The sequence below is a fragment of the Oreochromis niloticus genome, linkage group LG20 (assembly GCF_001858045.2).
Source record: "Oreochromis niloticus isolate F11D_XX linkage group LG20, O_niloticus_UMD_NMBU, whole genome shotgun sequence".
NCBI classification, from domain to species: Eukaryota; Metazoa; Chordata; class Actinopteri; order Cichliformes; family Cichlidae; genus Oreochromis; species Oreochromis niloticus.
Genome location: NC_031984.2, coordinates 2643946 through 2787832, shown reverse-complemented (window position 1 = coordinate 2787832; position 143887 = coordinate 2643946). Strand labels below are relative to the sequence as shown.

Below are 143887 nucleotides of genomic sequence, written 5' to 3'. Positions count from 1 at the left end.
GTGGATCCAGACTGGGACGCACCGAGCAACAATGAAAGTCTGTCATCCTCCATTAACGCTGAAACACAAATACATGATATTTGCAACAGCTTTGGTCCTCCTCGTATCAGCTGAGACAACAATTTACAATTATTTAAACACAAACGTCTGCTGTGCCATAAAGTGTGAAACTTCCTCCTTATTGATAGTTATATGTATTAAATAGAAGGAGGTAATAGTAGAGTAAATGAGATTTTGTTAATTTGTTAATGTGATGATGTTATTAATAAAGACCAAAATGATTAATATCCATTCAATCGCTCTTTCAATAATCTGTTTTTTCTGTTTCCTGTTTTTTATTTAAACACAAACTGTTTGAGACTTTGCAACGACCCCGACGAAGGCCACAAGCCGAAGCACGTTGGTCACCTGATAAAGTCGTGTGGCTGGAGTCTTTGCATCATAATAATCTGTTCACTGACAGGATGTTTTCCCCCAGGATCCAGTCATGGAGCAAAGCATCTCTGCAAACGGGGGTTTTGATTTAACATAGCGAAAGTTCAGAGTAACTCGAGCCGAACCAACCAAGTGGCGGTTTTGAATGAGAACAACACCGCGTGCAGGTGCAGCGACATGTCTTTCGTGAGTTAACAAACATGCCAAGAGATAATTATTAAGATATCGTGCCAGATGATCAGGAACCAGTCACAGACCAGTGGTTCCCAAACACTGTGTGCCGTGAGGCATATCCAGGTGTGTGATTTGTGTCAATCATGCAACAAAAATGTTTTTATACCTTCTGTGTAAAGGAACTCAAGTCGGCTCTGTTAGCTGTGAAATGGTGGGAATTATTATAGCGTGATAAAAGTGTGCAACGAAGCGATGAAAGCAGCCTTTGGCTCACAGGGACTACCTGTAGCTGACCCTGTTATTTGAAACTGCAGCTATGTTTGATGTAAGCGTTCACAAATTATGTGAAAGCTGGTAAAGAAGATAAATAAGTTCACCTGAACACAACTGAGAAAACTGTTCAGTTGTCTAGAAACGTGTTTTGAAGGTAACAGAGTAGATTTAACAGACGATTCATGCGACACGATGCAACAGCGAGCCTGCATGAGGTGAGAAGATTCACTGTGGCGGGGATGGTCGTCCTGTAATCAACAAAAGACTGCAGGAACAGATAAATAACATGAAGGTGTACAAAGTTTACTTTTCAACATTGTGTCTGCTTGTTTAACCCAACCTAACCTTTGTGTTTCATTTTTCATGCTAAATTTTCAGAAAGTAGAAGATGGTAGATTTCCAATGAAGTTTTTTCTGTTAGAGCTTTTTAAGTTCAATGGTCCAAACAGGCACAAATTCTATTAAAAAAGGTGTTGATGTTAACTCCAACCTTACCTTTACAGTTTACAATGTTATGCTTTTGTGTCAGATTTAATAGGTTCAAATCATTCATGGGCAAACTCAAAGAGCTAATATGTTTCAGGTCCTGTGAGCAGTTACGTGGCTGGTGAATCTAATCGAACCTTGTCTGAAAACTGAACACAAATACACTGAAAAACAGGCAACACAGTCTTTGGCAAATGGACACACAGGAGCAGAAACGCATAGGCAGTCTGTGTAGCCTGAAAATATTATCCTAATATAAAGTTTTAAAGTGAAAATGCACCACTAAGAAAAAAAAACAGCTTAATCATAAAACAGAATGAATCATTTTTAACAGATGTGGAATCAATAATTTGGTTTTTAGGGCAAACTAGCCTGAGAAGTTTTATATCCAACAGTCTGAATTTATCACTTGCAACAGGTCTCCACAGGTAACAGGGTGTGTGTGTCTGCCTGTGTGTGTGTCTGCCTGTGTGAGGGTGGGCGGTTAAGTCCAGGTTCACGGCACTCCCTGAATAACAAATCAATGTCTGCTGAGTCACCCGAAGCCCACGCACACCCAGCACAGCTACGCTCTGTGCATGTGTGCACAGCTTTGTGCCATCTGTGCGTGAGCCAAAGCACACCTGTCAGGACCCGACACCGGGGCAGACTGCCTGGCTTTGGCGAAGACAAATAAATCCACACACAAGCACACACAGACAGACACACACACAAAAGCTGGAAAATATGTATCTGGAGATAAAAACAATGTCTTTGCAATTAAAATGATGAGCTACGTGAAATCACCGCTCCGGGCTTCTGAGTCAGAGTTGACTGTCAACAACTTATGTCATTTTTATACTTTTTTATCACAGCAAGTTTTCATTTTGAAGTTGAGATCAACACCTGAGCTGACTGGCTGTATCTGGCCACATGTGCTGAATCACAGAAGGACTGGGTGGTTGGATGCTACGAGTGCAAGACGGGGATTATTCTCTGTTGTTGACAGCAACACAGACAGCTGCAGACACCATGGATCAGCAGCCATTCTCGTTAGACTTAATAATGAAAACCGCTTCAAGTCTGCCTGAAGGGAGCATAGCTGGTGCATTTTAATGCAAAGTCTCCACAGATGAGTCTGATCTGATGGTAAAATTTACATCAGTTAGACTCCAATGGGCCCCGCAGACGTTCAGGTGTGGAAACTAAGACATACGTTTAAAGGGGACATGAAACACACACATATAAAGGCTAAGTTACATCATCGAGGCCTGCGCTCAAAAAATGAAATAGATGAAATAGATGTCTGTAAAACTGGTGCTTAAAGTTAAAGTTTTAAAAATGTGACGTCACATGGTTGGTTTGTTGGTTGCGGCTAACAGACTTACATTAGCTTATGTTAGCAAATTAGTGACAGAATCGATAACTGAGAGGAAAAAAACAACACTAAAACTAAACATCATCACCTTTGTGCCGCCCTGGGTGCAACACTGAAACCGAGGATATACTCTCCACTGTCGCGCTCCGTCTCTTATGTGGCTCTACGTTGTTTGGCTAGCTGCACGCAAACAAGACCCACTGTTAGCCGTAATGTTCGGGTTTGTAAAGCACTTTAAAAATAAGAAGAGTGTGGAGGAAATACGAGCGCAGTGTCTGTTCTAGCAGGGTGAAGCTAAAGTAAATTCTACCCTCGGATTAGTGGGGAAAAAACACCTGGTTAGCCTAATGTCCTCTTTGAACGTCACTCTCAAATCCTGACTCGGCTCTTCGTGCACGGCTCACAGCTCGATAACATGAAAGTTAACATGGCTGCAAACAGCTGCTTGCTACACGTTGGTTTGCTGATGGATCGAGCTCTGGGAAGGATTTAAGAAACACTGAATGGTATCAAACAGGAAGTGATAACAAGAACAACAAAGGAGTCTTGTCCCATTGTTCAGGGTGATTATTTTCACCCTCTTAGCTGATCTGTCATTTGTTTTGCGAGCTTGTTTCTCTTCATTTAAGTGCTTGGCTTAAAGCTCATCTTTGACCTTGAGTTATATTTGCTATGTTGTGTATCTGAAATAATTGTTTTACTGATGATAACATTTCATCAGGCACTCAAAAATATAAAATCTCTAGTTCTAACTTATTTTGCTTAATTTTGACACTTTGTGGAAAATATGTTGTTTCAATAAACACAGTCCAAGTAATATTTAGGCTGTGTTATTATTCCAGGCTGTTTTCACGTCACAACATCCACAAATTAAGTCAGTGAGCGCTACCAAACTGCAAGGCAAAGCTGCCTGACCTGGGGCTCTTTGGATCAGATACTACTGCGAGAATCTCTGAAATACATAAATCTCCTAATGCACAACATCACAGTGGAATGAGAAAACATGATGGCATTATCATAGAACATGCCAGACTTCTGCCAGATCACGACTTGTAATTTATGGTGTCATGTAACAGCTTTATAACAATGAGTCAGGAAAAGAGTTGTTATTTAACCAGTTTTCAAAAAGTTTACTGCATCTCTTTTTTTGCAGCAGAAATGAAGTGAACAAAAACTACATCCATCATAACAATTTATTTTATTCCTTTTAATCATTAAACATTTCTTTAATCTCACTAAATAGATATGGAAACAAACTATGTGGTAAATAAAGATCTTTCAACACAAAGTACCCCGTGTTTAGGGCTTTGGTAGGCTGGACAAATTTGTTTTTGTGGGACGTTGTCCCCGTTTTGTGGGATGTCACCGTAACACACAACCTTTGGCAATGGTCCCAGTTGGCAGAGCAGGTCACCTGCAAACCAGAAGGTTGGTGGTTCAATCCCCGTCTGCTCCAGTCGGCACCCCAAATATCCTCGGGGAAGATACTAACTGCAAGTTGGTCGTATGAGTTGGAGTAGCGCTCTATACAAACCAGTCCATTTACACATAACTCAGCCATGCCGGTGGCTTTGCTTAATATGACCTGAAGACTGGATCAAGTGATGCTGAATGAAATAGTCGCAGGTCTTTGCTATTTTGTTTTATTGACCTGTTCTTAATGCAGTATTATTTGGTTTTCTACATATAAGCCATATTTCCATAAACAGTGCTGCTGCAGGCACAGTTGCTCATATGTTTGTGTTTCTATTTTTTCTCTTTACCACACTGGCTCTGATATTCTTCCAAAACCTGTTTGAAGATATTGTTGAAGATAGCTTGAATGCATTGTCTCTTTCTGTTTGTTTTAGGGGATTACAACACCCGCTTAATAAAACCGATTAAACTGATGGCATTACTTGGAACTGGACTCAGTGATTTCTACAGAATTACTCATATTACCTCACCAGTAAATACAGCCCCCGGAGCACAAACAGTGTTGGCATGAGCCAAATCACTAATGCAACCCGTAACAAACATTGTAAAATGAGTTTTTTAGCATGGTGCTGCGTCTGTCCAACTAACCCGTCTACAACACCAACCTCCTACCTGTGTGCTCACCTCTTTCAATGAGGCTGCTCTCTGCAGTCATTCAATAATAGATGAAGGTCTTTTCTTCTAAAGCCAGAACCTGAAAAGGCAGGAATGGACCAGCACAGCAGGAGGGAGTATTTTACATACACACACATGCACACGCATACAGTCCTCAGAGCCAATGAACTAATGGCTTCCTCGGGGAACAGGCTTATCAATATCCCAGTGGATGCAAGAGAGAAAAGAAAAAGGATCAAAGGTTGAACAATTTAAGGTGCAATGCAAACACCAGAGAGAAGCTAAAGTGTGGAGCGAAGTTGAAGAGAAAGTGTTTTCTGTCTGCATACAAACTGAGATGCAGTCCAGCTGGAGCTGAGTTTCCTGATTCACAGTTCTATGATGAAAATGTAGAAAATGGAAATTTAACATTAAAAACTATGTTAGCTCTGCTCACGTTAGGGTTATTTTGACTTTTTTTATAAAGGTATAATTTTGGTATAATTGCAGTTGTAAGAAGTAACATCCACCTTGGCCAAATGTGGAGATTGGAGACAGCCAGCATCACTGTGACGGTAACAGAAATGTCTACAAACCAGTAGCTGCTTGCAGAATGTTTCAGTTCCAAGTTGTTGAAGTATCAGGATACACACGCGCTGTTTGTCTTATGAAATTCAAAAGTCTGTGTCACATAGATCCAGCCCACATTTTTATGGGTCTCACATTCTTTATGTTGGGGGAACCACACGGGCAACATGAGGCACACTTAGGTCCACACAGGAGGATTCCACACATGTGGGTTCTAGCTGGTTTATTATAGGAGACCTGCTATTGTTGCTGTCATCTCCATATTTTCATTCTTCAACTTTAAATAAATCTTTTTGGAATTCACAGTTAAGGTTAATCATATATATCTTGAACTGTCCCTTCACTATGTAAGGACAGTATAAGGGCCAACTACTCTATTGGCCCAGTGGATCCGTGATGTAATGGTGCACACATTAAAACATGTCCCTGGTTTGATCCCTGCCAGAGACATAAATCACTTGGCAGTCTAAAAATTTGCCAAATTAAATATTTAGAGCTACCTGCTGTGGTGACCCCTTCTGAAAAGGGAGCAGCCAAAGGTAGCTTTTAAGCTACACTGGGCCTTTTTGCAGACCCTCCTCAGCATCCTGCTTAGTTGTTCTTTTTACCTCAAACGTGTGTTTGAAGCCAAAATGCAAAGTAAATTGATAATAATATTGCGAGTGTGGTACAGCTTTAGCCTCTTCAGATTTCTTTGTGCACCTTGGTGTCAGGCAGAGTTGTGGACCCAGAGTGCTGACTCGCAGGCTGGACTGTGCTCGGAAACAGGTTTATTGCTGGTTTTACAGAAAACAACAAAACTGGAAGGCTAACTGGCAAATAGTAATAGACAGGTTCAAACAGAGAATTACTATCAAAGTAAAACAGGAAGTACGGGAAACACACACACTGAGACGCAGACTGACAAAACCCAGGGAACAGAGGGAGGATAGAGAGGGCGAGAGAGCGAGGGACAGAAAGAGACACACACAGAGACATGACTGGGAAAACAGGCCACTAGGCAAACAAACATGAAGACAAGACTGACTAAACACACAGAGACGAGACAAAGACATGAACGGGACCCATTAACAGCCAAGGAAACCTAAACCAGAAATACTGAAAAACTGAAGAGGGCAAGCGAGGCGAAATAGAAAACATAAGACACACAGAGAACCTAATAATGAATAAATAAGACTCAAAACTCTATGAACAGAAAACACTGGGCCAACGACCCCGGTACCCTGACTATAGTTGTGTCTCTAAACTCTACTCTGTTAATACAAAAGACTTGAAACTAGTGACTGAGGCCATAAACTCATGAGGTAAGTGTTTACTGTGGTTATAAATGAATCGTACCAACAGTAACAGACTTCTATAAAACTAAAGGTCTTTTTAAACCACAGGGTCGTCTCCTGCTGGATCGTAACTCTTTTTATATACAGACTGTGATTAAACTAGAACAATAAATGACTAAATGATTTTAAAGCACGCTTCTGTCGGTGAAGGTTGTAGAAGTACGTGGAGCCTTTAGATGCTGGATGAACAACTGTGTGTCAGAAACTGCCTGACAGTTTGTGCCTCTCCATCTGTCCTCGCGGCAGCTAAATGCTTTCATCCAACCAACCGTCTCTTTATGTGTATCCCTCATGAGCAAGGGGAAAATCCATAAGTCTTCTATAGAAGTTTGTTTTGCAAAGTCCTTCGATGGAGAAGAAACTGGAATGTGCTGCTGATGGTTAGCAGTCCAGCAAACACCCACCCCAGCATCAAGCTGCTGTCTTGTTTTTATTTAATCTATTCATATAAAAAATATATTTGGGTGAAGATTTCAGGCTAGCATTCTAAGTGTTTCTGTCCTGACTGAGCTTTAACTTCATGTCAGAGCACTTCAAACTGTTCGGCTTCAAAGGCTTCCATTAGAAGTCAGCTTCAAATATTAATAACTGCAGCCAGCAGGCTCGCTTTTTAATCAATACCTCTGACTTGCACACGCACAAACACATCGATGCATCGCAACATGGCAACGAGGGCTACACAGTCACATCCACACGCACACACAAGCAGCGTTGTTGTCCTCGCAGCAACACGCTACAAATCAGCATTTTTCTACCATTTACTTTGCTCCGAAGGGAAAATGTCAGCACACGGTTTCTCCCTCGCTTATAGAAAGTGTCCTGAGAGAACAAACTGTCCGTAGAGGCTGTCCTGTTAGCTGAATGTGATGCAGCACAATGTGCACATGCTCATGATTCAGTATTTGCTTCCTTTTGGTTTGTTATTTCACAGTTAAGGAATGCAAACACCAGCTTTAGAGCCAGCTGGTGTACTTTAGGTACAGACCACATTCTTCTTGGTCTAAATCTGCATTTAGATGCTTTCCACTGTCAGAGTTCTAATATGTTTGACTTAATAATTCCTCCAAACAGTCTTTTTACTGTCCTGCAGTCATGTTTCAGATGAGAGGCGAATGGAGCTGATAAAAATGTTGATATGCTCGTCGAGATCGATTTTAATGAGTGCAGCACTCACAGCAATTAAGCTTTATGAGCAGCACAAGAGCTTCAGAGATGTTATTTGCCCCTGCCAATCTGCAGTAACACGAATAATTGTTTAGCCAATCGCATGGCAACTCAGTGCATTTAGGCCTACAGACACAGTCAAGACGACCTGCTGCTGTTCAAACTGAGCATCAGACTGGGGATTTAAGTGGCTTTGAACATGTCGTGGTTGTTTCTACCTACAGAGAGGTCCAAAACAGAGACAATATCCAGTGAGCAGCTGTTCTCTTGGTGAAAATGTCTTGATGTGAGAGGTCTGCTTCACAGAAAGGCAACAGTGACTCAAAAAAAAGTTACAACCAAGGTATGCAGAAGCCCATCTTTGAAGACACAGCACGCCAAAGCTTGAAGCAGATGGGTTCTGGCAGCAGAAGACCACTCCTGTCAGCTAACAGGAAACTGAGGCTACAATACACACAAGCTAACCAAAGTAAGACAACAGTTCAGGCCAGTGGTAGTGGAACACACTTCAGCTCCCTTCGTACCAACAGAGCATTGTTTAAACACGACAGCCAACCCGAATATTGTTGCTGACGACATTCGTTATTCTGTTCTACAAAGACGTAAGGCAGGGCTCCAACCCTGTACTAGCAAGATGTAGCTAAGAAGGTGAGTCTAATATTAAGATGCTAGTGGCCAAACCTAAATCAGACATACAGGAGTGTAGAAATACACAAGGGCAGCTCAGCTGGTCAGTTAATACCTCAGTGCTGCAGAGTACTGCAATGAATGCAACACACTTTTTATTTTATCTGAAAGCCAAAAAGTCATTTACATAATAGTGTCTAAGATAAATAAATTGAAATACAGTCGTTCAGAAAGCAATTCAAAATGTAAAAAATGAGAATAGATAATCATGCTGTAATCAAGTATCAAATATATAAGGATTTTAAAGCAACTAACTTATATTGGGAACATTTTTTGAACCTTCGTGCCAGGGTTGGTTTGTTGAATGCGTCTAATGGACTGATATTAGTCTATGTTCGCTAACTAGTACGACTGGAACCACAAACTCAGGACACTAAAAGCAGACTAAGAGGGTAACTGTCGTACTGCCCGTGGTTGCTGTTTGGCTAGCTGCTGTCCAAAAAAGTCCATGCTGGTTTGTATTTCTACACTATGTGGCGCTATTTAAGATGTATTTAATTTGTAAGCACTTGTAATGTCTCTGGATTCACTTGCTAGCATTAATAACTCACCTTCTTATCCCAATATGATCACTTCTGGTACAAAAGCCAAGATGGCTGTTGCTAAAATGCTAAATGACAGGGTTTAAACAGGATTTAACAAACCAGTAGGTGATACAACTGTGACTACATTCACAGGGATTCAAACCAACCACGGTGAGGCCTAAAGCTGTTATGGATACAGTCCAATAAGCTCAACACGTCATTGTTTATACTGATGAAGATTTGCATTAATAAGGTAGGAAGGAGGACACAGGAGCAAAAACAAGTCTCGGATCATATCTGTGACGGTTTCATGTCCATCACCGAATCCAACGGAGAGTTACAGCACGAAACCACCACCACAATAGCACAGTGTCCCGGCGCTGCCACGCCCGAGAGGAGCACAGCCATTATTAGCTACAGATGCCAAGCCAAAATGTTCACAGTGGGATGTGAATGGGACCGTTGATGTTCGTGGGTTGGGCACAAAATTCCTTTGCTGACTTTTTTTGCCAAACCAAACAGACTTCGGGAACTGAAAACGCAGGTTAGTGCAAGTTAAAGTAGTGAAAATAAGTCTGCTCTCTAATTACACAGGGATTCACGGGAGGAGTGTATCTGCTGGTTTTCTGCCAACTGAGGACTTTATGCTGCATTTTCTCAGAATGAAATAAAGCCTAGATTAAACCTCGGACCTGATTCTCTTAAATTAACCGAATTTAATTCCTTCCACATTACTTAATCGCTCTGAGTTTGGCGTCTGAGAAGGGAGGGCCACAAAGAAGATATGACCACAACAACTGTCAGAATACAACAGAATGCCTTCATTTGTCGTTCTACAGGTTTACAACAAAAACTTCATACTTCAATTATCCAATGGAATAAACTACACCAAACAAGCAGAATAAGCTGTTTGGCAGCTTTTTCATGCACGCAACTCACAAACTCAACTCTGCTGCTCAACTCTGGTGTTCATCATTTAAGGGGAAATGAACAACAATCAATCAACACAAATTTCTATATTTATTTTTGCAAAGTTTTTATGCAATGCATGCACACAGGCAGGTCCTACAAAGGATATATGCACATATCTTTTCTACAGACCATAGTGATAGAGATAAACACTTTGATGGGATTTGGATACAGGTCCTGTAGTCTGGAGGTACAGAGATTATCAATCTGTGGCACCTTTCAGAAGGCAAAGGAGTGAAAAGGTGGCAGTCAGGATGAGAAGAGGCCTGGATGTAGATCTGGTCAAGTGAAGGTAGCAGAGTGTTGGTGGTCCTCTGTGCTGGTTTGATGAATCCTTTGATGAAGAACCTTCTTGTCAGCCTCAATGGAGTTGACATGCCGCAGTCTCTTAAAGAAGTAGAGCCACTTCTGTGCTCTCTTCAACAGTAAGGTTGTGTTTAGGGTTCAATTCCCTCAGATCCTGGGAGATGTCTCCACAATGTCTCTGCCTATGTATGATGGAACAGGTACCTTTTTCTGTCTCCTGAAGCAGATCAGCTCTTTTGTCTTGGAGACATTGATTGCCAGGTTAATGATGGAGGACCATTGATGAGTCTGTAGGCAGACTCATCACCATTGTGCATCAATCCAATTACAGTGGTCCTATCTGCAAACTTGATGTCTAAGTTGGTGTTGTGGGTTTGTGTGCAGTCTTCGTTTTTTGGGAGACTAGAAAAGTGGGCTGAACATGCAGCCCTGAGGAACACCTGTGCTGAGTGTCATAGTGGTTGAGTGTTGAATCCTCAGTCTAACTGTCTGTGGTTGGTTTGTCAAGAAGTCCTTGAATATGTGCTCACTAACACCCAGATTTAGCAGGTTGGTTACCAGTTTGCCAGAGATGGTGGTATAGAACGCAGAGCTTGAGTCTACAAACAACAGTATTCAATACATCCACTGATGTTCTCAGTGAGTCAGTAGAGCACAAAGAAAGGGGTTGGTGGCATTTCTGTTGACCTGTTGTCCCTGTATGCAAACTGGTATTGGCTTCGAGTGGCTGGAAGTGAACATTCAATGCATCTTAGGATCAGACTTTCAAAGCACTTCATCACAGTGGTGAGAGCTGCCAGGTCTGAAGTCATTAAGGCTGCTAATTGTGCCCGGGGGGGGGGGGGGGGGGGCAGGTGCAATGATGGAAAACTTGAGGCATTTAGGACTGTGCAATGTGACAGTGAAAGGTGAAACATCTCCTGAGCAGCCTCTGTGGGATTCCATCTGGACCTGTAGCGTTCCCAGGGCTGCATGTTGATAAGTGCCAGTTTGCAGGTGAGCGTTCTTCCTAAGCTTCTGATTTCAGGACTTTTATACAGCAGAGTCACATAAAAACACCACTTAGTTAAAATGATCAGATGTTCTGCCTTTTTCCATTTGTTTAAGCCACAAATTCACAGAACATTTAAATCATTTTAATGAATAACATGTGTTGATAATTATCCATATTCATTTTCTCATTTGATATGCATCTGAATACATCATTGTGACTCAGCAGTTTTCCCCTTTCTTACAACACTATGGTGGAGAATTATTGTTATAACTATTCCTTCTGGAATTTTGAGTCATGGTCCGCTGTGATTGACAGATCTAACTGATGCATGTCTAGAACTATCTGACACATAATCTCACAATGTGTGCTGCAGCTCAACAAGTTTAAGGATTGTGTGCTTCAGTTATGTTGGGTTAAATTTTAGCATGTTATTACTTACACATACTGTCATATGTGTTTTTGTGCATTGCATCTGCACAGTCTTGCTAACCAAGTTAGCAGATAGCTTAGCTCATTTCTCTTCAAAGCAAACACTAATGCTGCATCATGGTGGCTACGTCTATCAGTCCAAACATTTTCATTGGACAACTTTAGCATTTATTTAATCTGTCTGAAAATAAAATGCTATCCACAATTTACTGGTGGACACTAAAGTGCAGACACTGCTAGTCCTGGGTCTTTCTCGTTTTGTGTTTTCTATACCAGCTCATTTGCTGGCTGGACTGCTCCTATAGCTGTAGGATGGAATATAACTCCATCGTCTTGGACTGCAGATGGCAAAGGGGGTCCCAGAGGCTGCAGAGGAGCGCAGCCATTGCCATCTGCAGTCCAAGATCGTGGATTTGGGGTCTATCCAAAGGACAAGAGGATCAGTGGAAAAGAAGCTGATTACTACATTATGATTATTGTTCAGAAAATAAATATTTTTTCAATGATCATTGCCAATAGCATTGTTATAATCATTCTTTAGGAAAGTTTGTATCTATACACAGACAAAGACCATCAGCAGAAAGTGTATCGGTGTGTCTCAGTGAAATGCAATTAAACACAAATTGGAAGGTGTATAAGTGTCAATAATTTAAAAATAGCTGTGTGTCCTAGTGGTGCTATTTAAAGTCTAAATGAGGTTGTGCTGAATGACAGATTTGCACTGTGGGACTTGTAACATCTGCCTGAGGGAAGGAGCTCACATCATCAGGGGAGACGGTGTATATGGGTGGAGATGGTGTGTTTAATAGCTCACTGTTCACACAAGGGTTGAAGGGACTGATGTTCTTATCAACTAATGACCTTCATGAACAAGAGAAATGACCAAAGCCAGTCGATTGCACATATTTGATGTCACACTTTAATGCAAACATGATTCTTATTTTTAAAGTTGCAACTTTTTGATTTCAGTCCAAATTCTCTGAACTCAAGCCGACACACAGTGACCAGTCACGTGCATAAGAGATGAAAAGGGTTCCTGATAACTCAGAACAAACTTCTGATAACTCAAAGTCAACATGACACGAGCCACTGATAAGTTTATTCAAGCCATTGTTACAGAAGGACTCTGAAGGTTAAAAAGTTAATTTGGTGGAAAAAATCAGGTAGAATTCTGCAAAAGTGAGACATAAACCACCATCATGAGCAGACACATATGGTGGCTCCCTAATTTATGACTCAGTGAACAAAACGTCCAGAAAAATGCAGCCCATTCACCATTTGGACTTTTTACAGCGCCGATAAAGTGAAACAAAACCTTATCAGAAATATGTCCACCTAAACGTCAACAGAAAAAGAAATATTAACATGAACGACAAAATAAAGAGAGTTTATGACCTATGCTGCTACCAGGCAGCAACACCACATCAAATGATACCACTTCTCCACCTCTGAGCAACACCAATACAGCAATATCAGATCTATATATCATCTTTATCTATACAGATGGTTCCAATCTTTATAGATGAGTCATCACAGGAGATACAGATGGGCTGAAAAATGTGACGTACTGAGACAAGCTGAATATGAGGAAAACATCATTAAGCATTAAACTACAACAGCTCAGTCCCAAAAGCCTGATGCCTGCGCTCACATTCACCAACAAGGACCAACGCAGGTGATTATAATCTCGTTTCCATCCTTCCTCAAACACTCTAGACGAAAAATAACAAATCCAAGTTTCACATGTGTCTGAAAAGCCACCAGTTAAGAATGTACTCTCTTCTTCTGGTTTAATTTAAACCCAGACAGGAAAAATGTGCTCATTACTTAAACGGCTTCAGCGCTGCTCGTTTTTATACTTGTTTAAGGTGGAAATGGACCCAGCATCCACAGGAAGAGGTTTTGTCAGCACAGAGAGAGGAAATCAAAAGTTGGAAAAGAGGTTTCCTGAATGCATTCAGTTATATGCAGGCATCAACGCTCACCTCTGTGTCAAAGTTCAGTTTTAGAGCTTACAGAAACAACCGCAACAAATCAGAGCCAAACAAGAGCCGCAGACAGGTGGGAAATTATGGAAGTGTAAGCAGACCAATTAATGCATTTTATCTGTGTGGATATCAAAGGCTGCGGGGCTGCTGCACAAGAAACAACATGTGATGAGAAATAAATTAACATGACTCACCGTCAGATGAAATGAAGTAAACGACTGTGGGTAATTACCACCCCGAGGACAGCGCCTTCCCTCCAAAGCCGCAGCTTCTCTGAGAGGCTGCAGTTGGAGGGAAGTTTGATGTCAGAGTGTGCGCGTGGGAGCCGTGGGACAGCGTTTTCATGAATGTTAACGAGCCTTAAATTTTTGCCTCTCTCAGTCCTGGCTGCGGTGGATCTGCAGAAAGCGAGCGGCTCTGTGGGCGTTATCAGATTCAGGTTGTCTGATCAAAAGCAGGGAGCAGCTGTTCCAGGTTTATAATGTGGACAGGAAGGACTGCGGGGACCGCACTCGAAACTCTCCGAGCTTCTCGCAGAGCAAAGAACAACTTGTTTTACGCCCGTGGGTCCCTATAAAAGATCATTTGAATATGCATTTGAATGATTTACATTCTCTGAGGTAAGATAAGAGACGATGAAAGACGGCCGTCTGAAACACCAAAGTTTTAGAAAGCATCAGTCTGTCCATCATCAGGACTCACAGGCCTCCTGTTTGTGACGTTAAATGTACGAGAAGCTGTAAAACTATTTTCAAGAAACCAGTTCAGCTTAGGTCTCATTCAGATGAAATATAGGTCTCCAGAGGTGCAGCAGGGTTTTAATATTACCTGCTTTGGTTGGTAATTTTTCACCTCCTCCCCGAGTAATAACTACGACTAAAATTACCTCTCATTTTTCAGCAAACTCTCTGCTTGTCCTCTAATTTAACCCGCACACAGAGACACATTCTTGCATTTCAAAAAAGAAAACGATATCTCTCCCTCCTCTGTTCTCGAGCGAGTGTGACAGTTTGTCTCGTGGAAACATGAGATTGGTGAACGACACACGCAGCTCCAGGTCCTCTAACGGCTGCTCGAAACCTGCTCCAAGAGCGAGACGGTCCCCGAAGGATCCCGTGTCCAAGTGCCAGTTTGTGCAGAAATAAACAAGTTTACAGGCTGGTAGAAAAAATATTTTAAAGGTTTCCCTTGGCAGCCAGTGCTGATTGGTGCTTGGCCTAATGCAAGTCAGTGAACTGGACCTCTGCAACCGTGACTGTACTGCCGGAGCCTTTTAGAGCACTTTAATTAATTTACCTGACAAATATTGTTCATTTCCATGTGCTGACTGTCCTACAAATGGTGAGTTAAACCCAAAATATTTTATTAGTGTCTTAATTATCACTAATCAGCTGGTATCTGTGCTTTGCTTCCATACATTTTATTAATGCAGCGTCTTCATCACAGTTTTTGGCCACAAGCTGCTCACTGATCGTGCAGAGACATCCTGTGTTTCCTTTTCTGGAGAGTAGATGTGGGAGGGAAATATGAAACTGTGTAAAAATAGAATATCAGAGTTGTCTCCTCGATCTCAAGTTAAGCATCTATAATAAATGAACCTATATTTTCCAATGTTCATCTGCATCTCTTAAATAATTATTTATGCACAAGGATAAACCTGGTGTCATACATTTCTGTACCATGGTATTCCTTTTCCAAGTTTCATACTGGGTGGATGAACTTCATTCACACAAAACTGAATTAATTTCATGTTTTCTTGGTGATGGTGGAACGCACCAACACCTAAAATCTGCCACAGGCAGTCGGGAAGGTTGAGATTTGTCTTCATCAAACCTGAGAGTGAGCCCTCAGAGTCCACTCCCATCAGAGGTGCAGAGTTCACTACAGCATGATGCACGAACAATAATCCAACACAAGCAGCAGGAAAAGCATCAAGCCCAAGCTCGAGTCAGGGGCAGGATCATTTCAACATACTGAAATTATCTTAATTAAAGCATTTTCTTTTTAAAATCACTACTTCTGCTTGGTTTTTCTGCTTAAATCAAATTCAAGATAGAAAGAAATTGGAAACGAAGCATTTTTCTTTTATTTTTCAGCATTTTCATCAACCAGGCCTGTACATCTAAAACAGACCTTATCCTGAAATCCCAAAACAAGAAGATAAATCACCAGGAGCCACATATTCCACCTCACATCCCTCTGAAATGTTAATCCTATTTAAAAAGAGCTTTGTGAGCAGACTCCACTGATCACAGCCTGGTTCGTATGAAAGAGATGGAGAATGACTAAAGTTCTTTATAACGCGAACTCGATTAAAACTAAGACTGAAGCCTTTATGGATCATTGTGGGAATTACTGTATGTATTTAGTATAAAGAGCTGTCTTTGTTTTGTTTGATCATGAATACGAGACGAACATCAAGTTTAAAGTTATAGTTTCATCTACTCGCTTCCTAATCTCAACAAAGTAACGCGCTTCTGTCAGCTCACACTATTTAATAATTTACTCGCCTCAGTTTTTACTTACTTGGATTATTTTTGCACAGTTTGATTTGAACACAACACATCTTACTGCCAACTGACTTCAGATCAGTTTCTTTAGTTTTCTGACATCACTGGTCCTATAAAAAACGTCTATGAAGTTCAGTGATCGCTCGCCTCAGTCCTGGAAGGCAAAAGCAGTATTTCACCTGTGACGTGTCCACATGACTCAGACTTTGCTGTCATCAGTAATCCTCTACTTGCATCTTTCATAGCAAACAGTGTTAATGAGCCACAAATAAAGTTTGTTACCTCACTCGAGTCGATTTCTTTCAGGCTCCTCTCCTCTGTCCTCGTCTCAAATTCCAAAAGTAGGGAAATAATAACTGATTGTTTCATTGCACATTTCTTTATCGCGCACCTGCGTGTGTGACATCTCCCCTGTGGCTGGAACCGCCTGCGTGGGCCACTTAACCCATAAACATGAGATTAATGCACAGGAACGATCAACGGGTGTCAGCTTAATCTGTTGTAAGGACACACACACACACACACACACACACACACACACATCACCGATCAGGGCTGTATTGAACCGGGGACAGGAGGGTTTTTTACGCATGAGAAGCTCTCAGGAGAAAATCAATAAATCTACAAATCCCTCTGTTGTGTTTCGTGCCGGTGAACATCCGAGGCTGTGAAGCCCGACCCCGAACACATCGCGCTGTTGACACTGCAGATGGACAAAATCAATGTGGATAACACAACAGGCTGAGAGGAACCAATCTATTAAAATCAGGCCTTTTGTTGGTGCTCGCCGTGGGCGCAGGGCTGCCTGTGGTCCCTCGCAGATCAGCCGGGCTCACGCGTTATTCACTGAAACAATCAGATCATTTGTAAACACAGAGTACGTAAAATTTTTTTAAAGAAGCTGACAGAAAGTATATAAAATGTATTCGCGCTGACAAGAGACCAAAATATAAAGACAAAACATGAAAACACACACAATAAATAATAAAACAGAATAATACTAGTGGACCTCAGAGGCAACATACTGTGGATCTCCGACACGTCAGATGCCTCCTGAGCTAATGCTCTGAGATAACGGCCACATTAACAGATGTACACAGATGTTCACAAAGGGGAAGTTGGAGGTGAGGTGGTGGCGCACTCTTTCAGGTTTACCAGCCCACAGATCCAGGTGTGCATCCCTCTTTGTCAGCTGTTCTTCACTTTGCAAAATGGCTTTTTCTCTCCCTCTCATGATCAGGTTTAGCCACAGGACGCCTCATACGACGCCACGCCGGCAGCTTTGATGAAGCGGTGCCATCCAGGGGTGAGAGCAGGTTGGGATCTCGAGCACCTGAGCCAAAAAAAGGAGTGATGGATGGTCTTTATCTTTTCTTCCTAGCAGGGTGATGCAGAGTCCAGAAAGAACTGTTTGTTTAGAAATAACACTGAGACGATGATCCTGAATGTGAAATTTTAAATCAGGTCCAGCTTTTGGACCTGCTTACAGAACTTTTTGATCTCATCTCGTATACCAAACACGCCTTCCTGTTTTAGTCGTCCGTTTAAGCTTCGATTTCCTGCTCTGCCTCTGCACGTCCGTGCACGCTGCTCTGAATACATGTGGAGGCTCTGGCAGCATGTTTACTCATCACTCCTCAGTTTCTATCTGCATCATGTTTGTGGGGATGGTAAACAATCTTCTCCTGTAATAAATCATTTCAAACTGAGGTGACTGCTCTTTGTTTTACACATTACTGTGTATAATTTATTCACTCTGACCCACTTTAAATCAGCACTAAGGTGTGTAGATTTGCTTAAACTGAATGATTTGAATGTTTTACTATAGAAAAAAACATTCATTTGTATTCTGTCATCTTCTGTCCGGACCTTTAAATCCTCACAGATCCACAGAGACTGTTTGAATCAAAGTCTGTAACCTTCGATGAAACGGTTCAAACCGCTGATGCTTTGTCACACCGACCAACCAAAGTTCAACCATCTCCAATAATTATGTCATTAAAAAAGGCGTGAAATTGGAGTTTTTCCCTTTAGAGCAAAACTGGATTTAATGGCCATGAGAACCTGCGGGACGAGTGTGACGTGCCCTCAGAAATCAGATTAACCCTTTCTTGTCCCGGTCACAAGTCGAAAGGATGGAACAAAACAACAAAACAATACCGCAAGCACACACCCCCCTCTCTCCCAAAACTGCATCATCCCCCACTGTGACAACCTGTTGCCACGAGTTACCATGCCGTCCTGTCAATCACCACGGTGGGAAACAATGCTGCGATTGGTGGGGGTCACCATGACAACACAAAGACCCGCTGATGACTCAATGGAGACCGAGACGGAGCGAGGTTTGCTCTCCTGCCGGCTGCGATCGAGCCCCTCGCTGCCTTTATGTGTCGGAGTTTAGCTCGGAGGGGATTATGAGCTCCTGTTAACAGCTGCTAATATGACTGAGTGGACAGAAATGTTTACAGACAGAGAAGAAGAGACGGGTGAGAGGGAGGGGAAGGGGAAACATACCTTTATGGTGTTATCAATAATAGGTGTCTGGGTTTGATTCGAGGAAAATCAAACTGAAAGAACATCAGAGATTTTTATTTTGGTGAAAAACAGAGTGAAATGGGAGGAAGAGGAGGAGGAGGAGGAGGTAAAGATGGAGGCAAATGTCTTTCATGGATAATAACAGTTGAAGGAAAATAAAGAGCTCTTAGAGGCTGCGCTTAGAAAGTTTGTTTACATTTATTAAAAATAATAATTTATCAAAACATGGTGAATGCTGCCTCTCATTAAGGAATCCATCTTTACGTGGATGTAGAGCCTCACCTCTCAATATTACATGTGGTAGCAAGAAGGAGTTCCTCCTCGGCTGTGCTGCGATCTGTGCTATGAAGGAAAAGTATCGCTGCCTCTCGATAGGATGAGACTTGGTAGCCCAAGCGAGAGAGTTTCTGGGGATCTGCACGAGTGATGTGACGATGGAGCGTGACAGTGATGCAGGGTTTATGATTTATCTGCAGAATTCATTCATTGTACTGGACTGACAAAGGTTGTGATTATCAGTCAGGCCACGTTCCGATCCTCAACTCATATGGAATAAAGGTAAGGAGCTCAGACACCTCCAGAAGCCTCCCCAGCACAGGTGGAGACCCCACAGTCAGGGGCGCCACTAAGGGGTGCCTCGGGTGGGGCACTGCCTACCCCCAACATTTGCCTGCCTCCCTTTTTCTCGTTTTTGCCATATTTTTAAGTAACATATATCTGACAACAGCATAATAAAACTGGAAATTCTGTTTTTGGTGCCCCACCCCAATATTTTTATTGAGAGCCAGCTTTGGAGATTGTATATCTCAGCTCTTCTCTTCCACTTATCTAATTCAGGGTCGCGGGGGGGGCTATCCTAGCTGCTGAGAGGCGGTGTACACCCTCGACAGGTCGCCAATCTGTCACAAACAATGAGCCTCAGAGAAAAATTTTTCCCCACATATGCAGCATCAGCACATAAAAAGTGGGAATAAGCTTCAGTTCTGCTCGTGTACTGCACACGTTCTTCACCAGAATAGAAAAAAGAAATCATCTAATTAATCCACTTATGCACTGCGTAAATATGGCTCCTTACTCTGTTTGCAGTTGCCGTGAAAAAGAACTCTGCAGGAGTCATAAAAATGAGCAGCATGCACATTAGACCGACATCACATAGATGGAGAAACAATAATTTCCTCCTGATTAGCTCTTGTTAGGAACAAGCGTAACCCTTGATTACTTAATAGCTTCCTCTAAAGTGAAAGTTGAATTAATGAAGCCTTATTGAGGCTCCCCTGTGGCGTCACACCACACTGAGAAATACTGAAGCTGGCCAATGATTCCTGCAGAGGTTTGAAGATTTCTGCTCAAATCAAAATATCCACAAAACCTGACAAATCTAAGCAGTGTGATGATCAGCTGTACATATTCATGCAGTGGATGCTATAGATTATTGTTTTAGACAACAGCAAGCCCTTACCTTCAAACCTGCCCCTGACTTTATGCTTCATTAATCTCCTTTCACATCAGCTGTTTTCTGTTTTCCTTCCATGATTTAATCTCAGGTCAAACTTTATTGTTCAAGCTGGTTTCAAACTTAAGCACTTCTTCTTGCTGACAACTGCTTTTCTACATGTGAAGGGTCCACTTTGTTCAGACACACCGAGCTGAGTAATCAGGATAATAACTTGGACTTATAATCGCAGAAGTCATCCTTCTGCTTACTTGTGAACAGATTTCGCTGCGGTCACAAAGCTTAACAAAATGACAAGTGTCTAAAGACATGAGCGACCGGAGCCACAAGTGCTGTAAAAATAATAATGTATACTTTATTGATCCCCGTGGGGAAATGACTTGTTTTTCTCTGCATTTGACCCACTCACCCAGTGAAGCAGTGGGCAGCCACTAAGCAGGCGCCCGGGGAGCAGTGAGTAGGGATGGTACCTTGCTCAGGGGTATCTCAGGGTAGCCGTTCAGTGGATTCGAACCCCCGACCTTCCGATCATGGGGGCGACCACTCTACCTACTGAGCTATCCCTGCCCCTAATGACTCAACTCAAATTTATTCATAAAGCACATTTAAAACAACTCCCTTTGACCAAAGTGCTGCACAAAAAACAGAATGGATAAAAAATATATAGGAGGATAGAAATGAAATTTAAGTATAAGAAAAAGAATAAGAATATGAAACCTTGGATAACTAAGGGTCTTGCAAATGCGTGTAAAAAGAAAAATAATTTATATAGGGATTATATAACACAGAGAACTAAGAATGCGGAAATGAAATATAAAGTTTATAAAAACAAGTTGGTAGTAATATTGAGGAAAGCCAAGAAAGACTACTATAATAAACTTTTTCAGGAAAACAAGAATAATATTAAGGGCATTTGGAATATTTTTAAGGAGGTACTGGGTAACAAGAACACACCCTTAGATCGGCCTAATTATTTTATTAAGAATAATCAAGTTGTCGAAGATAAGACTGAAGTAGTAAACGAATTCAATTCCTTTTTTGTAAATGTTGGACCCACTTTAGCAAATTTAATTAGAAAAAATGACGATCCAGAATATGAGGAAGCCTGGAAAGGAGAAAATAGAGTGGTTAATTCTATATTCTTGGCTGATACTACCATAAAAGAAATAGTAGCAATTGTAGAAAATTGTAAAAATAAAAAATCTACTGACTGTGATGGTATAGACATGGTCATAATTAAAAAGACTTTAGACTGTATAAGTATTCCTCTTTGCTATATTTTTAATCTTTCGTTACAATCAGGAGTATTTCCTGATCGAATGAAAGTGGCAAAAGTGATACCCTTATATAAATCAGGAGATAAGCATAGTTTTAATAATTATAGGCCAGTGTCTCTTTTGTCACAGTTTTCAAAAGTGCTTGAAAAACTTTTTGCGCAAAGACTTGATAGTTTTATTGAAAAATATCAACTAATAAATGAAAATCAATTTGGATTTCGTAAAAATAGATCAATAGCATTAGCATTGTTGACTTTTATTGACGATATTTCATCTGCAACCAATAATAATAAATATACAGTTGGGGTATTTGTTGATTCAAAAAAAGCTTTTGACACGTTACAATATTCTATTTTGATTTCTAAATTGTATAATTATGGTGTGAGAGGAGTGGCATTGAATTGGTTAAGGAGTTATTTAGAAAATAGGTCGCAATATGTGCATTATCTCGGTAACACCTCTGAAAGATTGAAGATTGTATGTGGCGTTCCTCAAGGTTCTATTTTGGGACCTAAACTTTTTAATTTATATATTAATGATATTTGTGACGTATCAAAAAGGTTAAATTCTATTTTATTTGCAGATGACACAAATTTTTATTGCTCTGGAGAGAATTTGAAAGATTTGGTTGAAATTATGACTTCTGAGATGTTAAGATTTAAAAATATGGTTTGATGTAAATAAATTATCTTTGAATCTGACAAAAACGAAATTCATGATATTTGGCAATCGTGTAAAGGAGGATGAAGTCATTATGTCCATTGATGGAGAATTGATTGAAAGAGTTACTGAATTTCGTTTTTTGGGTGTAATAGTAGATGAAAATTTGACGTGGAAATCACATATTGAGTATATTAGAAAGAAGATGGTTAAAAACATTTATATTCTGGGAAATGTAAGAGATTTATTAGACTATAAAACAATGCGCATTTTATATTTTTCATTGTTTTTCTCATATTTTAGTTATTGTATTGAAGTCTGGGGGAATACATATGAGAATACTATAAAACCTCTAAACTTATTACAGAAGAAAGTGATACGAATGATTCATAATGTTAAATATAGAGAACATACAAATAAATTATTTATAAAATCGAAATTATTAAAATTAGGAGACTTAGTGAAATTACGGACACTATTAATTATGTTTAAGGCTAAAAATAATATTTTGCCCTTTAAGTTACAAAGAGTATTTTTATTGTGTTCAGGGGGAGAAGACAGCCGAAGGAAATTTTATTTTAAGCATCAGCTAGCTAGGACTACACAAAGATTAATGAATCCAACGGTTAGGGGTATACGACTGTGGAACTCTCTTCATTATAATTTAAAGAATTGTATAAATTTATATTGTTTTAAAAAGTGTTATATGCTTAAAACGATAACTCAATATGAAGAATGTGAATGAAATTGGAGTTCATTGAAGAAGGATCCATTATAATTTTTTGTTTTATTTATTTTAATTTTATTTTTCTCCTTGTTACCATGTGGAGTGGTATATTCTGATGGTAAATTTGTTGTTTGGTTTGTGGTAGGACCGGAGATAAATGTTAATGTTAGTTTGTTCTCTGATTTTTGGTGCCCACTTGTAATATAAGTTGGATTGTAGATAGGGGGCAGGGTTTAATAAGAATATTTTCTTCTTCCTGCTCCTTTTCACACATGGTTGTAGTGTTTTATTGATAGAAAGTGTGGTTGGTTTGTTTGAACTGTTGTACCAAGTGTGAAATAAATAAATAAATGAAATGAAATACATAAAACACAAGTTAGTAGGTGCTAAACACGCACAGCAGTGGCTGAAAAAGACACAATAAGTAAATCAGACAGACGTAAATGCCGATGGATAAAAATAATTTAAAAGTTTTAAAAGACAAAGATGTGTCCATGAGGGCAAAGCTGTTTCCACAGAGGAGGCAAAGTCAGAAGGATCCAATCAGCTGACCCGAGGGGTCTGGAGGCTGAGCGGGGGTATGACAGGAGAGCCGTGAAGGGTTTAGTAGACAAACAGGAGGATCGAAATCAGTCCTGGCAGTTAGTGGAGAGAAGCCAAAGCAGGTGCTTGTGAGGAGCCTAACAGCAGCATTTTAATAGAGAGGACTGGTCTGAGGCCAGTGTGGAATGAACTGCAGTAGTCCAAGTGGGAGGAAATGAGGGTATGATTGATTCTCTCAAAGAAAGAAAAGGCTTAATTTTCAGTATGGAGCACAGAAAAAGCTGCTTTCATCCACTGAAGAGAACAATTTCAGTTTCATCCTCATTCAGCTGAAGGACGTTGTGTGCTTTCCAGTTCTTAATGCTCTGTGATGATGCCATCCAGCCTGGACTTGTTGGGACTGAAAAGGATGAAATAGTTCAGTGTCATCAGCATAGTAGTGAAAGGAGTACTCTGTATTCATGAGTCAGGTAGTTACAGGTGACAGGTGTTAAAGCTGCTGCATGTCTACATGTGTGTGCATGTATTAATCTATTCTGTTTACAAGGGGAACCAATCAGAAGTAACTTGGCTTAAAGGGGCGTGGCTTCAGCCTGTTGACTTCCACCAGATCAGTGGCTATGCTTTGTTTTTCATAGAGTTCTCATCTACTGTCATAGCTGCAACTTCAGAATTCACGAGACTTTAAATGTAACATCGTCTGGTTTCTGATATTTGTCTTTATCATACAGCTTAAACAAACCCAAACCTAATGGGCCACATGGGCACAGCACTGGTCTGAAATAAAGTTGGATCAGAGAAAGACGTCTCATCCACAAACTCAATTACAACACAAACTAATCAGAGTTCAGGAAATCCAATTTACTGTGAAGTGACTCAGTGTCTGTGCTGAACAGAAGGAGCGGCGTGAGGCAGAGCCAGAGGAGGAAACTCTTCAGAGGAGAGCCGGAGAGAACAAAGACACGACTCACTGGCAGGAAGTGTTTCATGAACACGCATCGCGCGTCCCGCGTGACCTTTTCCGATGATCAATAAGATTTGAAGGCGCCGGATTTATCTGTTTATCTGGAGAAGTTTTGACAACTACACAGCCGACAAACAACTGATGAGGCGGAGAGGGAGGAAGCTCGTTTTGAATAATGAATGAGTTGTTTGCTGTCTAAAAAAGGTCTGGACCACAGGAGTCCACACACACACACACACACACACACACACACACACACACACACACACACACACACACTCACACACACACTCACACACACACACTCACACACACACACACACACACTCACACACACACACTCACACACACACACTCACACACACACACACACACACACACTCACACACACACTCACACACACACACTCACACACACACACACACACTCACACACACACACTCACACACACACTGCTGCTGCTTTTGGCTCTGAACAGTAATGCAAAGCTACAATCTGTCTGAAAACAACTGTGCAAATCATGACAGCAACCTCACACACACAGACACACACAGACACACACACACAGACACACACAGACACACAGACACACACAGACACACACACACAGACACACACAGACACACACACACAGACACACACAGACACACACAAACAGACACACACACACACACACACACACACACACACACTAGCTTGCAGGTTTGCTCTGACACCAGTCGTCACTGATGCGATTCAGGATTATACAAACGTGTATATTTGGGCTCATCTGCCAGCTGAGGAGACAAAAAGATGGAGGCCTCGGAGTGTGTGTGTGTGTGTGTGTGTGTGTGTGGTCCAGATGTTACTCGTTTTGTGGGACTTTAATCTGTTTACAGAGTTAAATTATCAGGACGTGTCAAAGAGCAAAGTCGCCACAATGTAAATGATTCACTTTTAAGGTGAATCCAGGTTTGAAGGTCAGGTCCAGGTTAACCTGCAGCTCTGGTTAAAGTTAGACTGCAAATAAATGCAAGTCATGTCCTCTGAAGTCTTGGATACATAACTCTGTGTGTGTGTATTTTATTAGTCTTGTCCCAATTAGCCTCACAGACACACACACATGTATACACACACATTTCCAAGCATGAAATCTGTCAGCTGTGCCTTGCGTTAACTCGAAATCCTGTGAAATTGTTTCCTCTCATTTTTAAGTCTTTTAATTATTTTCTTCTTAATGAAAATCAAAACTAAAAAAATTTTTTTAAAGTAAAAGTACGCACCACCCTCTTTTAGTTTTCTTCTTCCCCTCACACTGTTTCCTCGCTGTCAGAGATAATTGGCTACTCTTGGTTTCACATCACTTCACAGTTTAAACAAAGAAGGATTTCAGTGCAAATTGCAGAAATGTCAGAGCTTTGTTTTTTATATATTTAGCACGACTCAGCATATGCAGAGTTCTTGTCATGAAAAGTAGATTAAAAGTTAGTACATGAAGGTTACTGAAGAGGATCTGTTACACAGTCTGCATCTTTACTATAAAGTCTGTGATAAAATATCATCTGTGAAATAGTAATACATGCAAACTCCCGTCCTTGAAGGCTCTCCTTTTTTAGTGCATATGTTAGTGACTGGTGTCTTTGCAGTGCAGTGGACACTAATCTGGAAACTAATTCATAAATGAATACCATGTAGTAGCATTTGAGCCTAGACTAATTAGGATCATGTTTATGTTAGCCTCGCCTCTGTCAGTGGGCCCCAGGGTGGCTGTGGCTACATGTAGCTGCCATCACCAGTGTGTGAATGGGTGGATGACTGGATGTGTAAAGCGCTTTGGGGTCCTTAGGGACTAGAAAAGCACTATACAAATACAGGCCATTTACAATTTACCATTTATGTCATAGATAAGGTGGGCAGACTTTAAAACTACACGAGTCGCCCCCTGCTGGTCATTAAAAAGAATGCGGGCCTAGGTAAGTGCTTTTCCCCCTTTAAAGCTGAATAGGAAAAATTATTTGAAAAGAAGCAGAGCTCATTTAAACCATCATGATTCTTGCATAGTGGTAAGCTTCCGAGGCCTGAGGGTGATGAGCTCCTGCAAAACCCAGAGCTGCCAATCCTGCCAACACATCCATTAAATGACCCGCTGTATGTATTTAGCTTTGGACATTGCATACATTTAATTGTGTTAATATTAATAAAATAAAAACTCAAATAAACAAAGTGGACTACACAGACGCCGTCTAAACGAAGCGCCAAAGCCAGTGCGGTCTCTATTTTATGAAACAACTAGTTCTATAACATCTGCCAGACGGTGCTCAGGATGATTTATGAGTCTGCAGTGGCCAGAGCCGGCCGCTGTGCTGTGCTGTGCTGTGCCGTGCCGTGCCGTGCCGTGCCGTGCTGTGCTGTGCTGTGCCGTGCTGTGCTAGCAGACTGAGGGTAGCAGATCACAACAGACTGAACAAACAGATCCATACAGCCAGCAACACTGAGGGTGAGAAGCTTGACTCTGATGGCGGTGTCAGATAGGAGGATGCTGTCCACGTTACAGAGAGCATTAATCCTTCACACCTCCTCCAGTCACACGAGCACGTTCAGTGAAAGACTCATTCCACCTGTGACACCTGAAAGATTTGATCCTTTTTTTTATTGCACATTATTTTAACATATTGCAGCTGGAATTAAGCACTTTAATTTATTTAAACTAATCCCTACTCTACGATTAATTAATTATTCAGATTTCTTTTTCCTGATTTCAGGTCTTGCGATGGGATGGACAAGAACCGATCTCCCGTCCACTTATGAATCAATTCACAGGTAATTGATGCACTCGCTCGCCTCAGACTTGAGAAAACTCTAACTTAAGATCAACCACTTTGCATCACCAGCAGCTATTCTGCAATTTTTCTGGTTGAAACATGTTTTAGTAGCATCTGGTGTAAACATCCCTTAAGAATTTTTACATGTGATGCTGATGAGCAACCTTCGTTAGACGTAACCATGAGGAGCAGGAGCGAGGCAGGACTGGGTGTGGAGCTGCTGGTTCTCTGCTGGGAATTTGTAGATTGATCCATCCAGGCCATTTGTTTGACTGATTTGTCTGACTGCGTTGAAGAGGAGAACCAAGTCCGGAAAAAGACCCAGATTTACCGCTTGATGTACATTCAACCTGAAATCAGAACTTCAGTTTCCTCCATACGGTATTTAGGCTTAATGTTTTCGACAGGTACCCGATTTATGCCCTTGTGTGGTGTCGAGAACAGATGACCCTTCCGGATATTTCCAAAGAAAGAAACACTGATGCAGTTCTGTGAAATGGCTTTGGGAGCAATAACTGCCAGAAATTCACTGACAATTCACAGATGCAGTCTAAATATTCTGCCTGACATTGTTTTCTTCCCAGAAAAAAAATGACTCCACATTCAGCCAGGCAACGTTCAGCTCTCCGAGCTGTCTACATGCAGGATGATTCTCAGAAAGCACAAAGGCAGGACTGTAAACGAGTTAAGGTGACACACTCAGGCATCGAGAGGGACCTTGGAGTAGAGCAGCTGCTGCTCAAACAGGAGGTGAGGTTATGATGGACAATCACAGAATAGCTTCTCTCTTTTCTAAGAAACTTCATTCTGTGATTTCTGTAGCTGTCTCAGCAGGAGAGAAACTGTCGAAGTGCTGTGTTGATAATGACATACGAAGGTCTTCACTGTCCTTGTTGACGGGTTTTTTATTCAAAGGCAGATAATTTCTTAGTTCATGACAGTTTCACGTTCTAAGGTCATGTTAAAACATTGTTACACCTTCTTCTGTGATCTGTGATTGATTAAACAGATGGTATACTCTTCTATTTGTTTTGGTACTGTCGCTGAATTTATCCACTTTTTTTTTCACGATAGGATATGGAGGTATACATCTCCGGTGCATCCCCTTAGATACTGCATATTACATATGTCATCAGGTTTGGAAACACCTTAAAAGCTTGAGGATGAAGTGGAAGACTTGGATTTTGAGGACGTACATTGTCCCATTTGTAAACTGAGCGGACATATTTGCAAAAGAAACCAAATCCTAAGCAGGCAAGAGATTCTGCAGCTGTATCCACTGACGATGATGATGATGATGGGACTTATCTTAGCTAAGACATCAGAAAAAGTCCCCTGACCAAGCAGAACCACAGCAGAACCACAGTCTCTGCAAAGCTCCGTCATGCCAAGTCGTGCTCCATGTTGAATTCATCAAAATCTCATAAACGCAGAAGCTTTGTTGCTTGTTTCGGCTTGATTAATGGTATTTAAGTGTGTCAAATTAGTTCTTGGAAAAACTACAATTAGTCCAGGATAACTAGCGGCTGACGGAGATCCGATGAATAAATGTTGCTTTGCTCCATTTGCTTGCAGGTTTTCATTGAGAAAAAGTAAATGAAAGAAGAAAAAGGAAAATTGTGCAGAGCTTCGAGCCCCACTGCTTGCAATCAGCACTGAAAAACACTAATTTAGCAGTAAGGGTCCTATTGGAGGGTCTGACAAGAAAGAAAATAGAAAATATTAATAGAGTGGCTGCGTGGTGACAGAAATCAATGAATAATCATCAAGTTGGATGCAAAATGGTTCATGAATTAGACAGGAGGGAACGAAACCCCGACAACCAGTCTGCAGCAGAGCGCTGGTCACTGTAACGACGCCACGGCAGATGCTGTTCTGCATCTCTTTTATTAACACACACGGCTGCAGCTTTTCAGCCGCCAGCCAAACACATCACCAACAACAAAAACAACGACAGGAGTGAGCCCACACTTTAAGACGAGGAGGCGTGATTGCGGATGTTGCTCAGGTGCGTCTGGCTCCCCTGCAGCGACACCGCAGACCACGCCCACGGTCACTTTCTCATGACCATTCCTGTTCACATTGTTTTCTTTTTTGCTGCTTTAAGTTTATTAAAATGCCGGAGGTTTCTTCCTGTTAAAAGAGAGTTTTTCCTTCCCACTGTCGCCAAAGTGCTTGCTCGCTGGGGGTCATGTGATTGTTGGGTTTTCTCTGTATTATTTTAAGGTCCTTAGCAGATAAAGCGCCTCAAGGTGACTGTTCTTGTGATTTGCTGGTATGAAAAATAAATTGAAGTGAAACGTTGTTGTTCAGCTCTCGCTGCTCTGAAATCACGTCAGTAAGCTCCTCCTCCATTTCTGGTCATCAGTGGCATCAGGAGAATCCTGCCTTATATGTTTTTATGATGCAGCATCAAGTAAATGTTTTGCCAAAATACAAATATTTTAATTTTATTTTAGAGGCTCTGTTTGTGCCGCCTGCCACACATGAGTCAGTTTGTCTTACTGCATAAACTACATTAGTTTATCGTTTCATTTGGGTTTTTGAAGGTTTATCTCCATCTCCAAGTTGCAATTCTCGTACCCTCTGTCATCCTGACTGTGACTCGGAGATCAATTTCAGTGTCACATTAAAGGATGTCTTAATTCATAAAATATATCTGGAGGGGGGGGATGCTGCAGGGTGCACAGCCATGCCCTTTTCAGAAGTAGTTCACATCAATTACGTTTTATTTATCTGGTGCTCTTTCGTAGCCACTTCAAAACACTTTGCAAGGTAAAGACCACAAAATATCTGAGAGACAGCCCCAGTGATCCTTTATGAACAAGCACGAGGAAAAAGAACTCCATTTTAACAGGAAGAACTCCCACAGTATGAAGCTCAGGGAGAGGCAGCCACCAGTTGGAGGTTGAGGGGAGACAGAAAAGAAAAAATCAGAGCATAAAGAGTCAAGTAGTAGCATATAATGCACAGGGAGCACAGTGAGTGGAGAATAAGGGCTCAGTGCATCATTCTTTACACTCAAGGAACCACAAATAAGCTGCAAAGTGCAAAGTGAGATAATATGATGCTATAATGCATGCAAAATATTAGGCACACTGCTAGAATATGAAACATCTGAGCTGAGAGATGCTGAGTGACGAGCATCTTAAGGTAGAAATGTAGAAATTATTTCATCAGAGGTTCAGAGTCAAACTGGAGCAGAGTCCTTTAAAGCTGGTCTGCTCATTACCATCTGCACACATGCACATATATACATATATATACACTCATATATATATAAAACCAGAAAATGAGCTGATTGGTGCATTTCTGTGTAAACTACCAGTCAGTGCACACACACACTAACACAAATCATCTTTGTAATCATCACACGCTACACAACAGGAGGCCTGGGACCCCCGAGTATGTGTGTGTGTTTGTGAGAGTGTGTGTGTGAGTGTGAGAGAGCCTGAGGTTTGATTAAAAAGCTCTTTTGTGGTTTTGAGATGCTAATGTATTATCAGCTGGATAAAAGAGAGTTTAGCTGCTTAAAGACAAACAAATGACTTCTGGCACACATACACCATACATGGCTAATGAGCACTTTGTGTGTGTGTGTGTGTGTGTGTGTGTGTGTGTGTGTGTGTGTGTGTGTGTGTGTCTTTTTTTTTAAACAAACTGACAGAGGAACATCTAAATCGGTCTCAGCTCTCAGGCTTCGAACACTAACTCTAACACTCGAGGAAGAAATCCCATCATGTCAGCGACAGGAAGCATTCATGACATCACTTCTCATGTCAGCTTACACACAGTGGCCAACTGTGATGTCACAGTGCGAGCTGAAAGGCCGAGGCAGTCCGTGGTCTCGGGTCCAAACTCGTCAGAGAGTCCGATCCAAAGAGCCTTCAGCGGGTTGGATTCGGTTTCTGAGTCGCTCATCGAGTCTTTCATAGCTCTGCTTTCAAGCCTCACTCGGCCTTTCAGCTAACTTCATGTAACAGATGAAGAAACATTCCTCAGAGATTTCATTGTCATGTTTAAGAAACCAGCTTGAGATGATGATACTGATACTGATGTACATGGTCAGCACCAATACTCAGGTAGGCTGTGGTGTCTAAATGATGCTCAGTTGGTTCTAAGAGACTCAAAGTGTGTCCAGAAAATGTCGTCTGCACCAGCGATCACTGCTTTCATGTTCCTGACATCTATTCTGACTGTCACAGCAGAAACCGATCATTGTTAATAACTATCAGTAACAGCTGCCGCTTCTTCTGTGGTCGCTGTGAGATGAAGGCACAGGTTCACCCAAGCACATTTGTGAACCGAGTCCTAATCCTCGGCTCCTCAGCCCGACTTAACAAAAGGCTTTGATGTTAACATTTAAAATGATTACTATGATAGTTTGACAGGCAACAGTTTGCACAAAATAAAAGCTTCAGACACGCAGAGAAAATGAAAATCAACCCAGTGAAAGAAGAATGATGCAAAATCAGAATGAGAAAAAGATAAAAGCGAGAAAAGAGAGAGAGGGGCAAGAGAAAATGTAATTTTTCCACAGCTCCGTGGCGTGGGAGTTTCTCTGCTTCCTTTCTTCACACATTTTGCCTGAACACACACACACACTCATTCACACATCATCATTATTAAAACCTTCTATGAATATGATAACAAATAAAAAGTGCATGAGAGAGCAATCCCAGTAATCTGTGAGGAGGAGAAAACGAGCTTCCTGTTTCCGCTCCGGATTCTCTCAGGCTGGGATTTCTGACTGTTTCCACCCAGGTGTGTGGAACCTGGGCTGGAGCTACGCTAACACTACAATCATTTGTTTTAGTGCATTGTTTAAGGATGGACACAGTGACGTCACCCATTTGTGAAGCTCCTTTCTGAAGCATCAGTTTTATAGTCATTGAGGGCTTCTGAAGCCAAAACATTGGTGCAGTACAAAGAAAGTACAAAGAAACAGCCTCTTTCAGTTCCCAGGTTTTACATATCAGGTCGTGTGCTTCCACAGGAGTTCAGAGGGTAATTAGCAGCCAGGCACTGCTAATCAAACACGCTGATTAAATGATCAGCAGCAGTTTGAGCACCTCCATGCTTAACAGTGTGAGAAAAGATACAAAGTCATTAAAAACAATCTGAAGTCCATCATTCTAAAATATTCAATTATTCACATCTGAAAAACATCCAGCTGTCTTCCTGAAAGTGGACGTCCCGGCAAATTCACCGAATGCTCACAAAAACTAGGAAACAGCCCCAGAGCTCCGTCTCAGACTCTACACAATGCTTGGTGCATGAACTCCACTACTACTGAGAGTCACTGCTCACCTAATGCGGAGTTTTTAATGGTCAAATGCAGACCTTATTATCTCCCCAGAGAACTCACTTCAATCATACTCACTGCAGTGTATATCCCCCCCGACACTAATGCTAGGTTGGCCATGAAAGAACTTTCTGTAGCCATTAACAAACACCAGAATAAACACCCCGAGGCTGCTTTTATTGTTGCTGGCGACTTCAACCACACCAACTTAAAGACAGTCCTCCCCAGATTCCACCAACATGTCTCCTGCCACACCAGAGGAGACAAGACTTTAGACCATGTGTATTCCAACCTGGCTGGAGCCTACAAAGCAACACCCCTCCCCCACAGTGGACAATCGGACCATCTCTCCCTGTTCCTCACACCTAGGTATTCACCACTCATCCAACGTGTGAAACCTGCTGTGAGGACAATTAAAGTGTGGCCAGAGGGGACAGACGCAGTGCTCCAGGACAGATTTAAAAACACAGACTGGAATATGTTCACCCACACAGACCTGGACCAGTACGCCTCATCTGTACTGGATTACATCTCTGAAACCACAGACAGTGTCACCACCCAGAAACGGATCACCATGTACCCCAACCAGAAGCCTTGGATGAACCGGGATGTTCGTCTCCTCCTGAAGGCCCGCAACACTGCCTTTAGGTCAGGAGATGCACACGCCTACAGTACAGCCAGGGCTAATCTAAAGAAGGGCATCAAAAAAGCCAAACACCATTACAAAAAGAAGGTAGAAGAACACTTCTCCAACTCCAACCCCCGACGCATGTGGCAAGGACTCCAGACCATTACAGACTACAGGACCACCAAACCCTCCCCCACATCCTCTGATGTCTCCTTCCTCAACGAGCTCAACAACTTTTATGCTCGTTTTGAGCGAGGGAACCCCACAACCACAACCATAACAGACATGACGCCAGACCACCAACCTCTGACTCTCTCCCCCACCGATGTAGGAGCGGTGCTGAGCAGGATCAATGTCCACAAGGCTGCAGGTCCTGATGGTATCCCCGGGCGTGTTCTCAGAGCGTGTTCTGGGGAGCTTGCAGGAGTCCTGACAGACATATTCAACCTGTCCTTGGCCCACGCTGTGGTACCGGCCTGCTTCAAATCCACCTCCATCGTCCCGATACCCAAAAACTCCAACCCATCTAGCCTCAATGACTACCGCCCAGTAGCCCTCACCCCCATCATCACTAAGTGCTTAGAGCAGCTGGTCCTAGCACACTTCAAATCCTGTCTCCCCCCCACCCTGGACCCCCACCAATTCGCATACCGCCAGAACAGGAGCACAGAGGATGCAGTCTCCATCGCACTGCACTCTGTCCTCTCACACCTGGACAACAACAACACCTACGCCAGAATGCTGTTTATAGACTTCAGTTCAGCGTTCAATACAATCCACCCCTCACAACTCATCAGGAAACTGACAGACCTGGGCATCAGTTCCCTCATCTGCAAATGGTTACTGGACTTCCTGACCAACCGCCCCCAACATGCCCGGCTGGACAACCGCTGCTCATTTACAATCACAATGAACACCGGTGTACCACAAGGCTGTGTGATGAGCCCTTTCCTCTACTCCCTCTTCACCCACGACTGCAGACCTGCTGATGGTTCCAACACCATCATTAAGTTTGCAGATGACACCACAGTGATTGGCCTCATCAGTGACAACGATGAGAACGCCTACAGGGAGGAGGTGGATTGTCTGGCTGAGTGGTGCAACAGAAACAACCTGCTGCTTAACACCGAGAAGACCAAGGAGCTCATCGTGGACTACAGGAGGAATGCTGACCCACATCCACCCATCCACATTAAGGGGACGGCTGTGGAGCGTGTGAACAGCTTCAAGTTCCTGGGTGTCCACATCTCCGAGGATCTCATCTGGACGACCAACTGCTCCAAGCTGGTCAAGAAGGCTCACCAGCGCCTCTTCTTCTTGAGGACTCTGAGGAAGAACCACCTGTCCTCAGACATCCTGATGAACTTCTATCGCTGCACCATCGAGAGCATCCTGACCAACTGTATAACAGTCTGGTACGGGAGCTGCTCTGCCTCGGACCGGAAGGCGTTGTAGAGGGTCGTGAAAACTGCCCAGCGCATCGCCGGAGCACCACTTCCTGCCATAAAGGACATCTACAGGAAGCGGTGTCTGAAAAGGGCTGGGAAAATCATCAGAGACCCCAGTCACCCATCACATAGACTCTTCACCCTCCTGCCCTCTGGGAGGCGCTACAGGAGCCTCCGGACTAAGACCACCAGGTACCGGAACAGCTTCTTCCCCACAGCTGTCAGACTCCTGAACTCTGCCTCCTGACATCTGACCCACGTTAAACTCATGGGGCGTTTATCAATATGCGTACTTGTGCGTACTTGCGTTCTCGTGTACTCGTGATACGTCATCAGTCGGAGACCAAGTACTGTTCCAATTCGAAGTACGCATCAAGCCGAGAACGTGAAAAAGTCCCGGATGTGTTCTCGCTCCGCCCATTTTATCGAGCATGCATCGGTGTGGACTTGGGACAGCTATATATCCCAGAATGCATTTCGTCCAAAACTCAACAGCGGACTCCCGGCACATCGTTTTCAACCCCCCCCCCCGCTCGCGGTCTTCTCACTACTCAGGTTAAAGAAACCCCAGCAGCTGTCTATAGTATTGAGTGTCCACTAGAATAGAAATAAAAGCATTCTAACATCTCACCTGCTTGTTTTTATTAAGGTATGTACACGTATGTACATGTACACTATTTTTATTAATAGAGGTTTCACTACTGAGGTTAAAAATGATATATAAGTCACTTAGATCACTTCTAAATGTTAATGTTTGGTTTATTTCAGTGTTTTATTTGTTCCTGAGTAAACCGGTTTGGCTGTGATTACAGTTAAGCTTCATAACATGTTACTCACAGTTAAATTAGGAGGGGACGGCAGTAAAAACTCCGGACCTGTGACACCATCACGTACGCAGGTGTTCCAATTGTACATATCGCGAGTCCGTGCTCGCATTCTCGGCGGGTACGTACTCACCGAGAACGCGAGTACGGACTCGCGTACTTGAGAATTGAGAAACGGCCATGGACTGAACATACACACACCCACAACCACCTACACACACACACAATGGACAACTGTACCTTCAAACACACAATAATAACATGGACTGAACCACCACTCACAACCACTAGCACTTTATATAGCCTCTGTAGAAATTATCCACATATCTCACTTATCTTAACTGCACTACTGTATAGTTCTGTGTAAATAATCATTCTGTACATACAATAATTTTTAATCCTACAACTGTTTATAACTTGCATAGTTCACATTTCTGTAAAACTGTATATCTCATATTTCTGTATAGTTTTTTATTTCATATTTATATCCTGTTCATAGCCTGTACATACTTATAGTTATAGAATATTCATAACATACTTCATACCGTGTACATTATAACATACCATAATAGACCCATTTCTGTAATATACTTACATATCTATATTATTGCTAGTATCTTGCCCTAAATGGTAAATTGGCACATAGACTGGAGCAGCCAAGGATCAAACCACTAACAGACGACCTTCTCTACCTCGTGAGCTACAGCCTGCTCTCTCTAAGAACAACATCTCAGCATGGTGTAGCTCTGCATAGCTGCATCTGAACAAACCACCTCTGGAACAATGTCCTGTGCACAAATATAATCAATCACACACGTCTCATACTAAGCATCAGCACGGGGGGGGGCGATGATTTGCACCTTGCAGTCATGAAGTCAACTGTGAACTCCTCAAATGCGAGGCCACAACTTGGCTGAAGTTGGATCATACAACAGGATTCCAAGCACAGCAGCAAATCTCCAACAGAACGGCTGAAAAAGAATCAAAGTCCAGACCTCAGAGAGCATAAACACACAGAGCTGAGTGAAACAGCGCTGCAGAGAATCTACGACCATGTGGAGGCTGATTACTTCAAGTTATTGCTGCTAATGCTGGTTCTGCAAACTGCTGAATCATGACATAGTTAGTACTTAGTTTTCCTCACACCGCTCCATCGTGTTGGCTTCATGTTTGTTAATTAAATAATGACACAGTCTAATATTTCATGTTTTTTATTTCTCTGAGGTTGCATTTAGCTAATTACCGATTTCACTGAATCCCTACATGAAGGCAGTGGAGCTCAGCTGCGTTCAACACGAGAAGTTTCAACAAATAAAAATGTAAAGTAAATATAATTTGTTTCATTCGCCTCTCTGCTCGGTTAAGTTAATTTGCAGCTTGGTTCAGACGGTCAGTGTGCGGTTAGACTCTCTAAAGGCCCGCGTTACATAATGTTTACAGTGGAGGCATTTAGCAGAGGCTCTTTGCCACAGAGTGTTACTGTAAGTGTGCAGCCATGTGCTGAGTGTCAGGCTGACTGCGCTCCCAATGCGATCAGCGTGAGGGTCACTGAACTCATCACCAGTAAGACTTCATTTTTAACAATAAGCTTTTCTTTCACCCACACTGAAGCTTTAGTTTGAGCATAAATTAAATCAACACATCCTCAGACTAAAGGTCAGGTCAGCACTCTCTTTAAGCTGTTTAACGTCGGTTTGATGTAAAAATGAAGCAGGGCTGAATCACACCACAGAGCCAAAAACTGCAGTTCCTCTAACGACCACTGGAAGCAGTCATGTCCAGTTGCTCCACCATGTTTGAGCTGCTGGTGCTGCTGTTGATCCATCAAAGGTAAATTCTAGTATTTTAATCGTCTGCTATTCAGCAATAATGCAAACATGGTCTGGCTCTGAAAAACATGCTCCCTGTGGGTGTGTCCATCTTTTAAATACAGTCTGTGTCCTAACATAAGTGCTGTATTGTAATCTAAGTCCAGGCTGCATTGAGGTGTTTTAAGCTTATAGAAATCTAAAAAGACACAACAGAATATGATGTGACTAAATGTGACTTCACAAACCGATGAGTGATCGTTCATGCCACTAGTGTTATCTGTGTGTTGCTTCCTTTCTGCTGGAGTGAATGGACACTGAAGATAAGCAGGGATATCACCAGCAGAGCCATCCTGAACTATTTCTGTTTGCAAGGCCAAACATCGTGTGTCGGTTCTCAGAGATGATACGAAGATGGAACAGAGGATACTCTCATAATACAGAGATCGGCACAGGAGATGGATTCAGTCCGAGAGGAAAAGGATTAATTTGCTACTCGTCCACTGTGTCGGTATTCAATCTCTGACCCGGGGAGAAAAAACATCCATTCAAATCTTTTAATACAAAGTTTTCTGCAGTGAAGAGAGAACGGAGACAGAGTTGCCTTGGCATCTTGTTTTCTTCAGTCCCGCCTGTTTATTTCCATTATCTGGATTTTATTTAGTGTAATATATGTGCAAATCAAAGAAAATCAGAGATATTCATCTTCTTACTGGAGCTGACAGGAGCTGGAGGTCATTTGCCACGCTGTCTTTCATCTTCCTCCACATCGCCGTAAACAGGAGGTGAGGGCAGAGGGTTCGTGGAGCCGAGGGGAGCTGGTAATGCTCCACGATGGCCTGACTGGAATATGAAGTCCTAAGTAAGAGCGTTAATGTCCCTGAGGGAACCAACACGGGGAATAATTTATGACTTTATACGTTATTTCTCACTCGGGTTCTGTCTCTGGCTTTTCAGAGGACGAGGACTCCTTCCCTTTTCATCTCCCATCACTTTCTGCTTCAGTTTCTGTCCGGCTCCCAGTCACGGTCTCACTCTCTTGTCTCTGATTGGTTGGGAAAGATGCACGTCCACTTCAAAGACTACAAAAACATTGCTATTCTGCGGGAGAGGAGGACGAGCGGACAGAGTTGGATGGAGGAGACGGAAATAGATGTTGAGAGGGGAGAAGGGAGGATGGGAAGGTGGAGGTGAGGTGCTGGTGCTTCAGATGAGACCCAACACGTCTCAGTCGAGCTGCAGTGTGTGGAAAAACTCGTGCTTGCTGCAGAAAGGCTGAACTTTGATGGAGCTCCGGGTCGACATCACACGCACTCATTCACACGAGTTGAGAGAAATCAACAAGCGTGAGTTCTCTAAATCTCTAAGTTTGCACTCAGGGAGCTGTTTAGGCTTGAAAGTGAGAGCTGAGAACAGAGAAATGATGCAAAATCCTCATCTGTCATACGACTCCAATAAAGCACTTCTCTCTCTGGCTTATTTGTGGTTCCTTGAGTTGATAAAAGTCCACTCTTCTCTTTGTGGACGCCATGTGCTTATATGTCATTAACTTGCATCCCGTCTCTGCGGTAGTTTGTTTTGTCCTCGGTGCTCATCTTTTCTTTCTTCCTGTTAAAAGAAAGTCTTCCTGCTGTCCCCGGGTCTGACTGTTGACATTTCCTGTCTGATCGTTTAAACGATCGATTCATTACTTACCAATAAAATCTTTTATATAAAGAACCTGGAAACAAACACTTCTGAGAGCTTTCAGGCACATAAAGAGCACAGGAAATTCTGTAGATTGTGTGTTACACCTGTGTTAAATGATGAGAGTGAACTTCATCAGATCATTTGCAAGCAGCTCTGTTGGACAGATCATATTTCAGCACAAAAACAATTCAAACATCAATATGAGAGATCTAATATTCAGGTTTCAGGCTCTTTATTGCCTGTTTGTTACATAAGAAGCTGTCTCATGATTTCAGCCACCAACACTGAGTTTGTCAGAGTCCTTCTATTCTCCTCTGACCCTGCACTCGACTCTTATCTCCAAAGAATCGGGTGCTGTGTGTGTGTGTGTGTGTGTGTGTGTGTGTGTGTGTGTGTGTGTGTGTGTGTGTGTTGAATGATTGACCAGTAGGACCTGTGTGTGTCTGAATACGCCTACTTACTTGTTTACATAATCCAATATGAATAAACATGAGATGATTTATGAATAAACATGGCTGAGGCAGCAGTGTGAACGAACACACACACACACACACACACACACTCTGCTGGGAAATCTCAGCGGTTCATGAATATGCAGGCGGCGGTTCTGTCGTTCGTTCTCACACTCGTTCGTTCTGTTTTCCTCTCAGACTGACGGCTCTCTCAGGCTGGATTGACACTCGTCCCGCTAAGCCTCTCCTCTCTCCTCCTTCACTTCTTTCTTCACTCTCTTCTGTTCCTCTACCTTTACCCCCCCCCCCCCCCCCCCCACACACACAGACCCACACACACACCGGGCAGCCATCACTTCCTCACTTGCCACACTTTCCTCTCCATCTTCTCTCCTTTTCTTCCTTTTCATGTCTTCTTTGGTCGCCTCTCAAAGAGGTCATCCACTCTTTGACCTCTCTCTCCTCCTTCCTCGTCTCCTTTCCTTGCTCCTCAGGTCTTAGTCTTATTGCACCATTTCCACAGTGGCTTTGTTGTTTTTGTTCATCAGATGTTGTGAATATTCAGTGTTAGAGGTTTCATTATGATGCTTCATCATCTTCTTGAACATTACGGCCCAGCTCCAGTCCAGCCTCAACACACCTTCACTCGTGTGGAGGCTCTGCTGTTCCAGATTAATTCGTTTTAAATAGAGTTGAGTTATAAAGGCCTCCAGCTCCGAGTCTACACCGTTGCAGGATTATTAACAGCAGTCTGTGGGTCCAAGATGGAGGAAAGTCAATGTTTCATGACTGTGTGACTTTATTTTGAAGGATTTATGCTTTTAAAAACAATATTATTACCAATATGAGCAAACAAGAAAGAAGAAAAGATCACAAACACATGGAAGCAGGTCAGAAATGCTGTTATAAGTTGGATTTCCAGTCAGTTGTGGACTTGATCTTAATACATAAATCTGACATCAGGTTAAAATGCTGCAGACTGTTTATGTTGGAGAAAGCCGAGGGAGTCCCTGAGCTTCCTGCTGTATTTTTGCCCCATGAAGTGTGACTCCACACAGAGTTGTGGAGCAGGTGAGTTAGCAGCCAGATCACAAATGGCCTTTAGTCGTTAATGATCTGGTGGCTGGGTGTAACTGATGAGGCGACTGACAGCTACGACAGGATCCGACTACTATGAGATAAAGACGTGATGGTTTTTATGAATATAATGTATTTCTATTATAACACGTGTACTTTAAGGTGAAAGATGAGAACAATATTTAAACTGATCCATTCGGCTCATTTCCTGCTCTGTATTATAGTGCTTGGACTCTGCTAGAGCAGCTTTGCATGATTCAAAGTTCAGAATAATCCTAATTTATCTAATACTGTCTGAAACAAGCTCCTCTCATTTAATCAGAATCAGAAGATTTTATAAATCCCTAACGAAATTATGTGGGTTACACTTGCTCTGAGACAGTAACAGTAACAGACTAAACTAATTAAGTACAATATGTTACAGAATTGACAAATTTAAGAAACAGCACCAATATACAAATCGCTCAATTCTAAATATCACGAATATTCATCAGAAAATGAGAAGATCAAGATTTAAGCCAGCTTTCTTCTACCTGTGGCTGGGGCCATCATGACCATATAAGGATAACTGCTCATGATGACATCATACAGAAGAGTAGGGGAAAAAAACTGTCTGAAACTGAGTGTTTAGAACAGTCTGATTATTTTAAGTCTTTAATATGAACAGCTACCACTGACACAGGAGATATATGAGAGACAAAGAAAATGAAAAGTCTCATTAAAAAATAAAAAGCTTTGCAAACTTTAGAATGAAAGATTACTATTTAAATATGTTTTACGCTGGGCTAGTTAAACAACACTGAGTTCAGACTCTTCGTGCCTCAGTGCTTGGCATGGAAGAAAAAACCTGTAAGTTATCATTAAAAACACAGACTGGTTTTACATCCTCCCATCAAAGCTTCTGCACAGACAGCAGACACTCACTTCAAACCGTACCAAAGCCCAGAGAGACGCCGCGCTGCCCGAGCAGCAACACCTCCATTTACCACACAGTCAGAATCTAATGAGCTCCACAGCAAACATCCAAAGACACACACACACACACACACAAACACACACACAGGTAGATCGGCCAGGTGTATCTGACTCACCTTACTGAAGCCTTTCTTTTCTTCCCTTCATGAACTGCTCCATATTCACAACTACTGATCTTCATAACTTGTAGACAGAACTCCTCCTCCTCAGCTCTCCTTTGCTGCTGAGCTGCTTCCATTAGAAACAGTAGAACACAAATTTACTGTTTCCTGCGTTTAATTTAAAAACCCGCCGTTAACTTCCTTCACTTCAGCTCGTCCACATTAGAGTCCACTGACAGCTTCACAGACCACACACCTGCTCAAAGACCATCAGCTTCACCTGGTCTATGGAAGCCCATTGCTGCCAATCCGACAAAAGGAAAAAAAGAACATTATTATTTATAAATAATTAAATTGATGTACATCAGAATAATTTGAATTGTCAAAAAGTTTATCTTATATGTTTTTATTTATATGTTTAAACTTTATTTTTTAAACTTAATTTTGTGTTTTATAATGTGCGGTCAGTAATGCAGGGCTCTGGAGGGCCTCCTCCTGTTCTTCATCAGTTTCCTTGCCACAGAGGAGCTGATACTCATCCTCCTCAGCACAAAGACGAGTATCAGCTCTCCAGCTGTCCTCGTGTCACGGCCCGTCTCCTCCTGGAGTCTCCTCGGCTCTTGAGACTGTGCTGGGAGACGCAGCAAACCTTCTTGTAACGACACAGATGGATGAGCCATCCTGGAGGACCTGGACTACCTGTGGAACCTGAATGGACTGCAGATCCCGTTACGCCGTGAACATGGATGGTGGTCACTTACACTCACAACATGTGATTTGGTGATCGTATTATAGTTATTACAAATGAGGAAGGAGGAGATCTGCTTTGTGTCTTGAGCCACAAAATGCGACGTGTTCAGCTGGTTAGTACCAACAGAGGTCAGCATGTCAGCGTCCTTCTGATGATGTGACCTCACAAAAACCTGACAGACACGTGGACATCCGGCCCTCAAACTCGCTGTCTGATGGGGACATATACGTCACCTTCACCTGGACCAAGCGGTCCTTAGCGAGCTCACAGATCTGGAAACAATAACTGGTTTAAGTCATCGTTGAAGGAAAGTCTGACCCTTCTCTAACTCTATATTTCAGAGAAACACAAACCTGATTTTTGGGAAGAAAATGTGAATAGCTGTTGATTTGTGTCAGCTGGAATAATTAATTCCTTTGTTCTGTGATTGCCAAGAGAAGTGGGAGAAGTCTTGGCAATCAGAGAAATGACATATTCTTATTGGCTGTCAGGGGTGGGGTCGTCACTGATGGTGACTTAGACCTCAGAGAGTTCAATCTTAACAATATTTCCACCACTGATGAAATATTCCAGCAAACAGTGTTTTCACATCATGCAAAAATCAAACTTTCTCTTAGATATTAGACACATAGAAACTGCCTTTAGTGGAAACTTCCAGGTGTTTGCTGTCCTAGCTTGCATCTTACATCCTGTTTGCACAGTCTGCTGTTATGTTACTGCTGCAGCTGTGGTGGAAGTTTAGGGCTTGTTTTGTGCTGCCGTGATCAAAGTATCTTAAAGCTGGTCTTTCCTGGCGCTTGGTAGACGCTTGGTTTCTTCATGTCTGCCTCTTCCTCAGCCTGTCATGCAGGGGCTTGATCGTCCACGCTTGTTCCTCATCACCGTCTGTCTTCAGCTGCCTGAGGCATTCTTGGAGCAGCGCATCTCGGGAGGCTATCATCCCGATGTACTAAGCTCAGTGTTTCACACACATGTTGGTTTTATTTGGTCTGCAGCACTTGGAGACGTGTCTCACAGTCGAGGAGTTGCTGCATAAAAACTGAGACTAAATAAAAACTAAAAGCAGACAAAAGCAGCTTTTCTAAGGAGAAGGAAGGAAAAGCCGATGAAAGGTGAAGTCGTGCGGTGCTCAGACCTTTAGAGTGTTTGTTTACAGGCGGAGACCTTTCTCTGACCTTTCCCTCTCCGACAGACACACAGATCGTTTCAAATCCACCGTCTTGTTTACTTTTACATTATTTAGCTCGATCATTTGCTGGGCCCCACAGAGTCGGGCCAAAACCTTTAATACAAACTTTAAAAGGTCAAAGTACATTTCAGCATTCAGAATGTGTCAGGTCAGATTTAGTGGAGGAAAAATGACAAAAGTGGCCCAGGTGTCAGCAAAGTACGAAGAAACAAAAAAACTCTTAAAAAGCCAGAATTCTGCAGAAAATGTCATTTTACAAAATGCATTGATGTGCACATCTCATGACCTCATCATTTCTTCACAATGACATGTCCCAACTACAAAAACAGAACAAATCTACGAGAAAAGAGCAAATAATTACACGCTGTGTTCGAATCTCTGTCCAGCATGCAGGTCATGAGTCCGGCTGAAGCCACGTCTCAAAGGTCAAAACTAAAACCACATTTTAGCTCCGAATTTTTAAAATATAAAAGTTTTGCTGCTAGCTTGCACACTAATCCTAATGAAAGCTGCTGCCTGACCTTTGAATTTTCAGGTGCTTCTGACGTGTTTTTATAAAGGCGGGTTCATAAAATCCAGCTGTGGACCATTTAAACATCTGCACTTATACCTGATGTTAGCAGGTGCTGCATGCACATCACGTTCCCAAACACAAGAAGCAAAAGCAGCTTTTGTCACACACGAGAGTCACGAGTTAGCTTTGAGTTTTTCTTTCCATAAATAAAAAAATTTGCACCAAGAAATGAAGCAGAAAAAGAAGCAGCAGGTCCAGAAAGTTCCTCTCCAGAGTTTTCCACATGAGGCTTGCATGAGGATGCAGAGGGAAGCTGGGGAGGTGCTGCCCCCTCTGGTCCTCATCGATCCTGCAGTAACTGTTAGTCTTACACTGCCCAGTGACGAGAGCATGAACAGGACCACAGACGGACGGCGGCTCAGTGCATTTACTCAAGTACAGTCTTACTGCACTTGTACTTTATTAAGGTATTTTTCATTTGGATATTTTGGATACATTAAATGTTTCGTATATGATGCATACACGTCATCATCCGCAGCTGCAACATTAAAGTGATTTACACATTGATGAATTAAACGTGATCCAGTGGACCACAGTATGGAGATTTTAATACTAAAACTTTTGCACTGTTAGTGTCTGAAGTAAAAAGCTGAAAGACGTGTTTCCCTTTGGAGAAGATTTTTCTACCTTTCATGCAGAGCCACAGGCCTGCACACGAGCATCAAATCATACACAATATCTTTGATCAAATATTCTAAGATTAAACAGCAAACATCTCATAAAAATCTAAAAATAAGTCCATTAGTTTGTTTTGAATTTTCCCGTCATCTCATAACTCGCTCAGATTTATTTAGAGCAGAGGCGTCAAACTCGCTTTACTCCATGAGCCGCGTTCTTCAGTGGGCCGGAGCAGCAAACCCATCGTATCAGAAGATGCCTCGTACCAGCTTTACTTACAGGATCATTTCCATATGCAGATGCTCACAATATGAAACACAACATTCATGCTGGAGAGTCGCAGTAAGATTGAGCTACAGGCCTGAGTTCGTTCCACTGATATCAGGATGGCAGATAAACATTTAACTGGTACTGATTTTGTACCTGAACATGTTTCCCCAGCACACCTGCTCCATCTGCAGGGGGACGTCGCCCCCCTCTGTCTGCATGAGCACACTGCAGCTTTAACAGCCAAGGCGAGTTTAGACCCATAAAAATAATTGCATTAACAGCAGTAATAATGGCATCTTTTAGTGTTGTTTTCTGCAATTATCTTCAAATGTCATATTTTCCTAACTTTTCTATTGACGACAGTACAGGACAGAACAAAAACAGGTTTATGTCCAGTGTTGTTGATGATGTCACAGCGTCTCACACAGAGGCTGTTTGTCATTTATAGTCTCAGTGAGACTTTCACTGCTGCAGCAGAAAGAAGATACAGAGGTCATTTAATGACACAAATCAGTGATGCACATTTAAAATAGACTTTAAGTACTTTATCATTTTACTTTGGTAGGTTGGAGCTCCTTTACCTTAAACTGCTGCCTCAGTGCTGCTGAGCAGGCAGGCGACGAGCTCGTGTCTCTGCTGCGGCGTCTCTGAAGCCCCGGATGTTTAGACAGTGACCCTTCAGCTCGTCTGTGTTTTTGGATCACATCTTTCAGACCTCAGACAACACTGCAGAGACTCTGTGGGGTTAAAATTGTGCTCTTCAAAACATTTGGTAAAGTTTTAGCAGAAAGAAACGGTGACTTTGGATTTGATGAAGCACAGCCAATCGCACGAGCAGACGACACCACAAATCATCAGATTTTCACAGTGGACTCCAAACACCTCTCGCTTTCAAAAAGGAAATAAAAATGTTACTTTTACCTGAAAAGAGGACTTTGGACCTTGGTTATGCCTTAATTTGAAAATCCTACGCCGTCTCGCTCTCGAGTTATCACGTTCACAAACTCGGCGTCCACGCCGCCCAGCGAGGCGATGACATACCCCGTGAGCATTTTACAGCTGAGGCGCAAAAATGACACGATTTAGAATATTTGTATTAATTACAGACTTTGTGGAGCTTTAATGTGAAGGCGAACAGTCTGGAAACTTCACATTAAAGGTCGAACGCTTTGTTTAAAACAAAACAAAGTTGGAGTTAAAAGAGGGGCAGAAGTTTTAATGTTTCCAACATTCAAGTCTTTACAAACATTTTTGCAGGAAAATGACGAATGACGGGAGACTCTGATACGCAGCCAGGTTCAGCTTTAATGACACAAACAGCTGTTTCACACATCAGCTCATCAGCAGTCATGAATGATCACACCCCAAAAATACTTAAAGGGAACATTTGATTTTCGTGGTCTCCAGACTTCAGCCCACAAAACACGCCGAGGCTAAACTAAATACACAGAAGACGCATTTTCAAATGACACAAATTAAACCGAAGCAAACAAAGATTAAAAAACATAACTGGAATCCCACTGAGCTGCTCGTGTCCTCGCACAGAAACAAAACTACAACATGCTGCGACGTCCAGTTCAGAGAGAAAAACACAATTATTGCAGTTTCAGATGATCAGAAACTAAAAACAGTCACTGCAGCAACATTCACCATGTGAGGACCAACACACAGCTCAGACATCCAACATGCTGACCTGCTGTCACATTAAACCACTGGTCTAAGCAGATGATCATCAGAATGACATAAAACAGATTCAATTATTTTTATTTTACAAGCTGTGAGAACATGGCCTGCACGCTGACGCAGGTGCAAGCTGGAATATTCACTTCTACTCTAGTTTCTACTGACGTGAAAAGAGCGTAAAGGTTGGAAAACCTTCTCACCCGGGCTCCTTCACTTCTCTGTACAACCGAGAAAGTTTAAATGAAAATGGAGGAAAACCGGAACGTTCTTCCACTTCCTGGTTCACTACAAGGTGAAACAGCTTTAAAAAGGTAAAAGAAAAGGCAGGAAACAACAACAGGACATTAACTGTAGCAGAGTTTACGATGATGTGCTCAATCCTCCTGGATGGCTTCTTTGTAGCCTGACAGGCAAAACTCGGGGCCAACTCCAACCTTCCCATTAAAAACAATAAGACAACACACTCCGCTCACGCTGTGGTCGGGTCAGCTGTCTGCACACTAAAAACACTCCAGAGGTGCTTCCAGATGTGTCGCTTCCTCCCACTGTAATCACACGATGAGATGAAGGCACAGGTGCCGGGTGACAGGTGGCAAGCAGCCAATCAGAGAGCAGCCACAGAGGGGGCGACTGTAAGAGGACAGAGAGCACTTAGACGACTTCACTCCAGGTTCACACGACACAAAGCTCGCAAGCTCAGCTTCTGCGACGGCAGCAGCTCCTTCACCTCCTCCTCTCCTCCGCGCTCCTCCGTCTCTGTCCATCCCCCGCTCAGGTGCGCCTCCTCTTGGCTCCTCCCGGACTCGCCGGGTTGGAAGACGACAGGAGCTTCTCGGCCGCTCGACTCCTCTTCCTCTTCTCTGCCTCCTTCCCTCCGCTACCGCTTCCTCCTCCTCCTCCCGTCGCCGCTGATGACGATCCTCCATCACTTCCTCCCTTCTCTTTGTCTCGCTCTCTCTCCTTATCCCGACTGCTGCTTGTTCGCTCGGACATCTTCACAGAGGAGTTACTCCCTGAAGCGGAGAGACGGAGGAAACGATTATATTAAAACCTGCAGAAAACGCTGGTGTGGTCTGAACTCTCCAGACTGCACAAACTTCACCTCCTTGCTTATATTCTTCTAAGACTGGAGGGACTTTTTTCCCTCCTCATCTTTTCTGACTGTTTTTTATTAGATTTACACTTGGCTGTGTTCAGGGCCTTCTACGGCCCTGAACTCATCCTCCAGGCCCGTATCTGCTCCTTTATCAAAGGAGGAAAAGAATGAGCGCTGCCAGAGCTACAACATGACCTCCAGCAGGACACTGGTGAGAATGTTTCTGACCAAACAATCAGAAACAGACATCATGAGGGTCGCCCGATGGCCAGACGTCCTCTAGTGGGTGCTGTGCTCTGACCAAAGTCTGACTTTACAAACTTCTGCAAGTGTCATCATCATCTGATGAGAGCGAGCAGAAGGAGCCGGAGGGTATTTCAAAGTGCTGCTTTGATTTTGAAATCAGAACATAACTTGACTTTGCAAAGTTGCTGTTTTAAAAAACTTATGTATGAAGAGGTCGAGATGAAGAGACGAGTGAAACAATATTTTATAGATGATGAACAGCGCTGCTCCAATAGGTGCACATTCGCCTCCTCTGCAGTCCTGCCCCGGCGGCGATGCCTCAGGGTGTGATGGAACGACTGGACTACTGAGTGGATCGACCAACTCTAGCAGCTCCCAGTTAAACCTCCAAGCCTTAAACATGGCTGACGCTCTGAGTCGGGTGTGACGACAATATATCACAGAGCACCCTGGAGTCAGTTTAACCCTTTGAGATTTCACATGCTATCAAAATGTATCAAAATGCTTCTTTAAGCAGACAAACTGCTTACAGGGAAACCACGAGGAGGGGAAAGGTCAGAAATATATGTTTGATTATATGAAGCTGTGTATTATTTGTTTAAACCCAGTGGGTCACATGCACATGTGTCTGAAAGCGAGCAGCTAACTCTGAATTTAAATGTAAAAGAACCGCTGAGGTGCCGGGACGCCCCAGCTGACTGCACCATAAATGCGAGACACAGTCTGGTACCTTCTTCATGTGTAGCTGGAGGTTCTCTCTCCATCCTGAACTCCTCTTTGGACTCCTCCTCTGAGCCCAGCTTCCCTACAAACACACAAATTAGAGTCCATTTACACAAAGAAATTACGTTAACCTTTCTGTCCTGTTATAAACAATTTTAAAACAGCTGAATTTCTGACGCCAGTTCCCTCACCTTCCTTCACCTCCTGGATGATGTCATCGGGCAGGGAGAAGCTCTTCTCGTTGTTTGGGAACGGCAGGATCTCCGACTCGTGCTGCGTCACAGATAAATGACAGTTTCAGTGGTGATGACCGCGTTCAGCGCGGCATGTAACAAACACTCAGCATGCATGTGTGCGTCCTCACCAGTGCCTGCATGTCGTACATCGTTCCCAGGTGGTCCCAGATGACGGAGGAGGAGACCTGCCGTCCAATGTTCTGACTGAACTTGTCTCTGATGCAGATCATGTGGAAGTGACGGTTCACACCTGCAGACAGGGACACACAGCATGCACTGCATCATGGTCACTGTTTTTTCCCAGGAAACACATTAGGGCGTCGGCCCTTTTGCCTTCCTGCAGTCTGACGGAGCCAACCACAGGCCAGCTAAGCCGGATCAGTAAATTTATTGGATGATAACTTATATTCATATTAGCTGTATTTGACAGAGGAACCCAAATCCTTTATAACCCTCCTCACTTAGAGGGACTTAGAACTTAGCCTCTTTACTTTATACAACTTTCTTCTTGTTTGTAGAGTTTTCTTTCTTGACAATATTGAGTCACTATGTTTACACATAAATCCAAAATTGTTTTTTTAATGACTTTTTTGAAATTTTTTGCTCTTGCAAAACTGCAGGAGCAAAAAAATTAAATAAAATTGAAAAACTGAAAAATATGAAGTGAAACTGTAACTGTATTGGTACTTAAACAGCTCTTTTCCACGTTTACTGAGCACTCAAAGCATGTTCAACTGCATACTACATTCAACCATTCACACAGCGAGGGACCAGGCTGGACACACACAAGAAAAGCGGTGTAGTTTTCCAAACACCTGGACTTTATTTTACCTGAAACAGAATAGAATTCAACTTTGTTGTCATTGCACATGTCACAAGTACAAGGCAACGAAATGCAGTTTGCATCCATCCAGAAAGTGCTTCAGTAATATTATAGATATATTACAAAAATGGGTCCATTATAGGTATGAGGGTACAAAACACGGGTCTATTATGGGTATGTTACAATTTACACGGTATGAAGGCATGTTATGCATAAATAAATAAATGCAAAATGCATAAATGCAAAAACAATATCAGAAAATTTAAAAGCAACAGTGGTGGGCCCTTAAAAGAAGTCAAGTAAACTGAGTTGGACTGTAACACCAGTAAGAGTCCAAAGTAACATAAGGATAAAGACCTGTTCCAACAAAGAGGAGCTCAAATACTGACGAGATCAACACTAACACACTACCTCATTAAAGGGAACAAAGGCAGCAGTTGGTTAAATCTGATTGTGGTGTTGATGAGCATTGTTAGGTTGGCTCAAAGGTATCAGTGTGAATGAGTTAGCCTTCCTTAATACTGGCCATGGGTTGGATGCAGTGAAGTAAACAAACAAAGAGCAGTAAACCTCAGAGTCCGCACAGCTCAGCTGATCTCACGATTTTTATTTAACTTATCTCGAAGTCAGCGTGTAATTCCCTCTGTGGGTTCTCTGTCCTGCCAAACACAATTAACAATCGTTTTTCTCCTTAGAACCAGTTTCACTCTTGACCTGCTAACTTGCGCGTCTCACCTGCAAGGAAAAATCTCTGGTTTTTAGCCTTTTAAATAAACATCCCCCTTTTAAATAAACATCCCCCATTAAACACATGTTATTGCAATAAACTGAATTTAACGGGTTCCTTGTATTTACATATTGATTCAGAGGCTCCTGAAAGCAGTCTAAGTTAAACTGGTTTTACCAGAGGAGACGCTCCAGCTAGCAGCATGCTAACGTTAGCTCTGGTCTTACCGACAGGTTTATGTCCGATCATCGCGTGGAACAGGCACACCTCCACCTCGTGGCTCCACACCACCGAGTCCTCCCCGGGAGCCAACCCCGAGTCCGGCGGCTTCTCGTCGGTCTGGTTCAGCGTCACATCAGCTTCTCCCATTATTAAGGCAAAATCTAAAACTGACCAGAAGCAAACGACCGTGCTCGGTTTGCATCGGCAACCGGAAACGTAGTAAGACTTCCGGGTATCGGATTTCAAAATAAAACGACAAAACATAGCCAGAGTGGAAAAAAGTTTTAAAACCGATTTTTGAGGTAAATTCATTTATTTGTTTTTTAACAAATTCCAATAATAATCCTACATGTACAGTTTCAGTAACCATCGAAGTTAAAGTTAAATTATAAACGGTCCGTTAAAACGTAAAGATCGCTCTAGAATTTTCTCTTTCAAGTGGCATGTGTTTGGCACAGAGACACCTCAGAAAAGTGAAGTTTGTTCCCCAAATCTAGTAAATAATTCAATAAAACTAAGTAATTAAAAATGTCTAGGGGCCTAAGAGACCTTAAAACTTTACTCCTTTCGTTTGAGGAAGTCACAAAGAAAGTGACTGGACTTCTTTAAGTTTCTTTCCAAGCCAAGAGAACTTACACAGACACTTTACTGTTTTAATTTTACTTGAAAACAGCATCAGAGATAGGATTTTTGGTATTTTTTGGCATCAACATTCAAATTTATGTTAAACATTTTTATTTTCCATGATATTTCCATATTTTTAAAGCCTGAAAGACAAATTTAAAACCAATTCATCAGTGAGTTTACCATTGTTAGACATCAGATTTAAATCAAATTACAAGCCTCAAATATATTGCCTTCCCAAATTAGGAGTTCCTCAGGGATCTATTGTAGCTCCTCCAAGGTTCTCAAAACAAGATAATGTAGTTTAGAAAAACTATGTATAAATCCGCAAACAAATGATCTTTGTTGTGATAATACAAAAATGCACTTTTTCAGGTCCTATTTTGCCATGTAAATAAATTATTAAGCACCAAATCTCTAACGGTGAACATACAAGCAGTGGATGAGGAGTCATAGAAGCAGCCGGACTCAAAGGTTATGCTTCTCTATACGGTGATCAAAACACCAAAAGTTTTATTGCAAATAAAATGGATACAGTTGGCGCCGTAAAACGGCCGCCACCACAAATACAACCAGAGAGGAAGAAAAAAAAACAATTTCAGGTACATTATATTTAAAATTAAGTGGCTACTGAACTTCACTGAGCTGAATAAGAGCATTTTGATTTTACATTGATACAAAAACTGTGCATCTCTTAGTAAAGCATCCATAACAATCAATAACATTGAGAGTATTAACGTGAGGCTGAATATGTCCAGTTAGGCAGGGGTTTTTCCAAGCATCCAAAAACTTTGTAATCATCTGCAACTGCAGATGATTTTAGGACCCTTTTTGCATTTATGTTTAAACTTTTACTTTGAAACTCTGAATTACATTAAATTGCAGCTGTACTTGCATTAGGTTAAGCTTACTGGCTTATCCTGTGGAAACAGTTGTAGGATGTGTTATGTTGGCGTTATGGGAAATGCAGTTTCAAGCAGCAGATTTTGGAAATCAACCTGTAACACAGGCCAACAGTCACGATGTCTCCAATTCTGCTGAATTGTTTTTGGCTATTTTTCTTAGTTTGAGTTTGATCATAGTTTGAGGATGCTTTTGTAAAACGCCCTGTGACACTTTGCCTCCCGGGCTCATTCTCACAGCTTATCAAAGGAAGAAGCCACGGAGCTCCTCCCCTTGCACCTTTTCACCAATAAGGTGTGAGAATGATGCCTTTTGTGGGGCAGTGAAGGCGGTTCAGTCTGCCTCCTCCCTTTACTCCTCTCCTCTCACAGGCCAGAACTTTAAGACTGAAAACCAAGAATACAGTTTTTATTTATCCAGACAGGTAAATGTTCACCTGTGCAGCTGATTAAATACCAGACACTCCAACTGAAAGAGACGGAAAGGAGCGAAATTGAGGGAAAATATTTAGTTTCTAACTACAGCTGTTTTTGCCACCATTTATCTATAATGAGTGGCTGCACTGCAGTATTCACACCTGGAGCTATAACTGCTCTAAATATTCTCACTGAACTAAAGAACCAAAAGTCGGAGTTCAAGTCTCCCCCTCGTTTCCCACAAAGAAATCCAAACTGTGCTTTTGGTTTCTAAACATTTTCCACAAAAACCACATTGGCATTTTTCTCTCACCACAAAAACTGTATCCGTGTATCTGTTACACGTCTGTGCAATAAAGCTCCAGAACCTTCATAACAGACTGTAAATAGAAGATGGACAGCCAATGTGGCATCAGTGAGGGCAGGTCTGACGTGCTCACTGGCCAGAGACGTGTCAGTCAACCCCGCTGTATCACATTTAAACTAAGCTAGTGACCGACGTCGTAGACCAATGACTGCTAAAGTGTGGGCTGGGACCCCCTGGTGGGCTGCAGTAATAACAGCAACTCAGATTTACTCAAGTATGCAAGTTACATATTTATATAAATTTATATCCATTCATCCTCTTCTGCTTATTGTCAGGTTCACGGGCAGGTTGGAGTCTATCTCAGCTACCATTGGGCGAGAGGTGGTGGTTGGATTGTTATGTTATTACTTGGAGCTAAATTTGCTGCTCTTGTATTCAGTTTTGTGACCCAGTGGCAGCTGGGTCACACATTGGCCTCAATGCTTTATAGCAAACATCCTGTGTTATGTTTTTTTAATAAAATTGAAAAAAAACAAACAAAACAAAATTAATACTTTCTCTTGAATTTCAGAGGGAAGCTTTTAAGACTGGATGAGCCTCCTGGGACTTTGTCGCAGCTCTCTTGACTTTGGGAACGGCCATAAACTATTCAGGAAGATATTTCTGAGGCCTGTAATCCAACACGTTATACAACTGGAACTCTCATCTTTCATAGACAGGTCTATGATATTAACTCTCATCTGTGCACCAATTCACCTCCAATTTTCTAATTCCAAAACAAACCAACTACTTAATCCTCGTCAGCAACAGGAACCATATTTTAGGTTGATGAACATTTAGAACTTAAAAACCTATAATACTCACTGTTTTTACTTCCTTTCTTAGCCTCAGCTGTATGGCCCTACGACCTACAGCTGCAGGGTTTAACTTGAAGCCACGTTAGCACCACAGGCCTGATTGGAAAGCATATTTATTCTCTGGCAAACAGCCGGGACAGACAGGGAGAACTCACACGTACAGTCAGCATGGAGACAAGTGGATGTAAACACAATACAGCTTTAACAAATGACAACATAACTGTATACATAAAAAACTGAAACTGTTAGCTGGGGTTTCCCCCTTAAAATTCTGGCCTATTATAAGAAACAAATACAGATAAAACCAGTAGAAGATGCTGATGAGACAGAGCAGAAGGCAGTGTGAGCAGCGCCTGGTGAGCGGAGACACCCGGAAACAAAGAACCACATCTGGAGAGTTCCCACGACTCCAGACTTTTGTACAAGATCAGATTCTGGGGATGATCCTCACAATCATCAGCGGTTCTTTGTTTGAGGGTTTCAGAAAAAAAGTAACAAACAAGAAAGAAAATGGCAGCAGCGCTCGTTTTTCCGTCCGACTCGTCCACGTTCGAGGCCGTTTAAAGACTAAAACAAGCGCTCCCCGTTTCCCTGCCTATCTGAGCGGCGAGCTGCAAACACATGATGAGATCCGATTGGACAGGTGATCCCCGACATGCCACTTTGTGGTCCTGTGTGAGAGGATTCGTGGTAGGCACCGGGTCCGAAACGACTTTTAATAATTACAAACATCATCATTGGCAGCGCGACGGCAGTCGTAACCACGGGTAACAGTCGGCGGCCGCTCCCGTGGTTATCAGAGACAAACGCGTTGGCAACATGAGCCCCGTTTCCCCTGGCTGACAAACAGCAAGCTGGAGAGACTGGAGGGGGCGGGGCTTCAGTGAAATGTGGTGGCAGCAGGCTGATGATGAAAAGTATCTGAAGGAGGAGGGAGGGCAGGGGGTGGGGGCGACATGGATATTATTGGTCCTTCTTCTCTGATTCTGTCGCTTCCTCTTTAGTTTCCTCAGATGACTCCTCATACCTGAAGAAGAAAAAAAGGACGATGTTAGTGTGTTTCACCGAATATGAGTCCAATGCTGCAGTTCCTCTAATGGCCACTGGAGGCTGGCTCCAAGAGCAAGTCAGTCTCCACAGGCACAAACACGTTTACGGCTGATTGTTTGGATTCTAGCCAATTTCCACCTTAAAACAACTGAAAGGTGAGCGATCGCTTTTTTAATAAATCACCCATTTGGATTTTATCGAGGCCTAAAGTTACGGGTGTAGCTGCTTTGCAGTGTTTGTGAAGATCGGTGGAACAAACAGTATCATCATATTTTATTGCTCGGTTAATTAGCAGCTACCTGTGTCTGTGCAGCTTTATCAGTGCTAATCAAGCTAACAACACCCCACCTTGGGTCACTTTTGGAGCAGGTGAATTTCTCCTCCTTCATGACTTTATTAATGCTATAAAGGTGAATCTCATGCAGCGATGGTTTCATGTAAGCAGATTAATGGGCTCATTAATGGGCTTTTTACCTGCCCAGGTGAGACAGAGAAGGGGGACAGTAAAGATAGAGGGGAGGGGCTTCTACATCGAGGTGGGTTGTAATCTGCGGTGGCGCGGGGAAGAGCCTGTTGCCACAGAGACGGCATCCATGGAGCTAGCCAGGCTTGCGGGAGAGCCGCTGACGGTTGGAAAGGAAGTGAGTCTGGGAGAGGCGGGAAGAACTTCCTCTGATGACTCATAGCTAACCACGGGGAGGACACGGGGAGCAGAGGAAGAAAATGGAGACACAGAGGAGATAAAAAAAAAATAAAGAGAAAGAAAAAGGAGATGATAAAAGCAGTGAGAAAGAAAGGAGGCAAAGACAGAATGTGGTAAATCATCTTAAACTCTAAAGTTACTATAGAGCTCTACTGCTGTGACAAGCGAGGAGGACGGAGGATGAAGACCGACCGGAAAGGTGGGATGAAAAGAGAAGATGGCAGCGAAGAACGAGAGGTGGGGAGAAAAATATAAGAGAAAGTACAAAACAGACGTGGGTGCAGGGAGTGAAATGATGAGGTCGATGAGCAGGACGAGAGCTTCGGTCTGATGACAGAAGCACCTGAACATACAAAGGAGCCGTCACAGACTCTGCATTTAACATGGAAACTGCTGCTCGGAGAACCTCGATGGTTCCTGCAGCGCAGACCGAACTCCAGAGAGAGAGATCCTTTAAAAACTGAGCAGCTGCTCCCGTTTGTAAAACACTGTCATTAAATCAGGCCCCGAGGTTTCAGTCTCTCCTCCTGCACTGGATGAACATGTGTACAGTGTCTGTGCTGTAGTCAAGGTCCAAATCTTATTTATTCTTAAATGAAATAAAAAACGTGGTTTAACAGACGTGCACTTTCATGCATTTAATAACAGAAATGTTTCAGTGTCATTTTTCAATAGATCACATTTTTAAATTTAAATTATACCCGACAGCAGCGGTTAGACTCTTCGGGGCAGTATTTGTTTGTCTGAATAAAAAAAAAAAAAAAGAAAAGAAAGAAATCTGTCCAATCACAGAGCTTCATTCTGGAATAAGCAACCAATAAGGTTTCAGTCCACCAGACATGAGATTCTGAACCTTTAATCCACTAAACACAGAATCCTCATGAGTCTAATTTCAGTAATCACAAATAAATCTCTCAGTTCGTTAATTTTAGTGCTCAGAGGAAAAGAAATGCAAACGCATGTTCAGAAACATGTTTTCCTGCTAAAACAAGCTCGGCCCTGCTGCCTCATTGTGTGAATGATCACAGGAGGACGTGTGGTCGCCGTGGTTACTCACCTGAACATCTCCGTGAGCTCTCCTTTGAACAGCGCTATGATGACGGGGAAGCCGACGCAGGCGGGCACCAGGTACAGCAGGGCGGGCTGGACACAGACGCCAGAGTTTAAACAATCAAACCAGCATTTAACAGCTTTTTAATGTCCTCAATCATTAAAACTGAGACAGGAAGCATCATCCATTTCAGGCCTGATCAGTGCAACAACCCCAGCAGCACAGCATTTACTGGTTTCTTCTCCTTGTTTGGATGTTGGTCCGTAAATAAATAAATAAACTGCACAACAACAAACAGCCGTGAGTGACGAGTAAATCCTTAAAATTTTATTGGCTGCGGTTTCTTAAACACACCCTGTGCAAATTTAAATTCAGGTAAATTTAATACCTACAGCAGATTTTCCAGAAAATTCTAACTTGAGACTTTTCAGGAACACTTAATAAGCTGCTCACAAATTAGACTTCATATTTGTCCCAGTTTGTTAATAAAGCCAACGTTTAGTCCACCTCCAGGAAACAGACTCCACATTAAAGCAAAGGAAGGACGCTGAAGTTAAACTTCCCGACAAGTGAAATCACTGAGAGTGTCACTGCAGCAATGCAGCCATTTCATCAACCTCATGTTCTTGGCAACTAATTATCAGCTGTTTAAATAAGAGAAAAAAAGAGAGCAGATTAGCTGACTGTAACTCTGGTCGGTATGACAGGATATGGTTTTCATCCGCTTCACATGGGGGAGCTTCAGGGTCCCAGAGGTGGTTTAAACTGGAAATTAGAAGCTTTACTGTGCTGATGATAAAAGGAATAATGGAGGAACACAAAGGTCCCAACCCTTAAATCGGAGCCTCTCTCAGATTGTCTGGAAATCTACCCGACAACATTCAGCCTGGCTCAAGAGCAGTTCTGGACATTCAGTAGATTAAAGTCTGTATTCTACTTAAATTAGACTGAAAGGAACAACAGCAAACATTCCTGAATGCAGGAAAAACTCTGGGATACACAATCAATCGAATTTGAATCCCGATCATGATTTAGACAAAACTATCAAACGATGCAGCGTTTGCTAACGTGATTCGTCCAACATCAACTCAAACGCCTGAAACCGCGAGCTTTTAACAAGTTTATGAGGAGTCCTCAAAATGAGCCGATGTGATTGGCTGCAAAAAGGCTGTTTTAAGAAGAGACTGGCCAACTACTGCAGTTTAATTACAAAAACAAAGTTGAGAAGAATGACTGTGCTTTCAGCCTCGTACCTGTGCATGTTTGAAGGTGTGCATGACGAAGATGGTGAGGCCCAGTCCGAAGATGTAGGCCAGGAAGCTGGAGTAGAAATACGTCCTGCTGTTTTTATTCAAGCTGCAGACAGAAGACAGTTTTACATGAAAGTGAATACAGAACATTCATCTTATTTAAATCTCACAAATGAGAGAAAACAAAGGAAACGAGGCAGCTGAGAGGAGAGAGGACCGAGTGTTACCTGACATCGAAGCGCAGCAGCAGAGCGATGAAGATACCCGGGATGACAATGTCTCCCAGTCCCAGCATGGCAAAGTTACTGGCCTCCAGACCTTTCTCCAACAAGTCCTGTGGAAACACCACTGGAGTGGAGCAAAGACGGGTGGGGGAGATCATAGCAGGACAGGAGATCAGCTGGGTGAAGTCGATGAAGAGCAGGAGCTAAAACTGACTCACACGGTCATACACAGCACACTTACATTTGATTGGTGCTTCAAATGACTTGGCAACAGTCACCATGACATTGGTCCCAAACACCTGGAGACACACAGAATAAGGATGATGTACAGCTGTGTTCATGCTGGATCATTGTTGGAACATCTGGATTGTGTCAAACTGCTGAAACTGAACATCTGGACATGACAAAGCTGAGCTCGAACCTTCTGGAAAGTTTCCGTACGACTACCTGAGCTGGACACGTGAACTCACCCAGAAGACGTCGTAGATGAACAGCCCCCCCAGCAGGATACAGCCGGTGCTGACGTTGTTCAGGTGGAGCAGCTCCACTCCGTTCAGGGCAAACGCCAACCCAAACAGGTTATTGGCTATCCAGTGCTGTGATGTCACAATACACACACACACGTGAGCACAAAATCACACATCTGATCGGCTGAGACGAACACATTTACATAAATAATCATTTTGCTTTTGAATCCTTTATACAGATGTTAACCAGAGGTTCTTTAGTCTGAGCTAAATAAACAACGAGTTTGGATTCATTTTTGCCAGACAGGTTTTATCCTGATTATTCTTTAAATAATAATTAGAAGCCAAAATATAAGTGAATATTAGTGAGTTATTAACTCGAAATTTCGAGTTAGCTCTGCCAATCAGTAATCTACCTGAACGAGGTCACTTTCTTGTTACCCAGAAGCATATGGCGCAAAGTAACGCGCACTCAAAACCGGATTGCAACAAATTGGCGCTTTCGCGAGTACGTTGGCTGATGGTAACGCCATGTGATTCAGCTATTAACACAAGGATTTCATCATTTTTAAAGCCAAGCTGAAAATACTCAGAAATCTGTGCATTCATGACTGGATGTAAGACCAGTAGCTTAGCTGTAGCATTTGTACCTGAGGGCTTCAGCTTCTGGGTAACAAGGAAATGACGTCATTCATGTAGATTACTGATTGGCAGCGCTAACTTGAAATTTCGAGTTATTAACTCAAAATTTTGAGAAAAGTAACTCGAAATTTCGAGTTATGGATCCTCTTTTTTTTCTTTAGTGGCGGAAACGGGCTTCCATATGAAGCCGATCAGCAGGCTTCGATCACATTACAGATTTCACCAGACTGAAGTGCTTCAGCTCTATGTGAGCGTCACAGCCTGGAACATTATTTCTAATGAAAAGAATTACAGCTTACATTTTATGACATCTGTTGTGAAAACAGGAAAACACATTTTAAAATCTGTCGATTTTCTTTGCTTCACACCAGACGTCTCAGAGAAATCACAAAATGAATCAAACATAAGCACTAAAAACTATTTCATCAGTAAATAACTGTAATTTGGCATCTTGATGAAAAAACAATAACGTGCTTCACTGTTTTTACTGCTTTTATGTAAAAGAGTCAACTGAAAAATTCAAGAACAACAAAAACAGTAAGCTTTTAACATAATGAACATTAAATATCATTTTGATTATAAACTTGCACATATTTGTGGATTAACCATTACAGAAACATCAGCACTGTAATTTAGGGCTTCATAAATAACTCATTACCCCACAGGCCTAAGCTCAGTCCTGTCGGAGCTCACAGCTATGCTCAGCTCTGTGTGCAGTTTAATTAAAGCAGAGCTGCACGTGTCACTTTTACCTTTTTGAGCAGGTACCAGACTCCCACCACGCTGCTGATGAGCAGACACACCAGGTTCTTAGTGTCAAACTCATAATTGACTATTTCTGTAGAGACATGGAGAGATGCAGGTCAGATATGAATGTGAAAGACATCAGGAGACCTCAATCAGGTTCAAAAGGCCGTTCAATTAAGTGATCATCAGCAACTGTGAGCATGTCTATAAAGAGTTCTGGCAGTTTATTGGAGGAAGAACACGACCAGTGCTCTTACACAAGCAATTATTGCTGCCTATCAATCCGGGAATGAATATCAGGCCATTTCAAAATAACTTAAAGTCCATTATTCTAAAATTAAAAAATACTGACGGCCGCTAGTGCCGTCCGTCAGCCTCCTCCTAGATCAGGGGTGGGGAACTCCAGGCTTCGAGGGCCGGTGTCCTGCAGATGTGTCCCTGATCCAACACAGCTGATTTAAATGGCTAAACGACCTCCTCAACATGTCTTGGAGTTCTCCAGAGGCCTGGTAACGAACTAATCATGTGATTCAGGTGTGTTGACGCGCAGTGATCTCTAAAACCTGCAGGACACCGGCTCTCCAGGCCTGGAGTTCAACACCCCCATCCTAGATTCATCTATGGTATCATTTTGAAAACTACATGACAGCCTTCAGATTTTATTGTGTTCACAAGATTTTCAGACCTGACCTTGAGATCACTGAGAGTCTAACTCATTCGATTAGTAGATGCACCTATGGTATGGATCTGATAATACTATGTTGCCTCGTTCTCGAGTTATCGCATTCACAAACTCGGTTTGCCACCTCGGCCCATCCACCTGTAAAAATACCCCATTGGCCTTTTACAGCCGAGGGTAACAATTATTCATTTGAAAACTTTCAGCCGTCAGTCTTTATAGGAGGAGACGTCCCAACAAACTCCTCCCAAAGCTCCAACCATCCAGAGAAACTAAAAACATCCCAAGAGCTCCGTGTCAGACTCTACAGGCCCCAGTTAGCATCTTAGAGGCTAAAGTTCATGACAGCACAGTTAGGGTTGGAGCAGAAAGCCTCTGCTCTCTAAAAAGAACATGGCAGCAGAGCTTAGGTTAGCGAAGCTTCATCTGAAGGAACGATGAAATAATCCACAGCAGCACAAACAAGTGTCAGCACAGCAGCGCTTTGGGCATCGAGTCGACTGTGAAGTCCTCTCTATACCAAAGTATTCTGGGGTCAAACGTGAGGCCGTCTGTCTCATAGATAATGCTTGAGCTAACATTTGGTCCCGAGGAGGATCCAAGCACAGCAGCAAACCTCCAACAGAATAAGAAAAGAATCACCGTGCAGCAGTGACCCAGTCACAGTCCAGACCTGAACCTGAATGAAACGCTGCGGCACGACTTCAGAGCTGCGCATTCATTCCCACAAACCTCAACCTGAAGCAACATTTTAAAGAAGAGTGGACTAAAATCCCTTCACAATGATACACAGAAAACAATTCACTTCCTCTGGTATCTTTTCCATTAAATCAGAACAATAACCTGTGCAGATGTTTTCCTTTTTGTCTGAAACTAAAAAAATTGCCTGGTTGAGCCCACATTTGCTCCTTTGAGGAATGATCTTTAGAGTGTTTGTTCTCGTTGTTGGTGGGACGGGCAGCAGGTCTCACCTTCTTTGGACTCTCCAGAGCCCTGAGTGAAGAGCAGCTGGTACTGTTTGTTTGGGAAAGAAGCTGGGAAGATTCTGGACATCAGCGGACTGAGAGACAGAGCCAAGAACAGAGTAGAGTCACCTCCAACATCAGTTAAACCAAAGCAATTTACTCACACACACATTCACGTTCTCTGACGTACCTCATAGTGTGAGACAGAGCCAGGACGCCCAGGACGAAGAAGTAGACCGACAGCAGCAGGTTGATGTACTCTTGAGAGAATACCTGCGTAGCACACGTCCAGCATCAGAAACAAGCCTCCTCTGATGAAATGCACCGTTGCAGCTCTACCCGAGGTAAGAGACACCGACTTACCTTGAAGAAGAGGTAGAGCCCAAATAGAGTGCAGCTGGCGATGATGGGAAACCTCGCTGCGTCCCGACTGGTGATGGTCTCGGGCATGTCGGCTGCATTCTGGGAGAAGCGGAGCGGAGACAGAAATGAGCAGGTAAGGCGAAGGTTCAAAAGAAGACAGGGATGTGCACACCAATCCAAACGCCAGATGAGACCACACCAAGCTAAACCTTCCCACCACAAATTTAACCTGAAAGAAACTGAACTAGTCTCCAGACAGAAACCAGTGAAGTTTTAAATTAAGATCATCAAGTTTAAATTAGGATTATATGGACCACAGATTATGTGTTGTAATGTAACTGTTGCTGTCAACATTTAACGCCTAAACTAACCTAAATACCAGGATCAACCCTGAAGCACCTGTGAGGCTCTGTGAGGCTGTGTGCCAACACTGCAATAAGCAGTTGCTTCACTCTGCAACCACAAACTAATCTGAGGCGCCGTCTGCTGCTCGTGAAATGAGGCAACACAGGCACCACAAACCTGCCTGCACAGCTGTCATGCTGGGGGTCAAATACTCAGTTTTGCTTAGAGAGCCTGAAGTAACTGCAGCTGTAATCAGAGCTGATGCAATCTCTAAATACTAGAATAATGTGCTGCGGTGCTTCCTCCTCGGTGGAGCATCGCTGAAGAAAGAAAGGAGAAAACTGTCCAACAAGTGCTCACCAGGACTGATGGCAGGCACACGGGCACAAATCAGGTAAATATTACATATCAGTGCGTTTTTCACTTCATGCCACAACCTGATGAGTTTAACCTTCAGTGACAGCCTGAGTTAGACCCACAGACGAACACTGAACACTATGCTTCTGTAATAAAATCTGATTCTTATCGAGGCGTTGCTTGTGTGGATATTCACCGTTTAGCAACCAAAGCTTCTCAAAGCTGGGAGTTTCTGGTGGTATAAAAGGCTGTGGAGGATACAGCCATCACACCAGCGTGGGTTTGAGCGCTGCAATAATTACACAATGGCAGAAATTTGTTTAGTGTTTCCACAGACATGCCTGAGGGCACCTCCACATCTCTACCGAGGCCTGTCCTCCCGATCAGGCCGTCCTTCCACACTCGGATCGGACCTGCTGCTGCTACCAAAACTGACAGAAAAGAAGCGCCTACTGAAGACTGACAGAAGCCCTGAGAGAGAAGCCTGAGAGTCACCTCCATCTATATTCTCCTCCATCTACTCCCCCGAGACAGAAACTGGGACAGAGGAGGATGTAGAGGGATAAGGAGAGGAATCCTACACAAACCAGTGCTTTATAATCCAAAGCTAAAGTCTGCAGTAAATGTAGTATTAATATTACTAACATTTTCTAAATGCTAACATTCTGCGTTTCCTGAAACTAAAAATGTTTTTAAAGCAGCATCAGCTTCTATAGAAACCAGTAAATCTGCAGGTGACTGAGCTACATGTACCACAAACACACAGCTGTTAGCAAACAGGCTGAAGCAGTCCAGAGGCTGAAGTGACACCATGTTAGTGCGAGTTAGATGCTACTATGGTCTACATCAGGACGGAGTTAGTCGCAGGAACCCAACATGACGCATCATCAGGGAGTTTTTTGCACAGTTAATATTCTAAAAATAAACCTCAGTACTGTTTACACAGAGTATAAATAGTATGTTTTATGTACCAGTGTTTGGGGTCCACTGAGCCCACTCATTTTTTATTCTCTTAGATTTCACATTTTACTTGTGAGCAACGGCACATTTAAATCTTACAAATATAGTTATTTGGCTTATATCGTGATATATATCGTTATCACCTGAAATGAAAAAAACATATCGTGATATGAAAAAATCTTATATCGCCCAGCTCTACTTAGACGATTTCCTGGGAAATCCCAGTAGCAGAATCTTTTAACCTGTTTCATGTAAAAAAACGTGTTTATACTTTTGGCACTGCGTTTTGTGCATCTCCTCGTTTTGTCAAACTCCTACAGAGCGTGTGAGCAGCTCGCATTACTCATTAAGACACAGTAAAGTTGAATATATGAGGCAGGAATAAACTGGGATTATCAGCCACGTGCCACAGCAGATGCCCTGAACTCTTTTTTTTAACTTATCAATTACCTTAAACAAGTGCAAACAAACAGAAAAAAAAATCTGAATCTGATTGGTTCTTGACCCTCTTCTTCTCCATTTAACTGTAGCTATTTGCAGGTATTGCTTTTATTTCAGCGATGAATTAAAAGATGCCTTCTACGTCACATGTTCGGTTTTTTCGGACAGCACACACACTGAAACAAGCGTTAGCTGATGAGCTGATATAATAACATGAACAGTTTGTCGTTTCGGCTCCACTAAACACCTCCCCGTGTTCATGCAGTCCCTGCTGTGTCATGGCGGGAAACCAACAGTGTCTGGGTGTATTTGTGCACACAGCGACTGTCATACTCACTCTGAACCCAGAATCGTAATCATTTTCTCCGAGCTCCTACAGATAGACAGACAAACAGAATGGGTGGACAGACAGATGTGCACACAGACAGACAGGGAGAGAGAGGGATCAGATCGGCAATCAGGAGCAGGGCTGGAAGCAGGGCCCAAAATTAAAACAAGCAAACAGGTGTCCAGTGCAGGAAACAGATCATCATTGCTGGAATTAGACAGGGCAACAGCTTCAATGAATAAAAGCTTCGATGTATCTGAACTCATATTTATATTATAGGATGGCTGAAGAGGAGAAACAGCGAGAAAGAGGAAGAGCGGAGGAAGAGAGAGGAAGGATGCCATGCATGCCGATTTTAAACTGAACATCACCTGAGGCTCAGACACAGACTTTCAGTCAGATTTACCAACGCCAGCACAAAACCCTGTTTTGCTGTTTGAAACAAAAAACACATCTTTGCTACAGAGGTACAACTCGGTCCTGTAGCTCTTCGCCGAGTCGTCACCCAGAGGGTTTACAGTCAGGCCCCAGGTATTTCTCATCTCCACTGTTGCTATTCTAATGTCACAGGGCGGAGCGTGCAATGCTGAGGAGAAGGAAACACTCTGAGAGGAGCCACAACAAGAGCCATACAAGTCACAGATGTATTAAAATAAGCAAAGTTACTTCATACAGTGAGCAGAGCGGTGTGTGGAGGTTTTTACTCAAACTTCTGCAAAGAGTTCAGAGATTATCAAGAAAGCCTCCATTTGTAAGTGCGCACACAGAGCTCTGCAACATCACAAATCCCTTTCATGTGTTTTGCAATAGTTTTAAAGGCTCCATCCCATAACATGGTGAAATATTTGAATTACTTTTGTACTTCAGTTTTCTAGTATCATTTAATACCAAATACAGTAAGTTTAATAAAAAACAAATTTGAATGAAGTCAACACAGTCAGGCTGATTTTCATACTTTGTTTTTTCCATTTCCAACTAAATGTGAACAAAGACCCAGTTTGTAGATTTAAACTATTTTGTGAACAACCATAAAATATTAAAATTCTCAGAATTACTGAAAATTGTCCCAATGAGTTGATTAATAATTACAAATTACAATCAAAACAAAGCCTTTAATGTTAAAAAAAACCCCAAAACAAACCAAAACAATATTTCAAACAATTTTCCATCTTCCTCGCCACAACAGTGGGACAAAACCGAGCAGCTGGAGAGTTCGCAGACTGACAATTTCACAGTACGACAAAATCTCACAGCAGTACGTATAAATGTACAGTTGAGGTCACAAATGACCCACTCGAAAATTAATCCACAACTAAAAATAGTCCCTGGAAAGACTGCCTGCCATTTTCAACAGCGACTAACCAGCTGACGTTTTAATGCTTATTTTGTTCTTTAAATTTCCAAACTGAACATAAAATTTAAACATTCAGTTTTGTAATTTCATGTAAAGTAAAACGTCATGAGAAAGATTTTCAAATTAATCCTTTCAACTTAGTAAAATACATTTATCATTACAAACTTATAAACATATATTTGACACTCTTATACTTGCCTTGTAAATCAGCTGCGTCCTTCCATAAAATCATTTTCATTTTGTGATCTCAAACCATCTCATTTCCACCGAGTACAGTCCTGTTTTGTAAAACACTTGCCTCAGGCCACAGAGCTGATTCTCTCCTCCCTCGCGAGATAACAGTCCCTTCCTGTTTTTGCAAATGTGTTAAGCAGCCGCTGATATTAAAGAGACAAAAGGAACATCTGTGGTTATGATTTCAGCCTAATTACTGCCGTTTACGTCTCATTTCAATTAATTTCGCAATTCATCCTGTGTGACACGTCTGCCTCGGTTTGTGGATGCCCAACATGCGAGTGACAGGATCTGCTGCGACTCAGTGAAATAAAACAGAGTCTACACATCAGTGAAGACAAACTTCAAAACCCAAAGAAACGTGAGTGACAGAAAATGACAAACATGAGAGAGAGCAGCGCAGAGCGTTCAGTCTGAAGTAATTTCTGAGATACAGGTGAAGCTTTCTGGCATTACAATAAGTCAGCAGCACATGTCAAATCTAAACTCATCAAAAGTGGTTTTAGTCTTGTGTTGTAATCATAATGTGACAAGAATCTAGTTTCTGTTTTGTCTTTAGCTGATTAAAACATCTTGAGGGGAACTAAATATTTCTCTATGCTCGAAAACTCAACATCTAAAGTTTGTCTCTTCTGTCTCGTTGTCATGTGTACATCTGAAAATTAAATACCTAAAGTAGCCAAAAACATTGGCCGGGTGTGCCACTGGAAAGCACTGATGCACTCTGCCTTCTGTTGTTCAGCATCCAAGTACTCCTAGACCTTTAAAGAATCCTCACAAGAGTGTCATTAAAACGTTTTTCTGGAAATTCATAAACAGGTGTGTCCCAGAGGACACTGAAATGAACGACAGCTCCTACATGCAGTCAAAGTTTAATCTAGTCACAAAGTTTCTGAATTTGTCTGATCTCTCGAATCTTCTCATGGTTACAGATCAGGTTCTGGGTCAAACCGATATTCCTCCTTCACTCGGACAGCCACACAGATATCACCCACTCTGACAATTCAGTCTAGACATTACTCTGTTTCATGCCCAAACTTTTCCCTCCTAAATCCAAACTTTGTGCATCGGGGGAATCATGGGGAATTTTCCCTGTTTCACCTGATCCTAAACCCGCTGCCACAGGACTTGTAGTTTTGACATGACAGTGCACCCATAAAGGCAGAGCACCGATAGAGCTCTCTCTCTCTGCTGGTGATACCTGAAACAGCAGCCGGTTTCATTTCACAGCTGTTATTAGCAGCTTCCGTTTATGTAGATTAACGTGATTTTCTGCCAGCTGTGTTGCGTCCTCAGAGTCACTCATAAAAACCTCCATCACCTCCACGCTGCTGTTCAGAGGATGTGGGAGGTTTTTTCTACTTTAAACTAACTGCGCATGTCTGCAAAAACCCCAAAACGAGAACAAACAGAAACAGTACACGTCTCTCTCTCCATCACCTGGTGATGCGTTCACGACCACGAGGCTAGCTTGGCGTTTTCTGACAGTCGGTTTAACCTCGTATTCATGTCACGACTCCGTTCAGCACAGTCTGTTTTCGGCTCACTGTACAACTTTTACTACAACTTTAAGTTACTACTCCCCTCCCGGATGTTGCGGTCCCTGTTACTCAGCCAGGTAAAAGTCCGTTAGGAGAAATGTAAATAAACATCTGGGCACACATCCTTTCCATCACAAGCCAAACAAGCACAAGTACACACAAGTTTGAAAAAAAAAAAAAAAAAAAGAGTTTAAACAAACACACACCAGAGGACCCGACACCCACCACGCAGCGTTATGAGTGCAACAAGTGCAGATAACTACTTTAAAAGCCTAATTAGCATCTGGAAATAACCGGTAAAATCAAACAGCTGGATCTTTAAACCTTCACTCGGAGTCTGGACGCGTATTTCCCAACTTTATCGATAAATTCAGCACGTCATTCTTCAATTAACTCGACCCCCTCTTTTGTATTTGCTTTGGAAGAATATTATTTTTAGCGTCCTGGTGAGCCGATAGTTAGCCAGCCGTTAGCTGGAGCAGCTAGCAGCTGAAGGCTAACGACAGGCGGGCTGAAGTCAAACCTAAACGCCGGGGTCCACTGACAGTTACCTTGGATTTTGAGCAGGTGACGGACCGCAGGGCTCCGAAGAAGATGGGCAGGAGCGCCATGAAGACCAGGCTGCCGTACGCCAGAGCCGTGCCCTCCGGGGTGGCCACGAATTTGGCCGTGGCGTTGAGCGCCTCGGTCCCGTTGGAGTCCGTGGCGTTCAGGGCGTCCAGGACGGCCGATGCGGCGGCCTCCGGAGCAGAGGCCGGGACTTGTTCAGCCTCAGACATTGTTCTTCACACAGAGAGAGGCTTCGGGGTCTGTTGAGGCTGTGGCGTTAACTGACAGGCGGATAGAAGTGGAAGCTGAAGCGGGGAGTCTGTCATTCATCTACCGCTGTGCTGCTGGAGTCCTGATAAGGCCACGTTTCCTAAAGCAGTGAGCGCAGAGCAGACAGGAAGAGGAGGGCTCACCCCGCTGCGGTTTCCGGGGACACTGACAAGCCGAGCACGGCAAAAGAGGAGGTACCACAGCAGCAAAAAAAGCAGGTAGTCACCATCTCTTTATTTCTGCTTTCAAAACTATCAGACTGACATATTATATATGTATACATAGATAATATATGCGTATTCTGAGAAGCCACTAAATATAAACAGCAAAAAAAAAACGTAAATGAATGCATTGCACACAAATAGCAGGCTATCTATATTAATGCAACTGAATTGTAAAACAAACAAAAAAACAACAACAACAACAAGCCCCAAAAAGTTTTTAAAGAGCGCGAGCCATGGGATAATTAATTTTTTTACAGTAATAATGATATCTTGTAAATTAAAATTTGTGATGCATGAAGTGTGTTGTGCTTGCAGTATGAAGACACGCACAAGCACCAGATGCTTATTTTTATTCTTCCCTCATTCACAAAGACTCGCCGCAAGGAAATGATCAGTGGATCGATTCAAATATCAGCAGTAACCTTAACAGCGCTGGGATCGATCACCTAAGTCCACTAAGTTGCTCCTGTATCAGAGGGGAGACAGGTCTGTGCAAACACCGCTCCTCTCCTGCAGGAACACTTTGCTCCGCCACCTCATTCCTCCTGTGCTGTTTAGTAGTTCCACAGTCACGTGACTCAGTGGGCCATGGTTGAGAAGGGGCGGAGCAAAGTGTGTCAGCATGAGAGGAGCGGTGTATACATGCTTCCTTTCTGATGATCACGAGCAAAGTATTGAACTTACAGCAGAGAAGCAAAGTCCAGCATTGATCCAATACCAATATCAACGCTGATATTGATACTATCAGTGTTTGGATCGATCCTCCCAGCCCAAAGCACTGATCTATGCAGGCTGCAGTCAGGAAAAGGTGAAGTGTGGTGGAAAGGTATTATGCCATGACACTCACTAATCTCATTGATGCTCATGAGATTAGTGAGTTTTATAAAAAATAAAATGTCTCCATAATCTCAATCAACAGATTAGTTTTGTGATTAAGTGAATTTCAGACTGACATACTAATGTGCTTTCACTGATATACAAATAATCAAAGGTGATAGGATCAGTGAATCAATTTGAAATATATCCTTAAAAACTTTGTAGTGGATCAAGTGTTTTCTTACTGCAGTAAGAAGAAATGCAGGATAAGACACGTTCTGCTCAGTTTTAATTCCATTTCACAACAACGGTCGCTTCAGGGTAAAAAACAGGAGAGAACGTCCAACACCTGTCTGCTTTCATCGGGAGGAAAAACGACAGAGCGATGACCAGACAGCAGATAGGGGAACAAAGATAAATGTTCATATGTATGCAAACTCTCTGCATTAACTGCGGAGGATCTACACTGCAATTCTTCTCCTGATGGAAACACTGAGGCCAGTTATTGTCAGCTCGACTCTGTGGATACTTACACTAAACAGGTGAAGAATTTTTAAATCACTGAACAAGAATTTATACAACTAAGCAGCAAAGTCAAGAGGATTTGTTCATGTGTGACACATCTTAACCACAAGGGACGATCTTTACAATGAGGAAGTGGCTCGTCTTCCTCGTTGGTGGAACAGCTTGCTCTGACAGATTCCAGCTGCACTGCCTCCAGGAGGATGGGGATTCACCATGTCTGAGGAACAGGATCATCTGCTTTTGCTTTTTAAATAATTCATTGAAAAGTAGATATTTTCCATCTCTGTGGCTGTGCTGCATGTATTTCTGATTATCTGATGACCCTTGTGTGTTTCTTAGTAGGTGTGTGTGTTTTTTTTGAAACCCTTTAACTCATGTAGTAATCGATCCATCCCTGTGGTGTTTTCAGGTGAACCTGTATCAATGCAGGCAGCTCGTCCAAAATAACAACATCTTAAGAATGTTTTTTTTATTTTACTATTAAAAAAACTTTACTGAATTTTATAAAACTCTCAAACAATGAAAATCTTAACATTTTCAGAGAAATTCTAAATATTTAAATCAGTTTCTGTACAGACCCGAGGGGGACATATCAAGAAAAAGATGGAAGGAAGAAGAAAACAAATGAAGAACTCCTAAAAAATAAAATCAGATTACATTTTCACCTGATGACAAACAAGACTGTTGGATGCACTTTTGTCTTGATGCAAAAACCTTAATTTAAAATATTTTAAAATCAGCACCAAAAACCGTGACAGTCTCATATTTGAATTTTGCACATTTTTCTGTTCCTGGAGCTGCCTCACTGCTCAGTCACTTCACTTTGGTCTAAGAGCAGTAAAGCTCGGACTATAAAATAAATCCGTATTAAAAGGACGGACCGCCCTGAGTGATCCTGGCACAGCTAGAAGGTGAACTGGCTTTGGAATAAAAAGACAAATGAGTATATAAAGCATTCAGAGCCCAGGACGATCACAGGGCAGAGAGGAAGGACCGGACGATCACAGAGGCAATTGTTAGGCTCAGGGGCGTGGCCTGAAGGAAGAGGGCGGAGCTCTTTAATACCACTTCCACTGGGTAATGGTCGCTCAGCTGCACCACCTGGCAGACAGAAGCAATGGAAGTCAGAGTCAGACATCATCAAACAGTGTTTACATCAGGCTGTTTTAACAGGATACACAGGAAAAGGTGACAGATATTTAAGGTGACCTGGCACACTGGGAATGAGGATAAAAGTCACTCCAGCCGATCACTTAAAAATTACATTTTTTAAAAAAGGAGGAAGAAATCCAAAACTATGTTGTGCAGCTTTCTATATTTTGGATTTAAATACTGTTTGTTCAGACGCTGTATTATTATAGATAAAGCTACCCAGCAACAGATCAGTGCTTACAATATTAAAGTAGTATACACATTTGTTATTCCACATGTATCAATTAATCTCATGTATAAGTATTTATGATCAAATAATATAATTTCTACATAATGAGTGGCCACTTTATTAGGTATACCTAGCAAAGTGTTGAGCTGCTTGTTAACACAGATCTGATCAGCCACACGGCAGCAGCTCAAACCAAGCATCAGGATGAGTAAGGAAGGGCATTTAAGTGACGTTGAAACCTGCTGTGGTTGTTGGTGCCAGACAGACTGGTCTGAATATTTCAGAATGGTAAATGGACCGGTTCTTAAATAGGCTTTTCTGCTCCGAGTACTCAAAGGTGAGGTAGTGGAATTTTCCCACACAAACATCTGTTTACAGAGAATGATCTGGAATGAGCGATGCTTCTCTGCAGGAAAAAGCCTTGCTGATGTCAGAGGAGAATCTCTGAATGCACAAGACATTAAACCTTGAAGCAGATGTGTTACAGCACACTCTTGTCAGCTAAAAACAGGAAAAAAAAAATCAGACTCCTTTTTCCTGTAATGTATCTGTTTGAGGGCTCAGACTTCGCACGTACTCTTATTACAGCTCAAGAAACTATTTTCACTGATGTGCCGTCATCCTAAAAATACACAAATTACTCATAACTTTAAAATAAAATAAACATGTAGATAAATTGAACCCACTAAGATGTTCTAATTTATCAAACTTCCTTTTCAGACATCTACCAAATCAATACAAATCCAAATGATTCAGAGTCAAATTTTATATGTTTGATATGATAAGACTTTCATTTGCAGACATTTAATGTGTAAACAAACTAACTGTCTATGTCTGCACACTAGAGGGCGCTGCAGAGGGTTCTTAAATATCAATTTCATGCTTTCAGACATAATGCCGTGCCAAAAAAATTAGGTCAAGAAGACTACAAGCAGCAAAATGTCAGCACGATCAGCAGATGATCATAATCAACACTGAAGACAGACAGCAGCGTTTGTCCTGCGGGGCAGAAACTATAACTATATAAAGACTGCAACAAACTCAGACACTTCTAAATGCTTCAGGAAGGGTGTGATTGTGTTTTATTAGACCTATTAAATGTGACCAGTATATATGTGGTGTCATGTGATCAGTTACCTGGCTCCTGGACATTTTGAACTCCGCACCGAGATCAAAGACTTTTGCAGAGAATGGCTTGATTGCCCTCAGGAAGGGTTCTCCATGCACAACAATCCTACACACACACACACACACACACACACACACACACACACACACAATAAAATTAAATGCAAGAACATAAAACTCCTCATCCACACATGAACCTTTAAAGTTAGATTAATAACAATAAGATTAACTGTAGCTGACACTTTGTTCGCTGACATCCAGCAGGTAACCCTCTAATACATTCACCATGCTGTTATCTGTGGCGTGTCCAGCAGGGTGGCCTGGGGGGGGCACAGGCCACCCCCCCAACCAGACTGGCCACCCCAGGTGCCACCCCGAAGCCAAAACAATAAAATCCAATGAAATATCAAATGTACGATTATGTTTTCACAGTGAAGCTCAGATATCCGAGTGTAAGTGAATGCAGCATCGGCTTCTGCGCTATGAGCATCATGTTAGCAAAGGTAGGAGAGCCAAGCACGAAAGACAGCATCACAGAAAACAGTTTTTCGGCGAAAGATTAACAGTTTAACATAGCTGGACTGGCCATCGAGCATGGCGGAGCTTCCACAGCGGCTAGCAGGTGGATGAGGGAAGGGGAGGCAGGAGGAGGAGAGACCCGAGGCGGCTGCTGGTCCGAGTGTCAGGTGAACTGAACTTCAGGTAAGAAGTTATGACCTGCAGTCTATCCGGGTCAGATATAAACCAAGTTTAGGTGGAGTTTATTTTCGTTGTGCTGACTTTTTACAGTCAGTTACAATAACTCGTACTGCGTACTAGCTAGCATGACAGAGTTTCTATACAGCTGGGTAGGTGCTGTGATGTTACTGATGTTGAACTTTATTTTATTCATAAGGTTAGTTTGTAGAGTTGCCAACGGCTCCTTAAAAAATGGAATGGTCCCTCATTCAGAGACAATATTACAGGTTTTGTATTGAGCTGAGAAGAGACGGAGTTTGTCCCGTACTTCAGCTAGAATGAAAAAGATTTGTATTGTATTTTAATATTCAAAAATGTTTGTGCCCAAAACATATGTGCACTATATGTCAGTAAAAATACTATGCAAATATTGCTGTCCTTGAATGCTGAGTAAACACTGACAAAGCACTGATTGTATCTCTTGTACTTCATCAACGCAGTATCTAAGAACTTTGCACCGTAGTGGTTAAAACGTCATTCTAATAAGAGTCAAAAGCAAATTCAGTTATTAGGTTTACAGGGTTATTGAATGATGGTTAACTGTTGGTAGAATTTTTTTAACATTATCTGCCAATTACATCTGCCACCCTTCTCCAAATCTGTGCCCCTACCTGGCCCCCCCAACAAAAATTTTCTAGACACGCCACTGGCTGTTATATGTTAATCCACAGTTTTGTCAGCACACACCTGTCGTATGCACAGCTGGTCGCGTCGGTAACAGTGGTGTCCTCTCGGTTTCTGATCAGCCAGGAGAACTCGGACTTCATGAACAGCCTTATGTTTTTCCTGTCACTTCGTTTCACGTACGCACAGCTGGCATGGAAATCTCCCAGGAACATCACATTCTACACACACAACAAAGGGAAAAGTGAGTCAGTTTTAAATCCTGCTGTGAAGGCCAGTGCTGCCCCTCAGCCTCCCAGCAGATGCACCTGTGGTTTCAATCTGAAACTCCTACATCGCCTTGTTTTCAAGTTATCACATTCACAAACTCGCGTGTTCGTCCTGCCCGGTGGGGTGACGACAATACATTTACAGCCCAGGGGTAAAAATGTTTACATTTAAAAGAAATGCATAAATGCTTTTAGTCTCTATAATTATCTGCATCTTGATGAAGTCAGTGGTTCTATTTATTTTTATGTTTCCAAGTTAAAGCTTGCTGATAAACCTGACATCTCCTTCTGTCTAAATATGGACACGTTTGCCTGCAAAAACATTATCCAAAAACATTGCGGCTGGCAAAATGCTGATACCGAGGGTTCAAAACCCTGAGTGCAGAGTCAGGCTACGGTTTCAAAAGTCAGTGGTTTTTGACTTTTGTGTATAAAGTGACCTTGGATTCCTTGAAAGGCTCTATGTGAATAAAGATATTTTCCATTTTAAAGCAGACCTTTACAAACACGGTTTATAAAACGTTCTGTCAGATCTGTTCTGATAAGTCTGTTTTTAGATGAGTTTTCACACCGTGTTGTTCCATTTCTTGCTGACTTCCACAAAGACGTCGTAAAGCTTGTTGATCTCCTGGACGGCCTTGCTGGGCTCACTGTGGAGAGGGACCAAGATAAACTTGTCGATTGCTGCCAGGTGGAAAGAGAAAAGGAAAAACAAGAAGGGAAAGAAACAAAAGAGAAGAATGAAGGGCACCGTTTTAGTTTAAATCTGAAGGTAATTTGAAGAAAAGCATTAAAAATGTTTTTTTATGCACTAACATGCATTCTTGCTTTGGAAGCCAACCACAAAAGGCTCTCTGACAAACGACTGCTTGCTCCTGTACTGGTATTGACCCGTCACGTTCACCGTCTGCATCCTGTTTGGAGAAGAAAAGATTAAATGCTGTTTAATCATTGGTACGAGCAGCATGTGACCCCTGGGTAGTCTAATTTTTGTTCAGCTCCTCCTTCATGAGGATTAAGTGGCCGAGTGAAAGTGATGGCGAGCAGTGGCGGGTGAGGGGGTGGTGGCTTACTGGGCTTAAGCCCGGGTTGTTTTTTCAGAAGCCCGGGGTCTTTTGGAGTGTGATTTTTTTCATAGTTAGATGCCTGGCTGACAAATGTATAAAACAAAAAACTACACACAATATCCGAAGCACAGTGCACACTGGGAATTTAAGACTGTGCGTGAATCCCCCCTAATATTGGGATGATCTGAGGATCATCCCAATATTAGGGAATTTCAATACACAGCAGTTTATTCAGTTTTATCCAGATATTTACATACACTTTATGGAAAACACAACTTTTTTTTTTTTTTTACTGTTAAACATCAATTTACAGTAAACTTGTTTTGTTTTAGATAAATAAATGTTGAAATATCTTTTGAATTAGTTAAATGTCAGAATAAAAAGAGGGAGCTGTTTATTTTAATCACGTTCATCATATTTAGGAGTACATATACACTAAGTTTATTGTTAATTATAAGAAAACTCCAGACGATTCCATTCTGAGCTGAAGAAGCTTCTGATTGGTTAGTAGAGTCCATGTGAGTAAATTGGTGGCACACCTGTGGATGCATATAAGGCAAAACACAGAGCCTGTGTTTTGCCTTATATGCCTGTCAACCAAAACACCAGGAAAAGAATTGTGGAGCTCCATAAATGTGGCTCAATTTTGGATACAATTTGGTGCCATTTACAATAAAGAAATACAGATAGTTTCTCTCTTTACTCTTAACGTTAACAAATATGTTTTTTATATTTACCAATCTAAAAAAAATAAACATTTAGTCTGATTTGATGTTACAATTAAAAAAGTGTTTGTGTTTTTAGCTGAAGAGTGTAAATATCTGGTTTCCACTGTATATTTGATGATTGTCAGCACAGAGAGGGAGAGAGAGGAACAGAGAGGGAACAAGAGCAGGTGAGACACATGTTAGGCAAATGGTTGTTTACCAAAAGTATCACCGTATCATAGGTACTCATGTATCTCGTACCTAGTGTTTCTTTTTTGGTTTGTTATTTTTCAAATTCTGTATTTATTAAGTTATGCAGGCTTGTTTGCACAACAAGGCTAAATAATTATATAGACTTTTCTAAATAGTGTACTTTGGTAGAATTAAAAAAATAAGTGTAGTGCCGGTCTATGATGATTTTTAGTGCTACTATCATCTAGTTCTGATTCTGGTTCTGTCTTGGTTATGTCCTAAGTAGTCCTGATTTTGAACTGTTGTAGTCCTGTTTTAATTCTGGATCAGTTCTGGGTCTGGTTGAATTGAGGTTTAGTCCGCGTGTCTTGATACAGCCCCGACTTTGTTCTGCCTTGCTGCTTAATTTAAAAACTAGTTTAAGGTGTCCTGCAGATGTGATATATATTTTTCCCTATATGAAGTCATTCTTTTTTGAACAAAACTCAAAACAGAGCCAATTATTCTTTCAGTCATTTCTAACCCCCCCCCGTCCCATATGCATACTACCCTTCAGGGCTAAGCCCCGGGTGTTTCAAATGTCTGCCTCCGCCTCTGATCGCGAGGTCACGTTTTATCCAAAGCTGAACAATTTTAAATGTTGCATTTGATTAATGTACTTTAACAGTAGCTGTGAAGCACAGACGCTCGTCTACACTTTACAGTTCAAACCAGCAAGAGATCGCCGAATCACAGTTGGTGTTCACGTACTGCAAACAATCTTGTAGCCTCCAAGCAACAAACACCAGAGCAGCAGGATGAAGCCAACACAGAGAGGTCTTTTTCCAGTCCTGGACCACAGCCATGTCTTACCTGTAGATGAAAACATACTTCTGCATGTCGTCAGGAGAGTTTCCCAAACTCTCACTGGCCACTGCCTTGTAGTCGTACTCTTCATACCTCAACGCAGAGAAGGAGACAAGAAAGTGAAAAACACAGCAGAGAAAGCAGCTGCACGTCACACAGTACGCAATACACGAGCCCGCCAAAACATTAATGTGAACAGAGGAGCACAAGGACTGCTGGGGCTTATGAAGCCATCAGGTGAGCATTACAGAGCAGTCCTCACAGTTCTTTCAGAGAAACAAGGAAGCTGAAGTCAGATTTATCCCAGTGATCTGCCCTGCTGGAGTTCACGCCTCGATGAACGCTCCCTCGTGCACCTCTCTTCACATTGTTCAAGCAAATTTATACCAACATTCCTACAATTTAAACAAATTGCATTTTTTTAGGTAACCAGTGCCCTAGTCACTGAAATGTCCTGTTTGAAGTCATTTTTTTAAAGGTCTTTTTATTTACACTTACAAAATAAACCTGAATGATGATTTACATGAATGATTACATTGTGACTCCTCATGTCGCTTAGCAACTATTTCGTGCCCAGTTACATTAGAAGTAGAGCTGGGCGATAAAACGATAACGATATGTATTGCGAAATAACTTTTTCTCGATAGAAAAATTAAACTATTGCGATAGGCCTCATCTCTCTTGTCCTCTTTAAAAAAAAAGAAAAGAACAGCCAATCCAAATTAAGTAGCGCAGAGCCGAACCAATCACAGCCGCAGCGTCACGTCACGTGACTTGTTACGTACAGCACAAGCGCCAAGGCGCACATGTGTATTTGTTTTTGCAGCCGGGCTGCCCGGGTAATGAAGGAAAGGAGTTTGCCGACTAGAGAAAAATCAACCGAGAGCGTGAGCGAAGGTTACCGAAGAAAAGACAGATGATGGTTCCAATGCCGGAGAGCTTGTCGAACGGAAGAGCCACAGAAGTTCCGTAGTGTGAAGGTATTTCGGCTATTTCAAGGCTGACAAAAACAGAGTAGCGCGCACTGTAAATTGTGCCGAAAGCAAGTCTGGAAATACAATAAAGCGGTGCATGCTCAATCTCTGACTGAAAGCGCTGATTCGTCATTCGGCTTTTGTCAGACTAAAGTAACTGTTAAAACTGTTTGAAAAGCTAAGCTATACAACAAGGAGAGATTGAGAATTTCCTTTTAGTTCTCAGTTTATTTGATATTGACAAAAGTTAGTCAATTTTGTCTGTTCTTCTGTAAAACAACCTAAGATTTATTTTTAGAATTAAAATTTTGTTTCTAAGTGGAATTGACAATTTAGTCTGTTTTGTTTGTTCTATTTTGAAACTTAAACGCTTTAGCGGCTGCCTTTTGTGTAGTTTGCAATATTTGCCTTTATTTATCTGAAACTGAAGTCTCATGTTCCTTAAGTACATCTGCCCTGTTGAACTTATTATGGGAAATAAATATTTAAATCAAAACAAGCTGCTAATTATTTCACATTTTACTTGTGAGCAACGGCACATTTAAATCTTACAAATATAGTTATTTGGCTTATATCGTGATATATATCGTTATCGCCTGAAATGAAAAAAAAACATATCATGATATGAAAAAAAATCTTATATCGCCCAGCTCTAATTAGAAGCTTTTCAAATTATTCTGTTGTAATGCTACTAAAATTAATACTGAAACTTGGCACTTTAATCTACTGTAGTCTTATTAAAATATTGTATAGACTTTTATTATGGAATTTTGGTTAAATATGACAGTAAGATTTCTTGAGATGAAGTCTTAATACTAGAAAAAGCACATGAAAATAGTCCAGCGCGATAGTCCCAGAAGTGGAGCTCCCCAGGGCTTAGCACCCGGCCTACTAAGCTTTATACATCTACAGAAAGTATTTCAGTCACACTGTCAAAAATATGAGACATATTTCAGCAGGTGAAATTTGTAGTTTTATTTATCTAGATGTAAATATCTGAAAGTAAAATTTACAAAAAAAAAAAAAAAAAAAAAAACCAAACAAACATGAAAAATGTTTGTTCTTCAACTTCAACCCACAGCATGTTTTTTCCTTTGTACAGCGCCCGCCCAAAGCTTGGACACACTGCACTGATGGGTAACACTTTATTTTGTTAAGTCAAAAGTACCTTTCACAGTAACCACTTAGTTTGGTAAATATTTCTGCAATTTAAACAGTCAGCAGGCCATAAACACATTTACATTTCGTTATTTGCTTTTACATGTGTGCTCATCTGCATTTACTACAGGTTTGATCCTTGGCTGCTCAGGTCTCCATGCTAATTCACCATTGTATAAATGTGTTCATGTTAGATAGAAAGCACTTACATGGGAAAAGCATAGAAAAAAGTGCTTGTTTGAATGTGTGTGAATTAGGCAAGTGTTTTGAGTCCTCACTCAGAGTAAAAAGTGCTACATTATTGTCAAATTTAATAATTATAATAATGATCAGGGTTGTAGTGAACATTACTTGAGTTGGCATTTAGATTTATATTAGTTTCTGTGTTTCTATTCTAGTTTCTATTCTTTTCCCCATAAAGAATGGAATGTCAATAAAGATGAGGTTTGATGACCATTAGAATAGTTTCCAGGTTTTTCCAAGGGTAAGTGCATGAGCAGAGACTACCCTCACTAACTTCTAATGCAAACCCAGTCGTGTTGTCTATAAGCTAACATGAAAATGACAAACAGCTCAGCTCATAAAGCGGTTCAAGGGTTACTAGTGGCCCTTGAACCTCATTTTAAGGCCCTGCTACTGACTAGGAGGCTTTCAAGTTGTTCAGAGTTAAATCAGAATCATTCAGTGTCATGCTTTTCCCTTTAACAAATACTGGACTGATAAACGTGTACGACACATTTCCATCCCGATTTTCTCTAATAGTGACTTTCCAAAGTAAAGTGTTACCATTTCAGGCATTTTGGTTAGTAGAGGATGTAAATTAAGCTGATTAGGATTAATGAATATGATTAGATGATACTTCACATGCTCATTAAATCCAGTGTACCTGTCAGATCCCCTGTTGAAGGCAGACAGCAGACACATAATGACCATCATTATGCACGTATTGTGGTTAAGCAGTGTTAGCATAAAAGATCGAGCAGTTTACGGTCTTGTATGTCAGCAACATGCCCACGCAGTCTTAAGCAATAAATCAATCTGTTTGCATCGTTATCATAAAACACATTTTTTTCATTCATGGAAAGCAACAATTTTGGGGTCTGGTGTGCCAACAGTGCACTGACTGGTAGTGAACTGTAGCTTTGTCAGTACACACAGAGTACAAACATAAAACAGGAGTAAGCCACAGCCACATTAATTGAATCATGCTGACACCTGTTTTCATAGAGCTCACACACTCAGCTGCTGTATTGGAAAGGGTCAGGCTTCCCTTTGCTCTCACACAGTCTCGCTTCATGCTGAAGATTTTGGAAAGTGCTTTTCCTGCTTATACTTTTTCCTGTCAACTATATGAAGTGTAATCAAAATGTTCTGGGAGTGGATCTAGAAAGATCAAATGCCGTAAATTATGTAAGTGATGTGAGATAAGGTAATCTTATGCAGCCCTGCACTATTATATTGCTGGCAACAAAGTCACACGGACAAAGTTGTCAGGTCAGGTGAGACATCCAGGAGGAGAACTACAAATAATCAATAATAATGAATAATGACGTCATCATATGATTATTTCAAACACACACTGTCTCTGTCCGAGACCACAGAAGTCCCATCTACCTAATGGTCAAACGTTCTCTTTATGATAAGCACCCAATGAGCAATGAGTAGAATAAGTCCTCTTTAAGGGCTGAAATAAACTCAGCTGACAAGATTTTCATGCTGATAGTTTAAATTGTGGCCAGAGTTTCCAGTGAATGTTTACCTGTTGAGCATAGACAGCAACTTTTCAATGGCTTGACCGTCTGGATCCACCACGTGCTGCAAGAGGCTGATATCACAACGAGTCAGGATCTGGACAGACACATGGGCACACAGAAAAAAGGTCATAGGTCGAGTCATAAATACAGCACCAGTTCCAATTCTGCCAAGAATTCATTCATAACGGCAGCAGGAAAAAAAATATAATATAAAATACATAATTAAGTGTGTATTACCAGTTTGAGATAGTGCATCAGTCTCTCGTTTGATGCTTTTGCAGAGTCAAATTTCTGCACGTTGTAGGCACAGATCCTGAGTTCAGTTGCTGACTTCAAGACAAAGATGGAGAGCAAAAGGAAGAGGGAAAGACCAGAAGAGCGCCACCTCATGGTTGGATCTGTGAAGGAATAAAAGACGCAATATGTCACTGATGCGAAGCACAGCTCTCCCTGATGTGGAATAAGCTACCAGAAACCAACATGTGGAATGTCTTCATAATGCCTTGAGTTTGGAAATTTGATATAATAGTGAGAAAAAAAAAAAAATTCCAATGAGAATCAACCATCCTGCAGGTCTGACCTGCGCGCAGCCATGAATCACCCCAAAAAGACAAGACAACAGAGCAAGCTCTGACAGTAACTGTGGTATCACTACAGATTAATAACCACACTTCCTGTCTGCACATGCAGAAACATAGACGCAATTTACAGCCATCACACAAAGACTGCAGCAGCAATGCCACTCACGGCACCACCACGCTGCCCACAGTCTCCATTTCTGTCGATATTCTGATACAAGTTCTGTCAAACTCGACGCATCATCGTTTCCTCTTCACAGCCTCTGGCTCACATTATTAGTGTAAATGTTACTTGAAAAAAACAAAAACAAATTGATAACCTATATATGAAATGATGACCACATTTTTAACTTGAACGCGAATATGAAAAAGCACAATCCTAAATGAAACAGGGACCAGTGATAAATTCATATTCAGTCAACACAGACTCCTCCTATTACAGGACACACAGCAGGGTGGTCCTTGTTCTACAGGCAGCAGTTACTTTAATTTCTGTCATATTGTTACAGATATCAGTTCATAATGGAAACAAAAACTGCTCAGAAAACTTCAGGGAGCAGCTGACCATCACAGTACGACACAGTCAGTTAAACGTGAGGAATATCAGTCTGACCAGTCGGGAAGCATGAGGTGCACTGGAGAGGCAACAACAAGAGGACGTCCCAAAAGTGAATGTGTTAGCAGGCGGTGTTCACAGATGGCTCTCCTCTTCCTTCCTCCCTAGTTTTGTGTTTTGTTAGCGACCGTCAGACGTTACCTACACCAGCGCCTCAAGGATGGCATGTCCATCCAAGTAACTAGTAATGTAACGAAGTTACTAATTTAAAGTAACTTACCCAACACTGGCTGAGACCTGGATGAGTGACGAAACGTTTCTCCTAACTGAAAACGTCCAGTTGAACAGAATCAACTTTTGAGATTTACTTACCTGGATGATTGAGAATGCATCAAGACATGAATTCAAGAGCGTCACAGGAGATTCCAGCATCCGTGAGTTTGACCTGTGCTTATAGCCCAGCTTTAATGGCATTCACCAGAGATCAGCAGGACTGGCAGGTCTGACACATGTGGAAGACATGAGAGTCTGGAGGCGTTGAGGCAAATTTTATGCATCATCCAGCATCAGTGGAGGCCTGAGGAGCCACATCCTTATCCTGCATATTCTTGGAAGATCAGACAGATCCCGACTGCTTTTAGATGCGGGGATGACATCATTATCCTTCTGCTGATGCAGTGCACTCTGGGTTCCTCCACTGCCTCATATTCCCCAGATCTGAAACCAACCAAGAACCTCTGGGTGCCACAAACGGTCCACGAGGTCACTGATGCCCTGATCCAGATGTGGGAGGAGGTCCCGAGGGACAGCCTTCACTGTCTCATCAAGAGGTTGCTCACAGATTGTTGAGAGTGTACACTCCTGAACAACTAATGTAGTTTTACTTTAAACATTCATATATTATTACTTCTACCGCACTACATATTGGATGAAAATACTACTCTTTGTACACTTTTTTTTTTTTTTTAAACCTTTAGTTTTTTCCTCATTTTTAATATTTCAAAAATTCTGACGTAAAAAAAAAAAAAAAAAAAAAAAAAAATGCAGGAGAAGTACCTGGTGGAGTAAGTCTTGTCTTTTTTTAAATGTTTGAGCATCTTTTTGGTAGTAAAACTTGTTTATGACATGTGACTGTTCTGAGCCACTCGAGGGCAGTGAGCCAAGCTGTGAAAGCATCATCATTATCACCATATCACACAGACAGGTGCTTCTGTTATTTAGTCTGATCCTCATCTGCAGGAACAAAAGTGAACATCTTAATGAGCGAGGACCTGCTGCAAAGCAAACGTGTTCCCAGATTTAATGACGACACAGGTTAAACAGCAAGGTGAGTCAGTGGTCCTTAAATCAACAGACACACCAGCGTCAGCTCACAGAAGCAACTACATGCAGAAAGAGGACGAGAGAGTGAGGCTGCTGGGACAGAGAGAAACTCCACATGAGCCTCATGACTGCAGAGGAAAAGGGGAAATGTTTAACAGTCTTCAGGGGAGGAGACACATAAGCAAGTTTGTACAGCTGAGAATGAGAGCAGGAAGTGTGCCGTTTGATTTTAAACACCAGCTTAATTTTAGCCTGTAAACATCCTTTCACAACTCGTGAGTGTGACGGAGAAACAGGGGCGAGTGTGAGTGTGGAGGTGTCGTTTGCCAGCAGAGCTGACTGGTCTGACTGGTCTGATGGACGAGTGACAGCATGCTCAGGCCTGTGGGCAGAAAAGCTGTTTGTTTGCTGACACATTTTAAGTTCTTTTATTGTTGCACATTTTCACTCCATTTCAATAGTTTTGATCATGAAAATTCTGTTTTTTGTTTGATCCATAAAGAAAATAAACTGCTGCCGTTTTTATACTGCTGTTCCTCGAGAGTGTGCCGAGCTACTGCAGCTCTTTGTGACACAGCGTATCCTTGTGCAATACGATTTTCATCGCCCTCTCATGCTGCTTGTTCATACGCTGACAGCAGAACTATCCAGGTTATCAGTTAACATTTACAGTCACAAGATTACTCTAAATCAGCTGTAGGTGTAAATGTGAGCGTCTCCATAAAACAGAAGATCTGGCAGTTTGAGTGTCAGCTGTATGTTAACACAGTTTCACAGTCTTCAGGGTTCAGTCCAAGGTCAGACGTGCAACACTCAGAGATGGGCCTCAGTTAACATGTTAAACGTTCAATTCGAAATACACTGAACTAGTATGACTTGTTTAGCGAAGGAAAAAGCCTCTTCTCTTTAAGAAGAACACACGACGCAGCTTAGGTCTGCAAAGCAAATGCAAGTCTGAACAAACAACAAGACCTTTGGAACAGACAAGACCAAAGCGCAGAAGTTCGGTCATCATGGAAAAACCAAACCAAGCACATCAGCACAAACACCTCACACCAGCCGTCAGCACGGTGGTGGAGGGATGATGATTTAGGCTTGTTTTGCAGCCACAGGACCCGGACACCTCATTGAGCAGACCGTGAACTCCTGTATACCAAAGTATTCTAGAGTCAAATGTTAGCTCTCTGTCTGACTGACAGTAAAGCTTGGCCATAACTAGATCGCGTAATAGCAGAGCAGCGAATCTCTAACAGAGTGACTGCAAAAGAAAAGAATAGAGGTGCTGCAATCACCCCGACCAAGTCCAGCCCGCAGTCTGATTGAAATACAGCTGTGTATAAATCACTGCTCAGAAACATCAGTGAACTGGAGCAAGATGAGTAGGTCAAAATTCCTTCACAGTGACGTGAGAGCCTGAATCGTAGGTTGTACTTACTTTCATTTTCCCATGATTGGAGAGCACATGCACATCTGTATCTGAAACATTTGATTAAACTGTTTTTAATGCAGCCTTTTTAAAGTTGAACCCAAATCAATATTAAATACACAAACACACTCTGTCCATGACTTTTCACTATAACATGACCTTGTAGGAGGCACAAACAGAGCGAATGAGTAGAAATGTATATGCAGAGTGGCTGCCTGCTGCTAATAATAAAATGAGGAACTTGCAGGAATTAAAGTGAAGTAGTTACTCGCTGTGGTCGGGTCAGTTAACACAGTCAGCCCAGCAGTGACTCTGCTGTGACTCTTCAGATGTCTTCACTCCGCCCCTCCCAGGCGTAAATGTGGTGCGACCGGTCGAGCGACTCCCTCAGCACAGCAGATTTCTACACACTGCCCTACCTGACTGCTGAAACGACAACAACCCTCACTGTAACGTGCACAATATGGGATTACAACACAAGGCGAGCAAGTTGCCTTTCCAAGTTGAGCACTTTGAGGCTTCAATTCAGACTCTTGGGTTATTTTTTAGGCTGTGGATGTTTTTGTATCAGAGTACATAAGGCCTTAAAATCCTGTGTTGGCAAAACAAACAGTATCATATTGCAGCCACCACCCCAACCCCCTTTCACAACTAGGGGAACTTTGTGGAATTAAGCTTCTGGCTACACAGTCATCGAGCTGCTTTCCAGTACAAACAACACACAGTTTTATTTAAAACTGCGTAAACTAATCAGCCTTAGCTTTCAGACTGAACATAGAATTAAAACACTGGTTTCACCGTTTCTGACACTTGGTTGAAAGACTCATATGGCCTGAGAAAATGTTTGACGAGGAGCCCTGGAGCAAGTTGTGCCATTTGAAATGCAGACGAGCCTCACAGTGAGTGACAGCACAAAGTTGATTTTGATGTTATTTAACCAGGAAGTCCTGCAGGGTTAACAGCACTTTGCAAGGAAAGGAGGAGGGGCTTACTTTGTAGTCACTGCCACAAAAGTTGTAGAAACATTGTCGCCGCTCGGCAGGCGTTTTGAAAAGCCTTATTTCAGTTGTTATTTTAAAGTATCACCAACATTTACTTTAACTTGTATGGTTACCAGGAAAAAGTCTCACGTGGCCATCTTTGTTATTTACTGTTGTCGTCTTTCTGTCCCACAGATTTGATTTCAGGATACTTTGAGTGCCATGTCTCTCTCTGCTCTGACCTAATCAGTAAAATATCCAGAACTGACTTTAAATTCTGTGAATGGCTCCAAACTTCTTGGAATAAACCGTTGGGTAAACGGGCAGCATAGTTCATGTGTTGTGTGGCCTGCTTTATTGTTCTTTCTGTTTATGACTTTTAAGAAAGGATCTGTGTGAGTGCTGCGCTCTGGTAGGACAGACCTGCATTTAAGGGGTTTTTGAATTCAAGGACACAAGGTCCGACATCTGACGTGTTTGAAGCATCTAATCTTAGGAGATCAATGCTAAGAGCTAGCTTCTATGGCAGCTACCTGCCCCTCCCTGATATGCACCACTGAATTTTTATGGGCTGCCAGTAAATAACGGTGCATTTCAGAGACTTTCAATGTCTGTGTTAGGAAGGTCAAGGCGTGCAGGAGGTGCTGGTTAACATTTCATCTGCTAATGGGTTTAATTTTTTACTCACTTGTTAGATTTAAGCATAAAAATACTTGTGAGTTGGATAAAACACTATGAAATGTTCAGTTAAGGTTATAAAAGATTACAAGTGGCAACAGATGCTACCGTTAACGTTCAATTTCTGGTCAGCCCACTGATCCACCCCGACCTCCTCTCTACCTCGACAGATAGTTGTGCAATTCGACTTCCTCCTGCCATCATCACTGCAGCCACAGAGTCCTGTCACCACAACGTGAACTCTACTCATTACCATTCACCTGCTGGCATCAGAGAGAAACACATAAGATTCCTTGTCTTCATAGTTTGTTCCACATATTTATACATATCCAGATTCATCATGACTCTAAAATGGAAATTCATAAATTGTTACTGTTTTTAACGCTCCGTCAACAGTCCCAGTTAGCGAGTTCAAGACACATCAGCCTCACTGCACCATTGTTTCGTTTCTCACTTTGTTCAGACGTGAAGCAGCATACATGTAAACTCAGCAGCAATTTCCAGGTTAGCCGGTGACTCAGCTCTGAATGTTTCAGCTGGTGAGGTCAAATTCACCAATTATTAACAAGTTAATGCTTAACACTGGTTGAAAAGACTGACTTTAAAGCCTCTTTCATCCAGAAAGAGACACCATGAAACCAAAATAAGTTCCCAAACAGGTCTGTTAATGATAAATAGACTGAATGCCAGTTTGGCACAAACTGACCTCAGAGGCGGACAAAAGATTAGAAATGGTTGAAAATATGACTCAAGAAGGGAACAAAGACATGGCCGACTCCAAAACGAGGAGGCAGGCAGAAAAATACAGAAATGAGTGCATTTTACACACCTGGTTTTTTCAAACTTCCATGGATACGAACCAGTGCTGAAGCATGTTCTAAATAAATACCAAATATGTATCCTGAATAAAGTCTTTCAGCTAGGCTGGACCATTAATAAGTGTTAGTCCAATCACTTTTCCAACTCAGCACCCTTGAATTTGGAATATTTTCATGTAAATAATCCAAGGATCTTGGAAAGAAAAGCGTCTGGACTTCTTTAAGTTTCCTTTATGACGTTTCATCCGAGAAGCTTCTTCAGCTCTAAGACCAACTGCTGAAGAGTCCCAGACAGACAGATTTCCTCAAAGATAATCCCTTAATTTTCCTGTTAAAACACCAAATACTGCATGGGAGGCTGAATTCTGGCCAAACAGAGACTCAGTGAACAGGAGCTAGTATTTATGCTTCTGTTTATACAGCATGGGTGAAAATATCTCAGTTTTAAATATTTAATCTGGAGTAAAGATTCTATGTAAAGTGTTGCTGCATAATTTGAGTACCTCCTTAGGAACTGTACAGCTTCTTTCTACATCCTACTGTGACTGACTCTGTTTTACATTCCTGCTGCTTCACCTGCTTTATGTGGTTTTTCTTTCTTATTTTCTCTCCACCTTTTGTCACTGTCACGCACTGAAATACCAACACAGCTTCCTTTGACGTGACTCTGAAAATATCCGAATTTAAGTTGGGAAATTTAAAAGAATGTACGAGGTTTGGGGAGAAACGCAGATGTTAAAAACTAACACCATCCTCACAAACGCATGAAAACACTTAAACATTAACAGAGCCCGTTCACACAGCCTACACACCCACGGCTACTTCAGTTTTAAGCACTCACACACTGAGCAGACCCAGTAACCGGTACTGGTCTCGTCCCAGTAACGGCTGCTGGATCAGTTGTTGTTTCTCTTACCTGTTCGGGTGAGTCAAATTACGACCGTCTGCTGCTAAAACTCTGAGCGTATCCTGCTGGGTGTGGGCGCGGGTCTCAACCTGACGCAGGTATCCCCGTCCAGGTTGTGGCAGGTTGGTCACGCCCTCTAGAAATGCTGCATTCAGGGTCTGTGGTAAAGATTGGACGTTTTTCACATCATGACATCTGTGACACCCATTTTATGTCACATGATCAACCAATTTACCTATCAGCTGCAGCCCTTCAGCAGGTATGAGCCACAGATGAGCATGACGTAATCTGGTGAAATCTGATTTCCTTACTGCAGCCACATAATGCTCCCACAGCACTGTGCAAAAAAGTATCATCGTCATAAGAATTATTTCATATTTAACACATAAAGTGACTTGAAATGACTTCAAATGTCCAAAAACTCAAAAACTTGGTTAGGCTGTGAAAGCATGTTGGACTGGAGGCAGTGAGAATCTAAGATTAGTTAGAAATGTAGTGTCTGGATATTTAAGTGTGTTTTTACAGTAAAATCAAAACCACCTTTGAGTATTTCCTCATCACATGCTCCACAGTAGTTTAGAAGGTGTGACTGATCATGTGTGATGATGAAATCCCGTGGTTTCACGGTTATGTTCACACTGGAGTTTAATAGCTGTGAGAAAATGTTGAGCAACACAATTATTTCCTGTTACTCCACTCATACCAGAGCCACACTCATCTGATGGCAGCTAGCATGAGCTCAGCTGGCTGGGAGCTCGTGGCTTCAGGCTGAATTCTGGGTAGAGGCAGAGGATCTGTGGGCACAGAGCTGTGAGTCTGGAGAGGGCTGCAGAAACTCTACTGCTGCCCTCCAATCAGGCTGCTCAGCCACAGGCCCGTACGCCAATGTCCCAGCAGGCAGAAGGATGCTGAAAAAAGACTTATGAGTGCTGTTCAACTCAGAGGTGGTGTGTGTGAGTATCCTGTTCCTACGATTGCACTCTTCCAGTTTGGGGGTTCACAGTTCCTAATGCTCCTATAACCACTGAGACATTTTGTACTTTATTCCTACACGTTTGCTCCATTTCTTCCTTCAGTGCCCTGTACTTCTCTTTTACCCCATCCTCCTTATTTCTGATGTTACTGTCTGCTGGGATTGCAACATCTATCACAGCTGTGGCTTTCCGTTCCCTATCAGTCACCACTGTGTGGTGGTTGGCCAGCAGCCGCCTCTCTGCCCAACAGGACCTCAGCCTGCTATTCTTTCTTAGCTGCCTTCTGACGTGTCTCCTATCAGGCCTTCTGGAGCCCTGATGCTCGTGCACACTATCCCAGCCACTTGGTTGTGCCTCTCGGCCTCTGCTGTTTCAGCTCGTATCTTACAGCCTGCTACTGTGAGCTGCACTCTCTCTGGGTCACTGTTGCACAGCATGCAGCTTGCATCCTGTGGTAGCTTGTGCTGTGGTAGACTCCTGTCTCAGTTTATCTGCTGCACAGGGGCCATGGTCAGAGCCTCTGCGATGTCCTTCAGGCCGGCTTATTTTAGCCACTTCCACTGTCTCTCATTATCCATCGGTCATCATCAGACATAAGAATTTCACAAAGAATCCCAACTTTTACAGACTTGGAGTTTTACTACTAAAATGCCTGTTTTATTTCCATCAAACTGCTGTAGGGCTTTTGAATTCAGTTTCATAAACACAAAGTTCAGACAAGTCATTCAACTTTCATAATTATCAAGATAGAAACATCATTTACAGTTATTCTGGTCTCTGGTGTGTCTTAGCACCAGGAAGAATGAAAACAGTATTAGTGAGCAGGTTAGGAGGTTAATATCAGTCCTGTATACTTCATTCATACTTCATTCTAGGAGAATGAAAAATTAAGAAAATAATTGCTTGAAACTCTTACAGTTATATGACCACAGACTCATCTCTTCAGATTGTTGTGTACTGTTCTTCTTCTTTTGGTTGGTCCCTTTAGGTCTCCCTACAGCAGATCACCTCATCCATGAACCCCCTCTGAGGTTTCCCCTTTTCCTCCTGCCGGGCAGGTCCTCTTCAACATCCTTTGTCCAGTATATCCACTATCGCTCTCTGTGCATGTCCAAACCAACTTTGTCCCTCTGACATACTAATATTCTAACCTTGTCCATTGAATGCCTGAACATCTCCACCTCAGCCTCCTGTCTTTTTATCAGTGCCACCATCTCTAAACCACACATCACACTACTGTCTTTTAAAACTTCCCTTTCACTCTTGCTCTTGCCTTGACACTCACTCCACACTGCCTGCCCACACTCTCTGTTTCAGCTCTTGTTGCAGCTTAAATTATCAGCTCAAATAGCTGTGCTGCAGCCCTGGATAGATGCACTGTGACCCCTGTGAACAGAACGCTTCCGGTGTTGTGCCAAAAAGTGATTAAAGGTTGGTGGTAATTAATATAGAACCTGTCAGACACATCTCAAACATATCTCTCATAAATGATACGACTTTAAGCATATTAGACATAAAAGCACACATAAATCTGTTTTTGGTAGTCCATCACTTTGGTCCTACTAATTGTGATGACTCAGTGAGCATGTAGCCCCCTCTGCTGGTCGGACCCGAGGAGTGCATGTCCTTATATGGCAGTTGCCCGATATCCAACCCCGGGCCGCCTCCTCCTGCAGGCTGCGGCGGGTCGACAGCCCCAGGAATAAGGATACAGCCAGTCAGTTGTGTGCGTGTGCGGAGCCCACAAACCCCGACAGGATCGTGCGGCTCCCAGATCCCGACCCGTGGGGCTTCAGACTTTACTCTGGAGGAGCTGGTATGGAGTAAAAGGAGCAGAGGGAGTGCGGGTGAGTCCCGCGGAGCTCGGAGTTAATGAATCGGAGGCGGAGGAGCAGCTCGTGGAGTGTAAACAAAGTTTTCTGGGGGTAGCTTGTTAGCTAGTTAGCCGTTAGCGCCACAGCCCAGTTGATGCAGTCATAAACAGGAATGTCAGCTTTAAATTAGAGGGCGGAGACTTAAACTTCTAATCCACGGTGCTCGGATAGAGTAACAGGAGCTGTGGGAGTTTTTCCGCTTCGGCTGCGGGGTGAGTTCGTCCAACCTCCGGAGAGCTAGCTAACTAAACGCGTTTATCGTGTGATGCTCACTAACTTTGAACCCCCCGAAAAGCAAAGCTGTTAGCTGGTTTGCTAACGTCACACTGCTGTGTGTGTTAGCCTCCACCTCTGCAAAACACACATTTTATTACTGGTGTCCATAGCTGATACATACTTGTGTATTTAACGTTATTTCGGGTGTTAACTACATAATAATTATCTGAGGCTTTCACTGACGTCACGTAAATTCGCTTTCCTCGTGCTTAATAGTTGTAAAGCGTATTCAAACTTGTTCATATTGTTAATAGTAATTGTTATAATTGTTTGTTTAGCATTTTTTTTTTGGGGGGGGGGGGGGGGTTAAGATACAGCCTAAAAGAATAGTAAAAGTAAAACAAACACAAAGAATGAAAGAAGTAGAAAAAAGATTTGATCAAACAAAAATTAATTAAAAATAAAACTGATGGAGTTCCCCCAATGAATAAATAAATAAATAAATAAATAAAGTCCAATTTAAATAAAATTAAAATGAAAAGTGAGCAGCAGAAGAACAGATGTTAATCAGGATTGACTGTTGCTGTCACTCCACCAGCTGTCAGCTGAGTTGCTGACTCCCAGCTCTACAGGTTAAAGGTGTTTGTTCTTGTTTTGGTGGTTTGGAATAATTTTAGAAGAACACCAAAACGGATAAAACCTAAAATCTTGTTAAACTCCTTTCACAAACAGCCCAGATATACATGTTACAGAATGCAGTCTTTAGCAGTTCATATGACTCTAAGTTTACACAGCCTATCCTTTTTATGTGACATTTTATAATCCATCGACCTTTATTCAGCTGTGTTTAGCACTTTTCTTTTACAATTCTTGTCTAAACTTTTTATTCTCTCTGTATGAAGATAAACACACCAAAGTAACAAACCAGTCTCATTTTCCATACGCTCTAATGCAGCCAGCTGGATGGCTTAGATAAAATGCATTACAGTTGATGCAATGCTAGCACAGGAGTATGCAAATGCAAAAGTATTTTTAGATCTAGATAAACTATTTGAATCAAACTGTTGTTCAGCTGGAACAGAGAAGGGTTTGTGGCTTTATGGATCCACTATGATCTATATGGATTCACTAATGTTTTATCACTAGAGGTCAAATTGTTTATGAGCCGAGTCCATCTGGTGGTTGTTTTGTAGGTGATGTGGCTCTTTTGACTTCATCAGACAGTGACTTCCAGCTTCTACTGAAAGTAGCATGAGAATTAGTACTTCAGAGTCTAAGGCCATAGTTCTCAGTCAGAGTGCAGTGAACGGAGTCATCAGATGTGTTGAAAATGCAGAATTGGTGAGCGAGGGATCCTGAGGAAGTTCAGCAGGCCGAAGCCTCGCTGCGCGCTCCTTCTTCCTGGCTGCAGGCTGACTTAGCAAATCGGTGCATTATTAATGTGTGACATGGTTTCCATTGAGAGGAGCTGCCAGCTCTGTAACTGGAGCCTGCTCAGCAGGTTTGTTTCACATGTGGATCAGTGTGTCTGCAGTCTCTCCCTGACCTGGATTCTTTTTTTCCCGTGGTGCTGATTCACAGTCCCAGACACAGAATAGAGTGATTTGCAAAGCAATTCAAGACTGCGTCATAGAAAATAGTGCTGTTTTTGTCAAATAAATGCACATTTGGAATTTGTTGCCACAAATGTGTCAAATGAAATTGCAGCGGGAGCATGTCCCGTCTTCTTTTAATAGCACTCTGTAAGAGTTTGGGACCTGAGGAGCCCAACTGATGGACTGAAAGGTTTTTCCATTCGTGCTTCAGGGTTTCAGCTGCTCAGCTGTTCTGGGCCTCCTTTGCTGTATTTGTTTTTGTTTGTTGTTGTTGTTGTTTTGCAGTTCTTATGAGTGGGTCACAGATGTGGACTCTTAAACTACAAGTCTAAAAAAGGAGAAAGTAGACAAGAATATACCATAACCAAATGTCTTGACGCACCTTCATCCAGGCAAGGACATCCCAAAACGTTGAGACTGAAGAAGTCACTCCCACTGAAAACGCTACGTCCAGATGAACAGAATCCAGTTTTTGGGATATGAAAACATTCCTCAGAGATTTTGGTCTTTATCAACATGACAGCAAATGGGTTCTACTTGACTGAGATCTGGTGACTGGAGGCTGTTTGAGTCCAGCGAACTCAGTGTCATGTTCAAGAAACTGGTGTGAGATGATCTGCGCTTTGTGCACTGCTGCTGTTGTGCATTTAAAGATGTTCTTCTACATACCCTGGTTGTAACAAGTTGTTTGAGTTAATGTTGCCTTCCTGTCAGCTCAAAGCAGCGTGCTCTTTCTCCTCTGATGCCATCATCAAGGCTTATTCTTCCACAGAGCGGCTGCTCACTGGATGTTTCATTGTAAACCTTGGAGATGTTTGTGTGTGCTTGGATTGAAGTTCATGTCTGCTTACTCAAATAAATCGAGTTGTTGGCATGTGATTTGAACAGCTGAACAGGCGTACCTAATGAAGTGGCTAGTGAGTGTGTTTCTAAGTACAGCTTAAGTTCGTTATCAATGCTACATATACATTTACATGCATGTAGATAGTTCATGCAAATGACCATGTAATCTTCTATTTCTTTAGGCTCCTCCCCCTGTGGTGGCCTGGCAACATCATGGCGTCTCGGCTGTTGGACCGCCTGAAGCGCTCGCTGTTTAAAGATGGTCAGGGGCTGGAACCTGAGCAGGAAGAAGGTGGCGGGCCGGAAGAGGAGGCGTTTAACCAGGATCGCTGGGAGGACGAGCTGGCGGAGGATGAGGAGTGTGTAACCGATCGGCTCGGAGGGATGCTGTGCTTCGATGGCACGGATGGCGGTCTGGAGGATGGAGCCGAGGGTGAAGGGTCAGGACAGGACAGCGACTCTGACTTCCTGGGAGAGTCGATGGAGGAGGGTCCCAGCAGCATGGGTGAAGTGCTGTTGTCTCTTTTCACTCGATGGACCTCGAGCGAAAATATTTTAATGTCTGAATCTGATTTGAATCAGTGCAGATCAGCACTGATTCAACATCTGTTGAAATTCCTACATACAAGAATGACCCGAATGATTATTCTTCAATACGGGGCGATCGTGGCTCAAGAGTTGGCAGTTCATCTTGTAATCGGAAGGTTGCCGGTCGTTGTGTCCTTGGGCAAGACACTTCACCCGTTGCCTACTGGTGGTGGTCAGAGGGCCCGGTGGCGCCAGTGTCCGGCAGCCTCGCCTCTGTCAGTGCGCCCCAGGGAGGCTGTGGCTACAATGTAGCTGCCATCACCAGTGTGTGAATGGGTGGATGACTGAACGTGTAAAGTGCTATACAAATACAGGCCATTTACCATTTACCAATACTGTTGTTTGGTTCAAACACTTAGCAGACATTGATTATTGATCAGCACAAAGACTGGGCAGCTGTGACAGAGTTTATTTATCAGCTATCGATAGAAAGTAACAAAAGTTTACCCAGCGATAGAGCACACAACTCATAACCTAATAGCCTGCAGTTAATACATACAGGGATGTTGTTCATAGTTGTACTAAATCAAATTCAAATTCAAATTTTATTTGTCACATACACAGTACGATATGCAGTGAAATGCTTAGACAACTGCTCATGACCTAAAGAAAAAAAGACTATGAATAGGATAGGAAATACATATGAAAAATTAAAAAGGGTAAATTTAACTGGGAAAGAATAAGATAAAATATAAAAATTAAAGCTGAAAATAAAATAACTGTACAACAAAATACACAATACACAAATACACAATATAGAAATATATAAGAATATATGAAGAAATATAGAACAATAACAGCAGCTGTACAAGTATTAAATGGAAATGAAGAAATATAATGTCCAGGGTTGTGCAATCCACATGTGTAAGTGTCCTGTGCAGTGCAAATATGCTTAAAGTGATTTGATTTGATGACCACGCAGTGTAGTTGTGCAGTGGCCACTAGTGCTGAGCGATATGGAAAAAATATTTATCACGATATGAATTATTTTATGTCACGATAACGATATATATCACGATATACCACCTGACGTGTGGTCATCTGGAAAGTATGCAGTCTGTAAACAGCGAGTGGAGAGGGTGCAGTCTTTGTTTTGAGTTACCATAAAGCATGTCGCAAATCCAGGTGCAGTTAAGCAGTGTCAAAAACACAAGACGGAGTTTCTTTGCGAAAAATATCATTTTTTTATACTTTATTTTCTCTTGCATAAAGTTAAGAGTATGTATAGTGAGAAGACAACACTGATATATTTGCCACAGGCTATTTAACCCTTTAAGACCTACCATAGAACCAAGTCTGCCAGAGCTTATCTTTACATTTTACATGCTGTGGAGCCATTTGTGGGAGCATTTCAAGTTGCTATACATCAATACAACCGTTATAGCCCAAATTTTAATATTATGTATGCATTAAGTCCATAGTAACTACATAAATTGCAAAAAAGTGCAATAAACTACAAAAAAATTGAAAATCGTTTTTGTTTTGTTTTTTACAAATATTTCTAGTTAGAGAAATTTAAGAGGCTCAAAACTGTAAATACAAAAAAGTTGCACAAAATAGTTTCCAACCACGAGAAATTTATTTTGAGTGTCTTCATAGTTTTATTTTTGAGATACTACAGGAAAAATGAAAATAAATAAATGCAAATTTGCAAAAACACTGCATGTGCATCAAAATAAACTATTTCCAACAGTGTAATTTGACTTCTAAGCATCCCAGAAAGATACAGAAAAGCATAAAGTCAAACATGACTTTTAAAAACACCAACATAGACTTTGAAGCTAGAAAACGACATTTTCTGCGGAAATGACGTCACTTCCGGTTTCGGACAGGCACGCGATAGTTCGCGCTGAGTTATTCCAACTTAGGAAGTGCTATGAACAGCTGATCGGATCGGCAATAATTTATAAAATTAGGGTTAGAAACGATAGAAACGATAGAAGACAAATGGCACGATAGACACTTTTCTATCGTCCACTCGATATATATCGTCATATCGCCCAGCACTAGTGGCCACTAGTGTAAACAATGTCCAGTGTGTGTGACTAACGCTTTAGAGATGTTTTTATAGCTAAAACCAATTAACAGAAACGATAATCTAATGTAATACGTTAGCCAGCTCCATGGTTGTAGCTCCGCAGTGTTGATCTCCAGCAGGGGAGCAGCTTAGCTTCAGTCCACTGGAGCTGAACTACACTCGAGGAAACCAGGGCATGTTATACTCCCTGGTCACCTGACCTGGCTTTCAACTGTCTTTTGTAGACACCAGTCCTGTGGGTATTTCCCCAGTGGGCCAGTCCTCGTCTTCCTCCTCCTCCCTGCTGACCCGGCAGCTTCAGGAGAGCTGGAGGAGTTTGCGCGGACTCAGTGGAGGAAGCTCGGTCTCCTCTGTGAGATGGCAGACGGACAGCTTGTTGTTCGAGGTGACCGACGCCAGCGTGGTGCAGGACGGCTCCTCAAAATATGTGGTGAGTTGGCAAAGAGAAAAAAACTGTAACATTATAACCAAAACAGACATAAAAGCTTCCAAATCCAGGCACTCAAGATTTGACAAAGGCCTTTAATTTATTGGGCTTAAGACAAAAAAAAATACACCGACAGGTATCAGCTTGTCCCTTCTTCAGGGTGCTGAAATACGAAGATGCCTAGAGAGCAGTTTGAGGTTCAGGGCCAGAGAGAGCCCCTGACCCTTGTATCCTCTTTGTGTAAAGTGCTGGTGCACATCCATAGATTGGATTTGGAAGCTCTGATCAGAGTCACGTATACGTAATAGTCCCTGTCCCCAGGTGATGTTTTAAATGTGCCATGGGACAGATCTGTGCGCAGTGGAGCTCAAACTCTCTGCTCTCCGTTTCTCTCCAGCTGTACACGATCCATGTGATCCAGTCTGGCGCGAGCGATAAGATTCCTGCCATCATCACGCGTCGGTACTCTGACTTCCGGCGCCTCCATGCCACTCTTCGCCGTAAACACGGCGAGCACATGGAGCGTTTCTGTTTCCCACGTGAGTAAACCTCGTGTATGCTGTCTTACCTTGATGCTGTGGTTGTTACTGTGGTACAGGGAAGTAAGAACTTCATAAAACATGAACGTTTGGTTTAAACTCTGCAGGAAGAAAACTCAGGAGGAACTTCACAGCAGAGACGATCGCTAAGCGGAGCCGGGCGTTTGAACAGTACCTGTCTCACCTGTGTTCCCTGCACGCCCTGCGGGGGGCGCTGTGTGTCCGTCAGTTCTTCTACTTAACCGACTTGGAGACTGGACAGCTGCTCATCAGGTAACTCTCATAAACTTCTGTCTCCTCACCGTTATCCGTCAGTGTCGTGTCAGAAAACTTAACAAGAACAAAGTAAAATGATCAAAATGCTCTCAGTGCTGAAATGTTTCTACCGTTTCTATTAAAATTAGGCCTGTAGTGAAACAGGCTAAAAAACAAAGAATGTATTTAATAGATTAATAAAACCTTGAGTTAAACAATTGAGTCATCGCCAGTTTGTGCTCTGAAGCTAGCTGCAATATTTGTGCAAATTAATTACGCTATGTGGTCAAATATTAGAGGAAATATGTCCAACATGCACTCTTTGTTGATGAGTGTTGGGTCACTACTTAAAAAAGTAATATATTACACATATTACAAATAACACTTTAATTTAAAGTAATGCAGTACGTTACTTGGTTACTAAAGGGAGATGATAATTCATCACACTCACAACATTACTTTCAGTTTACTCTGTAAAACAGCCTGAAACACATTGTGTCATATTCACTATTTAACAGTATAAACCTGAGGCCACAGCCCCCCACACCAACACAGACCCCTAATGTATTTAGTTATGAACAAAAAGCCGACAACACAAAACAAAGATCAAAACCAAGACGAAGAGACTTTAAAGCCGTCGTCACGGTGATTCTACTGCAGAGACATGAACAGGTACAAACGAAGGCTGCAGCCTGACCGCTCATCTGTTTGTTACGTGATGAAGTTCAGCGGCGGCTCGCAGATGACGGCTGGCTTCACCGTGGTGCCTTGCATCACTCTGGGTTTTTGACTAGCTTAGCATTAGCATGCTGTCTGTGCAGGTGCTTGCAAAGAGTCGAAGTTGTGTTAGCAGCATAATACAGTTGTTTCTGTCCTGGATACAGTTTACCATTACGCTCTTGCCCTTTTGTGCAATAGAAATAAAAGTTCTGTCCATCTCAACGTTGTAAACTTCTGTTTTCCTTCTCCAACAACTGAAATCAGCTGATTGCAGAGCAAATATAAGAACCAATAAGCAGGATCGATAGGCAAGTAGACTAATAATTCCAACTAGGAACGGTTCTCGATTGCCATCCCTACTGAGTACACATTCATACAATAACTACTTCCCTGCACTGAAACAAACATTGCTTCAATATCCTTTTTGATTCTAATGGTTGACTGTGGTTTACTGTGAGACTTCCCAGTCTGTCCATCTTTTATATACAGTATATGTATATAAATAAAGTCATAATGCTTTGGTGACCAGTGTTTCCTCAGTGAGTTTCAGTTTTTGTTTATAGGTTTGGCTTTTTTTTTCAACTCTGTAACTATAAAGAAACAACTATAAATGATATACAGAACAAATTTAGTGTATGCCTTAAGGCAGGGGTGGGCAAACGTTTCAGGTAAGGGGCCACATTACGTTTTAAAATTTGACAGGCCAGCACCAAATGCATACTGTACATATCAAACAGAAGCCTAAAAAGGCATTACAGTGACAAGTCAGACTCCCAGGTAGCTTGTGCCTCTTGATGACCCCAACACGCTGTCATACAGGTCCTCTCCACCCATTTTCCCCTTTAGGAAGGCCAAAAACTCCTCCGTTATCTCAAAATTGTCATTATTCCCATCCATTCTATACATCCATTTTCTTCTGCTTATCCGGAGCTGGGTCACGGGGGCAGCAGAGAAGCCCAGACCTCCCTCTCCCCAGCCACCTCCTCCAGCTTTTCCGGGGGAACACCAAGGCGTTCCCAGGCCAGCCAAGAGATATAATCTCTCCAGCGTGTCCTGGGTCTGCCCCGGGGCCTCCTCCCGGTGGGACATGCCCAGAACACCTCACCCAGGAGGCGCCCAGGAGGTGCCCATCCTTGTCAGATGCCCGAACCACGTGAGCTGGCTCCTTTCGATGTGGAGGAGCAGCGGGTCTACTCTGAGCCCCTCCCGGATGGCTGAACTTCTCATCCTATCTCTAAGGGAGAGGCCAGCCACCCTTCGGAGGAAGCTCATTTCCACCGCTTGTATTCGCGATCTCATTCTTTCGGTCACTACCCACAGCTCGTGACCATAGGTGAGGGTAGGGGCGTAGATCAACCGGTAAATTGAGAGCTTCGCTTTTACACTCAGCTCCCTCTTCACCACAACAGCAGTACAGCGTCCAAATCACTCCAGCTGCAGCACCAATCCGTCTGTCGATCTCCTGCTCGCTTCTCCCATCACTCGCGAACAAGACCCCGAGATACTTAAATTCCTCCACTTGGGGCAGGGTCTCATCCCTGACCCGGAGTGGGCACTCCACCCTGTTTTCTGGCTGAGGACCATGGCCTCAGATTTGGAGGTGCTGATTCTCATTCCCACTGCTTCACACTCGGCTGCGAACCTTTCCAAGGAAAGCTGGAGGCCATTACTTGATGAAGCCAACAGGACCACATCATCTGCAAAAATCAGAGATGAGATCCTGAGACCACCGAAGTGAAAGCCCTCTGCCACTTGGCTACTCCTAGAAATTCTCATTTCTAGTCATTATTCATTATTGCCAGCAAACAACTTTGTGCTTGATTCTTGGATGGCAGTTTGTCGGCTAAAAATGTTTTGCTGATTCTGCAAACTAGCTGCCGACCCCTTTCTTACATTGACCAGTTGTTAGCATTATTAGCATGCTTGGTGGAAATGTGACAGCTGATGTTGTTTTCACATCTAGGCATACAGCCTTTGACTGGACTGAAAAAGTATAAACACTCAGCACTCACAGTCGACGTTTCTTTTCTTTGGCCCGCTCATTGTTGCAGATGGGCTCTGAGCATTAGAACACAAATCACTGATGGAACGCCAGGCATTACAGGACAAGGTCAAATGAATGCAGTCATAATTATGATCTGATTTGATTTGGGCAATTCTGTGCTAATCTTCGGCAGGCCAGATTAAAAAGACCAGGATGTGGCCCGCAGCCGTAGGTAGCCCACCCCTGCTTTAAGCAGAACTCTGATAGTCCAGGACAGAACAACGCACCTCAACTTTTCCTTAGCTTGATGCTTATTTCTAAATGTACTGTAAGAATAATATTAGATTTTCTTGTGCATTTCTTGAGTTTCATTATTTATTGAGCGGTTTGCCACTGTGAGTGTTTCACTGTTCAGTTTGTCTTGTTTCGTTGAGGGCGGGACGTTACCAGGAGGCCTTGGGTCCTCTGCTCAATGCCAAGAGACTGCAGCAGAAACTGGGATGGGCAAGTTACTATGACAACCAGACCCAGGCCCCTCCTCCAACCTCCTCCCATTGGTTCTTCACCCTGGTGGGACTGTCGAGCTGTTTCCAGCAGGTGGACCAGCTGGAGGAGGCCCGAGATCACTGTGACCACGCCCTGCGTGTTCTCACCCCCACCGAAACTCAAACTAACACAGAGGATAAGCCCCTCCCACCTGACAATAAGCCCTTCCAACCGTCAGAGTCATCGCGTCTGGACGACGACAGGCCACACCCACTGCTGTTGCCGCTGTTACGAGTGATGGTTCGGCTGTCGTGGCAGACGGGAAAAGACAAGCGACAGTGGGAGGAGCTTCTGCAGCATCTGGAGGAGCGGTGGGTGGGGCTAGACAATCATCCAACCATCAAAGAATTTCTGGTTAAACACAACCTGCAGGATGGTGACGGCGAGGGCTAAAGAGCGCGCACGCTGCAGAGTGCAATCAGTACAGTACAGGTCAAGTGTTAGAGCCACTGCAGGGGAAACAAAGCCGAGATTTTCAAAATAAAATCTGAATGTTTTGAGTAATTTTAGTTTTATTTCTAATAAAAAAAGGTATTAAAGGGAAACAAGTTTCACCTATAAAACCTGCTTTTTAATGTTGTGACGTTGGACATTTTAATGTGGGATTGGAGGAAACCTCAAGTGGCCGTTAGAGGAACTGCAGCAGTTCACACGAGTTTGGTTTGAGTAAAAAAACCAAAAAGGTTGTTCAGAAAAAGAGTGATGTTAATGTAATGAAAGAGTAGGCTTCAGTAAATATCTGGCGGAAAGAAGCAAATCACAGAAGCTTGAGTATAAAATGACGGAGCTGATGAGACTGAAGGACAGTTGAGGCCTTAACCTGAAACCTGAAACTCGGCCAGTTCAAAATCTCAGTTTTTATTCCCCCTGACAGCGGCTGTAATACTCTGAGTACTAATGGATCAGTCAAGGGTTCAGTCGTAATTTCAAAGCCTTAAACTAGTTCAGTGGTCTTTGTAGGTCCGATGCTTCACATCAGTTTTATTCTTAACCGTGACTCCTCAAAGGATTTCTAAAAAACAGCCTGTTATTTTACTTCAAGAGGAACTTCTACAATATTTAAGACTTGTTTTATTTTTCAAATAAATTTATTTTGAAAACTTGATCCAGTCGAAGAAAAAAAGGTGTTCACGTCACATATTCACAGTTACAATCAATGAAACTGCACAAATGTTTCGTAGAAACGTGAGGAGCACAGATTCAGAACAAAGCTCCAAGAAGGAAGCAGAGGAAGGAGAAAACAAATCACAGGTCATGTGACTCTGAGGAGGAAAAACACTTATAGTTTTAAAAGGCCTCTGACTTCCTACTAAAAGGTTTACTGATGATTAACAGTGTTACATATTGACAGCAGTTAAAAGGGAGCAAATGGTGCAGAGACTCCTTGAATCTTGTGGACGATGCACGACAGGTTAAAGGTGCCCTGTGGAATTTTACATGTTGGTATTTATGCAACTGTAAATGTTTCACAGCAGAAAACTTTGATTGTATTTGAGCTCTGATGAAAACAACAAGAAGAGCGACACACATGCAGAGTGTGACCTGCAAAAACAAATGACAGTCAAACTTTAGTATCCATCTATAAATAGAAATCAGTAAGTGGGGCGGGACTTTCTACTCATGTTGAGCACTCAGAGCCTCCAGGCCTCATTCACCCAGTCACACACACAGATTCATGCAGTGCTTTTATTTAACACTCAGCCATCCGTTATTACTCTGCTTATCTCGCTCGCTCTCGTTGTGTTCGGCTGGTGTGGCGTCGATCCGACTGCGCCTGTAAATAACAGTAATGTGGCGCACTGAGCTGAATTTATGTTACTGCAGTAAATGACTAGAATAGGTCTTTAGGTCATTTTAAATATATTTATATTCTTAAATGTTTTGTTTGTCATGTTTTATTTCAAATCGAGCCTTTCGCGTTCCTCACACTGAGGAATTCAGCATCAGACGCCTGTTTCTGTGATTCCTGCATATAAATCAGTCACGTTCATCATATTATCAAACTGTGTCCGGTGTGTGTAAAGCTCACAGGGTTGAGCAGGTGGATCATATGGCTTTAGGCTGTTGCAGAGGTCCATCCAGAGGCCTTTCACTGTCCTCCCGTCCTCTCTCTGTTGTTGCAACACAATAAAAACTAAAAGCACCAAAAATATAGTTTAAAAAACCCTTTTTTGATTGGACGGTTAAAAAATATAGGCACCACGTTATTTGAAGGTTCTGTTAATTCTAATCCATGATCAGTGTCTCAAGTCAATTAAAAAAAAAAAATGTTCAAAACAAGATCTGTGGCACACTGAGTGTACATATTATTCAGACGGTGCTGCAGGTGAGCATCCTGCCAAGTAATTTGGAGATTTTAAAGAAACGAGCCTTAAAAATAATTTTCACTGCTTTGAAAGGTTGAATGATTTTGATAATGCATAAGGCTTTATTTTATTCAGAAAGAGTGAAAGAGTTCAGTGCCTTTTTAGATTTTTAACGAGGTTTCTGAGCCACCTGTGCACCAGGAATAAAGGGAATTTATTTGCCGAGTGCAGGTCAAACAGGAGATGAAGAAACTCCACAGAGCACCTGTAAAGACCTGAGCTGTGAGACAGTCGCACTCACACTGAGCCTGATCTGTGTGTGTCTGCATTATTTACGTCTTAGTGAGAAAGACTAATTTCACAGCTGAGGAGTAAAACGATTTACTTGCACGAGTTTTCCTCCACACCTGCACCGTGTCCACCTGCAGTGGAAAATTTCAGTGGAAAGCTTCGCCTGCTGCCGGTGCGTCACATGTTCAGCGGTTAAAGAGGCGTTAAATGAGAAACAATGTTTATCTGGAGGAACACTTAGCGCCTCTCCTCCCGCACGCCCCACACAGCTCTCACAGCTTCGCAGTCATTCGAGGTAAAATCTGCGTGCTTTTTACGTGGATGCGGTTACTGTGGAGACCGGCCCGAGTGGACGGCTACACGAGACAAAAATAGATGCGAGGAGCTGGATTTACATCAGCAGGAAAAATGTCAGACGGAACTGATGGATGGAGAAGAAAACAGGTGATTAGTAATGAGGGACTAAGCAAAGTTGTCAGCACAGGAATGAATTTCAGTGCCGTGATTTTGGGGCTGAAGGTCGGACACTATGCACATGTAGAGATTTATGCTGTGTTCACCTGTCATGTAGAAAAGCTGCTGATTTGTCAGATGTGAGTGCTGCAGGAGCACGGTACATGTTCAGTATTATGCAGTTATGTTATATCCAGCTGTTCTGCCACACTACAGAAACCTGACAACGCCTTCAGCTTCACTTTCTCATCTCATGTGGTAAATGTCTGTCTGTGTGCAGCACTTTATGCTTCTCATTCACACTCACCAGTCTGGACCGTGAACCCTGTGATGAGTGCACGAGCAGCTCTGGCTCCTGAGCTCCCGCTATACTGAAAGTAGAGTCAGAGAGGCCACTGCAGAGGAAGAGTGTGTGCTGGAGACTTTATGCACAGTTAGGCAGTTTCTCACTTCTGGGCTCAGTGACAGTTGTGTTAGCTGTGACCGTCACACAGAAACTGTTGACCTGCTCTGGTTTCATACAGACCACAGTAACCACGGGGCATCGAGGGGGGTCAGCGCATTCACACCCCGACTGTGAAATACTGTCAGACGATGCTAGTGCTACAGAGGCGTGTGCGGGGTGTCCTTCGGTCGCAGCGCCTCTCTTTGAAAGTAGGGCCGCTCCTGCAACTAACTGATGATCTGAGTGAACCTGAACCGAAGTAACTCATCAAGAAGCAAGAAAACACTTGTAGGCTGAGTAAAGCGCCTTGAGGTGACTGTTGTTGTGAGTTGGCGCTATATAAATAAAACTGAATTGAATGGAACTTGGAAGAGTTAAATCTGGTTTGACGTCCGCACAGCTGAGCCGAGTGTTTTAGTGCATCGCTCTCTAATATTTCAGTTTGATCGAGGAAATGAGCAGCAGTGTGTCAGAATAAAGTCCTCCAGGATGCTTCGTGGGGCTGTCGTCTGCCTCACTCCTCACCCACCTCACACATGTGCAGTTTGTCAGCACAGAGGGAGGGGGTTGAACCAACTAATAAGTCTAGTGCCGGACGTCCTTATTTTAAAGAGCTGTTCAGGGATGGCAGAGGAGTAAGTGATTTTAACCCACTTCTTACTTTCAGTTTAAGCAAAAATGACTTTCTGAGAGGTTCAGCTGAGATTGGGGTTTGGGTTCAAATATGCTTCTTTGCTGCATCGAGGCTGCACCGTGCTTTAGATGTGATGCCAAAGAACACCGCATGCATAGAAAAACCAGGTGGGGATCTGACAGCTTCAGGGCATTACACAAAGCACCTTTCTCTCTGCTGATCTCACAGCTCTTCATGGCTGCCAGCTGTCTGTTAATAACAGATGACATTATCATTATTTTTAGTTTTACATTACAAAGCCAGTCTGTGCAAAAGATATGAAAATGCTCCACCAGGAGTACTAGTGTCTGCAAGGTCACACCTGATTTCTGTTTTCCTGTTTTTGTGTGTTTTATAACCCGAGCTGGAGTTTGCAGTTTGCAGTGAGAGCGTTTCTCTGTGTTTTGTGACACTGACGTGAAATGAAAACAATCATTTGAGCTGTTAAGTGGATGAAATGTGAAAAACTGCAGTTACTCTAAAATGTGTCTCCTGCTCCTCAGCGAGCTTGATGAAACTTATTTTAATGGTGTTATTTGGGCTGAAGCTGTACGCAGACACTTACGGATGCTTCTAATGGTTTGAAAATGCACTTGTGGTGTCACATGTGCAGTTCAGACTGTTCACATCTCGCTTTATGCAAGCGCAGCAACACGTGGAAGAAATCAGTGCGTGGGGAGGTTTAGTGTGGATCTTTTGGCCTTTGCAGCAGCAGAACTTCATCGTAGAGCTTTATACAAGTTTATTTGTTACAAACTGCAGATCATGCCTTTGTTTTTCTTCATGTTTGCATCTCTGAGATGAGGGCTGTGATTCTATTCTACTTTATTCTGCTTTATTATAGTAAGAAATGTGAAGATATTGACAGTTGTATAAAATTATAATAAATATATATTTTTCTTTTACTAAATGATGTGTCTTGTTTTTTATCTAAGTGCCTTGAAAGCAAACTGATGATGTTACCTGGTTACTGAGTCTCCCATCAATCATTTCTTTAGGTGACCAAATGTAACGTGTTTCCAAAGAGCTCACTGTCATATAACACACGTTTAGCTTCATCAGTTTTCACAGGCACCCATAAGTTTTCAGCGGGGTCAGGGGTCAGGGGTCAGGCGACTCTGGAGGAAAGTCTGTAGTCAGCACTCCTTTTCCTTCTTTGGGGTTCAAGTAGCTTTTCATAGATAAGAAGGTGTTTTAGGCTCCTTATGCTGGTGGGTTAAGAATCCTCCACAAAGATGTAAACCAGCTCTTCAGTAAGTGAAAGTATCCAGGAGTGACGGACGGGAGGTGAAATCTGGAGCCAAATAAACTTTTGGGGTTTTTTTAAGTATGTTTATTAAGATTTTTGATATAAGGGGAAAAAAAACCAAGACAGGCAACACAACAGCAAGGGCAAAAACACACAAATAAGGCAAAAGATTACACTGCAGCAAGAAAAAGACTACTTCAACACTGGCAATAAACTGAAATAAAACACTAGGATGGTAGACTGAGCTATTTGCGATCAAAGAGAACTTTGTTTTAATACAAGATCTACAAAAGGTCGCCACACATTACAGAACTTACCTCTAATGTATACCTAATCCTCCCCATGTGCTGTAGAGCAGTTCTGTCAGCCACACTTTGAATTGAGGTACAATGTGAGACTTCCAGAGAGTCAAGGTAATTTTCTTAGGAATTACCATTCTGACCAAAACTGTAGTTTGTGCAGCAGGGCTGAGGTGTAAAAGGGAAGAGGAAGATCCAAACAATGCAGTTATTGGGTCCGGCTCTAATGTGCAATTGTACATATCAGAAAAACATTTAAAGATGTCCAGCAAATAGTTATGCAATTTGGGGCAAGTCCAAAATAAATGAGTAAGAGAGCCTTCTCCAAGTTTACAACGATCACATATCGGACTAATAGAAGGAAAAATCCTGTGCAATTTAGCCTCAAAGAGGCATCTAAATGTGGGTGGAAATGCATGTTTACAATATATTGGAGTATGGATGGAAGTGTCTGGAAGAGCACAACGGTTTTTTGATCTGACTAGAGATTTTAACGCAGTTCGAAACTATAAAATTATTGACCTTAGTTCGCGGATTAGAAGACGAAAAAAGAAGAGCAGGAAGGAAACTACAAATAAACGTTTTAACAACATTTTAACTTAAAAGGACAAGATGTCATTTGTTAAATGTTAAAGGTGATAAAAGGAGTTCAAGTGGATCAAAATCACTCGTTCGTGCGGAAAACGACACTGCTGCCAAATCGGACACTCTGGGCAAGAACAGCGCGGAAAGAAGGCTGTTAACTAAGGAGCAACACTGCACAACAAGCAAGTGTAGGTCTGCAGGGAGGTGGCGCAGAGGGTGGAGCAAGTCTCTGAAGGTTGTGGTTGATGTCCTTTACCCGTAGAAACCTTCAGTCGAGCCTCAATCTCACATCAATGAAGCCTCTGTGACTCCTAACCACTCAGGTCTGCACAGTCAGCAGTTTGTCCTGATAACAGCCTGCAGCTGTTGAGTCAGGTAAATCCATTAGTTTCATGAGGGCGTGGCCAAACTCTCACTTCCTCCAAAAGATTTGTTACAGTGGCCGAGTTTTCTTCTAATGCAGATGAGTTTAATTCAGTGCCATGTCTGCCTTATGATAAGGTGCTCTCGGGCGTTTGGATCCTGCTGTAGGATTTCTTCTTGATTTCTTTGTTATCTAAGCCCGAGCTGTTGAATGCAGATCGCTGACACGGCAGACTAACATCAATGAATTTACAAAGTAAAACATTTTTCTGTGGCTGTCGTCGTCGATGACTCTACAGTCTGACGGGAGATGTGAGCTGGTGGGCGGGTTTCTGAGAACGTGAGATGGGTGTGTTTGTGTTTGGCAATCACAGAGGTCACAATATGAGTCTGACTGTGTGCTGAGCTCATCCTTATGTAGTCCAGGTGAGTGATTAGGATCCAGCTGGAATTGGTAAACAGCCACGCCTCTGAGAGGACGCTCAAAACAGCAGGAAACCCGTCCACAGACCCAGCATCGAAGACATGCAGGGTCTTCTGTTTCCCTGTGGGAGCTGATGGAGAGCACTTTACTCACAGTGACAAAGATCTCTGCCTCTGACGCACTTATTTCAGGATTCAATCATACGTTACTCTAACGGTGTTAGCTTTATCAGTTCCCCATGATTTCTTAACGTTTGCATGCCCAGTCTGCATACTCAGACACTCGTGTTTTATTAGCTATAAACAAAATAAGTGAAATAAGCTCAGGGCTTGAAATTGTGAGACAATTTTACAAAACAAAGAACATATTTTAATTCCAAATGTGTCAAAAACATTATGGTCCTGAGCAGTGTTGGTAAAAAAGTAATCAGTTACTAATTACTGATTACTTCCAAAAAAAGTAATCCCGTTACTTTACTGATTACTTATTTTCAAAAGTAATTAATTACTTAGTTACTTAGTTACTTTTTAAAAACACGATTTACAACCTGAATAGGTGATAAAGCGATAGATCTTTCAGCCCAATTCTACTTTTTCTGCATAATCCATCATACAAAATGTAATCAAATGGAAACGTCTCTTTTTAAAACTTGTTTTATTAGTTTTAATCTTTTAACTTTATGCATCAAGCAAAAACTTAATTATATGCAACATTCACTGACTGGAAGAAATTTGTTTAACATTTAAACCTATTTTCTGCACATTCCAGCACATAAAATAAAATATTTTTTTGTGTTTACACTCAGTCTTTCAAATAGATGCAAGTAAAACACAGCAGAAAATAAATAAAGTCAAAGACTAGCGGTCCTGTTGCTCTATTTTCACCTGTAAAGCAGGACTGGGGTAGGCGGAGGTTTACCCTGGTGCAGGTGTGCCGCAGCGGTCAGTGGAAGACTCCGCGAGTTTCTCTGTGAGTTTCACATTACAGTCGTAGCGCACTCGCTGTTGCTTGGAAGTTTAGGGTTTTTTTCGCTGTAAAAAGAAGTTTTCTTCCCACGCACAACGGACACTAATGTTTTTGTCACTTTTTATGGAATCAAACTCAAAGTAAGGTCAGTACTTCCACGCTTTAAACGCTGCACGCTCATACTCTCTCTGCACTCGATATATTATCCATTGTTGATCTGCACACAGCTGTTGTCACCAACGTCGCACTCGCTTACGTCACTGTCATGAGACATTCTCGCAAAAAACTCACGGTTTTAGTAACGCAGCGTTCCTACAGGAAAGTAACGGTAATCTAATTACCGTTTTTGCAATGGTAATCCCTTACATTACTCGTTACTTGAAAAAAGTAATCGGATTACAGTAACGCGGTACTGCCCATCTCTGGTCCTGAGTTTGTGTCTTTATTCTACTTTAACCGATTGTCCTTCTATCTCCTCAAATATTAAAGATATTCAACGTTTCCCATAATGGTATGGACAGCATATGTGACCCATGTGTGCAAAAAGTTTATTCTACTGTTGGAGATGTCATCAGACACACAATATGGCCGTGACCACGGAAACCTTACACACCTGATGTTTTAAACCTCATCTGTGAGGAGGCAGCCAATCAGATGAAAGCTGTTTTAGGCAGATGAACTGAAAGGATGCACGAAAGCTCGATATAAGATATGCAGAGCTGCTTGCTTAGTCCAGGAGTAAATATGTGGAGCTGCACATAAACAGAGTGGGTCCCCTTTAACGATGACAGCAGTGATGCCTCCTGATGACCAGTAGAGGTCGCCCTCTCTCAACACATTTAGTCATGATGACGCAGTTGGTGCTGTGATGGAGGAGTTTGCTCAGTGTGAAGTAAATCGCGGGCAGTTGTGTGTGGCAGCTGTGCGGGGGTGAAACAGTTGGACGGTGCAGAGCGTGCAGGAAACGGACCCGCTCTCAGATTCAGCCCAGGTGGCTCGCTGCTGCTTTTCTCTGCACAGCTGACGACTGGAAGCTGTAAATCAGCCCTGCGCGAAACATCACCATGGTGACAGGGCCAAGAGCTGAGAGATCAGCTTCTGTAGAAACACCAGTTGCTATGGCAACGGTCACGGAGCAGGAAAGAAGCGCCAACATGGCCGTCGGTGGAAAGCGTCACGTCTGAACTCGGAGCGCTCGGTCACAGCTCGCAATGAAACGGCTTTTTTTTCTCCCCTCGCAACGAATGAGGGGAAAATGAAAGAAATCTCAGTGACACCTGTGACTGTGTGAAGCCGAGCGCCTGGCTGTCATGGAAATAACTGTCATTTGGTACAGAAAGGGTTCACTGGTCTACTTCAGACTAAAGAGGCTCTTTGTGGTCATTTTCCAACCCTTATGTTTATCCCTGGACTCTGCGAGAGCAGCTGATCCTCGGTGTGAAACAAATCATTTTAGCTCCCATCCATCTCTCTGTAGTTCTACTCTGTTTCTGATTGGTTGCCCCTCATAAACAGAAGGTTTGAACAACAGGTCTGTGGGGCTTCTTCGCTCAAAGCTTTATATTTTCATTCTGGGAATTCACAACGTGGCTTTGCATTACTCACCGTTGGAAGAAATCCTTATTCAGGGCTATTGTCATTGTTACTGTTCTTAGGGGTATCATCCTGTGCCTGTGAGCTGTGTTTAATGTATTTTGAGAGTCTGCTCTGCTTAAAGACTGCACGAAGAAATGAGCTCATCATGTTCAGCAAAGCTTGCTTGTAAAGCCTTGAGCTGAGTGTTTTCACCTTTGTCACTAAAACCAGGAGTTACAGGTGAGACACAGATCGGACAAACTACAGAACCCTACAGGATCTTTGGTCATTGCCATAGTGAAAAACCAAGCAAATGTAGAAAAAGAGTGCCACCATAGGGTCTGAGCACTTCACCCTGATACCTAATGGCAGTCAGGGTGCTGTTGCCTAACCTGTAGAGGTCTGTACATCCCTCCATGGTTTCCTCCATCCTCTCGAGACTGTGCTATGAGACAAAGCAAACCTATCTCTCTGTGTCAGAAAATTAGGAAAAGAGGAACAGGATGGAATAGGTTCCCATATAGGGAGAACTGGAAAACCAATAACTCCTCCCACCTGCAACTCATGAAAAAATGAGTTGTGTTTCTGTATTTGACTGCAAACACGACATAAAGATGGACGGCAGAGAGCAGGTTCCAGCTCATCGACATATCGTCTAAACCTGGTTGGCCCCAGAGGAAAAGCATTTGTACTTTTCACACTCTTCACTTAAAACATAAAGACACACAACTCACAACACGCATGTTTAAATGTTCACAGTTTACTGACATTTCTTTACAGGAGTTCTGGGTGATCGATCAAACCAGCACAAATCTCTCACAGCTGCAACAGTTTCACAGACGTCATGATTCAGATTTTCTGTCACATTTGTGAGGTCACAGGGTTCATGAAAACGCAATCCAAAAAAAAAATTGACACCATCTCGTCATTATCTCATCACATAAAGTCGCTTCCTGACGTCACACAGACACGACCTGAGCACCAGACGTTACAGTGCAGTTGTGCAGAAGGACGCAGTCCCTCCGAATCGACCTGCCACAGACTGCAGTGAGAAGTTTGGCAACACGACCTCAGATTATTGCACACAAAATCGGCGAAGATGCATGAACAGATTCGCACAACCTGAAGAACATGAAGGGTCATTTACTGTCTAACAGCAATCCTCAATGTGCTGATGAAAGCATACTTTGTGTTTAAAAGAATTCACCAATAGCCACTAAATAAACAGTCGAACATTTGTGGAAATTTGCTCATTTCTCATTTCTTTTGAGACTGAAACCAGGACATCGCTAACAATCCTGAAGCTGCTTCTAAAGTTACCATGCTCATGGTTTCCTGATGGAACTACTTTTTGTTCAGCGGTGACTGTGCGCAGCCTGTGGCACCGTGGCGTCTGGTCTAAAACCTGTCCTCGGTGACAAACATGGCTGACGCTACGCGGAAGAGAAAGAATTAAAATTACAAATTTCTAATTTGCATCCTTGTCTGTGTTTGGAGTTTTCCAGTAACTCCTAACTTCTAATCTAGAAGATTAAAGTGTCCAATCATCCCATGCTGAAAACAGATGGCTCAACGTCTGTGTTCATTTTGTTAATTTTGACAAAAACTAGAATGAAATGTATTGACACTTTTGTCGATGAATAGTGACTACATGTTGGGGGGGGGCGGGGTTACGCTCTGACAACATGTCAAAGCTTGGGAGGAAGAGAAGAGTAAATTTGGTGTCAAGGAATATAAGACGCTTCATAAACCGTGTGCAGCAACGTTTACATTTTTACACTTTATATTTTAGTCAACTTCAGATTTAGTCTACGATGATGTAATGATCTTTAGTCGACTAAAACTAGACTAAGTAAAGGACAATTCTTCACTGTCAAAGGTAAGCACAAAAATCTTATACTGGTTATAGTTACATAATGTTGATCTGTGGTTTTAATTTCACAGTCAAAGCAGGAATATTTATTGCTGTTATTTGCCACTTCATTACATATCTAATCAGGAGGAACGGGCAGGGTTCAGAGAAACGTGTTCACATGACTTTACTGACCGAACAGCTGTTTGATATTTCAGCCCAACAAACGTGGCAAAAATAAACGGCACTCTTTGCAAAGTAGCTTGTCTTGACCTCCAGAGAGGTTTTCAAGGATGCAACATCTTTTGAAAACTATGAAATCTTCATGAATTGCACACAGTCTAGCCATGATAAGCACTATGAAGGTAAACATAAATATATCAGTGGCACTGGAGCACCAGACTTGGTTTCTCTTTACTTTTCGGTGCTAAGATAGGTTCCAAACTGATGATCATCTGAACCCAAGAAAAAAGGAAAGAGCAAATTTCCTTGAAAGTTGTTCATGTTCAAAGCAAAAGCTTTAAGGAATCACAGTTAGCAAACTTATTTTCCCTTTTTAGAATTCTCTTTGGTCTGGAAGAAGTTTGGAGACAGACTTTCGTCCGGCCTCGGAGGTTCTGGACAAACTGGCACTGACACTAGCTAATTATTAACAAATTATTTACATATTTAATTAAATTCTTATTGTTATTAAAATTCACAAGATAAGTACCTGTAGCAATCACAGGCATGTCCAGTTTTTGGCTCTGCTTTAGCTTAACAATTTGAATTATTATCGTTGCCTCTCAGATGTCCCATCCAAAGCCCAGGCTGTAAACCCCCGCCCCCAAAAGAAAAACAAAGACAGGACAACAGTTTTAGCACAAACAGCAGTTTAGGCAATCAATGAAACACTTGTTCTGTGCTAATCAGGAGTTAGCATGCTAGGCTTTGACTGTAATATTAGCGCTTGTATATGCAACACTTGATACGCTAACATGTATGTACACACACTAGCACAGCAGGATGTTGGTTTAAAGCAGAAGTAATCTATTCAAGGCAAAATAAAGGATAAAATATAGAAAACTGCTATGATTATAAAATATACTTTTACATGGTACAGAGATATTCTTCTAGATTGTCCACAAACCAAAGTTACCCTGTTATCTTTGGCTAATCACTACCAACAAACCAGCAAATTCACTTTTCTTCATACACACACACACGCACGCACACACACACACACACACACACACACAGCTTAGAAAAAACCCTCAGATATATTCGTTTGACAGGACCAACCTTTGAAACTCAGTTTCCTCCAAATCTTCCCATGAAATATGAAAATAAACAGACATTTTCTCATATTTAACAAAATTGCATTGAACAGTTAGATTATGACACATTATTAAATCATAACATTTAACCCTGATAAACATTTCTTAGATTGTTGAAACCGCCAACTTCCCTCAAAGGTGCCTGCAGTCATATTGGCTCATAGCAGCCCTTGTGACAAGATAACAGAAACCTTGATATCTTGATATTTAATCATCCTCTCTGATCTGAAAATCTACCTGAATGTCTTCACTGATAATCTGACAGGCTGGAACAAAGTCTCAATTACGTGTTTACAGAATTAAAAGTACAATAATTCGACTGAATTTGCAGCTAACAGCTGGCCTGTAGTGATATGTACTCCTTCATGTACTGTGTTTGTGTAGTATCATCAGTGTTGTGTTTTCACAGATTTCAGATGCAACAGCTCACAAGAATATAGTGTTTTTGCCTCCTGTGTGATCAGACTGATAGTTCTGTCATGCCTCTAATGGATATGAAATTATTGCCAGAATGTAGTTAGCTTAGCTAGGCCAGGCTAACAGATTAGAAATAGAGCCACAGAAACAGAGCCAGAAATAGAGTCCACTTCCTGGTATTTCCACCAGGAATCCAGCCAGGCGAGCAGTAGGGGGCGATCGTGAGTCAATCCTGAATATGTGTAAATGAAGCTAAACAGCTAACACAATTATTTATACCTGTTTAAAGACAAAACTTCTACTTTTATTTCTTTTTTTTTTTTTTAGAATTTGTAACACACTGATAATATGCCAGATCTGATATGAAACAACTCTTTGATCTCTCCTTTGATTTTTCTTTTTTTATGCATCGGTCGTTTAAGGACCGGGCATACGTCCTTGATGGTCATGGGAAGTGTAGTTTAACAACAATGGAAACTTCCATTTGTATATAAGAAGCTACTGGTTGCGTCACACTTCAAAATGGGAAAAGCTGTAAAGGTTTCTCTTTACAAAGGTTTCTCTTTTCTGCAACACAAACCTGTAAAAAATCTTAAAAATAAAAGTAAATCTGTTGGCTCAAAGACGTCTTTTAAGAACATCATGAAAACTTGCCAAAGAAAAATGCTTTCTTTAGTAAAACTGATCTTTTTGGGCTTCATCTACATAGAGCTCCACTGATTATGGAATAACTCATGAGCGCCCCCTATGCTCTCTGAGAAACAAGGGAAAATGGGTATCCTGGTTAACTGGACACCTGTGAAATCATAAATTGTTATCTCAGGTGTGCAGGCAGATTTGGAGATTTTGGCTTTATAACATTTGATACAGTTGGATTGAAGTACAATCCTAATAATTTCTATGCAAAATTCCCAACCATTTGCTGCATCTGGCCTCTCCAGTGTGTGGATTTGTTACTTTTCTTTGTCTCATGTTACACAGAAAGAATTTATTTGATAAACTGATGGATGACGATGAAGCCGATTTCTGTTTTATACTTTTGGAATGTTACATATAAAAAATAATCGTCTTTGCTGGTGTGCTAAATATATAACTCAGTACTCAGACAGGCGTTTATCAGGAACCGTGTGGGCTCAGGAAATAACCTTTATTTTCATTATTTCATTATATTTAAATTTCAGTTATGTTTAAAAATTCAAAAGGTTGTTTTCAAATAATGACTTTTACAAACAATAAATAAATAACTGGTTCAGTTTGAATGTTAGGATTACTGAAAAAGATACAGATGGATGAGCATGAAGTTGTTATTAGATGTGGAGTTTTTCATTTGCATTCTTTAGCGCTGAACAAAGAGCCAAATTGGATATTTTGTATCATGTCTTCACAAATAAATATCATATTGAAAACAATGTCGTAGACATCTTTTTGTTAAGGGAATAAAACTAACCTGGATCTAGAATCTGTAACTGAGAAGTTTGTATTTGTCCTTAAATATAAAGTTGTCCAAAGTCAGTCAGTAATTGTGTTAAATAATCGTGATCTCAGTATTTACCAAAATAACTGTGTGCTGACAGATTTTTGTTATCAGTGGAGAGCTCTCAGGGCTACGGCTGGTAGATATGATACATCTGTCCTGTTTGGTTTCCATGTCTGACCCACGTATTTGAAACACAGAACATTATGATTTTGGCTGTAACTGTTCAAGAATGTCATACAAGAGAAAGAAAATCAACAAATCCGACACTCGAGACTCTGAAACCAGGATGTGTTCTGCACTGCAGCTTCAAAAATCATAATATTCATCATCAATTTATAGATGAATCATCGGGACTGAAGAACCAAATGTGAGAAGTGTGCGATGTGGAGATTCAGCTGAACACAGTGCTGCACAGAGACTTGCGAGGCCTCTCGATGGCGCCGCATTTATTTACACTCCAAGTCTGTGGGAGTGCGTGGAGATTAAAACGGTAAACCACCCAGGATACACCAGTGAAAGTGGCGACTAAAAAAGAACGACAGTGTGTTGAAACAGCATCTTAGAGGATTTAGAGGCTGTTTGATCATAAAGGTGCAGAAATCCTGTAACAAGCTTAGAGCGAGCAGTTTTGTCGTTTCACAGAGTCGACTTTGACATTTTATGGCACAGAAACAAAGGCGGTCAACTAGAAAAGGAGCAGAGACACGTTTCCACAAGGCAACACATCCAGTGGTGTGATATTTGATGCCGGTCGCAGGCGGTCTGGTGTGTGAAGGATCTGACCAGTTCATCGTGCGAGTTAAGAGTTTGAAGCTCATGCAGCTCTTTAGAGTCTATTTACTCGTTCAAACCTGCAGAGAGTCATTTTTATAGCAGGCCCTTGATTACAGGCTCTCTGCAGATGGTTGTGTTGCTGAAACTGAGCTTAGGAAGGGTCACCGTCTCCAGGACTGGGATGATCATCATGATTTGTGTTCATTCAGCCTTTTCTGCAGATAGCTTTCTCCCTCTGAGCCCCAGTTTTGGATCTGACCATGTTTTTTTTCTGCTCTTCGGTTGTTTTTATAAACCCAGATGCATTTGAAGAGCTCTGACGCATCATCAAATGAGTCAGAACTTCCTATCAGATATTAAATAACACAGCTGAGATCCAGATTCACTAAGAGTGTGATGTGAGTCTAATGTAACCTCTTAACTTCCGCCGGAAAACTGGAGACCCATTTAGGGTTATGGGTGGGTTATCGCCTTTTTCTAGTTTCTGAAATGTGCTTGTTTAGCATCGAGCTGAAGCACCGCCAAACCCAAGCTCTAATCCTTAGTGGGTCACCAGAAACCATTTGGATGTCAAGATGTCTGTTTTGGAATTTTAGCTCAGAAGTTTTTTTCCTTTACCTCTTTACTCGGTGTGATGGAAATGTTAAATGTTCAAACTTTAGTCCCTGCAAGTCAACATCAGCTTATCTTCTACGGTTCTTTCAGACTTGAGTAGCTATAGGAGAATTTATTTAATATTATGACACTGTGTTGTGGCCATTATACCTTTAAAAAAAACAGGAATGGAGCAAAGAGAGGAAGGTAATCTTCCCAAAAAAATGTATGTAATTCTTGGTATTTTAATCCCAGATATATGGATTCATAATCTAACATTCTAAGTTTTTTTCTTCCTGACTTTAAAGAGTGCTCTCTTCTTGTCCACAGGCTCACTAATGTGGACTCTGGAACTGTGCTGGTGTCTGTGTAGGTCTTTGGCTGTGTGGACAGAGGGACCAACAAAGGTGACGAACAAGCACAACAAAATAACAAAAAGCATGAGAAGTGGTCACAATGGTCACAATGGACAGTTTTCATAGTATTTATCTGTTTCAGCCCACTGCAAACAACGTCCCACGCATGAGCTACGCTAAAGGACCAACAACGGCACAAACATAAAGTCTAGAGTAGAAACATTTTAGCTAACAGCTACAACACGTATACGATGGTTTAGCGTTCACAGACTACCAACACGGTTCCAAGAAGGGACCTTAAGACTGTTTTTAACGTACAATGGCACTAAGGATTTCAGAGTCTCAAGATGAGCAGCTTCCTTCTTATCACACTGGAAGTCTTGACTTGTCCAATCGTGGGGAAAAAATGGGCCTTCTTTTCTACTGAATGTAAATACAGCAGTAAACTTGAAATGAGCTTGAATGGTATGTGGTCAGAGTTATACATTTCTTTTAATGGCAGCGTGCTTTGGAGAACTGATTACTGAAAGGTGTAAACGTTTGTCTTAATTTTTCTCTTTATAAGGACTTAAAAGGATATTCAGTGAGATTTATGTTGGTAAATCTTGCAAATTGTGTCCCCAATACACAAAGCTTTGTTTTCAAATGTGTTAAAAATAATGTAATTTATATGTGTAACTGAGACATGAGTGACCATGAAGTTTGCTGTTTCCACCACACATATTTAATGAATCTGGGTCTGAGTGATCTTGGAGGTTTTGTTCAGTGTGATCAGGAAATGGTGAAGTATTGCGTTCCCATCAGACAGTAGTGACCGACAGCAGTGGGCTGGGACAAAGCTGGCTGTCGCTCTCCACTCGAGTCCCGTGAGTCAACAGCTCCTCCACTGTTGTCCAATCATCGAGCAGCTTGCTGTTCCTCAGTCGGTTCTGCTTCATGTGGCTCAGTTCCAGCACCGTCTGAGATGACAGTGACCCCTGAATGCTCCCAGTTTGCTCCTCCCCACCTCCTCTCCTCTCTCGGTGTTGGCGTGACAGCGCCAGGTGGCGTCTCCTTTCCGTCCGGCTCCAGTATCTGCCCGCCAACCGTCCATCTTCTCCTTCCTCCTCCCCTAGTCTGCCTCCCTCTCCTCGCACCTCCTCGTCTGTGGTGACCTCACTGCGTTCCCTGGCCAGACGGTACGCCCGGGCCCTGAGCAGCTGGTTCCTGACTGACCTCTGATTGGACAGTCTGGAGCGAGGTGAGGGTGGAGAGCGAGGACTACGTTGCGGAGCTCCAAGAGTGCTGTAGAAAGGACTGCATGTGCCCTTTGGCTTGCCAGGGCGATTCCCAAGGGTCTGAATGCCACGCCAGTCGGACATTCCACTGGAGCCGGATCCAGGGCTCTTAGAGAGCGAGTCCTCCTCCCTGCTGCGGTTCGAGCCCGGGCTGTTTCTCATTGTGTTCTGGTGATTGGTCAGACTCGTCTTGTCTATGCTCAGATGACTAGCAGGGTGACAGTTATTGGGATAGCTGGCCCTGCTCCTGGGCCCCAGTGCATTGCTGGTTGTGTCTGGCTGGTTTATCTGGGCTGTGTTTGGCTCTGTCATGTTGGGATGACTCGCCCTGCGGCGCCGCTGTCCTTCACTCAAATCTGTTATTGTTCGACTCCTACCTGGACCCTCTACAGTCCCGCCTCGTCTGTGCTGCTGCTGCTCCAACCATAGCGCCCTCCGCTGACAAGGCTCAGTACGACAACCTGTTCAAAGAAAGCTGTAATTAGGCCTTAGATATGTGTCTGCAAGAGTGTTTTTGGATATAATGAAATATGCTTGATGGGCATCTCTTTCCTACAACCCCAGAAACCCTCACCTGAACCTGGGTTATAAACTTAAAAAAACCACACAGACTTATTTGCAAAATTTCTCATACATTATGAAAAAAATAATGAAAAATAATTAACCACAATGTCTTTCTGAAAACATATGAGGTGAGACGCAAGATGCAGTGCACGGTTGGTTTTATAAACAAGAAAATGTGGAAATGACACGTCATCATTTTGAGATGAAATGTTTGCTCTCAGTCAAGACATTTAAGCATTTTTCTCTCTCACAACGGGAGAGTCTGAGACTTTATGAATAAAAGATGGATTTAGCCAGCATGACATTGCAGATTGGTTTCTGTTAGCACTTTGTCCATCTACTAAAAGTGACTATGTCTGAATGAGACGGTAGCGTGGCCAAATTATCAGCTTGCTAAGTAAGATTGATTCATAGACTATGGGTACATCACACCAGCAAACATATGTGCTTATTAGTGATAAGTAGTGCTTCACCAAAGTCTTTACTTCAGCAACACTGAAGAATAGACTTCTTGGATGGCAGGAGATACAAACACAGTAGGGAGGCTCTTCTCATTAATTCTAGAAGGTGAGGTCCAGCAAAAAGCTAACAGCTTAAGGAACTGAAGCTTTTGTTCCTGCCTTAATTTGCAGACGCAAATTTAGCTATTTGATTGGAGGGTGTAAATCTGAAAATTCTGTATTGATGTAGTTATGTTTTTCAGGAAAACAGGGGAAACAAAACTCTATAAAGGAAGCTGACAAAGCAGAAGTAGTGCTGGATTTCCTTAGTGTCTCAAAACAGGGATAAGAAGAAAAGACACCCAATGCCAAAGTCACTTTGACCTCTGGCTGGACTGTGATGAAGCCATAGCTCAAAACTTTGACAGATCAGACATAGGTGTGGACAGACAAATTAAAATGACTAAAAGTGGAGACTTTCACAATTATTTTACTGTGTTTTACTAACCAATAGAGGGTGAGGGTGGTGAACGGTGACGAGGTAAAGTGGGACTCCTCTCAGCTCTGTGGAAGTGAACTGTTGTGGTCGTGCTGTTACCCACAGAGCAATGGGATGCTTGTGGTACTCCAGGTTGGGTCATCGGTGTCGTCTCAGGAATCGACTCCAAATCCCAGCGTCCTCTCTGCTCACGAGGGGAGTGGCCTGAGCGAAGATGGTGAGCTTGCCGGTGAGTGTGGCCTCCGTGAATCTTGTGTAGCCGTCTGTGCTCCCCAGTGCTGACACTGTGGAAGCCTGAGTCGCTGGGTTCAGAGGAGATTAGGGACTCGGAGGAAGAGGAGGATCCTTGAGAGGAAGGGGTGTGGCCAGGCAGTGATGACATGGCATCTGTCTCAGCTTCGGAGAGCGCTATCCGGTTGTGTGGGCTGTCGGGGCCACAGCCTAATCCGCTGTCAAGCTCACTGAGGGGAAGGTAGCCAAGAGGACGTTCAGACCTCCAGGGCTGACGATAGTCCGACTAAAGAGAAAATAAAAGAGAATTTAAACTGAATTTTTTTCAATTCATAATTCAAAATATGCTCCAAATGCTCCGTAACTGCAAGATTTACTAATAAAAAAATGGAATAGTTAGAGAAACAGTATAACAGAGGCAGGGATAGGTCTGAGAAGAGGGCATAGACTTGATACTGAAACCAGGTACCTGTCTGGGGAAATTCTTCGGGTCCACCTCTTCTGCACCGTAACAGCCAATCAGACAGCTCTCAGAGTTAGGCTGGTAGTGCAACATTTCTTGGCCCTGAAATAGAAACAAAGGTGAGAAAAGAAACTAGTGTGTCTTCATTGGAGAGGGTAAATCTAGTGCTGAAAGTCTCCCAGACGTGTAGGAAGAAGACCTTGAAGAGGAGTTCAGTCAGACTGAAATCAGGACTGTTTTTAAGGGCCAATTTATGGAACAATCTGGAAAGATCGCACCTAGTGTCATATTTTAGACGAACACACTCAAGTGATATTTCAGAATAAATTGGTGTTGTAAACAAAAACAAATTACCCGGTAGTCCAGTCTGTCCAGGTGGTCTAAGCTGTAGGACACACTGGGCAGGTAGTTGTTGCCTGGGTGCTGGTCATTTGATGATCTGGGGAGGTAGCCATTGGGCGGGTAGGCATCAGGTGGCATCATCATGTGACCATTGGGAGGGTATAGGTCAGGTGACACAGTCATGTGACCATAATAAGGCCTGTGCAGTGAAAGAGATCAGGTCACTTTATATTTTGTGAGGAAGTGATGCAATAAGAATGTAGGACGCTCCTGTAAAAGTGTCATAGATACCTGGTTAAAAAATAAATAAATAAATATAGTCTTCATTTTCTAAATAGACAGGTACTTCAGGAGAACAACCTTCCATGAGAGAGACACTCGATGGAGCATCATGCTGACCTTGCAAACTCAATTTGGCCTAAATGCTCATGTAAAAAAGACACATTGTCCTTCAGTTTGACATATCATGCAAACAGAGGCATATGATTTATTTTGGTGCTTTTCATTGCAGTCATTACATGTCAGCTCATCCCCAAACCTTTTCTAAGTCTTTATGATACGTGTTCTCGTCCTTGATCCTGAACCCACATTCTCTGCTTTATGGTGAAAGTTTACTCTAGTTGTCCATGTAGGTTCTCAGTCATCCAGGTGATGGTAAACTAAGGAGCTTGGAATGAAAAGCAACTGGACTTTTTATCTCTCATCCGAAAAGCTTCTTCAGTTCTAAGACCAAATGGTGGAGAGTCCCAGAGGTCCTAGTGGGAGATCTCCCTTGAGAGGCTAGTTGACCCACTAATTGTTCATCTGCCTCATCAAATGAGCTAAGGTGTGAAAAAGGGTGTGGGTCATTATCAGCAGAGGCTTCGGGTGAAACCATTATCAGGGTGAGTGGGTGTTAAGTCGCCTGGGAAGGAATCTCGAAATTGGATTATAGGTGGCAGACAGTTGGTGTCGTAAGCCACGCCCTTCTGTTCAAGGATGGCTGTCGTTCAGATGGTTTCTTTCAACTTCCCAGCAGTGGACATAGCCACTGCTGGAAGGCCTTCCACACCATGTATAAATTTATTCTTAGAGTTCAGATAGATATCTACAACCAGATTAGTTTTATTTTATTGAGAATAACAAAAAGATATCGACCAATTTGATATCTATTTGTGAAAATGTGATACAAAATATCCAACTGTCTGTCACCTGTAGTCCAGTTTTGAGATCCCTTCCCAGGCGCCTTAACTTCCACTCACATCTTGTGTCTGTTGGTCTCAATAAGTGACATGATAGGGTGACGCAGGGACTCACAATGGTTTCACCTGAAACCTCTGCTGATAATGACTCAGATGAGAGGTGAAAACATCTTCAAGAAACCTAAAGAAGTTCAGTCAATTTTATTTCCAATTTCCTTAGTTTAGCTTCAAACTTTCAACCCATCCTTCTGCCGTCTTTTAGTCCTACTGCCAAACACCTTATTCCCAAAGTCTGACTTAGGTTCCAAACTTTGCACCATTTAATTCTTTTCCTTCTCTATAAAAGTCTCTCATACTGTGAAAAACACCAATTTCTCTATAGTCCTGAGCCTATGGGGTCGGGACGCTGAGTTGGTTATCAAGTCAGATCTTGGCTCCTTAAAAGTAAAAGCAAACTGTGAAATGTTTTTTACTTAAATCACAAAAATGACGTTCTCACTGTCAGAATATGACAGAAGTACGTACCCTGCAGTGTAGCCGTCTCCCTGACTTTCCTCTCCCTCCATCAGCCCCATGGCTCTCAGGGCCTCCCAGTGTCTCTCTGTGGGGACGCTGCACTCAATTGCACAATGGGACCTTCGCCTCCTGTGACCATGCCCCCTTTTAGCTTCCACCTGCACAGCGACCGGCTGGCCATACTCGTCCACGTAGTGACGCTCCTCTCGGTGTCGGTGGTGAGCAGGTTCACGGGTTTTAGTCTAAAGACCAAAAAAACGATGAAAGCTAAAGCACTGCTTTTTTTTTGCAAGCTTAAGAAAAAGTGGAAATGAACATCAGCAATTTGGTTCCCTCTATAAACCATTATTTATATTTTCAACCACCCGAGGTTTCTCCTGTGAAACATCACAGTGTTTCTTGGAGTATTGATAAAGCAGAGAGGCAGCATAAAGACACAGAGGCAAAGTGGGAGTTTGGCCTCCAATACAAGGTCGGTCAGTGCTTTTGATCCAACTGTTTGGCATGCCTGACTACAATTGCGTTACATAACGTGGCATATGATTCACACTGTCTTTATATAAAAAAAACGAGCCATTTTGCATAAGTTGGATAACAAAAGAGAAAAGTTTTGAGTGGAACAGCAGCAAAGTTTTCCTTTAGTAATTACTGTGAGTGTGTTTTTAATGGAAACAGATGTTTATTGAATACAAAGCCTCTGACCAATGACCCTCTATGACACCATCAGGTGTCTCATAATGCTCCATGCAGTATTCATGTGAAACTGGAATAGTTATTACAGCAGACAAATAAAACCACTGGAGTGATGAATGACCCCGGGGTCGTGTAAACACACTGGTACCGGTGTCCAGGCTCCCGTGCATGTTCATGCTGGTCTCTCTCTACCTCCAGGATGACCCTGCTTTCATATCTGTGGGATGCAGGTGAGCTCGGCTGATTGGTTGCTGTTTGTAGCTTGTTGCAGGCCTGCCGTTTGAACGCTGGCTTCCCTCCAGCTTCTGTGGGCTCTCCTCTTTCCACCTCCAGCCAGCAAGCAAACTAGTCACTCAGCCTGTGTGTAGGATGTTAACTGATATCTGCCCAACAATGCAAGTCCAGGTTTGGTAGAGGTGGGTGGCATCTCCGTGTCATCCTCTATTTCTTCTATTTTGCTGAGTTAGGAGTTTATTCTTCTTTTTTATTTCATTAGGTATGTTTAGGTTGTACTCAGGTTTGGACTGAAGCAAAAATTCAGGCAGTGAGTTTGAGTCTATCCTCAGTCACACAGATTTCTGATTTTTTATGCTAATTTTCCACATTTTCTCCAACAACCATGCACACTCACTATGAATACACCAACAACACTGGTGTACAGAACAGTTAGAACAGACCTTATAAACTTTCCCTTTCCCTTCAAGTTTACAGGCAGATAACTGCCTCTCCCTGGTTCTACTCAAGATCTCTTCCTGTTAAAACAAAGTTCTTCCTCCCCACCATCCCCAGCTGCTGGCTCACAGGAGATCCAATCATTATAAATTAGTCCTATTTTATTTTGTAATCTTTGGTTCCTGAGTATTCTTGTTAATCTTCCTTCCTTTCACAGTTTTCCCTTAGCTTCCTCAGCCCTGCCCTCATTAGTATCACCTGTTTAATTAGCCACACCTGTTCCCAGTCAGCCAATCAGCTGTGTACGTTCTCCCCCTGCTTCCCTTTGTTCCTTTGCCCAATCCCCTCATCTTTTTTAAGGTTTGACTTTCCAGAGGTTCCCAGTGCTTCCAGCCAGCATGATCCTGATGATCTTCTTGTGCACGGCCTTTTTGGATTCTCTTTTTCCTGCCCCCTTGCTGGAACTGTTTGCTCTGTTTGCTCTGCTAGCTGACCCGTGCACGACCTCTGCCTGGTCAAAGAATTTTAGTCTCTTTGCCTCGGGGGTCTTGCATTTGGCTCCTCTGCTCAGCGAGCCCTGCACTAACAGTGTCGGGTACCTCAATACATGAAGCCCCTTGAGATGACTTTTCTCTATATGCATACAAATGAATTCACACAGTAAAAAACAATAACATCTGCCTCTGTTGTTTTAATGATGCTATTAAGAAAAACTGTGAAAATCAACAAGTAATGCTGTAAACTCCTAAATGCTTCCCTAAATAAATAAGTGTTAGATGTGAAAGGCTGAATGATGGAGAGTTCAATAGAACTGAAACCAGCATAACAGAGGTCTGAGTTTATAAATGGAACGAAGACGAGTTCACTGAAAAATCGAGAAAGATTTCAGTTGAGTGACTCACATACAAATAAGGCCAGCTGTACCAGAGACGCACGATAAACACTGAGACGCCAGACTGGGAAGATTTGAGATAACAATGAAAAAGCTTCTACTCAGTAAATATTCTCTGCTGCTCGTTTCTGAAGGAGAAACATTGGCTGAGATTTTATTTAGCTAGGCCTCAAAAAATAAGTCTGGAGATCAGATTTTTACAAATTAATTAATGAAGATATGATTTTGAAAACTAACAGCAACAATGCTATCAGTCAAATCAAGGTTTAACTTTAATTTAGGATAAAAATGAGACCTAATCATAAAGATTTAATATATGAGAAGTTTCTTTATTAATTCTCAACTATTTAATTTAGAATTTGCTTACTTTACCCTTTTCTCAGTGCTGCGTAATACATTTTATTTATTAAAATACAACAAATAAGATCAAGCAAGCTCACTCTGTCCAGAGTGGATCGTTCTGTCCAGTCAGAGCATAAAAGGACGACTCACGCTCCAAAGGACGTTCAGTCATTATGTCGGCTAAAGCCAAGTGATAACAAGACTCCTGTGTAACGGTGCAGCCTTGTGTTGGAACGTCACATGTGAAAGTTAAGATGCAGCAAAGTTACAGAGAGGCGGCACGATCTAGGTCAGGATTCAGCCCCCCGTAACCTCTGGACCAGCACTGGAGTCTTTACTCTCTCAGTACAAGGCCTGAGGTCTCTCACACACACACACACACACACACACACACAGAGCAGTCAGAGAGTGATGTGCTGTACCCTGGAGAAGTGTGTCGCGCTCCACTGCACTTTGACAGTAACACAGACTGATCTCTCTCCCCTCCCTTCATCTATCCATCGCTCTCTGCTGTTTGTGATGCTTTGACTCAGTTTTCAGTCTCAAAGTGCAAAACTCTGCAGAATTCAGACATTCGTCATTCTCAGCACAAAATCACAGTTAGCATGCAACAAGAGAAAACAAGTGTCACATGAGGAAAGCTTGGTAAATCTGGGTCCACCACACGGAGTTTGATTATCAGAACGCGAGTCACTGCAATTCAAAATGTCAAATTAGGCTATAAAGATAAAAATAAGTCTGATTCTCAGCCTGCTGTCTTTTAAAGTTCAACCCAAACTGTAGATGATACAAGAGAATCAAATTTATTTATACAGCATCTTTCATACAAAAGCAGTTCAACATTCAAAGACAAAAAAGACAAAAGCATTAGGACAAAACAAAAATGCAATAAATACAATAAAGTGTATATTTTAAGTAAAAGCTAAGGAAAAAAGGTTTGAATCCTGATTTAAAATAACTAATAGACTCTGTGGTTTATTCCACAACCGAGACACTAAATGCTGCCTCGTGTTTTTGGTTCTGGTCTTAGGAATATTAAGTAAACCTGTTCATGAGAAGCTAAGAGGAATGGAAGCATCATAGCCCTCGAGTAGGTCAGCATGTGTAGGCCCACGACCATTCAATGCTTTCTAAACCATTAGCAGAATTTTAAAATCAATTCTTTTACACACAGGAAGCAAACAGTTTCAAATTAGTGTAATATGATCCATTTTCCTGGTGTTGGTCACGACCATAGCAGCTGCATTTTGAATAAGCTGCAGCTGATTAATTGATTTTTTTTAAGACCAGTAAAGCTCCATTAGCCTACTGAAAATAAATGCATGAGGGAGCTTTGCAGTATCTTTGTTTGCAGGAGACCATTAATTCTTGCACTATGTTTAAGATGGTAAAGGATGATTTAGTAATGGTCTTTATGTGGCTATTATAGTTCAGATCAGCATCCGTAAGTTTGCCAAACTACAGATCAATATTACATTGATCTGTAGTTTTGAGATTCATTAACTGAAGTTGGGAAATAAGTTCACGCCTTGCATTGGTGGGACCAAAGACGATTACTTCTGTTTCCTCAGCAGTGAGCTAAAGAAAATTCTGTCTTATTCATACATGAATCCAGTGGTTCCAAAACTTTTTCGCTAGGCCCCCTTTGTTTTACAACAAAAATGTTCGCCCCCCCCCCCCCAAACACATCCTCCAAACACATCCTCCAAACACACACACCCACATTTTGCTCCATTGCGGTTTATTTCACACCTCAAACATTTAGTAAACAATTAAACTAATAAAAGTAAACGGCAATAAATTACAGGTAGAAATAAAATATACTACTAACTCTTTTACGCTACGTCCACACCTACACGGGTATTTTTGAAAACGCAGCTGTTTCGTCAACACGTAAACGGCGTTTAGAATCACCGAAAACGGAGATTTGTTAAAACTCCTTTTCTGCGTTTACGTGTGGACGAGGATTACAGAGTTCGTCACGCAACGTCAAAGGTATGTGCCTCTTTTCACGTCACGCTGTGCGCCACGTTATTGTTTACATGAGATGAATTGCAGAATGGCAGATAGAGACAAAATACTGTTACTGTTAATCTATCTGCAGTTTTTACACGCTTACATACACACGCAGTTACTGTCCCTGCATTTAGAAAGGCAGAGGCGTCACGGTGTGATTATTTTACGTGTAGTTGTTTTTTTTTCCTGTGTAATAATATTCAACATTGCTGTCAATACATTTTTCAAAAAATGTCTCTCTGTGCAAAATAGGTTTAAACACATAAACAGCTGTGGGATCCTGTTTGTCCGTGATTTGGAGAGCCCAGCGCTGCTCCCGACGCAGGGAAAACCAATTCTGCAGGGGAGACCTACCTTGGCACTTGTGCAGATGAAGCCAAAGGGAAGATATGCTTCACCATATTTTCCTGTCTTTGGCTTGAAGGAAGTTGGTTTGGAAACACATTTGGCGATGCTTCATCTCCTGCTTTGTGTTTGTGTCGGAGCCCCCCGTAGTTTTTTTTTCTTTTAATACCGCCCCCCCCCCCCCCCGAAGGGGGCGGGACCCAGACTTTGGGAACCTCTGCATTCTGTTGAATACATTTAGTCTAAAGGACTAGAATTATAAGGTGACACAGAAACCAGTGTTGGGAGAATGTATTTTAAATACGTGACACTGGTACATGCAAAGTATGAGTAACTGTATTCCGTTACAGTTACAGTTTAAATAGGTGATAATTAGAATACAGTTACTTGAAATAAATGGATTACACGGCGGTCTTTTCCTGTTTCATATGTTAGGCTATGCCCTCTCTATCCCCTCGCTAATTTTGGTAATTCCAGGCAATCCCAGAAACCCAAACAAAACACGCAATAAGAGGCTCTAATGTAAGCGTCCTGTTAATGTTGGTGGGGTCAGTTACAAAGTGGACCCGGAGCCAGCACAACAGAGCCAGCAGTGCATGGGCAGCAATGCATTTCTTACTTGGAAATTCCGACACCGCTTCACATTTAAAGAAGAAAGGGATGAAATCTGAGCTAACACCAGCTAACAATGTTAGCTCGGTGGCAGGTAACCTTTAGTAATAGTAATAAATCACACAGCAATAGTGCATTCATTTAGCTGTAAAAAGCATGACAATATATTAAGTAATCTAAAGTATTCAGAATACATTAGTCTCATTGAGTAACTAAACAAAATACGTTATAAACTACACTTTGAGGCGTGTAATCTGCAGTGGAATACATTTTAAAAGTAACCTTCCCAACACTGAGCATAACTATGCTCCATAATCTGAGTTAAAGAAAGTATATAAATATTAAACAGAAGCAGTCCAAGAACAGAACCCAGAGGAACCACACGCAGCCTTTATTTGGTCAGAATTATAGTTGCAAAATGACAAAAAATAATCGTAATTTGTCAAATAAAATTTAAACAATTAAGCACAGTTCCTGAGAGTCCCACCCATTTCTCCAACCTATCAAGCAGTATATTATGATCACCCATATCAAATGCAGCACTGAAGCAATACTAAGACTGTAACTGTGGATGCATCACTATTACGCTGAATATCATTAAAACTTTGATAAGGGTGTCAGTGCTATGATGTGGTTGAAATCCAGACTGAAAGGCACTGAGAAGATTGTTCTGAGTGAGAAACAAATGAATTTACTGGTAAACAACCTTCTCAATAACCTTTGCCAAAAATCAGCTGGTAATTACTAATTACTGAGACATCCGAGTTGGACTTTTTCAAAAGAGGTTTTATTACTGCATTTTTCAGGGCCATAGAAAAATGCCATGATTGCAGAGATGTATTATCTATCTGTAGTATTTCTGGAGCTACACAATTAAAATGTTAAAAAAAAAAACAACTAGTGGGCAATATATCTATGGAGCAAGTTGTAGATTTCATCTATTTAGCAATTTCTGTCAAAGATATGAGGTCTAAAAGTTTACAATTTCTTAAATTCTTAGTAGTATATTAAGTTATTATGTTATTACTAGATCTTTTGAAATTGAGACACCTACTGGTTTCCTTGTCTTTTGTATTTTCTTAGTAAAAAGGCTCCAAAGTCATTACATGGTTTATTAGACAATAACTCAGAAGGAAGTGGTGGCAAAGTTTTTGTTAGTCTATCAACAAACTAAATAAAACAGTGCTGTTGATATTGTTATTGATGACCTTTGAGAAAAAGGACTGTCATGCCCATTTTTTTTACTTTTGATTAGAAATCTGAAGATTTTCTTCATAATTACTGTAATGAACCTGCACTTTAGTTTTCCTCCACCTACATTCAGCCTGTCTGCACTCCCTTTTCTGAGTCGGAAAAGGTTTTGCCTTTGGTATAGTTTGAAAGATATTAATCAAGCCAAACTTCTGGCATTAAAAAGTCGTAAATGAAATATGGTAAAAAAGACAATATAACTTTATAAACATTGATTAATATAAGTTTTCATTCAAATACCCAAGCTGGACAGCTAAAACTGGCTGTGACTCGTCTGTGGTTGGAAAGAGGCGGGTGTGCAGAGCCAGTCAGCAAAATACAACAATGAAAAACTGAGATGCTGCAAAATCAAATGATTTGGACAGCAGGAAAATCATTTCACACATCACTGATGTCCTGTTGGTTATTATAGGAATTCAATTTTTGAAAAATTATTTTCATTTTACAAGCATTATTATATGTGAAGTCACATGTCAAATGCCTCAAGGACACGCTATGAGAATTAGCCTGGGAAAGACACTTTCTACAGCATTAGTGCTAAGACTTAGCATCAGTTTTCTATTTCAGGTAAATGTTACAAAGCTGCAGCCAGATACTCATATCTGCTATTTAGTCACTCTGATTAAATATCAGTTTTAATTTGCTCCAAAAAGGCACCAACAACACAAACACAGCTGGAACGAGACTCCAGCTGAGCTGAGGTCTGTCAGACAGCAATGGATGGAGCAGATTTCCCTTCTAAGTCCAGGAAGAGTAAATCTCCAAAAGTTGAATCTGTTCATCTGGACGTAGCGTTTTGTGGGAGAAACGTTTCGTCACTCATCCAAGTGACTTCTTCAGTCTCAGCTGACTGCAGGTTTCCCCAAACCTTATAAACAGTACATTTGCATAATGACTGAAACCAGCCCACTGAGGGAACAATGGGCTGTGAGGTCAGGAAGAGTAAAAGCAAAAAAACCTTCCAACATACCCAGAACCAAAACTGTGTTTTGTAATAGAAGAGTAAAATGTTAATTCGGGCATTCCAACTGGGGAGTCGGTGGGACTGACTCACTTTTTGGATAAAGCTCTTTTGGATAAACAGGTAAGTTTCATAGTGATGACGGATATCAGGTATTTAATAATTGACACTTTTGTGGTAGCCTGGCTTTCTTAGTCAGTAAGAATAGGACCAAACGTTTGACTGACAGCAGACTGATTTCTCAGGTTGTTAACGAACCATCAAACCACTGATGCTCACACCTAACGTCAGTCTGAGTTTCTGTGATATCACAAAACTTCAAGTCTGTATTCAGATTTTTAAGAACCTGATGTTGTTGGCTAATGTGCTGCATATCAACATGCATCATTTAATGTAGTGTTAAAACCATCAAAAATAAACTTGTTTTTTTTTAAAGAAAAAAGGTTAAACGACATCTTGCTGAACCCAAAATAAAGCACACGTAAGGCTTCACAGTAACATATACATGCTGCTGATAAGCTGAAGATCTTTAGTTGAGGTGGTGTTCGTCCTCTGACTATTCCGCCTGACAGATGCAGAAATACTCAGGAGGAAAATAGATCGTGAGCTCTGTGATTTGGGTGAAGTGGGAAGTGAGTCACATTTTCTTTTGTATCGTACACACAAAGAAGGTCGTTTTTATTTAAATGATTGGACAAAACCCTGAAATGTTCTGGTATGGGATGGAGGCTTTATCTGAATGCATCTAAATCTGTTATCATATGATTTATCTCAGTCATAATTATCATAATCCATGTTTGATCAGTGATTTGGGAATTATGCCGTTGACACAGTGTACTGTGCAGCCACGGGGAGGACAGAGCAGCAGCACCACTCTTTTATGTCAAACTGTCAGTCTCTGTACAGTCACATGCAACGCCCTGCTTTGCTGCCTTAAATTCCTCAGATCATGCACAAAGCGTGGCCTTCTGCTCTGTTTTCTGTTACAGCGCTGTCAGCACAGACAGGTCAAACATTTACATGCAGCTTTAGCAGCCATGAAACAAGATCCCTGCTGATCCTCTCCAAGAGAAACCTTGAGCTTTCACCTGGCAGGCGAGGAGAGAGTCAGTATGGACCAGAGGGATGAAGTTGAAATGACAGCCTGGGAACAATCATGTTGCTTCTTCTTCTTCTTTTGGCTGCTCCCTTTAGGGCTCTCCACAGCATCCATCTGACACTATCCCTACCATCCTCCTCTGTCACACCAACCCTCTGCAGGTCCTCCTTCACAGCATTCATGAATCTTCTCTGGGTTCTTGCTCTTTTCCTCCTTCTCACATCTCCATAGTCAGCATCCATTGTCTAATATATCCACCATCACTCCTCTGCACATGTCCTTGCCAGGGCCCTCTTTCCCAGACATCTCCACTTCCTCCTTACTGATCCTGTGTAGTTCACTGTCCTCCATCTGTCCCCTTCTGCATTCATCAGCTCCCATCTTCTAGACACACTCTCTTCACTCATTTGCACATGTCTATGGTTAACCACCCTAACTTGCTGCACATCCTTTCCAGCCTGATTTTCCTTCCTAGTCTTTTTCTCCTTTCTTAAAGCCCAGTCTCACACACAGCTACTAAACCTTTTCCTTTGCCACCTCTCTCTTTCCTGTATGCTTAGCCTCAAAGTACTCCAGCCAATCTCTTCATCTCCCTGGAGTAGTGTAGTTATTGATGAAAAAACAAAAATCTATTTAGGAAAAAATACCAACTGTGTACACTAGAAAAAAGCATTTCAGAAAGGATCCACACAGAGATCTATAAGGGTCGTCAGACTGCACTAGTTAAGGACATCAATCACCTCTTGTTGGCTCTTTTGATTAGATTTTTTGCTGATTGCTGATTGATACAGATTTTTATGGACAGACTGAAGCATTGGATTTGAATTATTTGGTACTGTTTTCTCATTGATTAAATCTTATTAGCCTGTCAGATATGGTGTTCCACAGGGGTCAGTTTCAGGCCCAGTCTTGTTCTCCTTATATATCCTCATATCATCATTGGGCATGTAAGTTAGAAGCATGGTGCATGTTGTAATTCTTATGCTAATTACTTAGCGATATATGAATGTCACTACCAGGCCATCTGACCGTGGTATGCTGAGTTCTTTTAAAGACTTCCTTTGCAAGGTCAAAAACTCTTTGTCAATTAAACTCAGAAAAAAATGAAATTGTTGACCATATGTTTTGGCCCATGCCTGAACAGATTCTCCCATTAGCTGATTCATGAAGGCAAATTTCAAGGCAGTTGTAAAAATATCCTAGCTTGAAGGCGACGTGATGCAGTCATATTTTGTTATATTAGTGATATTTACATAACAAGATCCAACTAATGAAAGAAGGAAGACTCCGGATATGTGTTTAAAACATAAAATCTTGGAAGTAAGATTGTATGTAGCAGTGTTACTGTAGTGTTAATTTACAGTAACACTATTGTACATTTAGAAAATATGACAATGGATGAAAGTTGCAAAAGTTTGCAATCATGTTGGTCTTGACTGTCATTCTTTAGATATATCAGCTCAGAAACTCAGAAATCCTCAGGGAGACACTGCAACAGCATCAAACAATGTGGCTCTCATTGGGAATGCAGCACAATTAAAGCCACAATCATAACCATTGTCACTGGGGATAGTTTCATGGTGTCCAAATCTCTAAATGTGGGCCTGTTTGATCACGCCAGGACAGTGACAGGAAATCCCTTCAGCATGTTCTTCTGAAGGGAGTTACTCCAGTTACTCCAGTTACAGTTACTCCACAAATACTGTGGTGTTGTCAGATGTGCTCCAAGGCTGCAATGGAGAACTCTGCAATGTAGGTTGGTGCATGAATAGTTTGCGATTCTTTAGGTTGATGATGATGATGAAACTGTCAGTGCAGTGCAGCATCAGTTTGTCCAGTTATACAACTCGTAGAATCAAAGTTGAAGGAAAAACCAGAAACATTATCGGTTCACATTCAATGTAAAAGCTGTGCCTTTTAAAACATGTTGGTTGAAACTGTAAACTGTAAGAAGAGGCTAAAAAACTGGCTAAATAATGAGCACAATTAATAATTATTAAATATACTGTCCCACAAGCTAACTGTTGATATGTATCAAAGCTGTTTACTGATCTGTTGAAAACTACAATTTATTGAACTAAATAGCACAAAACTTGATATATCATTAAGTTAAATGAGTTGAAGTGGGACTTGAGAATTTTATTACATAAAAACATGATATCAGACTAGCAATAAATTACATACCCCACATTATAAAAACATTAATGCCTTACTCCTTGACAAATACATGTCAAGGGGTTGACATGTATTTGTCATATGGTGTTAATTTAAGTGGTTGAACGAAGGAATTTGTAGGGAAATACCAGCTGATGTAATTTTGCACATAATTTCATATATATATTAAAAATATTATTTGAATCAGAAAAAGTCTGGTTAAAGCTATTTCTGAGCCAACATACAGTTTGCAAAGGGGTTTTCATTTTTAGTTAGAATACAGAAGTATTCTAACACTAACACTTGCCCAGTCACGCTAGACCTCAGTGCAGTGTTTGGTACTGTTGACCACAGTATTTTATTATTAAAAGTAAAGAGTCCTCTTCACACACTAAGGTTAATTACAGTGTTCCACAGGGTTCAGTGCTAGGACCAATTCTGTTTACATTATACATGCTTCCCTTAGTACAGGGGTCGGCAACCTGCGGCTCCGGAGCTGCATGCGGCTCTGTAGTCCTTATAGTGCGGCTCTGCGTGGTTTGGGAAAATAAATTTGTTTTCTAAGTATTTAGCTGAAGTGTATTTTATTTATGTTTATGTTCTTTTTTAACTTGTAGTTCTAAATTGGAAGAGTATTGTGATATTGAAATATAAAATTATATTCTATTATTTTTTGATCGCTCAAAATAAGCGTCACACTCGCGGAAGCCGGCATACCCGCCAAAACGCCATGCCTTTATCGAGACTTTCAACCCCAGGTAGGCCAATTATGGATCTTCGGATCCACATTATGTCAGCAGCTGTTCTCCACCATGAACTATGTTAAAAACAAACACCGCTCACGCCTCACAGACGACAGCTTTCAGTCCTGCGTAAAGATGACAGTGACTTTGTACAGCCCCGATTTGCAGACGCTGTGCGCAGAGGCTCAGGAGCAGAAGTCTCATTGTAAACACATCACGGCAGACCCGACGATGTTTCCATGAACACGCTTTTCGGCATCTCTTTATTGACCACTTTTCACACACGTATGTACGCATACAGCCGGCTGTAGCTTTGCAACTCACAGCCCGACACACACCAACACAACAGCATAGACAGCACAGACGTTAAGGTGGCGAGGCGTGATTGCGGGTGCCGCTCAGGTGCGTCCGCCTCCCCTGCACACCCCGCCACACACATTAACCAGGTAAAATACATATTTAGGCAGAATTTTGCAAATATCTATTTTTCTTTTCTTTATTTTCAGCAGCATAGAGCTTTTTTTCCCAATTATTTTGTTAAAAGTCAGGTCAAGGCTCCAAAAGCCCAAAGGAGATATAAGGGAGGCGGCTCACAACAGTTTTTGTTTGCTACATGGATCATTTTAGTTCAGCTGGGTGTCTTTGCTTTTGTTATATTTCTTTAAGAGTTCAAAATATGTTAATTACATAAATGAAATGTAATTTTCTCTGTAGCACTTCATGGATTTCATAAGCAGCACACCTTAGTTGTTCACACAAAGCATAAAGGTAAAAAACAGTATATACAGTGTTATCTTCATTTTAGATGTCAAAAAGTATTTGCGGCTCCCAGTGTTTTCTTTAGCGTGGGAACCGGGTCCTACTGGCTCTTTGGGTGTTAAAGGTTGCAGACCCCTGAGTTAGGCAGCATCATCAGAAGGCATAGCATAGATTTTCACTGCTGTGCTGATGACACGCAGCTCTATCTGTCCATGAAGCCAGATAACACACACCAATTAGTTAAACTACAGGAATGTCTTAAAAATATAAAGATCTGGATAACCTCCAATTTAGTGCTTCTAAAAGTCAAATAAAACTGAGGTCATTGTAGTCAGACCTAAAACAAATGAACTGAATTTAACTGTAATGTAACAGATTACTTTCATTCCCCTTCACTGGAGGTTTGACTCTTACAATCCAAGCGGGCTAATGAAAGAGGCGTCGGTCTCCTTATTACAACAACTCAGGTTACATCACCTTTGTTTGTTTTCCTCTCTGGTCTCTATTTAAAGTCTCTTGTAGACTGATATGTGTAGTGACTGTCTGTAAACACACTGCATTTCATGTCTCATGTGTTCATGAAGTGCACTGATCAGGTCACCTCAGCAGGCATCAGCTTGAGTTATGACCCCCCTTCTCTGTTTGTCTCTCCTGTTTTACTCTGTCAGAGATCCACTAGTCTCTGAACTGTGTGTGTGTGTGCATGCATGCTGCGCATCATCTGATAAGGTGTTTGTTTACATGCACCAGAGCGTCAGCGCATTGAGGAGAAAACCTTCTCCGACATGCGTTGCCAGATAATCGTATGTTCCAGAGTTCTGAGATGAACATGAGCCAGAAAACATTCATCCTGCAGATTGTTCAGCTCTGCATGAAGGCGAGCCTTTTGATCATTGAGGCGTTCAGCCAGGAGATGTGGTGCTAAATGAAAACATGGCTAACTCACTGACAGCAATTACTGAGATGTGGCTTCTTGCTACAACAGGCAGCGAGAAGGAAGGAGGAGTGCTCAGTCACCAAGACAAACGGGAACACTTTCCAAGAAAAACTCCCAGTGACGGCTGATCTGTGGAGCTGAAGCCGGAGTGCTCTTCATAATGTGTCCTTGTGCTGTTCAGGCTTTATGCGGATAATAGAGTGTTAAAAGCTTTTAAATGAGTGATTTTCTTTTTTTCCTCTTATACATTAGTCACCAACCGAAGTCGCGATTGGCAGGGTTTGGTTTAAGAAAAAAAAAAACCTTTGTAGAGTCAGATAAGATGCTCCATATCTGTGAAGTTTATTAGAGGCACATAAAGAAGGAAAAACATGCTGACCTATATTCAGATCATTGCCAACGAGCTCAAAACTAATTAGGGAAATTATGGGGATATTTAACATAAGATTAAATATTTATTATTCCGCAAAATGAAATAAAATAAATCCTCCATTTGTCTGGAATGATGGTTTAAGGTTTTGTGCAGAATTCTGATGGAAATATGGAGATCCTGAGACAAGAACATAAACGCTGGATGACTCATCAAAGTCCCCGACTGCTTCAGTAAGTCAAATGCCAAACTTGATTTTTTTATCACACGGGGGGAAGAAAACAGCGAAAATCCGAAGCTACAGTTACAGACTGTTCAAAATAAACAGCACAAAAACCAAAGATTTCAAAACCAAACACTGTTTGTGTGATAATGAAACAGATGCTTTAGGTGTGCAGGTGATCGATAGATGATGAGTCCCAGGTCTAAACTTCTACTTTTACTTCATATTTAATGCAACATGATTTTTAGCTGATAAATAATGGCACTATCATGATTGCATGATTTAGTGCAGGCCTGCAGACCGACATGTGACTGCAGTGTTCCTTGGATTCCTTGTCTAACCCTCCTCAATCTTCACTTCTAGTTTCATGGTGCTAAAATGGGGATGCTTAGCATCACAGGAAGACATCTCTAACAAAAAGTGGAAACATCTGTACTCACTCCCAACTTCTCACATGTGGACAGATGATCAAGACCCGTTAGCATCACATTTTTATACACATTGCACCACTTAACACAGTTTTTCTACAGGTTAACGCTGTGAACATCTTCTTAAACTTCATCAAACAGCGAGTAAAAAACAAAGCTTGAGACATGAACCACAGTCCCCCGCTTCCCTTTCTCCTCCGTATGTAGGCTTTATGGCTCCTTTTAAGCAGGAGCATTTGCTCAGATTTGATGTCATGCAAATGAGATTGGGTTGTAATTACTTGCTCTTTATGGCCCCTCTGGCTTGTGAAAAATAACAGTCTGAACTGAGGAGTCTGGATGTCTCGTGTACATTCTTATATAGTCAGGATTAAGAGAAGATCTCTTACTGAAACATTCACAGCACTTCATCAGCTCATATCTAGATTCTGGAAGTGCAACCAGCGCAAACGTTCTTCTGGGCTCGCAGATCAAATCAAAGATTAGCCTCGGAGTGTCAGGTCATGACATCTTCAGCAGACATCAGACCAACAGCTCTCTGAAACTGTACTTGACCCATGCATGAAGTGCCCGATGAGGCTGTTTGAAGCTAATCCAGCACATTTCCCTCTCACTGAAACAACTCCTTCTTCATCAAACTTCTCCGTCTGAACAAGCTGCAGACAAATACAAGACCACAAATTAATTTTGTTAATCAAGTCATTAAGTAACAACAATGAAAACACCACCAAAGAGTCTAAGGAGCTTGGAAAGAAAAGCGTCTGGACTTCTTTGAGTTGCTTGAAGACGTTTCACCTCTCATCCAAGAAGCTTCTTCAGTTCTAAGGGTCAATGGTGGAGAGTCCCAGATTTAAACCCAGTGGGAGTTTCCCCCCAAAGAGGGACAAAGGACCCCCTGATGATCTTCTACCTAATCACATGAGCCAAGGTGTGAAAGTGGGTGTGGGTCCCAATCAGCCAGGGTTTCGGGTGAGCTCATTGTGAAACCTGGCCCCACCCTATCATGTGATTTCCTGAGGTCAGATGGCCCAGGATGTGAGTGGCCATTAAGGCGTCTGGGGAGGGATCTCAAAACTGGATTATAGATGGCAGACAGTTGGTGTCGTAAACCACCGCCTCTGTTCAAAGATGGTCGCTCACAGTGGACATAGATGGCCTCTTTCACTCCTCTTTCAAACCATCTGTCCTCTCTGTCCAAAATGTGAACATTGGCATCCTCGAAAGAGTGACCTTTATCCTTAAGATGCAGATGAACTGCTGAGTCTTGTCCTGTGGAGGTGGCTCTTCTATGTTGTGCCATGCGCTTGTGAAGTGGCTGTTTGGTCTCTCCGATGTAGAGGTCTGGGCATTCCTCACTGCACTGTACAGCATACACCACATTGTTGTGTGGATGCCTCAAGGCATCCACACTATTCTTTTCCTGTTTCTCTTTATTCTTTATTATTCTGGTTGCTTCCGTATGTTTTTCGGCACTTAACTACTCCCACAGTTTTTATCCGATTTTCGCAGAACTCTTTTCAGCAGAATTTTCACTTCTTTTCAGCCCAAATTCTGCTTATTCACCTCTGCTGCAAAATTTTCAGCCTTCTCACCTCTTATCAGCAAAATTCTCAGCAGCTTCTGCTCATTTCAGCAGAATGGTCAGTCTGTCCACCTCTTCTTTGTGAGAATGAGTTTGGCTCAGTGAGATGAGTCGCCGCCTTGAGACCAGGAGGGCCAGGTTTGAATCCTGCTTAGGGTGAAATTTTTTTTTCACCACCATACAACTTTTTGCAACTTTTCATCTTTTTCAGCTTTTCAGCAGACAGCTTCAGCGTTAAGGCATCCACACAGCATTTTCGCAGGAAATGCAAATTTTTCTAGTTAAGTTTGTGTTTTGGAGTTTTGTCTTTGGGATGAACCAGTTTCTGTCTGAGTGTGTTGCTGGGTCTGAAGTACACTGGGATGTCGTGTTTGGAGAAAACTCTCCTGAGTTTCTCTGATACACCGGCTACATAGGGGATGACAACGTTGTTGCGTCTGTCTTTCTTATCCTCCCTCGCTGGTGTCTGGTCTTCTTTTCTGTGCATCTTTGCTGACTTTATGAACGCCCAGTTAGGCTAACCACATGTTTTGAGAGCTTCCTTTACATGTGTGTGTTCCTTCTTTTTCCCTTCAGGCTTAGAGGGAACATGTTCTGCCCGGTGGTGTAGGGTCCTAATTACTCCAAGTTTGTGTTCCAGAGGTTGGGGGGAGTCAAAGAGGAGGTACTGGTCCGTGTGTGTGGGCGTCCGGTAAACTTCAATGTTGAGGTTGCCATTCTCTTCAATGTGCACAGCGCAGTCCAGGAAAGGCAAACAGTTATCCTTTGTGTCTTCCCTGGTGAACTTGATGTTCTCATCCACGGCGTTAATGTGCGCAGTGAAGGATTCCACTTCTTGTGTCTTGATTTTGACCCAGGTGTCGTCTACATATCTGTACCAGTGGCTGGGTACTCTCTCTTTAAAAGAGCCAAGAGCCTTTCTCTCCACTTCCTCCATGTAAAGGTTGGCTACAATAGGTGACACGGGGGAGCCCATGGCACAGCCATGTTTTTGTCTGTAGAAGCCATCGTTGTATTTGAAGTATGTAGTGGTGAGGCAGAGGTCTAACAGTGTGCAGATCTGATCGGGTGTGAAGTTGGTCCTGTCTTCCAAGGAGCTGTCTTCTTGTAGTCGTTTTCTGACAGTCTCCGCCTCCGTGGTGGGAATGCAAGTGAAGAGAGAGACTACATCAAAGGACACCATGGTTTCATCTGGATCCAGGGTAAGTTTCTGGACCTTGTCGGTGAAGTCGGTGGAGTTCTTGATGGGATGTGGGGTGTTCCCCACAAGAGGTGCTAGGACGGTAGCAAGGTGTTTCGAGATGTTGTCTGAGTGGGACACCTTCCTTGTGGATCTTAGGAAGTCCGTAAATGCAGGGTATGGCATCCCCTGGGTAAAGGCGGTGATATGTGAGGCGGTCAATGATTTTGTCCCTTTCAAGGTCTTGAAGGCAAGCTATAACTTTCTTCTTGTAGCTGCTTGTGGGGTCTCGCTTTAAGGCTTTGTATGTATTGTTGTCACTGAGGAGAGTAGTGATCTTTGTGTGGTAATCCGTTGTGTTTAGGACCACGGTGCACCTTCCCTTATCAGCTGGTAATATAGTGATGTTGTGGTCTTTGCTCAGAGAAGCGACGGCCTTCTTTTCTTGTAATGTGAGGTTAGACGGAGGGACTTTGGCACTGGAGAGGGTGGCTGAGACTTTCATCCTGATCTGTTCTGCTTCTGTCTGTGATAATTTGTTAATCCGTATGGCGGTTTCTGTGGCTGTGATGAGGTCCACTATGGGCAACTGTTGCGGAACAATGGCAAAATTGAGTCCTTTGGCTAATACTTTCTTTTCAGGTTCAGTGAGATTCCAGTCTGAAAAGTTCTTCACCCATTTTTCCTGACTGTCCTCAGGTGTGTGTTCTTCTCTGAGTTGTGTAGATTCAGACTGAGGAGTGAGTGTTTTTGAAAGCAAGGTGTGGAATTTCCTGCGTTGTCTTTTTTTTTTCCTTTAGAGTGTTGGGCCCGCTGAGCCTTGTCCACAAACTTGTAAACCCCTTCTAAGATTGGAGAGGGTAGAAGGGTTTCTAGTTCCTGCAGAGTCTGGCTAATCTTGCTCTGGAGGGCATCTATAGTGAAATGGACCTGTCTTATCCTTTCACAGCTGATTTTGTGCTCTCCGTAGAATCAAGTCCGCTCTGTATCTGTATGTGTACTTCAGACCCAGCAACACACTCAGACAGAAACTGGTTCACCCGAAAGACAAAACTCCAAAACACAAACTTAACAATGTGGTGTATGCTGTACAGTGCAGCGAGGAATGCCCAGACCTCTACATCGGAGAGACCAAACAGCCACTTCACAAGCGCATGGCACAACATAGAAGAGCCACCATCTTTGAACAGAGGCGGTGGTTTACGACACCAACTGTCTGCCATCTATAATCCAGTTTTGAGTTCCCTCCCCAGACGCCTTAACGCCCACTCACATCCTGGGCCATCTGACCTCAGGAAATCACATGATAGGGTGGGGCCAGGTTTCACAATGAGCTCACCCGAAACCCTGGCTGATTGGGACCCACACCCACTTTCACACCTTGGCTCATGTGATTAGGTAGAGGATCATCAGGGGGTCCTTTGTCCCTCTTTGGGGGGAAACTCCCACTGGGTTTAAATCTGGGACTCTCTACCACTGACCCTTAGAACTGAAGAAGCTTCTCGGATGAGAGGTGAAACGTCTTCAAGCAACTCAAAGAAGTCCAGACGCTTTTCTTTGCAAGCTCCTTAGACTACGATGACCTGGATGACTGAGAACCTTCACAGACACCACCAAAGAGTCTCCAGGCACACTAACAGCTCTGAAAAGGTTGCACTTGTTTCTCTCTGGTTCTACAAACCTCTAATTAATAATAAATAACTTCTCATGTAAACACCACGGTTAATGGCTTTAAGTGAAGCACACATTTATACCCTTGCATGTATAAACATAACTTATTTATAGGAATGAAAAGACAGAACAAACCATGCTGCATTTCAGGAAAACACAGGACTGGGACGTTCTCTGCAGAGATGAGATAACCTGCTGGACGAGCGAACTCAGCTGATCTCTGCAAATCAGGCCTTTGCTTCAGCACAGCACTGAGACTGAAGCCACTGTGGGTAAAATACTCATGACAGCCTGCTTGGAGTTTGTCAAACTGCATTTAAAGGACAATGAGCAAAGAGATTTGTTGATATGATGAGACACAAACTGGCGTCCAGGCACTGATCATCACTCAGTGAACCCACTGGTGTAGCTAAGCACGGTGGAGGCATCATCGTGCTGTAGGGGAGCGTCCCAGCAGCACAAAGAGCGAGACCTGAGTGGGTTTACCTGTCAGCACCTCAGAGACCAGACTTTAAACCCAGAGAGCATCAGTGGACCCAGCACAGGCAGCATTTTAAAGGTTTACGTAGCCATAGCTAACAGCTGGAAGTCCTGTTGTCAAACCTAGTATTAAGTTAACCTGTCACTCTGAGAAATATGGTCAAGGAGATTATTACCCTGATTTATTAAAGTGTTGATTCCACTGTGGTCCCGAATTTACAAAGACTTCAAAATGGCAATTAAAGAATAAATCCTTCAGAGCAGTGTTTTTGCAGCCACCGGCTTCACCCCCTGCTGACCATTAGAGAGAATACAAGACACATCTACAGTAGCCTCAGTCTTTAGACACAGAAATCATCTTTCATACTGAGGTTCTGAGGTTCTGCAAGGAGAATAAGATACGCTTCTTAGAGATTTACCCAAAATACTGGAAACTATGACTGCTGCCATAGAAGCTTCTACAAAGGACTAAATTAAGTTTTAGAATACTTTTAAATGGCAAATAGGAGCATTTGATTTTTACATTATATTGCAATAGAACTGCAAAAAGCAAGAAACACTGACTGTGACTCATTGAAAAAGATGTGAGTGTAAAGTGAAGGGATGTGAATACTTTATGAATCCTGGACATGTGTGTGCAGCTCCCATCACTCAGTTTCTCACTCACTGCTTTTCTTTCTGCCTCCTCATCCTTTACACACACACACACACACACACACACACACACACACACACACACACACACACAGCCAGATAACAGCCTTTAGCCTTCAGTCATCGGAGCTTCTCCCTCAGCTATTGTCTGGGTTCATTCGTAATATCTGGGTTAGGGATTTGTGTACATGTTCGTGTGAGCAGGAGTGTGTGTGTGTGTGTGTGTGTGTGTGTGTGTGTGCTTACAGTCATACAGTATAGGTGTGTGTCTACATGTCCACAGTGATATAACAGAGAGCCGGTCATCCCAGCAGCCATCACATCTCATTTACCCACCCTCCTCCTCCTCTTCCTCCACCTCTTCTCCCTTTCTCACCCCATCTTTGTTTATCACTCTCTGTCTCTCTTTCTCTCTCCGACCCAAAACACACCTGCAGAAGCTCACTCACCTTGGTCCGAGTGAGACGACAACCCATTCTGCCTTTGCCCTCGGACGGGTCAGAGTTAGGAGGAGCAGAGAGGAGAAAATGGTGGGAAAATGGTGAGTATGACAGGAAAAGAAAAAGGAAAAAATAGGTTAGAAAGGAAGATGGAGAGATCAGATGAAAGAAACTGCAGAGGAGACGAAGGGAAAGGGCAGAAGAGGGTTCAAAAGCATGAGAACGGAAGAGAGCGAGAGAATAGAAAGAAAGAAAGAAAGAGAGAGAGAGAGTTTGTTGAGCCTCGTCTGCCCACCAGCTCACATCTCCAAACTCCGAAAACCCACAATCCCTGGCTAATCAGCTGTCCTCCTGTGCTGCTGAGGAAACTACAGGTCCCATGATGCTGCGGTGTAAACAGCAGCAGCAGCAGTCGGTGGGAAGCAGGTCCATCGCATTAAACCCCTCTCTCCTCAGGAATGAGAAATAATCATGGGCGAGCGAACTGCATCAGAAGCAGACAGAGCGGGACGAGCGAGACAGAGAAGAATGACTGAAAGAGGGAGAGAGAGAGCAGTACACATGTAAAGAACAGAGCTGTCTTCATCTGACTGTTTCTTCCCTTTCTCTCTGTGTTCTTCTCTCTCTCTCTCTGCAGCTCGGCTCCTGCTGGCCAATCACAGTGGCTGGATGCAGGAGGAGGGAAGCGTTTGCTCTGATTGGTCAAAGGAAATGTCAGCTGAAGCATCCATTCAATGTTTTTCTCTCCCCTCTGCTCCTCTCTTTCTCTGTATTTTGTTGGTCTGTCCTTGTTTCACTCCCTCTTCTTCACACTGTGCTTTTTCTCTCATCCCCATCTGTCTCA

At 42.3% G+C, this 143887-nt stretch overlaps 5 protein-coding genes and 1 long non-coding RNA gene across 14 annotated transcripts; 1 reads left to right on the top strand and 5 right to left on the bottom strand.

Annotated features, from left to right (window-relative positions):
* Positions 1-43763: 43763 nt before the first annotated feature.
* LOC109196191 (uncharacterized) lies at positions 43764-45865 on the bottom strand. Its single transcript, XR_002057674.2, has 2 exons — positions 45542-45865; positions 43764-45428 (listed from the first exon to the last, which is right to left on the bottom strand). It is a non-coding gene; the product is annotated as an uncharacterized LOC109196191 (long non-coding RNA).
* Positions 45866-46155: 290 nt separating this feature from the next.
* On the bottom strand, positions 46156-50953 carry mrgbp (MRG/MORF4L binding protein). 2 transcript variants are annotated; one of them, XM_005477818.4, is made up of 6 exons: positions 50722-50953; positions 49073-49194; positions 48900-48981; positions 48716-48790; positions 47371-47656; positions 46156-47273 (listed from the first exon to the last, which is right to left on the bottom strand). In XM_005477818.4, exons 1-5 carry the CDS (start codon positions 50861-50863, stop codon positions 47415-47417), a joined length of 663 nt encoding a protein of 220 aa, XP_005477875.2. In that variant the 5' UTR covers positions 50864-50953; the 3' UTR covers positions 46156-47273; positions 47371-47414. The 2 variants fall into 2 exon arrangements, with proteins under 2 accessions (XP_005477875.2, XP_013127267.1); XM_013271813.3 differs by having other exon boundaries at positions 46156-47656.
* Positions 50954-51815: 862 nt separating this feature from the next.
* Positions 51816-68466, bottom strand: hm13 (histocompatibility (minor) 13). Of its 3 annotated transcripts, XM_005477819.4 has the most exons (12): positions 68076-68461; positions 64405-64440; positions 61965-62063; positions 61792-61874; positions 61608-61696; positions 59963-60048; positions 58572-58697; positions 58343-58400; positions 58105-58225; positions 57881-57983; positions 56634-56719; positions 51816-54850 (listed from the first exon to the last, which is right to left on the bottom strand). In XM_005477819.4, exons 1-12 carry the CDS (start codon positions 68301-68303, stop codon positions 54787-54789), a joined length of 1179 nt encoding a protein of 392 aa, XP_005477876.1. In that variant the 5' UTR covers positions 68304-68461; the 3' UTR covers positions 51816-54786. The 3 variants fall into 3 exon arrangements, with proteins under 3 accessions (XP_005477876.1, XP_003446052.1, XP_025757602.1); XM_003446004.5 differs by lacking the exon at positions 64405-64440 and having other exon boundaries at positions 68076-68459; XM_025901817.1 differs by lacking the exons at positions 51816-54850; positions 64405-64440 and adding an exon at positions 54911-55559 and having other exon boundaries at positions 68076-68466.
* A 1732-nt stretch (positions 68467-70198) lies between these two features.
* LOC100699025 (deoxyribonuclease-1) lies at positions 70199-88191 on the bottom strand. 3 transcript variants are annotated; one of them, XM_013271811.3, is made up of 10 exons: positions 88022-88191; positions 80984-81144; positions 80752-80840; positions 79879-79890; positions 76867-76953; positions 74865-74962; positions 74620-74732; positions 73843-74000; positions 72427-72523; positions 70199-71009 (listed from the first exon to the last, which is right to left on the bottom strand). In XM_013271811.3, the coding sequence occupies exons 2-10, from the start codon at positions 81134-81136 to the stop codon at positions 70881-70883; spliced, it is 936 nt and encodes a 311-aa protein (XP_013127265.1). In that variant the 5' UTR covers positions 81137-81144; positions 88022-88191; the 3' UTR covers positions 70199-70880. The 3 variants fall into 3 exon arrangements, with proteins under 3 accessions (XP_013127265.1, XP_019205176.1, XP_013127266.1); XM_019349631.2 differs by lacking the exon at positions 88022-88191 and adding an exon at positions 84898-85013; XM_013271812.3 differs by lacking the exon at positions 79879-79890 and having other exon boundaries at positions 88022-88190.
* Positions 88192-90622: 2431 nt separating this feature from the next.
* snx21 (sorting nexin family member 21) lies at positions 90623-105331 on the top strand. 2 transcript variants are annotated; one of them, XM_005477816.4, is made up of 6 exons: positions 90623-90833; positions 93697-94019; positions 96365-96570; positions 96965-97106; positions 97214-97379; positions 100500-105331. In XM_005477816.4, exons 2-6 carry the CDS (start codon positions 93728-93730, stop codon positions 101002-101004), a joined length of 1311 nt encoding a protein of 436 aa, XP_005477873.1. In that variant the 5' UTR covers positions 90623-90833; positions 93697-93727; the 3' UTR covers positions 101005-105331. The 2 variants fall into 2 exon arrangements, with proteins under 2 accessions (XP_005477873.1, XP_005477874.1); XM_005477817.4 differs by lacking the exon at positions 90623-90833 and adding an exon at positions 90849-91072.
* Positions 105332-110980: 5649 nt separating this feature from the next.
* Positions 110981-143657, bottom strand: LOC102078812 (uncharacterized). Of its 3 annotated transcripts, XM_025901821.1 has the most exons (7): positions 143339-143657; positions 143053-143080; positions 122549-122781; positions 120855-121041; positions 120507-120602; positions 119816-120323; positions 110981-118764 (listed from the first exon to the last, which is right to left on the bottom strand). In XM_025901821.1, exons 2-7 carry the CDS (start codon positions 143077-143079, stop codon positions 117827-117829), a joined length of 1989 nt encoding a protein of 662 aa, XP_025757606.1. In that variant the 5' UTR covers position 143080; positions 143339-143657; the 3' UTR covers positions 110981-117826. The 3 variants fall into 3 exon arrangements, with proteins under 3 accessions (XP_025757606.1, XP_019205704.1, XP_019205705.1); XM_019350159.2 differs by having other exon boundaries at positions 143053-143657; XM_019350160.2 differs by lacking the exons at positions 143053-143080; positions 143339-143657 and adding an exon at positions 123425-124351.
* Between the last annotated feature and the right edge of the window lie 230 nt (positions 143658-143887).

What these genes read in the sequence shown, in the direction of transcription:
- mrgbp (XM_013271813.3), bottom strand. Translation starts at nt 50,863, where the DNA reads ATGGGAGAAGCTGATGTGACGCTGAACCAGACCGACGAGAAGCCGCCG. An exon ending in GATCGGACATAAACCTGTCG is followed by an intron (nt 49,195 to 50,721) that starts GTAAGACCAGAG and finishes CCCTGTCTGCAG; the next exon opens with GTGTGAACCGTCACTTCCAC. An exon ending in TGTACGACATGCAGGCACTG is followed by an intron (nt 48,982 to 49,072) that starts GTGAGGACGCAC and finishes TCTGTGACGCAG; the next exon opens with CACGAGTCGGAGATCCTGCC.
- hm13 (XM_025901817.1), bottom strand. Translation starts at nt 68,303, where the DNA reads ATGTCTGAGGCTGAACAAGTCCCGGCCTCTGCTCCGGAGGCCGCCGCA. An exon ending in GCTCTGTCTCACACTATGAG is followed by an intron (nt 61,697 to 61,791) that starts GTACGTCAGAGA and finishes TCTGTCTCTCAG; the next exon opens with TCCGCTGATGTCCAGAATCT. An exon ending in GAGCTCACGGAGATGTTCAG is followed by an intron (nt 55,560 to 56,633) that starts GTGAGTAACCAC and finishes CCCCGTGGTTAG; the next exon opens with CTATGAGTCATCAGAGGAAG.
- LOC100699025 (XM_013271811.3), bottom strand. Translation starts at nt 81,136, where the DNA reads ATGAGGTGGCGCTCTTCTGGTCTTTCCCTCTTCCTTTTGCTCTCCATC. An exon ending in TGATGCACTATCTCAAACTG is followed by an intron (nt 80,841 to 80,983) that starts GTAATACACACT and finishes GTGTCTGTCCAG; the next exon opens with ATCCTGACTCGTTGTGATAT. An exon ending in ACCAGCTGTGCATACGACAG is followed by an intron (nt 72,524 to 73,842) that starts GTGTGTGCTGAC and finishes GTGTGTGTGTAG; the next exon opens with GATTGTTGTGCATGGAGAAC.
- snx21 (XM_005477816.4), top strand. Translation starts at nt 93,728, where the DNA reads ATGGCGTCTCGGCTGTTGGACCGCCTGAAGCGCTCGCTGTTTAAAGAT. An exon ending in GGAGGGTCCCAGCAGCATGG is followed by an intron (nt 94,020 to 96,364) that starts GTGAAGTGCTGT and finishes TGTCTTTTGTAG; the next exon opens with ACACCAGTCCTGTGGGTATT. An exon ending in ACGGCTCCTCAAAATATGTG is followed by an intron (nt 96,571 to 96,964) that starts GTGAGTTGGCAA and finishes GTTTCTCTCCAG; the next exon opens with CTGTACACGATCCATGTGAT.
- LOC102078812 (XM_019350159.2), bottom strand. Translation starts at nt 143,079, where the DNA reads ATGGGTTGTCGTCTCACTCGGACCAAG. An exon ending in GTCGTCTCACTCGGACCAAG is followed by an intron (nt 122,782 to 143,052) that starts GTGAGTGAGCTT and finishes TTTGGTCTTTAG; the next exon opens with ACTAAAACCCGTGAACCTGC. An exon ending in GGAGACGGCTACACTGCAGG is followed by an intron (nt 121,042 to 122,548) that starts GTACGTACTTCT and finishes TTCACTGCACAG; the next exon opens with GCCTTATTATGGTCACATGA.